At 43.2% G+C, this 144,179-nt stretch overlaps 1 protein-coding gene across 1 annotated transcript; it reads left to right on the top strand.

Moving 5' to 3' along the window:
* The first annotated feature begins 29,767 nt into the window (after nt 1-29,767).
* Nucleotides 29,768-119,468, top strand: LOC120933246 (adhesion G protein-coupled receptor E3-like). Its single transcript, XM_040346348.1, has 19 exons — nt 29,768-29,901; nt 38,947-39,039; nt 43,715-43,852; nt 45,618-45,689; nt 77,223-77,369; nt 78,956-79,099; nt 81,045-81,109; nt 83,039-83,122; nt 87,906-88,074; nt 89,876-89,989; nt 91,113-91,300; nt 94,486-94,653; nt 98,316-98,510; nt 103,184-103,419; nt 104,124-104,184; nt 106,284-106,375; nt 114,959-115,127; nt 115,221-115,319; nt 118,791-119,468. The coding sequence occupies exons 3-19, from the start codon at nt 43,732-43,734 to the stop codon at nt 118,860-118,862; spliced, it is 2,196 nt and encodes a 731-aa protein (XP_040202282.1). The 5' UTR covers nt 29,768-29,901; nt 38,947-39,039; nt 43,715-43,731; the 3' UTR covers nt 118,863-119,468.
* Nucleotides 119,469-144,179: the final 24,711 nt, after the last annotated feature.

Below are 144,179 nucleotides of genomic sequence, written 5' to 3'. Positions count from 1 at the left end.
ATCTTTCACCAATACCAATGATGGGATACCATCCATCCTACTAATAGGGGCACAACTCCTCCTCTTATTGACCACCAACCCTGAGGCCATATTTATCTTCACTGATGCTGGGCCTGTGACATTTTCTGCCTCTGCTGGCCACATTTTGGCCCTCCTAAAGTCCTAAAGGACAATAAACTGTCCCTTTTGTCAGAAAAGTTTGGAGACCCCTGGTCTAAGGTACCATTAAAAAGCACTTTTTATCTTATCCCACGCTCCCCCCAGCAGCCAACTCTCTCCTCTTCCCTCCAAGGATGTGGGCCCTCAATGTCCCAACTTACAATGCAGGACTGTTGGTCCTGCATGGCACATGATGACTTTGGCCTGTTTCCCATTGGTGTGCTACACACGGATGTACCTGCGATTTTCACATAATTTACCCCAAAATAGTTACAGCGTCCACATGCCCCCCTGGCCAGGTCTCACACGTTGCATGCTCCGATCGTGTCAGAACGCGGTGACGTAAAACACAACGACGTGCTGAAAAAATTGAAGTTCAATGCTTCCAAGCATGCGTTGACTTGATTCTGAGCATGCGCAGGTTTTTAACCGATGGTTTTGCATACTAACGATCGGTTTTGACCTATCGGTTTGCAATCCATCGGTAAATTTTAAAGCAAGTTGGCTTTTTTGAACCGAAGGTTAAATCACCTATGGGGCCTACACACGATCGGTTTTGACCGATGAAAACGGTCCGTCAGATCGTTGTCCTCTGGTTAACCTATCGTGTGTACGAGGCCTTACAGGTAGCAGTTGAAGGGTCTGGGAGGGTCAGTACTAAACAAGGGAAATGGGTCACTTACCTGGTGGTACACTGCCAGTGTCTACAAAATGGTAGAGGCTAGGTGGCCACCAGGAACAACGTCAATGAAACAGTGTAGTGGAGGATAGGATAGGTAGGTGGCAGCAGAATGGTCCAGTGCAATTAGGTGGCAGTCACTGGCAAGGAAGAATGATTTTCTATTTATAAATGCCTGGTTTTATTATGATTTGTGTAGTTATTGCCTAAAGTTTTTGAATTGGAAATCGTAAAAAAAAGAAAATGGTTTAGATGCAGCCCTCCACTTGACTTGTGGATATGTATTTGACCCTTATGCCGCGTACATACGACCATTTTTAATGGTCTAGAAAAAACTATGTTTTTTTCAACCCAATTCTTGTTAAGCCGGCCTTGCCTACACACGATTGTGAAAAAAATGCTCGAGCAAAGCGCGGTGACGTACAACACGTATGATGGCACTATAAAGGGGAAGTTCCATTCGGATGGCGCCACCCTTGGGGCTGCTTTGCTGAATTTCGTGTTAGTAAAAGTTTGGTGAGAGACGATTCGCGCTTTTCAGTCTTCGTGCTTTTCAGTCTGTTACAACGTGACGAATGTGCTATCTCCATTACGAACACTAGTTTTACCAGAACGAGCACTCCCGTCTCATAACTTGCTTCTGAGCATGCACGTTTTTTCATGTCGTTAAAGCCCACACACGACCATTTTTTACGACGTGAAAAATGACAACGTCAAAAAATAGCACATGTTCGAAATTTTTAATGCCCATTTTTCACGTCATGAAAAATGCTCTGGAGCCCACACACGATCGTTTTTAATGACATTAAAAAAATATATAATTTTTCACATCATGAAAAACGGTCGGGTGTACGCGGCATCACGCTCTGTATAAATTGAACACCACTGCTTCACTCAAAAGCTAAATAAAAAAAAAAGTTGGCTTTACATACAGTTTTATTTTCCTCTTGAGTAATCGTATTTATTAATTGAAACCTATAATAATTGTATTCATCTAACTATAACTATATATACTGTATATAGTTGTCTTTCAGAACCTAATCCTATTTACATAATTGTAAAAGTGAAAAAATGCGCATACCCAATAACAAAAACAAAATCAAATAAAAAGCAGCAAACTCAAAATGTTATACAACATATAGACAAATAATAAAAAGTGGGAGTTGCGCTAAAAAAACTTGGTGTATGAGTGACCATAGAAAAAAATAAAATAAAAACGAGTTGTGCTAGAAACACCTCATAATGATGACCAAAAAGGCCAACTGTGTAAAAAAGTCCCAAATATAGATACAAATAAACAATAAATGGAAGAGTAGTGCAAATGTCAGACAATGTAAAATGAATCCAATTCCGTTGCTAATGCTGGATCAAAATCAGGAAAAAAAGCGTTCAAGCTGACCCTTACCGGAAACATAGATCCCCAAGGATCAAAATAAGCAATCCGTGATGTATCAATTGAAGATCCAAATCAGGACGGTTTAGGAAGCTCCCACTTCAATGGACTCAGCCCAGTGGAGAAAAAAAAACAAAACAAAAACAATAGTGCAAAAACGTATGGCAAAACAGGCACTCTAATTTAACTCCCGGTGATGAGTAATGGACAGACACTGTGAAGTAAAGTTGAGGCACCACCACCATGAAGACACACTGACCCTTACCGGAACTAAACGACCCCCAAGGGATCAATAATGCACGGTAGTGTGTTGCAAACTGTCAGCAGAGAAGCGTTTTCAAACAGGTCCTATCACTCCAGAGGTCAAATGGCCAGGTCCCATGAAAAATATGTACAAACTCACATAGTGAAATACCATCGAGATTTATTAAAAATAAGTAAGTAGAACACTTACACTTAGGATGATTAAAAACAGCGAGGAAAATAGGCAGCCGGCCGGCAAACAAACAAACAAGGTACGTCCTCAATACGCGGTGACGTCAGCACGTCAACCTCCCAACGTTTCGTCTTCAGGAAGACTTGATCACGGGGATGAGGATGCGTACAGCGTCACCGCGTTAAATACACAAGAGGAACACAAGGGGGCGTGTCGAATCTGTGTCCTAAACGAATGCAAGCCCGCCATCTTACGTCAGGGAAGCCGTAAGGGCAAACAACGTTCAAGCGTTATAGAGACCGCCGCCACAGAGTATAGGCCAATAATGGAAACACCATGGAAGCGATCGGTACAAGCTAATGAAGGACACGCTATAAGCGCGATCGGCACAAAAGTTAAAAACATTAAAAATACGAAAAGAGGAAGAGGATAAAGACTCTCATCAGATTCCTCTAAGTCATAGATGACTTTAAAATATAAAGTAGGCCATAAATTTAAACAGAATACCGTCAAAGTATCAGTACATATGGCCGGATAGGTACAAATAAGAAAAAGTTGAGCTAGACCATATATTGCAGCAGGCTTGCAGTCGTCAGATAACAGCGTCAACATTATGAACATAGAAAGGCACCCAAATGGTTGAATATAATGGGTGACAGTTACAGAAGACTATAGTGAGTAGCAAATGAGTGACATATATTAGACATGATTTTGACTCTAATGAATAAAAACTTACTCAGATTTCACAAAACAGTGAACAAAGTGCTTTGTATATTCATATAGTCTGACTGCCATTAATCAAATTTGGCACCAGACTATACTCTACATATTTAACCAAATGTGCTATATTTCAACCACAAAAAAAGTGTATATATATATATATATATATGAAAATAAAAAAAAAATTCTCAAAAAAAATGCAATAGATTGCAATAAGTTAGATGACATCACTGTCAATAAAGACTAGAGGTGTCAATACAAATAGACCAAAAACTTTGTGAAAAGTATAAAACATAGTGAAAGAATTTTTTTTGGAATAATAACCAAAATAAATTTAGAGTAAAAAAGTGATTCAAGAGTTTTCTATAAAACAGTTGACGTCAACTTCTATGTTGAGTCCATGGGGTTCATAGCTTCTCAGCGTTTGAATCCACATCATTTCTGACCTTGAAATGCTCCTGACCAGATCATTACCTCTCCAGTGAGCCCTGAATTTGTCGATCCCTACAAAAGTAGTACCTGCAGGGTTTTTATTGTGTACCCGCAGGTAATGTTTTGAGACCGAATGATTCGGAAATCCACTCAAAATGTTCGGCAGATGCTCATTCAAACTTATGTGTAGCGCCCGTTTGGTCCTCCCTACATACTGTAGCCCACAGGGGCATTGGAGAAGGTATATAACCCCCATCGTTGAACATGTAATGAAAGTATCAATGGGGTAACTAATGGACGTAAGGCTAGAGCAAAAGTTTGTGGTCCTCTTAGGGATACCTTTATTCACTGCACAAGTATTGCAACGGCCACATTTGAAAAAACCCACCAAACCTGATAGAAACATAGACTGGATCTCGGGTGGATCGAGCACATTCGGGGCCAGTTTGTTTCTAAGTGGTTGTGTCCCCCTGAAAACCACCTGTGGTTTATCTGGTAGGATTTTATTCAAAAATGTGTCACTTTTTAAAACATGCCAGTGTTTAGCTACTATATGCTTTACACTGGCATGCTGACAGGAGTAGTCAGTCACAAAAGGGGTCTTATAATCTCCCGAAGTGTTCTTTTTAGGTTTAACCCTAAGTAACTCCTCTCGATCCGTGTGGATAACCATTTCCAAGGTGTCATGAAGGGATTCAGGGGAATAACCTTTTAATATGAAACGCTGAGTCAAAAACTCCAGCTTGCTCAAGAAAAGTATCGTGATTGGTGCAGTTTCGTTTCAACCTAAGGAACTGCCCCTTAGGTACTGCTCCCAGCCATCCAGCATTAGCAACGGAATTGGATTAATTTTACATTGTCTGGACATTTGCACTACTCTTCCATTTATTGTTTATTTGTATCTATATTTGGGGCTTTTTTACACAGTTGGCCTTTTTGGTCATCATTATGAGGTGTTTCTAGCACAACTCGTTTTTATTTTATTTTTTTCTATGGTCACTCATACACCTAAGTTTTTTTAGCGCAACTCCCACTTTTTATTAATCCTATTTACAACCTTATGACATTTTTTTAATAAAGGAAAAATAAAATGATCACCCTGCAAACATTTTTATTTCCTTTTTTGAAAATGTGAGTGAGGAACTGTGATGTAATTAGTGTGTGGTCATCCTTTTAGGTTCAGAGATAACTTCTCTATTTAACATCAGTTCAGTGTTTATCTATATATCATAACACAATGACTAGCTCAAGAGGACAACTGCTATGGGGTGAGTGTCTGGACAACGGTCTGTGTGTACATTACTATGGTGGATCAGGGGCTAAGTGTGCATTGCTATGCTGAAAAGGGGGCTAAGTGTGCATTGCTATGGTGGACTGGGGACTGAGTTTGCATTGCTATGGTGGTCTAGGGACTAAGTGTTCATTGCTATGGTGAACTGGGGGCTAAGTGTGCATTGCTATGGTGGTCTAGGGACTAAGTGTGCATTGCTATGGTGGTCTAGGGACTAAGTGTTTATTCTATGGTGAACTGGGGGCTAAGTGTGCATTGCTATGGTGGTCTAGGGACTAAGTGTTCATTGCTATGGTGAACTGGGTGCTAAGTGTGCATTGCTATGGTGGTCTAGGGACTAGGGGCCAGATCCAGAAAGAAATACATTGGCGCAGCGTATCAGAGATACACTACGCCGCCGTACCTTACCTGGCGCATTTTCGAATCCTCAGCGAGTTTGCGCCGTAAGTTACGGCGGCGTAGTGTATTTCTGGCGGCGGATTTGAAATTGGGCGGGTTGGGGGCGGGTTTCATTTAAATGAAGCGCGTCCCCGCGCCGAATGAACTGCGCATGCGTCATCCCGAAATTTCCCACCGTGCATTGTGCTAAATGACGTCATTTTTTTAACTTAGACGTGAGTTACGTCCATCCCTATTCACGGACGACTTACGCAAAAAATAAAAAAAATTAAAATTTAGACGCGGGAATGACGGCCATACTTAACATGGCAAGTCTATGTATACGCCGAAAAATACCAGCTTTAACTATACGCCGGAAAAAGCCGACTACAGACGACGTTAGAAAATGCGACGGCCGCGCGTACGTTCGTGGATCGTCGTAAATCGCTAATTTGCATACCCGACGCGGAAAACGCCACCCAGCGGATGCCGAAGTATTGCATCTTAGATCTGAAGGCGTACGGAGACGTACACCTGTCGGATCTAACCCAGAAGCCGTCGTATCTTGTTTTGAGGATTCAAACAACGATACGACGTGGGAAATTTGAAAGTACGCCGGCGTATCAGTAGATACGCCGGCGTACTTCGTCTGTGGATCTGGCCCTAAGTGTGCATTGCTATGGTGGTCTAGGGACAGTGGGCCGGATTCAGATACATTGGTGTATCTCTCCGCGTGGCGTAACGTATCTCTGATACGCATGCTCGAATTCCACCGCAAATCGTCATTGCTTTCGACGTGAACGTAAATTACGTCCAGCCCTATTCGCGAACGACTTACGCAAACGACGTAAAATTTTCAAAACTCGACGCGGGAACGACATCCATACTTAATATAGGATACGCCTCATATAGCAGGGGTAACTATACGCCGGAAAAAGCCAACGTAAACGACGTTAAAAAAATGCGCCGGGCAAACGTACGTTTCTGAATCGGTGTATCTACCTAATTTGCATATTCAATGCGAAAATATACGGAAGCGCCACCTAGCGGCCAGCGCAAAATTGCAACTAAGATACGACGGCGTAAGAGACTTACGCCGGTCGGATCTTAGTCAAATCTATGCGTAACTGATTCTATGAATCAGGCGCATAGCTACAATGCCGCACACTCAGAGATACGACGGCGTATCTGGAGATACGCCGTCGTATCTCTTACCTGAATCTACCCCTAAGTGTGCATTGCTAGGGTGGACTGGGGACTGAGTGTGCATTGCTATGGTGGTCTATAGACTAAGGGCCAGATTCAGGTAGGAGAGCGGATCTTTATATTGGCGTAACGTATGTCATTTACGTTACGCCGCCGCAAGTTTTTCAGGCAAGTGCTTTATTCACAAAGCACTTGCCTGTAAAGTTGAGGCGGCGTAGCGTAAATCACCCGGCGGAATTCAAATTCAGCGGGTAGGGGGCGTGTATCATTTAAATCAAGCGCGTCCCCGCGCCAAACGAACTGCGCATGCGCCGGCCGCGACTGAATCCCAGTGCGCATGCTCCAAATCACGTCGCTAATTGTCAATGAAAGCGACGTGAGCATAACTTACGCCCAGCTCAATTGTGAATCGACTTACGCAAACAATGTAAATTACGTCTGTCCCGACGTCCATACTTAACATTGGCTGCGCCTCACTATAGCAGGGGTAACGTTACGCCGGGCGTAAGTCTTACGCAAACGACGTAAACAGATACGCCGGCCTGGCGTACGTTCGTGAATCGGCGTATTTGCTCATTTGCATATTTAACAACGGGAACGCCACCTAGCGGCCAGCGTAAATATGCATCTAAGATACGACGGTGTAAGTGCCTTACGCCGGTCGTATCTTAGCAACATTTAAGCGCATCTCATTATGAGCATACGCTTAAATTTGCGCGGGCTCAGATTAGGACTTACGACGGTGTATCTACTGATACGCTCGTCGTAAGTCTTTCTGAATCTGGCCCTAAATGTTCATTGCTATGAAGTACTAGGGACCAATTGTGTATTTCTATGATTGACTGAGAACTGAGTGTGCATTGCTATGGTGGAACAGGGACTGAGTGTGCATTTCTATCATGGATAGGGGTTGCATGTGCATTGCTAAGGTGGACAAAGGACTGAGTATGCATTTCTCTAGTGGTTTGGTGGCTGTGTGTGCATTGCTATGGTGGACAGGAAGTGTGTGTGCATTGCTATGGTGGACAGGAAGTGTGTGTGCATTGCTATGGTGGACAGGAAGTGTGTGTGCATTGCTATGGTGGACAGGAAGTGTGTGTGCATTGCTATGGTGGACAGTGGGCGCATGTGCTTTGCTAAAGTGGACAGGGGGCTGAAAGTGCATTTCTATGCTGACAGGGGGTTAAGTGTACATTGGTGGAGTCCGGGAATGCCGGGAGGAGCACAATCCCGCCCCCTGCTTGTGATTGGAGAAATCATAAATCCCGCCTCTTGTGTCCATTCACTTTTCTGTGATTCGTTACAGCACAAGCTGATTTTTGGGAAGGGAGGGTGTCCCTGAATGGTAGTTTGGAAATGTGGTCACCCTATGGTGGGCAGGGACTGCATATGCATTGCTAAGGAGGACAAAAGGTTGTGTGTGCCCTACTATAATGGAGAGGGCGATAATGGTGATGTACATTGCCAAGGTGGACAGAAAGTTGTGTGTGCATTGTAATAATAGACAGGAACGTTGTTAAAGTTCTCTACCAACCCCCCAAGTTGTAGTTATCTACCTAAATACTTACCTTTAGCTCTTCTCCGGAGTTCCTTGCCAAGATCCACACAGCCTTTGCAGAAAAAAGTTCTATGACCTAGACCCATACTAATGGTGGCCCCCAGTCATCCAAAGCAGTACAGCTTTAGCCATAGGAATTGGTGGGCTTAGTGGCACATGTGCACAATAAGAGCTGGTGAAAGCTGGAGCATCTTTCTACAATAACTGCGTAGTCACACACAAAAAAAACAGGAAGTATTTTGGCAGGTGGCTGCCACTCAGGGGGGAACATTTAAAAGACAACTTCTCTCGATTCTTTAGGAATTAATTCAAAAGTGTAACCAAACTCCTTCTGCAGTCATACTAATGAGGAATGGGTTTTAATTGAGTGCTAAAGCAGTCTAGATGGAATTAATAAGTAAGGGGCATGCTTAGTGACCATGAAACATTTAACCACTTGCTTACTGAACACTTAAAGGGGTTGTAAAGGAACCCCCCCCCCCCCCTAAATAGCTTCCTTTACCTTAGTGCAGTCCTCCTTCACTTACCTCATCCTTCAATTTTGCTTTAAATGTCTTTATTTCTTCTGAGAAATGCTCACTTCCTGTTCTTCTGTCTGTAACTCCACACAGTAATGCAAGGCTTTCTTCCTGGTGTGAAGAACGCCTCTTGAGAGGGGAGGGGGCGAGCAGGCAAGTCAGGACACTCTCTACTTTGCAGATAGAGAAAGAAGCTGTGTGTTAGTGGGCGTCCTGACACTCCTGCTCGCCCCCTCCCCCCTCAAGAGGCTTTCTCCACACCAGGGATAAAGCCTTGCATTACTGTGTGGAGTTACAGACAGAAGAACAGGAAGTGAGGATTTCTCAGAAGAAATAAGGACATTTAAAAGCAAAATCGAATGATGTGGTAAGTGAAGGAGGACTGCACTAAGGTAAAGGAAGCTATTTAGGGGGAAAAAAATCCTTTACAACACCTTTAAACCCCCCTCTTGCCCAGACCAATTATCAGCTTTCAGCGCTGATGCACTTTGAATGGCAATTGCGCTGTCATACAACACTGTCCCACAAATAGAGATTTCTTTTGGTGGTATTTGATCACCTCTGCAGTTTTTATTTTTGTTAAAAATATATAGTATCTATATATTTTTTTTATATTTTGTTATAACATTTTGCAAACAGGTAATTCTTCTCCTTCATTGGTGTACGCTGATTAGGGTTGCACTGATGGACACTGGTGGGCTGCACTGATGGGAACCCATAATGCAGCACTGGTGGGCGGCACTGGTGGGTACTGATAGGCGGCACTGGTGGGCATTGAGAGGTGACACTGAAGGGTGGTACTGAAGGGCATTGATAGGTGCACTGGTGGGCACTGAGAAGTGGCACTAATTGGTGGCATTGATAGGTGTTACTGATAGCTGGCAGTGATGGGCACTGATGGGTGGCGGTAATGGGCACTGATGGGTGGCAGTGATGGTCACTGATGGGTGGCAATAATGGGCACTGATAAGTTACACTGATAGGCAACACTGTTAGGTGGCACTGATTGGCACCACTGGTGGGCATTGATAGGTGGCACTTGTGGGCATTGATAGGTGGCACTCGTGGGCATTGATAGATGGCACTGGTGGCACTGGCAGGTGGCAATGGCAGGTGGCACTGGCAGGGGTATCGATGGCACAGATGAGGCAGAATTGCCTCTTCCTCTTCGGGTCCCTTACACATAAGCTGGTGATCGGCTTTTTTCTTCCTCACGCTGATAAAAACGATTACCGAGCTTTTGTTTAAATTACGTGATCAGCTCTCATTGGCTGACAGCTGATCACGTGGTAAGGGGCCGGGAGTCTTAGTGATGCGCGGGGAGCGTGCAAAGGGGAGACGTCTATTGATGGCCTCCCGGCATTTGGGGTCCACGCTGTGGCCGTCATTCAGCTATGTGGCAAAAGTAGAAGACAGATCTGCATGAAACCAAATAGGGCAATGTACAAGAAATTAGGTTATACTTCTTATTTGTTTTCTCCTCAGGTGTCGTATTGCAATACAATGGTTTGGTGTAATTGGTAAGTTCCTGGGAAAAATGTATCTTTATTGTGTGTTATTGATATTGTATTGATAAGGGTTAAGACCTGAGTGTAGTGTACATAAAGCTTGAAGCTCTTAAGCCCTGTACACACGATCGGATATCTGATGGAATCTAATCCGATGGATTTTTTCAACGGATATCCAATGAAGCTGACTTTCCATCAGTCCTTGCCTACACACTAGCAGTCAAAAATCAGACCGTGCCAAAACGTACAAGTTCAATGCTTCCGAGCATGCGTCGACTTGATTCTGAGCATGCATGGATTTTTCTGAGATGGAGTTCCACACAGACGATCAGATTTTTCTATCGTTTTTTTTATCCATAGGAAAAATTTAAAACATGTTCTATTTTTTTTTTCACCAATGGAAAAAAGACCAATGAGGCCCACACACGATCGGTTTGTCTAATGAAAACAGTCCAACAGTCCAAACCGATCGTGTGTACACGGCTTTAGCTTGAAAAGGTACATGAATTTCTTTTGAGCTACAAGCTGCAAGCTTCCAGTGTTTTTGGCCCCAATAAACCTTCATTAGGAACCTCATAAAATTTCCCGAACATGCAAAGAAAATAAATGTGGGAAAACAATCATAACAAAAATTTTTATCCCTAGTATTTACCCTTCCATTGGCTATATATAATTAAAAAGAAATGCTCACGCCTCAGATGCCTGCAAAAAATATCTGTGCAAACACAAAAAACAAACAAACATGCAAAGCAACCAAAGACACAAAACTCAAGTGCAAATGCAGCCTTAAAGGGGTTGTAAAGGTAAAAGTTGTTTTACCTTAATGCATTAAGGTAAAAAAACATCTGTCCGGCGCCGTCCGCAGCAGAGGACGAGCGATCGCTCGTCACTCTGCTGCCCCCCCGCTATCCTCGGTGAGGGAACCAGGAAGTGAAGCGCTGCGAGCATGCTTCGACTTGATTCTGAGAATGCATGTTTTTTTTCTCCGTCGGAATTCCATACAGACGAACGGGATTTCTGTTCTCTTTCTAAATCCATCGGAATTTCCGATGGAAAAACTCTGATGGGGCACACACACACATTCCGTCTGACTTTTTCCATCGGAAATTCCGATCGTGTGTTCAAGGCATAAGATGCATACAATGTAATTTCTGATGAAACCTATCATATTCTGAGAGCTTGCCTATTGAGATTAAATCTAATCAGTATAACTCCAAATTGTCATTTATTCATTGATGGCTGGCACAGTACACTGCTCAGCTGGTAAATGGCATGAGTAGAACTTACATTTGTGTTCCTGTCTGTGCTTCTGCACATAATTTATAGCAGTTTTGGTGGGTGCTGGTGGGTGGTGGGAGCCAATAGAAAATAATTTTAATGTTAAAAAGCTGATTTTCAGGTATTGGTATATTTTTGCATAGTTTTATTGGTCCAATGGAAGTATGTACAGGTATCTCACAAAAAGTGAGTACACCCCTCACATTTTGTAAATATTTTTATTATATCTTTTGATGTGACAACACTGAGAAGATGACACTTTGCTACAATGTAAAGTAGTGAGTGTACAGCTTGTATACAGTGTACATTTTCTGCCCCCTTAAAATATCTCAACACACATCCATTAAGGTCTAAACCTCTGGCAACCAAGAGTGTACACCCCTAAGTGAAAATGTCCAAATGGACCTAAAGTATCATATTTTGTGTGGCCACCATTATTTTCCAGCGCTGCCTAACCCTCTTGGGCAGGGAGTTCACCAGAGCTTACAGGTTGCCACCGAAGTCTCTTCACTCCTCCATGATGACATCACAGAGCTGGTGGATGTTAAAGACCTTGCGCTCCTCTACCTCCGTTTGAGATGCCCCACAGAGCTTGATAGGGTTTAGATCTGGAGACATGCTTGGCCAGTCCATCACCTTTACCCTCAGCTTTCTAGCAAGGCAGTGGTCCTCTTGGAGGTGTGTTTGGGGGGTCAATATAATGTTGGAATACTGCCTCAGCGGCTTAGGCCCCATACACACGATAGACCGTATTCGCGGATAAATCCTCTCGTGTGTATGGGGGCCTTAGTCTCTGAAGGGAGGGGGATCATGCTCTGCTTCAGTATGACACAGGACATGTTGGCATTCATGGTTCCCTCAATGAACTGTAGCTCCCCAGTGCCGGCAGCACTCATGCAGCCCCAGACCATGACACTCCCACCACCATGCTTGACTGTAGGCAAGACACACTTGTCTTTGTACTCCTCACCTGGCTGGCGCCACACACGCGTGACACCATCTAAACCAAATACGTTTATCTTGGTCTCATCTGACCACAGGACATGGTTCCAGTATTCCATGTCCTTAATCTGCTTGTCTTCAGCAAACTGTTTGCAGGCTTTCTTGTGCATCATCTTTAGAAGAGGCTTCCTTCTGGGACGACAGCTATGCAGACCATTGTGCGGCATATAGTCTGAGCACTGACAGGCTCACCCCCACCCCTTCAACCTCTGCAGTAATGCTGGCAGCACTCATACCTATATTTACAAGTTAACACATTCCCATTGCTAAGTGCAGGGCAACTGATAAGGGGGTACAGCCAGACCTACCTGTATGGGGAGCAAATCCAATTGTGGACAGAGGAAGCAATCAGTGCAGCAGAGGGGACAATTATTGGAACCAATCCCCTGTATGTCTCTCCCTGCTGCAGCTGAAAGACAACTTCCCCTTCTCTCTCTCCTGCCTGCTTTCAGCTGCTGATGAAGCCTGTACCCCCTTATTGGCGGTCCTCTCCTTATATACCCCTCCCTTCTTGGTGGCTTGCGACTTCACTTCCGGAATGCAGATACAAAACACGCCACTGTGTATATTCACACCGCCTGACCCCAACCACTCCCCACTAATAAATCCCTGAGGGAAGAGGAGAGGCACTGCACATGGCCACCACCACAACACCATCTAGTGGGGGGAGGAGTGATGCACACCACAGGGAGAAATTAAGCCAACCAGGCTCAAAAGCAATGGCCACCCATTCCATAATATAATTTTTAACATTGATTTCTACAGAAAACCCTAGCTAATATGAACAATCTCTATTCTTTTAATAAATCCAGTCCACCTCTGAGTCTTGACTTCTATGCCTGACTTCTCGTGTCTTCTTCCCCACCATGACATTCAAGAGGGACCCTGTTCAATGCGTCTTTAAAAGAGAGAGGCAATGGACAATAAATATATTCAATATGAAACAAATAATACTGTAAATAATGTACTGCTTACTTCTCTTCTGTGCTGTAGGACAACAGGACCTACCTCCAGAGGCCATTAATTTTGAACGATGCTCAACTTCAGCCGACTGCCCTAAGGATTCTACCTGTGTAGAAACAAATGGTGGATCCTACTACTGTGCATGTAATAATGATTCATCAATGACAAGAGCGGCTGACAATCACTTATCCCGGAGGCAATTGTACCGGTAATGTATTGCTCTCTAGTCACACTGCAGTTAATTGATGAAATAGACAAGGAAGGCACTTGCCTAAAGTGATGAATAAGCGCTCCAGATATGTGATAAATCACAACCAAGGTGTGTAAATAAATATATAAATAAAACGTAAGTGAACCGAATTAGCCACAAACAAGGAAAAAGATGAGTGACCAAACTCAAAATGTGCAATATGTGTCCAAAAAATATATAAATATATATTGGGATACAGTGAGATCCTCTAGTCAGGCATGACCAAAGTCAGGCCCGGGGGCCAAATGCGGCCCCCCTGTTGATTTAATATGGCCCCCCTGGGGATTTGGATATATATTGTTTGTGGCCCCCAGGGCCACAAAAGATATATACTGTATTTATTGCCGCTGCCTTGGAGGGGACAGGGAGGGGGCAGGACGAGCGCTGTCAGATTACATGAAGAGAATCTCCTGTTTACTCAGGAGCGTCTCTATTGGAAGTCCCGTCTCCTGGGATGCCATTGGACGACTGTTCTGTCTATCATAGGAGGCGGGACTTTGTATTAAAGAGGCCACAGGGTAAACAAGACATTCTCCTGTTTGTAATCTGTCGGCACTCGTCCCGCCCCCTCCCTCTGCCCTCCGAGGCTGCAGATGGGCATCGTTCAGGCTGCACTGATGGCAATGGTAAGGCTGCATTTATGGCACATGTGAGGCTGCATTAATGGCACATGTGAGGTTGCAATGGTGAGGCTGCAATGGTAAGGCTGCATTCATGGCAATTGTAAGGTTGCATTCATGGCAATGGTGAGGCTTCATTCATGGCAATGGTAAGCCTGTGCGTGTTATACGCCAATAAATACGGTATATCCAAATAACACGCTTAAACTCATCTCTTCACCACACACAGCCACAAAGACAAGAGAATTCTTGTTGGGCCGTGTATTAGTTGCTCGGACAAACACACTTAGAATTTTAATGGTTCAAAGAATGTCAGGCAAAATAGTCGGCCCTCACGCATGTTCACTTCATCAAATCTGGCCCTCTTTGAAAAAAGTTTGGACACCCCTGCTCTAGGTGTTGGGGATATCTAGCCCCCTATGTATCTAAAAAGACACTGTGATGTGCACACATGAACAAAATTATAAATATGTAACAATGAAACAATGATAAAACAGTCTATTAGTAGGGATGGTAAGATGTTCCAAAATTCAGATTTCTATGTTCAGACAGCGGTTTAAAAATCCACACAAGTGTTGTAGTGCCCTTACCATGAAGGTGCTATATGTTTGCATATAGTATTATCCCTCCAGGTCTCCGATCACATCTCTCCTAGAGTCACTCGGTTCAAGCTGTTCCAGTTGCTGTGTGCCTCCAAAGGATCCGAATATTGATGGTCCAATAGGGGATGCAGTGGGAAGGGGAGAAAAAAAGGATTGCCTCCAATGGTGTAGTAGGTTAAGTATCCAAAAGATTTATTTGCATCAAAAGCGAGGTAGCACAAAAAAACAATTAAAAATACAAACAGCGTTTGTATATGAGAAGCAGACGTGGCGTTTAAAATTGTCGCCTTACGTCTAATGGCCTCCGGCTTGTGCGAGTATTTCCTCGGTCTCGACTCCCTACGGCGTTACGTCACGCACCTCGTGACTTCATCAGGGGATACTTAACCTACTACACCATTGGAGGCAATCCTTTTTTCCTCCCCTTCCCACTGCATCCCCTATTGGACCATCAATATTCGGATCCTTTGGAGGCACACAGCAACTGGAACAGCTTGAACCGAGTGACTCTAGGAGACCTGGAGGGATAATACTATATGCAAACATATAGCACCTTCATGGTAAGGGCACTACAACACTTGTGTGGATTTTTAAACCGCTGTCTGAACATAGAAATCTGAATTTTGGAACATCTTACCATCCCTACTAATAGACTGTTATATCATTGTTTCATTGTTACATATTTATAATTTTTTTCATGTGTGCACATCACAGTGTCTTTTTAGAGATACATATGGGGCTAGATATCCCCAACACCTAGAGGATCTCACTGTATCCTAATATATATTTATATATTTTTTGGACACATATTGCACATTTTGAGTTTGGTCACTCATCTTTTTCCTTGTTTGTGGCTAATTCGGTTCACTTACGTTTTATTTATATATTTATTTATACACCTTGGTTGTGATTTATCACATATCTGGAGCGCTTATCATTTATTCATCTTGTTTTCTATTTTATGTGTTATGTGAACACTTTTAGATATAGCTGCTCCAGGTATAATTTGTACACTATTTTGTCATATTTTGTTTACTCGCAGTAGCGCATCGGAACCTATTATATATTATTCACTTGCCTAAAGAACTTGGAGGGGTGTAAAATCTGTCACTCTTTACTTGCTATTGTTCTTTGTTTTTTATTAACCACAATAATACCTTACTAAATACTACAGTTAACAATTAAAATTATAACAATTAGGGAAAAGAAAACGTGAACATTTATCACTTATCCACTTGGTAAAGTCATTAAAATTTACTTTTTAAAGGGAAACTATCACAATTTTGGGGTAAGTTTCAATTTAGTTTTGCTCCTCCCTCTGCTCATTCTCCTCTATCCTCCAGTCAGCATGTTTCTTGTCAGCACATGTACACTGCAGCAAACCTGATTGGCCCCTTGTGCTATCCATCTCCATCCCAGTTTAAAGTTCTGCTAAAAAGGGATTACAAAAGGATGATAATTACAAGTGCATTAAAAGTGTATATGTGGCCAAAATTTTTAATAATATATTCATTTCCGCATTGTATTTCAATTATTTTCGAATACTCCTATTAATCTTAACAATTTTGCAGTTTGCAATCTTACTTTGTGAAGATCCCCACAAATGTCCTTCCTTGAATTCTGTGATATGTAGTCACTATGCCCTATGAGTAGGCACTACTGTGTCACACATTTCACAGAGCCTGCCTTCTGACCTACAGAGGTGCTGAGGGGAGGAGTTTCAGGAGGCGGCGTCAGTACAGGAATAACTGCTTGCAGACAACATGATACCATGGGATATGTAGTCCTTAGAAATGGAGAGTAAATAGCAGAATCAAAGTAGGGAATCCAGGAAGCTGTAGAAAGAGAAAGTCCGCAGACAGGCAGGACTCTCAAAATGAAAGGAGGTTTACATAGGCAGATCGCTGTTCTGCCTCTGTCCACTGGACCCGCTGATTGGCTCTGTCCAATCACAGTGGTAACAGTCCGCCGGCAGCGTGCGTGTGCACCCCAGACCTGGAAGTGCAGAATCATGGTAAGCTGCAATTGAATAAGTACTTGGTTTCAAAGTGGATGTACCACTCACCCAGTATAAACTAAAGGCACAATATTAATGTATATTTACATGCAAGCCTCCTGCGTGTATCCCTACCTTGCAAATATCACCCCCTCCAGCAGTAGGAGCCCCGCAAAACTCTGGAATCGGTGGGTCTCTTTGCCGAAGCTCAGTGGGCGGAGTCATGATTTTACAAGACTCCCACCCCTACATTCTCCTATTCCTGAGTTTTGAGTAACATCTAGTCAAAACTCAGATAAGGCACCACATGACTTCAGCATGCCCAATCATGCTGAGGCGTGGAGCAGCCAATCCTGGGAGAGCTGGAGGAGAAAGGAGGAGGGATGTGAAGCTGGAATCGTTACACACTCTCTCTTTCTCTCATACTGTGCATGAGATAAAGAAATGAGACGTCAGTCACAGCAGTGGGAGATGTGGCGACACAAACTTATCTGTGTGTCGTTTTTTATCTTACTAAAAAAAGACAAGGGGATTGCGCAGAGCTGGATTAACTCTTCGTGGCAAGACCGGGCACAGATGACTTGACATCCTCTACTGTACCAGGTAGAAGTCTTCATCCAAATTTTTTTTTCAGGTTACGTCCACTTTAATACCTTTTTAAAGTGTATGTATAGCCAAAACATCTTTGTTAGTTTTGGATAGAGTAGAGAAGAGTTAAAACCCCTACCAGATTCTTTTTTTACTGTCTGTGTGCCTCTGGGAAAAATTGCTTTCACACGCTGTTTTAGAGTGCAAATTTAGGATTTTCTGTCCCTTATTTCTTGATGACAATGGTCCCCAGTACAGAAAGAAGAGCAATCTCCCAATGGGGACTAGGACAGCATTAGGAAATTGACAGAAAGACTAACCTTTCCCCCTCTTAGTGCAAAACTATAAAAAAAAAAGGCTTTGCCTAATCATACAGTTTAAACTAATGCCACGTACACACGACGGTTTTTAATGTCATGGAAAAAACGTTTTTCTAACGTCATTCTTGTCATGCCTGCCTTGCATACACACGATCGTGAAAAAAAAAACGCTTGAGCAAAGAGCGGTACAACACGCACAACGACACTATAAAGGGGAAACAGATCTCCCACCTGAGCTGTGGATCTCTGCAGCTTCTCCAGAGTTACCATGTGCCTCTTGGCTGCTTCTTTGATGAATGCTCTCCTTGCCCGGCCTGTCAGTTTAGGTGACGGCCAAGTCTTGGTAGGTTGCAGTTGTGCCATACTCTTTCCTTTTCGGATGATGGATTGAATAATGTTCTGTAAGATGTTCAAAGTTCGGGATATTTTTTTATAACCCAACCCTGCTTTAAACTATCCCTGACCTCTCTGGTGTGTTCCTTGGTCTTCATGATGCTGTTTGTTTACTAAGGTTCTGAGGGCTTCACAGACAGCTGTATTTATACTGATTTAGCGCTACCCCGAAGGAGCCGCTGTTTGATTTGGGATCTACTCTCTTTTTGGCTCAGCTTACCCCTATTAACTAGCTCAAACCCTCCCTTGACACATCAGAAGCCTGGCAGTTGAGATATTGTGTCCCCTGCTGAACTGGGGTCACAATAGCAGTAATAATACAACAATAGAATTACCTGCTATTAAAGGTGGTTCCTCCAGGCAAAAAAATACACTCTACACAGCGAATATGTTTAAATAAAAAATAATAAGTTTACTTAGTGAAAACTTGAAGCAACAAGCATAGGTTATAATTGCGGACACAATTGATAAACAATGACTCACTATGATTCGCAAGGGCCCTTGCAGGAATCAGCAATTAATGACAGTAAGGAGAAAAACCTAGCTAGGAATGGTACCACTCATTTAAACTAAGATAGACAGTCTATGCTCGCGAGCGCCCTCTAGCGGGCAGTCCTACAGAACATTTAATAATCACGTTGCGGCCGGTTGGTGCACATAAGAAATTGTAATCCAAGGTGGCAATTAATGAGGGAACTTAAACAACAGAGTGTCTGGAACAACGAACGTTGGTGAACTGACACTCGTCATTGTCAGTCACTTCTATGAACACTCGAACAGTTAACTGGGCCTCTAAGTTTTGGTTTGAGGCCGAGAACGTGTCTCCGGCCTGTGAGGTGGCTCTAGGTGTCTGTGTAAATGGAGAGTCAGAATTTGAGCAAGTGCTCTCTCACCCGACAGGCCGATCCGCCTGAATTCTCCTCAGGAGGCACGCTGGTGAATCACCGCTCCACAGCACAGAGATCCCGGACGAGGGTGCTCCACTGGTTCAACTGACAGCTGGATTACCTCTACAATCCCTGGGTACAAGGGCTGGATGTTGGAGTCTTGCTTACTTCCGGACGGCTGGTCTCTCGGTGGGTTTAGGCCTAGGCTTCTGGCCTAACAGCACAGCTGTAGTCTGTCAGCAGCTCCGCAGAGGAGAGAAGTGCAGGTCCCGAGAGAGAGAGAGATCAGCCACGCCCTTTCTTTTAGTAACCTCCCCCATAAGTCTGTGCGGAGGTGTCACGTGTTCAAATAACACAGGGCATTGTGGGAAGTGTAGTCTGTTTCTCCTAAGAGTCAATGGAGTCCATATCTCCTGCTACTTGCAATCCCACAATGCATAACTCCTTAAAGGTAACGTGCATATTTACAATGGTGTGGATAAAGTTCCAGCGGGGATAACCTGTAGTAAGGCTCTGACAGGATGACCCCGCTACACTGAGATTAATTTACACACAGATGGACTCTATTTAATAATTAGACTTCTGAAGGCAATGGGTTCCACTATATTTTAGTTGGGGATATCAGAGTAAAGGGGGCTGAATACAAATGCATGCCACACTTTTCAGTTATTTACTGTATTTATCGGCATATAACACTCACAGGCATATAACACACGCCTTCATTTTAGGAGGGAAGTTTCAGTAAAAAAAACGTACATTTTAAATAAAGAAATTTGAATCAAAATAAGGGTCAGTGCCCATCAATGCAGCCTCATCATTGCCCATCTGCAGCCTCACCATTTCCCATCAATGCAACTTTATCAATTCCCATCTGCAGCCTCACAATTGCCCATCATAGCAGCTTTATCAATGCCCATCTGCAGCCTCACCATTGCCATCAATGCAGCCTGATCAATGCCCATATGCAGCCTCACCATTGCTATCAATGCAGCTTGATCAACACCCATCTGCAGCCTCACCTCAGATTACTGCTGCCTCGGAGGGGACAGGGAGGGGGGGCAGAACGAGCACCATCAGATTACATACAGAGAAAAACTCCTGTTTATTCGGCCGCCTCCCTCTTTAACAAAAAGTCCCGCCTCCTGGACCAGCTTCTACGATAGACGGAACACTGGTCCAATGCCAGCCCAGGAGACGGGACTTCCTATTACAGAGGAGATTCTCGCTGTATGTAATCTGACAGCCCTCCATGGTCCCTCCAAGGCAGTCCAAATTGTAGTATCAACGTATAACACGCACACACTATTTGCACCCGATTTTCAGTGTGAAAAAGTGCATGTTATATGCCAATAAATACAGTATTTGTAAAAAAAAAAAATGGAAAATCATTTATCATTTTCCTTCCACTTCACAATTATGTGCCACTTTGTGTTGGTCTATCACATAAAATCCCAATAAAATACATTTACGTTTTTGGTTGTAACATGACAAACTGTGGAAGATTTTAAAAAGGGAATAAATACTTTTTCAAGGCACTGTATATTAGCAGTCCTGTAAAATTTAACAGCTTTATTCCACCTATTTTATATGCAAACAATATCTTTTAAAAGTACAGAATGTCTTTTGTGTCCGATGGACTAACAAATGAAAATGTGGAGGTCTTTAATTCATCTTCATGCAAAGGAAAATTGCAGAGTGAATGCATCCTGTTCTTTTGTTGAGTCATAATTTTCCTGCTGCTTTGCATCCATTAGGTCTTTTGTTCAGTAGCATGCACTTGGAAAATAAAAGGCAACATTTTTTTTTCTATTTGTTTTGAATATAGTCATAGGGTTAGATCCCATGCTATCGTTTTATTGTTGATTATGTCTCCGATAGGGAGGTTTATTCCCCATTCACACATGTGTGACTTGTTATGCGATTTTGGACTCCAAAGTCACATGACAAGTCGCACCTAGGGTTGCCACCTGTCCGGGATTCACCTGGACTGTCCGGGTTTTGGATCCTGTGTCCGGGTTTCAGTTCATCTGAAACCCGGACACATGGCAGTCTTGTAGCACCAGTCCTCCTATCGGCTTTCAGTGCTTTTAATTATATTGGTGGGGGAGGCGCTTTAACTTGGGTATAGACTAGCCTGGGAGGATTATACTGGGGGACAGATGGACCCTGGGGAGATGTACTGGGGGACAGACTGACCAAGGAGAGATTATACTGGAGGACAGACTGACCTGGGGGGGGGGGGGTGTACTGGGGGAAAGACTGACCTTGTTTGATATAACTGTGCTCCTTAAGCTTCTAACAAAATTTGGCTACACCCACTGTTCATCATGGATGCTGCATGCACTGCAGTACTACTCTTATTGGGGCACCTAAAGGCCCAAGTCATTTACAATCCTATTGTGTAAACTGCAAAAAAATTGCTGCGACATGTTTCCCTACGATAGCCATTCATATCTGTGCGACTTCAAGGACCGGAAGAATTTCCCCCTTAATGGCCAGGCCAGTCAGATCTGACAGGGCGGTCCCTGCACAGTGTGCGGGGACCGCCCTGTCATGCGCCGGCTCAGCGGGGATCAGTGGAGCGATCCCCGCTGAGTAAGTGGAGGTTCACAGGGCGTACCGTGTGAAAGAGCCCTAAGGGACGATGATGTTGAGAAGTACAAGTCAGGGTTAGGTTATAAAAAAATATCCAAATCTTTGATGATCCCTAGGAGCACCATCAAATCTATCATAACCAAATGGAAAGAACATGGCACAACAGCAAACCTGTCAAGAGACAGCCGCGCACCAAAACTCATGGACCGGGTAAAGGGGGCATTAATCATAGAAGCAGCCCAGAGACCTAAGGTAATCATGGAGGAGCTGTAGAGTTCCACAGCAGAGACTGGAGTATCTGTACATAGGACGCAGGGCCGGTGCTAGGCAATTTGGCGCCCTAGGCAAGACCAGTTATGTGCGCCCCCCCCAAAAAAAAAGAATGTCCCTCCTTGGTGTCGCTGAAATTAAAAAAGTCCCTTCATTCGTGGTTTCACTGGAAGGACGAATGTCCTTCTGTCTGTGTTGTGAAGAGAAAAATTGTCCCTGGTGGGTGGTAGGAAACTGACAGGGTGCGTGGTAGGGAGGTGACAGGGAGGATGGAGATGACAGGGGTGGGTGGTAGGAAGGTGACAGGGAGGATGGAGATGATAGGGTGGGTGGTAGAGAGGTGACAGGGAGGATGGAGATGACAGGGGTGGGTGGTAGGGAGGTGACTTGGAGGATGGAGATGACAGGGGTGGGTGGTAGGAAGGCGACAGGGAGGATGGAGATGACAGGGGAGGGTGGTAGAGAGGTGACAGGGAGGATGGAGATGACAGGGGTGGGTGGTAGGGAGGTGACAGGGAGGATGGAGATGATAGGGTGGGTGGTAGGGAGGTGACAGGGAGGATGGAGATGATAGGGTGGGTGGTAGGGAGGTGACAGGGAGGATGGAGATGACAGGGGTGGGTGGTTGGGAGGTGACAGGGAGGATGGAGATGACAGGAGTGGGTGGTAGGGAGGTGACAGGGAGGATGGAGATGACAGGGGTGGGTGGTAGGGAGGTGACAGGGAGGATGGAGATGATAGAGTGGGTGATAGGGAGGTGACAGGGAGGATGGAGGTGACAGGGGTGGGTGGTAGGGAGGTGACAGGGAGGATGGAGATGACAGGGGTGGGTGGTAGGGAGGTGACAGGGAGGATGGAGATGACAGGGGTGGGTGGTAGGGCGTGACAGGGAGGTGATAAAATGTATGACAGGCCTTGGAGGTGGGATGGTGGAATGCCAGGAACAGGGGGATGACGAGGAGCATGATGATGACAGGAGGTCTGTGTGTGTGGTCAGCAGGGATGTTCGGGGCACCCTCGATCAGGCAGTGACGTCACAGGATGTCGGGCAGCGCCGTGGACTGTCATCACAGTACCTCTCTGATGATCGCTGTTCTGGCAGGTGACAGGTCTTCCACACTACGGCCGTCCGGTCCATCCAGGAGGAGAGAAGGTCAAGGAGCTGCTCAGCGGCGGCAGCAGTCATTATCCGCGCTCTTCACAGCACATGGTAGGAGATCCGCAGAGCGGGAGAAGGGGAGCCTGGGAGCCTGGGAGGAGCCGGGGGAGGGGGAGCACATGAATCCACCCACTGACTGGATGCTCAAGGTTGTGACAAGCTCACAGCGCCTCCTCTCCGTCCACAGGACTGCGCAGCGGTAACGACTACTACTGTGGGGGAACCAGTGGCCGTGGCTGCGCTCTAGGCGGCAGTGCGCTCTAGGCGGCTGCCTGATTCGCCTAGTGGTAGCGCCGGCCCTGATAGGACGACAATAAGCCGTACACTCCATAGAGTTGGGCTTTATGGCAAAGTGGCCAGAAGAAAGCCATTACTTTCAGCAAAAAACAAAATGGCACGTTTTGAGTTTGCGAAAAGGCATGTGGGAGACTCCCAAAATGTATGGAGGAAGGTGCTCTGGTCTGATGAGACTAAAATCGATTTTTTTGGCCATCAAAGAAAACGCTATATCTGGCGCAAACCCAACCCATCACATCACCCAAAGAACACCATCCCACCATTTTCAGCAGTCAGGACTGGGAAACGTGTCAGAGTTGAGGGAAAGATGTATGGTGCTAAATACAGGGATATTCTTGAGCAAAACCTGTACCACTCTGTGTGTGATTTGAGGCTAGGACGGAGGTTCACCTTCCAGCAGGACAATGACCCCAAACACACTGCTAAAGCAACACTTGAGTGGTTTAAGGGGAAACATGTAAATGTGTTGGAATGGCCTAGTCAAAGCCCAAACCTCAATCCAATAGACAATCTGTGATCAGACTTAAAAATTTCTGTTTACAAGCGCAAACCATCCAACTTGAAGGAGCTGGAGCAGTTTTGCAAGGAGGAATGGGCAAAAATCCCAGTGGTAAGATGTGGCAACCTCATAGAGACTTATTCAAAGCGACCCAGATAGCCTCAAAAGGTGGCTCTACAAAGTATTGACTTTAGGGGGTAAAAACATTGACTTTTTCAGATATTTTGTCCTCTTTGTTGTTTGCTTGACAATAAATAAAAAAACATCTTCAAAGTGAGTACGTTCTGTAAATTAAATGAAGCAAATCCTCAAACAATCCATGTTAATTTCTAGGTTGTGAGGCAACAAATTATGAAAAATGCCAAGGGGGGTGAATACTTTTGCAAGGCACTGTATATATTTTAAAAGTGTATTTATCTGTTTGCATTTTGCTACTAAATGGATCACACTGACTTATTCTTTCTACTGGGTTCACGAAGGGCCCATTCACACATCTGCATTTAATTCCCGCTTTTCTTGTCCCCCACCCCCATTATTAACTGGCAAACCCCTTACGTGATCAACATGGCAAGTCCAGATATTTTGGGGGAATGCAATAAAGAAATAAGGACTGTTTCTTGGCACTATGGCCTTTTAAAATGGCCTTCTGATTCAAAAATCTCTACTGCCCGTCTTGGGAAATTTACCAACACGTACAGCAGATACAAGTAGTTATTAATAGCACCAAATTCTGAAATAATTCATGTGACAGACCCAACCAGGACATGGGCTTTTGGGGCAGACTGCAGGGTAGCCTCTTACATTCTAACTATGGGCCCTGGCAGGGAGCTACAAACATTCAGGAAGATGTCCTGTTATATATAACGCAAGATGACATGTTATTACCACATTTAACAGTCAAGGAAGCCATGATGTCTCTGCCAACTTGAAGCTAAGTGAGAAGATGGATGTGAAAAGAAAGTTGGTTAATAAGATTTGTTGCTGAACAGTCTGGAGTGGGCACTCCCTGACCAATCAAGGCTTCTCTAGGGGCCTAGCAGTTTATTAGCTTAATGTTTAATTAGTTAGCTGTTGATTGGATTGCTGTTTGATTAGATCACTGTACTGATATTACTGTTTAAAGTGGATGTAAACATGATTCATGAGATTTTTGTGTGCGGGTGGGTGCTATAAATAAATTAGCAGAGAGATGGTCTAATCACAGCACAGCTCTGCAAGTCTCTGCCTATGTGGAGGGGGTGTGTGCCTTTCCTCCAATCAGCTGTATCTCAGTGTATGGCAAGAATCCACACCCACAGGTGATTCAGGAAGAGAAAATTTTAACAGGACGTACACTTTCTAAACAGTATATAAAGCTGAAGACAGCAGATATGCAGTACATGTAAAACTTATGTAGGGAGATTTTTTTTTACTCTGTGTAACATCCACTTTAAAGTTTGCACTGTTTAGGATAATGTGATAAAGCTCTGATCTGATTTTGTTTGGTATAAATTCTGGGCAAACTTATAATAAAGAGTTCCTGTTTTCACCTAGGCTAGTGTTGTCTAGTTCTTGGGTGCAGGTCTCAGCTATAATGTAAAAGGGGGGAACTAATGCGCAAAACCAAAACTAACCAAGGGCACTAAAACTCTATATTAAATAATCAGATAATAAAATTAAGTAAGATACTAAGTAAAATACTATTAAAAGCAGCTGCCACTACTAAAAGGTGCTCACACACCGAAGATCAATTGAAAAATGGGGGGTGTAATGGCGCTTACCAATAGAAATTAACGAAATAATAAATAATAAAAAATACACATAAACGCACAGCAATGTGTAAAGTATGACCAGTGTATCCAATTAAACGTGTTCCACTCCTTATATCCCACCATACATCAACAACCATGATGTGCGGGATGGATAATGTGAAGATAATGGGATCCAAAATAGATGACTAGAAATTGTATTCTAGTCAATACAAAAATCCAAATAATATATGTGAAAAAATATTTGCAATAATAACGTGATAAAATCCAGTGCAAACAATAAATAATTAATAGATTGGTGAAAAAGGTAACATCCAAAAAATGAATAATTAATAAAAAAACACCTTAAAAAGTAATAGAAAAAATGTCAATATGTGCACTATATTGTGCTGAGAAAAGAATAGTGTTCAAACAATTGGTGTTCAAAAAATATATAAATATGTGCTTCAATAAAATCTGCAAAGTGCACGGTGCTCCATAAAATAAAGTCCAAAATATCCAAGTGCTTGATTGAATATTTCCCCAAAGGTGCAATAGTGCTTGAACAAAGATGATACTGCAATCCACCGCACGATCATTCAGTGTAGTTGTGCAGATCAAGCCTTATTAAAGGAAATTCTAGCCTCTCACCTTAAATCAGGCTAGATATAGCCTATAATGATGTCAGTGTAGCCCAGCAGGTTCAGCTGTGGATGTGTATCTCCAGGTCAGCTCAGCTCACTCCAGTCATCCAACCACAGATTTCCCAGAACGCTCTCAAACTGGCACTCAACAGAAGCACAATAGAATCCCCATAGTGTAGTAGGCAATAATGCGTTTAATAAAAAATAATATAGCACTCACATTTAGATTCGCTGTGATCAACATGCAAATGATGACAGAAAAAATATAGCAGCAGTTCTCGTCGGTGACGTCATCTCCGCTCGCGGCCGAGAGCGGAGAACTGCTGCTATATTTTTTCTGTCATCATTTGCATGCTGATCACAGCGAATCTAAATGTGAGTGCTATATTATTTTATATATATTTTTTCACATATATTATTTGGATTTTTGTATTGACTAGAATACAATTTCTAGTCATCTATTTTGGATCCCATTATCTTCACATTATCCATCCCGCACATCATGGTTGTTGATGTATGGTGGGATATAAAGAAAATAGGAGTGGAACACGTTTAATTGGATACACTGGTCATACTTTACACATTGCTGTGCGTTTATGTGTATTTTTTATTATTTATTATTTCATTATTTTCTATTGGTAAGCGCCATTACACCTCTCAGCTATAATGCCTTGTGCCTGATTCCAGAGTAGAGGAAGCTGTATCTTGGCTGAAGCCCCCAGGCGGGTGCTAGGTCTGTCACAATTACCTCCAGTCAATAGATAATAAAACTGGAGGTGTTTAAGATCTACTCTTAATTGGTGTACAGAGACAGTCAGAGTGCTTGTCCCTGTTCGCAGTGTAGCAAACAGGCATATTCACCACTGCTACTCCCTTATTATCTGTGGTTGTTAAGAATGAGACTAAAAACCAGTAATGCCGCTGTGGGCAAAGCCAGATAGGGAAGCTGAGACATCCTCATCAGTTCTGCTCTCACCTTGTGATTGACAGCTTCTTTGGTCAATAGCAAATTGTCTGGGCAGGCTAGTTTTGGGCCGGCAGTGCATGATCACAGTGCGCACCACAAATCCGCACGCTGTCACGAATCTGGTTATAACGTGCTGCAACAAAAATGAAATTTCAAAATGACTCGTGGTTACAATTGCTGGCACCCGGCTATTGGAAAAAATAAAAAATAAATAGCGTGCAGCCACGTGCACTCAACATGGGGGGGGTGGTGCTTTGGGGCGGGTGGCGCCTCGGGGGCTGCCGAACCCGAACAATCCCCCAAAAAAAACACAACACTCCGCTTTCTGGGAAGGCTGGGTGGCGAATGCCTCCTCTGCGCTTTGACAGTTCTTATATACAGTAGGTAAGGGCAGGGCCACCTGGCAACTTCGCCTGGTGACCTGCCCCTTGTGAGGTCACTGGTCCAACATGCATCAGTCCATGATGTTACAAGGGGGGCGGGGCCACTACGTGACTATTCCATAAAAAACAATTGAATACATTATCACACACACACCCTGCACCCATCAACTATGTTTGCATTGCATCCCCGGTATCCCTCCAGGCATGCATTTCTCTGGCTTGTCAATGTAGGCTGCCAGACTTGTGGTTTGCAAGGCATCCCTAGTGCCTCTCCAGACGTGCCCGGGTTGCATGCTAAGCCAGGCAAATGCACATCTGGAGGGATGCCAGGAATGCCGTGCAAACAAACATTTTTTTTGATGGGTGCAGGGTGAGTGTGATAATGAGGTCAGCTGGTGAATTCATTCCTGTGCCTTACTGGTTTTTATGTCCTAAATCTACATGCCAGGAAGGACTTTTTCTATGGAACTGGTTTTTGAACCTTAGCTACAGTATAGCTGACTCTACTTGCGTAAGGGTGATTTTCATCTTCAAAGTTAGCTCTGTTCATCTGCAGATCAGCATTTATGTGTAGCACTTGTGAGCAGCTAAATGAACATTCCTTTTTTTTTTTTTTTTTTTTAAGGAATGACTGTTTACTTGTAGACAATTCCCACTATGTTGGACAGTTTATGAGAGCAAAACCTAAAATGTTCAGCAAGTGACAAGTAAATTTCAGGAAATTTGATCTGCCATTGGGCCAGTTGAGTGGAGGTTAAGGCCCCATACACACCATAGAATCTATCCGCAGATAAATCCCATCAAATGGGTTTCTGCGGATAGATCCTATGGTGTGTACACGCCAACGGATATTTATCCGCAGAGAAATCTCCCCTGGGATGGATTTCCAGCAGATGGATATTTGCTGACATGCACAACAAATCCATCTGCTGGAATCCATTCCAACGGATGGATCCGCTCGTCTGTACAGACTTACCGGATCCATCCGTCTAAAGGGATTCCCCGCACGCGTCGTAATGATTTGACGCATGCGTGGAATTCCTTATATGACAGCGTCGCACCCGTCGCCGCGTCATAATAGCGGCGACGGCGCGACACGTCATCGGCAGAGGATTTCAGCGCGGATTTCAATGCGATGGTGTGTACACGCCATCGCATAGAAATCCTCTGAAATCCTCGAGAGGATTTATCCGCGGATACGGTCCGCTGGACCGTATCTGCGGATAAATCCTCTCGTGTGTATGGGGCCTGAGATTTGCTTTGCTGGGAAGATATCTCCACCACTAAGGCCCTTTTCATATGGGCTTTCCCATCAGGCCCACCTGTCAGTTTTTCAAGCAGACCCGTTCAGAAGCTGTATTATGCATTTATAAAATTATATTTGGATTGGCAAAGTATCTGTTGCACACAAAGTAGATTTGTCTCATTGTGGCTAAGTGATTCAAATATTTTTTCTTTGTGCCCGAATTTCAGCTTTAACAGTGCATTTGGCCCAAAGGGGATCCCAATTTTATTGATTCACAGAATGTGCAGAGGATTCTCCATCTTTTGTGACATCAATGCTTTAAAAAACTAATTATTTTAAATATATATATATATATATATATATATATATAGGCAAAAACGAACCCATCACAAGGATTGGAATTTGTTCCAAAATTCCCCATGCTCTTTGTCAGTCAATAAAGGCTTGATCCCTACTAGGTTCTGCTCTCAGCTGACTAGAAGTTAGCCAAGAAGTCTACTATGTGGCATGAAGAGCGGGTTTCCTGAGAATGTCAGCCAGAATATGAATTCGGTGAACCCCTTTACTATATTAGTATACAAAGATGTAGATTGGGTTGTTTGGTTAGATTGGCAATCAGTGGTGAACATTTGCCAGCTGATAATCAGCCCTAACCAGTATAAATCGCAGTGTAGTTTATCCATTTGTCTCTTTTTACTGCAGCCATCTTTGTGAAGCTGTTTTCAAATCTGTCACTCTGTCTGCAAATATTAATCTCTTTAAATAACTAATGTCTCTATAACCTCTTGTTTTTATGAAGATAAATGTATACAGGATACGGACTGCCCTGCAGGTGCCTTTTGTAAGAACGAATATTGTTTATGTGCCCAAGGACTGTGCAATTCCAAGCACTTAACAAACTGTGAGGACCTGGTAAAGCTGGATGAGCACTGCGCAGGTAAACAAATGACAATATCCTACATTAAAGGCAGTAGTAAGTTTTCTTCAGCAGACCAATGTTATAGTAAGAGAGATTACAGTTGGAATGCCAAAAGAAGCCAAAAAGCCCTGAAAATACTGTGAAGATATTTACATGACATCACTTTTCATCACAAATGCAAAACTCTGATTTAGTATAATATGTTAAAGCAGGGCTCAAAATTCCAAGTCAGGAGCTACTAGCCACTCCAGGCCCTAAGAGTTACATGCCACCAGTTGCCCCACCCAACCCCTACTCTGCCCCACCCTTAAACATGCCCTCGTAAATTATCTCATGAAATTACACTGTTAAATGTTTTATGCAGAATTAAGTTACAAATAAATATTAACAACAACTTAACATTAGGCATATCAGTACCCATCAGTGCAGCCTAATGAGTGGCCATTAGAGCAGCCTCATGAGTGTTTAACGGTGCCCATCAATGCAGCCTATCAGTGCAGCCTATCACTGCATAAATCTTCATTATTTTTGTGCAAAAACATGGTGTGAGCTATCTAAGGGAGGTTCTGCCAATCGCAGCCTGTTTTACACCCTTCCAGCCTGTTTCTATTTTTTGTATGTGCTTAGAATAACAGGGAAGTGATACCTCCATCAATCAACACGTAATATCCTCCCCCCTAGTGATTCGTTTAGTGGGCTTGGAGGTGGGAGGGAGTGGACTGTCATTTATACCTGTGTGTACGCCCACATGTGCGCCCCCACACTGTGGATCAACTGTGGGTATAGAATTGGGTATATGGGATTGTATGATATTATTATTGTTATTAATTTATTTTATAGTTGAACTGGATGGACTTGTGTCTTTTTCATCCTGACTAACTATGTAACTATGTGGGATGCTATATTCACATAAGCTGCACAGATAGGAAAAAAGAAGGACATTACCAGCTTAGAAGGGAACTGAAACTGAAGCATGCCCAGTACCATCCCTCGGGCCGCGAACTGGTGCCAGTCTGACGGCCTAATGATAACTGTGTGGCAAAGCAGGAGATGAGCGGCGAAGGCACTTTGCACAGGGCTATTAGCGACCATGGTCACTTTTTATCTCCTGCTGTGCAGCCCATCTGGCTGAAAATGTCATCCAATCAGAAGGGCAGAGGACGGGAGGAACTGCAGATCAGAATGGAGAGCTCCTCTTGCCCCCTGCCCTGCTGATAAGATGGCATCACCGGGTGGGCGGGGGAGCCTGGAGAGGAAGCAGCCTCTGCTCTGCCAAAGGTACGATTCCTGTGCAGGGGAGACAGACATTAGAATTGGAAAGTGTCATGTTAGAGAGGAGGAGGGGATGCAGGGGCACTGTGATGGAGGAGGCTGCGATTGCTAGGGGCACTGTAATATAAAGGGGACTGCACTGTAATCATTACAGTGGCCCTTTACAGTGCAGTCCCCTTTATATCACAGTTCCCCCTTTACATCACAGCACCCCTTTACATTACAGTGCCCCCTAACAGAGCAGTCCCCTTTATATTACAGTGCCCCTTTACATTACAATTCCCCTTTTACAGAGCAGTCCCCGTTACATTAATGTAAAGGGGCACTGTGAAGTAGAGGGGACTGCACTGTAAAGGGGCACGGTAATGTAAAGGGGGGGTTCTGATGTGAAGGGTAACTGAGGACACTGATATAAAGGGGTGACTTTGCTGTAAAGAGGGGCTGAGGACAGAAAGAACCCCATCCCCCCCCCCCCCCCCGATCCTTGGGAAAATTGGCTGCCGTGAAAGTGGTCCCTGGTGCCAAAAAGGTTACGGACCGATGTTGTACAGTCAATGAATAAGACATTTCTTAGTGATAGGACACCTAGTGTATTTTAACAGGAAAAGCACCAGAAATACTGTACTGACCCCATGCATAGTATTTAAGACATTTTACTGAGCTGCAGTTTGGTAGAGAGATACCACGCAGCTTTTAATTAAAAATCAAAATATGAGGGGGATTAAATATTTATGCCACTTATACACTACAGAGGATTTCAAGTCCTTTTACTAATTGCATGCAAACTTTGACCTACCATGTACTGTTTTACTACTACCAACTCTGACATGCTGTCCATGCGCAATTTGGTTCTCTGGATAATCCTATTAGAGCGCCTTCACTGGAGAAAATATTAAGAGAACCAGATCCTAACTTATCTCCACATATTATGCTGCCCTCACCACAGACTGTAACCCTAGATTCCGGGTTGCTCAGACGAAGTGGACCTCCTTGGATATTTTAAAAAGCACTATTGGTCCTCCTTTTCATTTTCACTCCTATCTGTGAGCTGGGAGTCCTTGACCATCCAGAGTTCCACATAGACACATATAGGTAGATTCAGGTACAATGGAATAAAGTTACGGCGGCGTAGCTTAGCGTGTTTAGGCTACGCCGCCGTAAGTTAGCTAGGCAAGTAATGATTCTCAATGTACTTGCCTGCTAATATACGGCGGCGTAGCCTAAAGCGGGCGGGCGTAAGGGCGCCAAATTCAAATCTGTGTTAGGGGGCGTGTTTAATGGTAATAAGGCTTGACCTTACGTTTTTGACGTTTTTTTGTTACTGCGCATGCGCCGGGCGCCTACATTTCCCAGTGTGCATTGCGGCTAAGTACGCCGCACGGGCCTATTGATTTTGACGTGGACGTAAACGACGTAAATCCCGATTCGCGGACGACTTACGCAAACGACGTAAAAATTTCGAATTTCGCGGCGGGAACCGCGGCCATACTTAACATTACTATTCCACTAGGGCCTAGCTCTAACTTTACGCGGCCTATCTCTTACGCAAATGGCGTAAAAGTACTGCGTCGGTCGGGCGTACGTTCGTGAATCGGCGTATCCCCTCATTTACATATTCTACGCCGACCGCAATGGAAGCGCCACCTAGCGGCCATCCAAAATATTGCAATCTAAGATAGGACGGCGCGAACGTCGTATCTTAGATATGTTTAAGCGTATCTCTGTTTGAGCATACGCTTAAACATAAGTCGGCGTAGATTCTGAGTTAGGTCGACTTATCTACTGATAAGTCGGCCTAACTCTACCTGAATCTACCTAATAGACCCCATTGACCTTTGAGGTCTGATAAGCAGCCATTTAGCATTTAGCTATTCCAAAAGCACTTTGAAGCTTTTGGAATAGCATCCGTGCACCACGCTACATTATTTTGGACTGTTAACCTTCAATAGAGTCCAAATTGGACCATTTTTTTTGTTTCAAATATTCACTTATATTTTATCATCTTTCATGTATAGCATGGTATTACACATGTTTTGCAACTTATGTTTTCTCGCATTGTGTTAATTTTTGATTGATGTTGTGTTGCATCTGTAATATTGGGGGTTCTTTTAGCTTAAGGTTAGAGCTACCCAGTGAGCTGAGTCCATGGCAGGTATGCAGTTTAAGGGCTTCTTGGACCACTTTTATTGAAGGAAAAGAAAAACAAGTCCATCCAGGATTGCCCTTGCAGGGGTTTCAACTTCACAGTAATAATCGGGGCTTTTTTTCTGGGGGAACTTGGGGGAACTCAGTTCCACCACCTTTGGCTCAGACCCTTTGGTGCCTGCTCACTACAATCACTTGTGAACACAGAAGTCTGGTTTCTGTGTTTACAAGTGACAGCTCTGCACTCTGTGTGTAACCCCCTGAACTCTGCACTCTGTATGTAATGCAATCCTGGTATTTAATGCCTCTTTAAGACCCTTCTACTGTTTTTGAAATCTGAACGGGGTCGTGGTTGAGTTCCTGCACCAATTTTCTGACAAAAAAAGCTCTGGTAATAATCATACATGGAAAAATACAGAGCCTCCTGGCTCTTTAGCAGCACTGCTGCTCAGGCTTTGGGCTTCAGCCCTCTTGGCCCTATAACAGAGTTCCTGTACAAACGCTGTATCTTTTTTCAGCTTTTGTGCTGCTCAACCCACAGGCTTGGGCCCTCTGTCTAACTAAACCATGCAGACATGCATTCTTCTCCCTTGCACGCCTGGGTGGAGCCCAGAACCATGGTTCCTGACTCTACTATCAGGCCCACACATACCTGAACAATCAATGTGCCGGCTTGTCCTAAATCCTGGTCCCAGGATTGGAGATTTCCTCCTACCCAGATCGCTGCAAAATCCCCAGGCTCCAGGTCCCCAACTAGACAGTTGGGGACCATGCAGTTGTGCATGGTTTTTAAAGAGCACCAATATTTTCAATTGTGAGCTTTGGTTTTAGCTCTTTGAGTATTTTTGAGACTTTATTTCTTTCACTCATTTTTATCTCCTGGTATTCAGGGTGTCTCAGGTGCGCAGGGATGGACTGGCCATTGGGACCACAGGGAGTTTCCCGGTGGGCCGATGGCTCAGTGAGCCGGCTTCAGTGACAACGGACTGCTGCCCCCTCCGCTCCTCTGTCTCTCCCTCCCCGCAGCGCTCACCTGGGGGGAACAAAGAAGCAGGGGGAGGACCAGAGGAGCATGGGGGGAGGGGACAGACAGCTGACTCAACAGCTATGGCCTGGGAGTTTCTTACTTCTGCCTAATCTTGTCCCATAAGGGGGGCACCGAACTGATTCTTTACCCCGGGTGAAATAATGTCTAGCTTCCCCACTGGTACTGCCTATAAGAGTACCAGTACTAGTCGTTCTACTCTAATAAAGTAGAACTGCTAGTGGCTAGTGAAGAGGGAGAGGGGGCTTGGGTGGCCAGGAGGGGGGGGGGGGTTGCGGGAGTTGTCCGGCCGCCATGGGAGAGACCTGTCAAAGTGGGCCAGTCTGGATGAAGTCCAGGGCCAAATTTCTGTCCCAGTCCATCCCTGCAGGTGCGGCAGTTTCCAGAATTATTTGACTAGTGCATCCTCTTCACCTATTTTTATCAATCACAGCCAGTGAGAAAATGAGAAGAGAGCAGGGTGGTGGTGTCAATCCACAGCTCTAATTGTCTTATGGACGCATAGAGCCAGGGGCGTTGCTAGGTCTACAAAAGATCTGGGGCTAGAGCCCATAGCAGCAAATTAAAGAAAGTCATACGCTTGGGCGGGCATACACATGTATATAATATACGTGTGTGTGTGATTATCATTACATCAGGGTCCACAGAGAGTCTCCCCTTTACATTGGGGTCACCAGAGAGCTTGCCACGTCACCTACCACAATATGCAGATTGTTACATACAGAGAGGCTAGGGTATATAGAAGAGAGGCTAGGGTATATAGAAGAGAGGCTAGTGCATGGCTCAAAATTTCAAGTCCTAAACTATTAGCCAGGCCTCAAAGGTTACTCGCCACCAGTTGCCCCGCCCAACCCCTACAATGCCCCGCCCCGAATCCCACCCCTAAACACACCCTCATAAATTATCTCATGAAATGACACTTAAATGTTTTATGCAGAATTAAGTTATAAAAATAAATATTAACAACTTTATCTGTGTCCCCATTGCAGCTATGTGTCCCCAATTCAGCCTGTGTCCCGAATGCAGCTATATGTCTGCCAGTGCAGCTATGTGTCTGCCAGTGCAGCCTGTGCCTGTCAGTGCAGCCTGTGTCACCAGTGCACGCCAGTGTAGCCATGTCTCCGCCAGTGTAGCCATGTGTTCCCAATTCAGCCTGTGTCCCCAATGCAGCTATGTGTTGCTAGTGCAGCCTGTGTCTGCCAGTGCAGCCTGTGTTCGTCAGTGCAGCCATGTGTCCCCAATGCAGCTCTGTGTCCCCAATGCAGCTCTGTGTCCCCAATGCAGCTCTGTGTCCCTAATGCAGTTCTGTCTCCCCAATGCAGCCTACCTGTGTACTGTGTAGGCCCGTAGGGGAAGAGAAAGGAGAGGAGAGATGCTGCCGCCTGGATGATCAGCGTGCAGGGAACATTACAGCTTTCATTTCAATAGCTGTGTGTTCCCCGCCGCGCGCTGAGATATACAGCCCCTCCCCCTTGTCCAGGCACTTTGATAGACAGATCACCCGTCCAATCTTGGGACGGGTGATCTGTCTATCAAAGTGCATGGACAGGAAAGGGGGCTGTATATGACGGCACACAGCGGGGAACACCGCTATTGAAATGAAAGCTGTTCCCCGTGCGCTGATCAACTAAGCGGCAGCATCTCTCCTCTCCTTTCTCTTCCCCTACTGTCACTCCGACAAACCCAGGCTGTCGGTGGTGCTCCCCCCCCCCCACAGGCAGCCCACACTTGCCAGCCCTCAAAATCCACTAGCAAAATACGAGCAGGCGAGTGGATTTTTTGAGGGCTGGGCTAGGTTATATATACAGAGAGGCTAGGTTATATATACAGAGAGGCTAGGGTATATACAGAGAGGCTAGTGTATATACAGAGAGGCTAGGGTATATACAGAGAGGCTAGGGATATACAGAGAGACTGGGTATATAAAGAGAGGCTAGTGTATATACAGAGTTTCCCCCTCCCCTATGGTCTGCACTCATCAGCTCTGGAGCTCAGTACGAGAAAGTTCCTCCCGACTCTCTGATATGGGGGCGGAGCAAAGGAGGAGACACTCATCTCCCTTCTCTGGATGTCAGTGAAGCACAGAATGCACACTCAGTGAGAGTGGCACGGCTCTGTGGGAAGCACTGTGTCAGGCAGCCCGGGACAGTCTCATGGTAGGACCAGTGCTGGACTTAGGACTATGGGCCCCAGATTCGGGGCTCCAGCCTCAATAGCCACCCCTTAACGACGCCACTGCATAAAACAGTTACTTGGAAGAGAGCATGTAGCGGTGCACCGCTTTAGGGGGAGGAGCCAGGAGTGCTGGTGGGGGACCCGAAAAGGAGAGAATCAGAGGATTCGAGTTCCTCTGTGCAAAACCACTGCACAGAGCAGGTAAGTATAATGCCGCGTACACACGATAATTTTTCAGGTTGTAAAAAACAATGTTTTTCGGGCTCTAGAAAAGACGATTTTTTTTCAACCCGATCATTAAAACGGCCTTGCCTACAAACGATCGTGAAAAAAAATGCTCTAGCAAAGCGCGGTGACGTACAACACGTACAACGGCACTATAAAGGGGAAGTTCCATTCGGATGGCGCCACCCTTTGGGCTACTTTAGCTGATTTTGTGTTAGTAAAAGACGATTCGCGCTTTTCTGTCTGTTACAGCGTGATGAATGTGCTTACTCCATTTTTCATTTTTAACGTCGTTAAAGCCCACACGCGACCATTTTTTACAACCCGAAAAACTACAACATTAAAAACGTTGTTAAAAAATAGAGCATCTTTGAATTTTTTTTTGCCCCGTTTTTCAGAATCCGAAAAATGCTCTGAAGCCCACACACTATCGTTTTAAATGACATTCAAAAAAAAAAACGTAATTTTTACATTCCCCGTGCCGAATGAACTGCGCATGCGCAGTCCCTAAATTTCCCGCCGTGCATTGCGATAAATGACGTCGCAAGGACGTAATTTTTTTAACATAGACGTGAATTACGTCCATCTCGATTCACGGACGACTTACGCAAACAAAAAAAGAAAATTCAAAATAAACGCGGGAACGACGGCCATACTTAACATGGCAGGTCTAACTATACGCCACGAAATACCAGCTTTAACTATACGTCAGAAAAAGCCGACTAGAGATGACGTAAAGGAATGTGCCGGCCGCTCGTACGTTCGTGGATCGTCGGAAATAGCTAATTTGCATACTCAACGCGTAAAACAACGTGAACGCCACCCAGCGGACGCCAAAGAATTGCATCTTAGATCCGAAGGCGTACAAAGACGTAATCCTGTTGGATCTAACCCAGATGCCGTCGTACCTTGTTTTGAGGATTCAAAACAACGATACGACGCGGGTAATTTGAAAGTACGCCGGCGTATCAGTAGATACGCCGGCGTACTCGCTCTGTTGATCTGCCCCTGTATGTAAATTTCACATTAGAAGAAAATCAGGGGATCCTGAAAAGCATCTGAAAATGAGCCAAAACCTCCACCTGCTGGCTGCATATGAAAACAAACTATTCATATGCCACATTTCCTATTTATGCAACTAAAAAAATATTCTTAAAAAAAGCTATGTTTACATAAAATATAATAGGGACGATATAAAAAAAAAAATGCTATTCTTTTAAAATAATGCGTTTATAAAACAGGGATAATTTCCAGGAGCTAAGAACCAACATAAAAAAAAAAGGTTTAATTGTAATAGTACAAACTACACCAAGTGTGGAGACGAAAACAGAAATCCATACATCAATATCACCAATATCACTCATCACTTCTTTGGAAACCTCAAAGTCCCCACAACTGAAAATAAAAGTAAAACTCGACCAGTACCTTTAATTCAATAACACTGGATATCATGTGTCCTGTGGAGTAAGCCTTGAAGACCAACAAGATATTCAAATATAGATTGTGCAAATCTACAATAAAAATCCAATATATAAAAAAAAAAATAACTCACCACTTACCTATAATATTAAATATTAAAATGTTCTACCTGGAAAGGAGGTTATTCTGCTAATTTGGAGATATAATATTTTAATGTTGTAATGATATACACCAAAGTACACACTCACACATTTGACAGTTTACTTTGTTATTAAACTTATGTTATGTTAAATATTTATATGAATGGTTTTAACTTTGCTCTGTTCTACGCAGTTTACATCTGAGTGTCTCTATAAACATCCCCCGAGGAAGCCCAAACTGACGAAACATGTCGGGACAATCACTCCAATGTTATTGTTGAGTGAAATCTTTCCATCTGTTTTGAACTCTAGATGTTTAACTGTACCTATGCACACAATCTGTAGCCAATAATATTTTTAACTATGTCTTGTCTGTAGTAATAAAACTTCTGTTATTTTTATATCTTTGGAGTATTGAATTAAAAAATTTTTGCAGTCACCCGTAAAAATCCCCCTAAAAAACCTCCCTCGTCTACATATATCTACATGGATGTTGGTGCTTTTTCTTTGACATTGTCACCCTTTCATACCACCACCCCTTACTATGCTGTATATAGTCATATTATATCACTATACTATACATCCAAGGCATTCTGCTGGTAAATGGATCACACTGACTGTCCTGTTCTTTTTGACCAGCAGCATTCTGTCCTAAATTAGGAAGCCGATTTCCTTGTATCTGTGGCCCCGGATCAATAAATGCACAAGATGATGCAGGACTTAACATTTGTAAAGGTAAGACATTACTGTTCTGAGCAAAGGGCTCTTTGGGTTGGTAAGGCTCCATTTCTTGATAGGGATAGCAGTTTTAAATCTACTCTTGCAGCAGGCTATCTGAGCTAGTAAGGTGTAGATTTCATTCCCATTAACCCTTTTGCTGTCAGAGCCGCTTTTGCATGTTTTTATTTTTTTGCACACATGTTTCACTTCAGGCCTGATGATGGCATAAACCCCCAAAACATGATATATTTTATAAAAAGAAGATACACTGGAGAACAAACTGGTGGTAGTTCCAGTTTAAAAAAAAAAAGTGTTTATTGTTTTTTAAAAAAAGCAGCTGTAGGCTGTGATGAATGAGAAAGGGGAGATAAAAGAAAGTCCACTGTGTCAGGGCCAGCCTTATGCAGGGAAGCAATCTCCAGGATATGTAAAAGAAAAAAGAATGGAGGCGCCTCTGAGTGTAGACTGTAATATTTTTATTAAAACATATCAAACCTTAATAATCGTGAAATGGCGACAAACTTCAGTATCCTATATTTTCCATAGGCAACGCTTTAAAAGCCCCTTATGGGTCATCAGTTTAGCATTGCAGAGGAGATCTGGTGCTAGAAATATTACTTGCACTCACATTTTCATTCGTAATGCATTTGTGTGATCCAGGGTTGCCATAAGAAGTCAAATTTGGAAACCTGATCTTTTTCTTTCAATCTTCTTTTATTTGTTTTTAAATAGCAAAGCAAAAATACACAGAACCCTAGGAGGCATTCCTCTGGTTTAAATCAGTCAACTCATATATAAGGGGGTTATATACCTGACAATTCAGACAGTACAACAAAAAATAATAATTCGCTTTTCGCCCTGTCATTCCTGTCCTTCTCCATACATAACCGGGGATCGGGGAAAGAGAAAAAAAATCCGTAATACATTATATAATTCTCTCTTATGCTAATTCTCTTCCCCGTTACCCCAAATCTACTTCATTAATCCACTCCCCTAATACCATTTTGCCTCCGTACCCTTTTGCCCCCGTCCCAGCAGGAAATCCATGTCCCGTCGAGATTGGGGCAAGTACTCTGTCCCTCTCTGCCTTACCTCCCCTTTATCCCCCCATCTGTAAAGTAACCCAAAAAACAAAATCCCAGCAGTCAGACGAACAAAACAAAGCAACGCAAAACAAAACAAAACAAAACAAAACAAAAAAAAAAAGGAGACCCCCCCCCCCAGACCTCCCCACGTCCCCCCCCTCAATCCACATCTATCAAGGCCTTACCCTCCTCCGAGTATCTAAATATGTTCCACTCCGCCCACGTTTCCAAATATACCTTCCGTTTCTGCCTTGAGGTCCATACCAGGTCCTCCATTCTGTTCAGGTCTTCCACTCTATTGAGCCACATCCTAATAGTTGGAGGCCGTGTCTGCTTCCACATCCCTGGGATACATGCCCGGGCTGCATTTAAAAGGTGGCACACCATCGTTTTCCTATATCTCCTCACTGACATCTCTGTATCTTGCAACATAAAGAAGGACCACTCGTCTGGTAGTTGTTCCCTACTGAATCTTTGCGTTATTTCTCGGACCCTGCTCCAGTATCTTAAAATCTTGGGGCAGGCCCAGAAAATATGTATTAAAGTTCCTCCTCTCTTCCCGCACCTCCAACATCTGTCTATCATATCTGGGTAGCACTTATTCAGTACCTCCGGAGTCCGGTACCACTGTGACAAAATTTTATAATTCATCTCTTGTGTCTTTACACACATAGAGGATTCAAAAATATTCCGAATTATTTTGTTCTTTTGCTCTTCTGTAAAAGGCCTTCCCAATTCACGCTCCAATTTATTAAAAAAAGGTATCTGTGACTCCTCTGTTGGGTTATTCAAAAGCTCACTAATTCTCGATAGGGAGTGCCGTAAAGTCCCCCCCCCACTACAATACCTCTCAAACCTTGTCAAACTTCGGCCGTATCTGGCCGGAGATTTCAAAGTATCAAGGTAATGTTGTAGTTGTAAAGACCGCCAAAAGTCAAGTTGATAGGGTAACTCACCCATTGTCATCTCCTGCCTAGTGATCCAAGCCCCCTCCTTCAGGAAGTGCGAAGCCTGGAACCGCCCCTGTTCTATTAATTTACAAAATGGTCCTTTCGTCCAACCTGGTTTGAACTGTGGGTTTCCCAGAATTGGGAAGAGCGGTGAATCCTCCGTTGATAGAATCCCTCTGACGAATAACTTATGTGCCACCCGGAGAGTGGGACCTATCAACGGATGATTCTTAATATCCATTGAGAGCCCCCGATAGCACCATGCTGCCCTCTGCAGCATACATCCGCATTGATCTTGCTCTAGCCCTGGCCATAACTTATCTCCAGAATGTCTGCTCCAGTCAATAAGTCGACACAATAACGCCGCCTGGTAATATCTATAAAGATCCGGGGCCGCTATTCCTCCATTCCGTTTAGCCAGTGATATTACGCAAGCCTTTATTCTTGGACGTTTATTCGCCCAGATAAATCTATTAATAAGGGACTGTGCTTGTTTGAAAAAAAATTTTGGTATTGCAATCGGGAGGGTCTGAAAGAGGTACAGAAATTTACAGAAACCTGATCTTTTTCAATGGCTTCCATTTTGGCATATGTATCATTGCGTGAAATACCCTGTATTTAGCCTCAGCTACAATCAAAAAGGGGAATTTCCAAGCTTAAGCTATCAGTTGGGAATGGGCAAATTAATTCAACTTAAAGTGGAGTTCCACCCATAAATATAACATTACATCAGTAGTTTTAAAAAAATGTCATTAGCCCTTTAAGAAAAAAACTTTTTTTTTTAGATGCCTTCAAAGTGTTGTTGCTAGGCAGAATAGTTAATCTTCCCTCTTCCTGCACCTAGGTGCTTAAGCTTCACCGCACAGACTCCTGGGAATGTAGTGGGTGTAACTTTCCAGGAGTCTGTGCACTCCCCAGTCTCGAAGAATCATGTGACTTGGACAGTACAGGTGCTGAAACCTGATCTGAAAACTATTACATTGCTTGTGCAGCACTGAGCATGTGCAAGATCTGCAAGGCTGAAATCCAGGAAGTCATACAGTCTGGCTTCATGATGCCCACACTTAAGATGGCCCCAGTCAATTTCTATTTTATAAAGTGTCTAAATGCTGTAACAACCTAACAAAACGGACCTTAGTTTTCAGACTAACTTTACTAGAATACATTAAGCTTGTGTATTACAGGGGTATTTATATTTAAAAAGTGAAATTGTGGCCGGAACTCCGCTTTAATTACATAACAAATGAATTATATTTTAAATTGGATTCATTCAATCTTTTCGGATGAGAGTAGCTTGGTAGTCTTTGACTCTGGGATAATCAGCCAATACAGTATACTCTCCGGAAATAACGAAAATGTTACGAAAACAAATCATTAGGATTGCACCAATAACGATACTGGTCTTGGTGCTGATACTAGGCATTTTCACGAGTATGGGTACTCGCGAAAATGCTCTGATACCCGAAACCGATACCGGAAGTGACGTCCGGTATCGTACGGCTGGCTTTCTCCTCTGGTGGGTGCATCCCCTCCTTCTCCTCCCCCTCTGGCTGTCTGTGATCTTTGGCAGGTGCCATCTCCGCCTCTTCCTCCCCTCTGGTCAGCTGAAATCTCTGGCTGGTGCCATCCCTGCCTCCTCCTCTTCTTTGGCAGGCTGTCTTCTCTGGCAGGTGAGATCCCCACCTCTGGCCAGCTGTCACCTCTGGTGCATGCCATCCATGCCTCCTCCTTCCTTCTGCCCTGCTGTCACTTCTGCCTGTTGCCTCCTCCTTCCCTCCACCATCTTTCACCTCTGCCCCCATGTATCGCAATGATCCTCCCATCCCCATCCTCTTCTGCCCCAGTGATCACAGCCTTTTCCATCCCAACTCTCCCACCCTAGAATCCCTATTTCACCCCATCCTCAACTACCCTGCCCTCACTTACCCCTATACCCCCCCCTTCCACCATGCCCTCACCCCAGCCTCACCCAACTCCGTAACAACCTAGAAACCCCACCCACCTCCCAAACCACCCCTCTACCTACTCTTCCTAGGTGATACGTATCGATAATTGGTATCAGCGATCAGCAAGTACTTGAATAAAAGTATCAGCACTCATACTCGGTGTTAAAACAATAGTATTGGTGCATCCCTACAAATTATTTTGACATAATAATTATGATGAAGCAAACATTTTTTTTTAATGAATGAAACCAAAATGAAACAAAATAATTCTAATAAATTTTATTTTTTTCCACATAAAAAGAATAGACACCATGGCCATTAGTGGCCTCTTTAGAAGGAGGAAGGGGTTGTTTCCTTTCCCTTTTGCCATTGATGGTGTGGAAGGGGGGGGGGGCAGATGAGCTAATAATCTTATTTTTTAGGCCCCCCTTTTTTTCTCCTTTTTTCTTTTCTTTTTCTTTTTCTTTGGGGGGTAGTATAATTGATAAACTTTTGATAAGACAATTTTGTATCTAGTTCTTTCCTGCAATGTTCATTTTTGTCTTTTATGCAAACGATGGAACATAAGAATGTACAATGCTGAATGGAAAGTTGAAGTTAATAATAAAATAAAAAAATTTGATTATAAAAAAAAAATATTGATCCATGTGTGGGTGGCCCAAGTTCTGCCAAAAAACGAATTGCACTCAAATATTTTGTTTTCATGCAGATAAATGCGCAAATGATATGGATTGCCCTGTGGGTGCGACTTGCCGAGGCAACAATTGTTATTGCAAAGATGATTTGTGTAATTCCAAAATGTCATCACAGTGCATCAAACTGCTTAAACTAGATGAAAAATGCATAGGTAAGCATGTTACACTATATCACATACAAAAGCTAACAGTAAATGTTTATGTTGGCAAACAGTTGTCATGACTAGTCAGCTTACAACAGCCTTTCTTAACCACTTCAGCCCCTGACCATACTGCTGGTCAATGATCAGGCCATTTTTTGCGATTCGGCACTGCGTCGCTTTAACTGACAATTGCGCGGTCGTGCGACGTGGCACCCAAACAAAATTGGCATCCTCTTTTTCCCACAAATAGAGCTTTCTTTTGGTGGTATTTGATCACCTCTGCGGTTTTTAGTTTTTGCGCTATAAACAAAAATAGAGCGACAATTTTGAAAAAAAATTATATTTTTTACTTTTTGCTATAATAAATATCCCCCCAAAATATATAAAAAAAAAATTTCCTCAGTTTAGGCCGATACGTATTCTTCTACATATTTTTCGTAAAAAAAAAATCGCAATAAGTGTTTATTGATTGGTTTGTGCAAAAGTTATAGTGTTTACAAAATAGGGGAGAGTTTTATTGCATTTTTATTAATATATTTTTTTTACTAGTAATGGCGGCGATCAGCGATTTCTATCGGTATTGCGACATTATGGAGGACACTTCGGACACTTTTGATACATTTTTGGGACCATTGGCGTTATTATAGCGATCAGTGCTATAAAAATGCATTGATTACTATAAAAATTACACTGGCAGGGAAGGGGTTAACACTAGGGGCAAGGAAGGGGTTAATTATGTTCCCTGGGTGTGTTCTAATTGAAGGGGGGTGGGACTGACATGGGTAAATGACAAATCGCTGTTCATACATTGTATGAACAGGCGATAGGTAATTTCTCCCCCTGACAGGACCGGGAGCTGTGTTTCTCCCCCACACAGCTCCCGGTTCTCGCTCTGTAACGAGCGATCGCCCAGCGGTGATCGCAACCGCCGGGCACGCGCGTCGGGGTCAGGGGCGAGCGGGGGGCGCGCGCGCGCACCCTATTGGCTGAACGGCGAGATGACGTATAGCTGCGTGATCTCACCGAGCCGAGCCGACCTGCCGCCGTATAACCATTGATCGTCTCAGGGGAAGAGGAAAGTGGGGGAGGAAATATTAAGAGCTCGGCTTTAGATACATTCAGTTTGAGGAAGTGTTTTGAGATCCAGGCTGATATGTCTGTTAGTAAATCAGTAATGCGTGAGGAGATTGATGCAGTGAGCTGAGGGGAAGAGAGATAGATTCAACGGCATATGAATGGTAGTGGAAGCCATGGGAGGCTATCAGCTGACCCAGAGAGGATCTATTTATCTATGATAGTTGTCACTACAAATGTATGAAGACTTTTCAGTAATGGTGAAACAACTTTTATTCACATAATAGCTGCACTGTTTGGATATATGTTCAATGCCTGGTATCTGGGCATAGTGCATAGCTACTGTTTATTTCACCTTAAGCACAGATTTTATCAAGTTTTTTTACTTTATCATTCTACTTACAAAATAAATAAAAATCAGACAGGGGTTGTAGCCTTCCCCCTGTTGAAGATAAACATTTGTATTTCTGTCTGTCTGAATTGCCCTTTCTTTCTATCTGATAAATGTCAGTAGGATAGGTAGTGAGGATACATCTCTGTAATGAAACCGTGGATAATAGTATAAACCTGACAGGGGTTCTAATCTTTACCCACTCCTAAAATTAAGAAAAACTTTTTAGCTGGGGATACACTTCAAGTCTTCACTTTGTTATCTTTAGTTTATGTTACTTAAATTAATATAAGTTTTTTTTTTTTTTAGATTTCACTATCACCACTCTACAGCCAACAGAGAAACCCTCATTGGTCACAAGCAAACCAACAACACAGTCAGGTGAGCAGTTCTTAGATATAAGGTTTACCTATTTTTCATTGGGGTGTTCCAAATAAGGCGCTGTAATAGATGCACCAAAACCCCTATATGCCGAGTATACTGATCTCTACACTTATGACCGTTTTTCATGTCATGGAAAAAAACAACGTTTTTCTCGATGTGATTCCTCTCAAGCCTGCCTTGCATACACACGATTGTGATAAAAAATACTCGAGCAAAGCGTGATGACGTACAACACTTACGACGGCACTATAAAGTGGAAGTTCCATTCGAATGGCGACACCCTTTTGGCTGATTATGCTAATTTCCCATCTCATAACTTGCTTGGGAGCATGCACTTTTTCCCCGGTTTTTCACGCCGAGAAAAATGACGACGTGAAAAACGACGAGAAAAAATAGAGCATGTCGAGAAAAATGCTCTGAAGCCAACACACGACCGTTTTTACCGACCAATTAAAAAAATTGCATTTTTCTTGTCATGAAAAACGGTCGTGTGTACGCGGCATTAGGCTGGGTTCACACTGCAGCACAAAGTGGCTTCAGGTGTGATTTCAGCATTTTTTGTTTTCATCATTCGTTTTTTGCCCCATTCACACAAAACAAATGTACATGCACTTTCACATGATGAATTGCAATGTAAATGTTTATAAATACATCCTAATATGTGTGACAGATCCAACCAGGGACAGGGACATTTGGAGGGGCAATCCTCCTACCCACTGATTATAGCCCATGGAGAGAGCAGATCATTCTCCAATGATGGACAATGTGATGAACACTGAGAGCGAGGCTTGGATTAAAGGGGCTGTGAAGGTAAGGCCCCTGGCACAACTCCAGAGTAACCTAAAACTGCCTCTGACCCAAATTATGAAAGCATGCAGAAAGAGAGTAAACAGTCTGCTTCTTTCAGTGTCCAGTCGTAAAGAGGAGGAACCTTTTTTTATTATCACAGCTTTATAGACAGAATGAAATCATTCATATGATATTCTGAATCGGCTGCAAAGGCTATGAATGTGGTTTTTCAGTAGCACATGGAGCTCATTGCCCTGAAGAGATTATCCATACCAAATCACCTTTCCAGATAGCTTACTCAGTCAAAACTCACATGAAAGAAGATCTGGCGATGTTTATTCGTCGTATGATCCGTAGAATGCAAGTTACAACAGGTAAAAGAACGATTCTTCCATGCAGGTATAGAGGATAGACACAGGTCAGATGAATTACAGCATTAAAATGACTGATACAGCAAAGAGGGGGAGGAGACTGAGCAGCATGGAAACTACGGAATGCCACAAGAGACAAACTAGATAGACATTAAAGAGACAGTACATAATAAAAATAATATCATGTAACATGACACTCCCCGCCTGAAATCTTTAGATTTCAAAGTCTATTACATATATAAAGATAAGTCCAACTTGAACCTGTAGGGGAAGAAACGTTAAAGCGGTCCTCCACCCTAAAGTGGAGTCCCGCTGATCGGAACCCTCCCCCCCTCCGGTGTCACTTTTGACACCTTTCAGGGGGGAGGGGGGTGCAGACACCTGTCTAAAGACAGGTATTTGCACCCACTTCCGGCCACACGATACGGGCGAAAGACGGGCATTCCGTCACATCCCGTCTGTCGCCCGTTGTGTGCTGGGAACACTCGGCTCCCAGCACACAGCGTGTGAGCCAATCGGCGGGCGCAGCGCGACTCGCGCATGCGCCGTAGGGAACCGGGCAGTGAAGCCGCAGCGCTTCACTTCCTGGTTCCCTCAGCGTGGATGGCGGGGGGAGCAGCAGAGTGACGAGCGATCGCTCGTGCTCTGCTGCGATCGGCGCTGGACTCCAGGACAGGTAAGTGTCCTATTATTAAAAGTCAGCAGCTGCAGTATTTGTAGCTGCTGACTTTTAATATTTTGTTCCCATGGCACATCCGCTTTAAAGGTAAAACTGGTGTGTAAACCATAGATACGAGATACCCGCAAACACAAGAAGGTATGCAGTAAATGAACAATGAAACATGAAGTCCAAAAAACAGATGGCTTGAGTCCTGCAGTCTATCGTTTATAATCGTGGGACTTCAACAGTAGCACAGTAAATAGTGATAGTGATATTCTCCCCGCCATAGCAGGTATAGCCGGTACTCCTGCCTAAGTCACTCACTTGGGAGAAGAAGCACCAATTCCGTGATTGGTCATGAGAAAGTCCGAGCAGAACCTCCTTTAGTTATCTTAATCTCAACCTTTCAAACCTTTCCATCATCGCTGGGCATTACGCTTGTTACAAGACCCATAGGCCACTCATTGCGACAGACTTCTCTATCTTTCAGAAGAACAAGGTCTCCTACTTTGAGGTTAGGCTTGGGTGTTTGCCATTTGGAACGGCTTTGAAGGGTATGCAGGTACTCTTTTCTCCAGCAGTGCCAAAACACATTGGCTAGGTGTTGCACCCGTTTCCATTGACGCCTATAGATATCCTTCGGGTCAATCTCGGCAGAAGATATCACGGTAGTTCCAACCTTCTGAGTAAGGAGTGTGGCTGGGGTAAGGATCATTGGAGCATCAGGATCGGAAGATACTGGTACTAGAGGCCTTGCATTAATGATGGCGGATACTTCTGAGAGAAAGGTACTCAAGGTCTCATGAGTCAATAGTGAAGACTTGTGGTCCTGCAACATGGAATCGAGAATTATTCGAGCGATTCCAATCATTCGCTCCCAGGGTCCTCCCATATGCGAAGAATGTGGTGAATTAAACAGCCAAGTACATCCATTGTTTGCTAAGAAATTGTCTAGTTGAAGTTCTTTACAGGCTCCAACGAAGTTGGTACCACAGTCGGATCTTAGCTGTTTGACAGGTCCTCGGATGGAGAAGAATCTTTGTAAAGCGTTGATGAAACAAGACGAATCCATTGACTCGATCACCTCGATATGTACAGCTCGTATGCTGAGACAGGTAAACAACACAGCCCACCTCTTGCTATTGGCTGCTCCACCGCGAGTCCTACGAGTTACCACAGTCCACGGACCAAATACATCAACTCCAACGTAGGTGAAGGGTGGATCTGTACTTAGGCGATCAAATGGCAGGCTTGCCATTTGTTGTAGTTGGTGTCTACCTCTTAACTTGCGACACTTGACACATTTAAAAAGCAGGGAAGAAACACATCTCTTCATTCCAACAATCCACAAGCCAGCTGACCTGATAGCGCCTTCTGTAAATTGTCGGCCTTGGTGTTGTATTAGTTCGTGATGGTGCCGTATTAGAAGAGTGGCAATGTGGTGCTGACCTGGTATGATGACGGGGTTTTGTTCCTTGCTGCACAGGTCAGATTTCTCTATTCGACCTCCAACTCGTAGCAACTGATTGTCATCGACTACAGGGTTCAGATTAAATAGTGAACTACCCTTTGATAGAGGTATTCCACCTTTGAATCTGTGCAACTCTTCCATGTACACTTCTTGTTGTACACAGCGAATGATAACCCTTTCCGCCTGCTCAATTTCCATTGCAGTAGGGAGGTTGGTACAGATATGCCAGCCATGACATTCTGAAGTTGAGCTCTATTTAAAACAATGGGCAATGTGTATCAAATAAGCAACGGCCCTAACAGCTGATGACCAGGTTGAGAAACGTTCAAAACGATGCGACTTTAGTTTTTGTTCTGAACTCGCAGAGGTACGCAGTGTGGTGTACATAGACCTGATTTCTTTATCATCGTCAGGATGTACCAGTTCATAGGTAGTGTCCGTGGAAATTGAGTAGGAGTTTTCAGAAAGAAATCTTGGAGGCGACAGCCACAAGCAGTCGAGGAGAGCTACTGGAGATATAGCTCTTGTCCCACAATCGGCAGGATTAAGGTCAGTGGGAATATGATGCCATTGCTTTGGCAAGGAGAACCTTCTGATACGTTCTACTCTATTGCTGACGTACACGTAAAATTGTTTAGTTTGGTTGTAAATGTAACCATGCACTATCTTGCTGTCTGTGTAAAATGTGAAGGAATCAATGTTAATGTCCATTTCACTCTTTATGACTTCAGCTATTTCCACTGCTAGCACAGCTGCACAAAGTTCAAGTCTGGGTATGGTATGTGCGGGTTTTGGTGTTAGCTTTGTCTTGCCTAGAACAAAGTTGCAGTGTATGTCTCCATTAACTCCTGAGGTCTTCAAATAGGCCACTGCAGCTATAGCTTCAACTGATGCATCTGAGAAAATATGGATTTCCCTCTGGACAGCGGCTGAGATGGAGACTGGGGCATAGCAACGTGGAATTTGGAGCTGTTCTAATGTCTTCAGAGAACCTCTCCATTTCTCCCATCTTTGTTGTTTCTCAATAGGTAACGGAGTGTCCCAAACTATGTTATCAGTAGTAAGCTGTCTTAATAACATCTTACCTTGGATGGTGACTGGGGCTATAAATCCCAGTGGGTCGTAGATGCTGTTCACTACGGACAAGACTCCTCTCTTGGTGAAGGGTTTGTCACAGGTTGACACCTGGAAGGTGAATGTGTCTACTTTGATGTTCCACAGCAGACCTAGACTTCTCTGCATAGGGGGTGTGTCTGACCCAAGGTCAAGGTCTTTCACACTGGCAGCATAGTCCTCAGGGTGAAATGCATTCATTAGCTCTTGGCTGTTAGATATAATTTTGTGAAGTCTCAAGTTTGCTACAGCTAGCATCTCCTTTGTTCTGGTAAGAAGATTAATTGCTTCTTTAGCAGTAGGAAAGGATTTGAGCCCGTCATCTACGTAAAAGTTCCTTTCAACAAATTGACGAGCATCGGATCCATACTCAGCTTCTCCAAGCTGAGCTGTCTTTTTTAGTCCATAGATTGCTACAGCTGGGGAAGGGCTGTTCCCAAAGACATGCACCCTCATTTGGTAATCAATTACCTCTTTGTTGATGTCGTTGTCCTTGTGCCATAGAAACCTGAGGTAATTCCTGTTATCTTCCTTGACGATGAAGCAGTGGAACATTTGTTGAATGTCGGCCATCACCGCTACAGGTTCTTGACGAAAGCGAATTAGGACTCCAATGAGGTTGTTGTTCAAGTTGGGCCCTGTGAGGGGCATGTCGTTAAGTGAGAAGCCTTCATGTTGGGCACTGGAGTCAAAGACAACTCTGATTTGGTCTGGCTTTCGTGGGTGATACACACCGAAGGAAGGGAGGTACCAGCATTCTTCTCCTTCTTTCAATGGGGGTGCGGGTTTGGCATGACCCCTGTCAAAGATATTCTGTATGAAGTCCACAAAATGTCTTTCCATCTCTGGCTTCCTGCTTAAGGTACGCTTTAAGGAGGAGAATCTTTTGACTGCTTGATGTAGATTGTTTGGTAGCTTCTCACTCGGGAGGCGAAAGGGTAGGGGTGCTACCCAGCTATTGGAATCTTCCTGAAAGAACTCATTGTCCATTACTTTAAGGAATTCTTTGTCTTCTGCCGAAGGAGCCAACTTGTCGTCTTCACTGCTTACATTGAAAACTGTAGAACCAAAGCTGTCATCGTAGGTGCGGGAAAGGTTTGTGTTGCAATGTTGCAACTTGCAGCTAGTTACCTTCTCCTTTACCCAGTAGTGATGTGGGCATGGCTCAAAGTGAGTATTACGACCATTTGGCAATACATTTGTCTTGAATGAAGAAATGTTAGTAGGCCTTTTCATTTTGCCTATACAGACGTTGCCTATGATGACCCAGCCTAAGTCCAGGTACTGGGCGAATGGGGCCTCTGGAGGTCCGCTGACCTGCCTGTGTACCTTGTGGATCCTTAGAATATCTCTTCCCAGCAGAAGAAGGATTTTAGCATCTTTGTCAAGTGGTGGGATTTCACTGGCTATTGACCTTAGATGAGGGTGGTAGAAGGCAACTTCTGGTGTAGGTATTTCTTCTTTGTTGGCTGGTATCTGGTTACACTCTACAAGTGTAGGTAAGGGTAATTGTAGGTTATTTTCTAGGGAGGACACAATAAATCCATGAGCCCTTCTTCCAAAAACCTCTGTAGTTCCACTACAAGTGCCTAAGGTGTAAGGGTGAACCTCTCCTTTTGTGCAAAATAGATCGAACAGTTCGGATCGTGCAAGCGATCGATTGCTTTGATCATCTAAGATAGCATACACCCTTAAAGTCTTTTCTGGCTGATCCTTGTGATGAATATTCACTAGGCATATTTTAGCGCAAGATTTGTCACAGTGGTCTTCCCCACAGACTTCAGTGCACAAAGAAAATACCATGGTGGAATTAGGTACGTGATCTGTACTCTTCCCGCTGTGGTTCTGCCCAGGAGGAAGGTCTGCATGTTGTGAAGGATTGGACTCAAGGGGATGGAGTGCTTGCACATGGTCCTCGGAACCGCACTCTATGCACTTGATAGGAGTTTTACATTCCTTGGCAAAGTGATCGGTGGAAGCACAGCATCTATAACATACCCCAAAAGTCTTTAGGAGTTCCTTTCGTTCTTGTAGGGGCTTCTTTCTGAAACCGATACATTTTTTGAGGGGATGAGGCTTCTTGTGGATGGGACATAATCGGTTTGGGTTTTCGATCTTGCCGCTCTTGTTTGGGGCGGGAGTGGGAATAATGTCTGTCTTCCTAACAGACACGGGACATCTGCGGTTCCTGTAGCTAGTATGTAGGTTGTCACCTTTAGGTGAGGGAGTATTGAACTCACTGAATGCAAAACTAGGATCGTTCTTGGTGTCAGCAATGTTCCTGACGAAATTGCAGAAGTAGGAGAACGGGGGAAAGGAAACCTTGTTTTCCCGTTTGTATGATGACCCAACTTGGATCCACTTTTCTTGTAGGCCATGCGGAAGCTTGCAAATGATAGGGTTAACTCCTCGAGCAGTGTCCAGGTAACTGAGGCCAGGTAGCTTAGGGTCAGTTTTGGCAAGCTGGACTTCGAGAAGAAGGTCACTGAGTCTCTGGAACTCTTTATTGTCCTTACCAGATATCCTTGGGAAATTTTCCAATCGTTTGAGCAATGCATTCTCTATGGCTTCAGGACTACCGTAAGTCTGTTCTAGACGCTCCCATGCTGCGGTGAGACCTGCAGTTGGATTGTCGATGTAAACTGACCTGAGGCTCTTGACACGTTCTGTAGACTGTGGGCCAAGCAACCCGATCAGCAGATCCAGCTCACGATCGGCAGTAATACCGATACCGCCTAATGTAGTTTTGAAAGCGGCTTTCCAGCTTCTATAATTTTCAGGATGGTCGTCGAAGTTTACTAGGCCTGACTTGGTGAGCTCATGTCGAAGTAAGTACTTTACTAACTCTGTTGTATCGGTTGCCTCTGACTTTACATAGGAGGTTGCTGGTTGATTGTTGTGGATTGCATTGTTTATGGTATTGTTGTAAAGAGACGTGGGAAGATATGGTGCAGCAAGGGCATTCAGCTGAATTGTTGGGTGAAGGTCTGGAACAGTACTGTTAGCAGGAGGCTGGCAACTTGCTTGCGGATTAGTGTGCCGTTTTGTGACATATGTGGGATCAGCATGACAGTCGGGAGCTGCACTGGGGTGGGTTTGCATGTAGGAAGTGGCTGGGACAGCTTTTACCTGATGATGTGGTGAAGTCCTTGCGTTGCCGTGAAACGTGGAGGTAATTGAGTGTTCACTGCTGTGGTTTAGAACATAGTTCTTAGTGCGTTCAAAAGGATCTTCTACATCTGCCTTGACGCTGACCCTTTCGCTAGCGTTTTCATCTGCACTGATAGCTTGTTCCAAAACCTTTAGTTTTGCTGCAGCTGCCTCGTAGTTGCTCTGTTCCTTTAAAGCTTCAATTGCTGCCCTTTGACGTGCCGTTTGAGCTTCTATTGCTGCCTTTTGATGCGCTGCCTCGGCTTCCAATACTGCCTTTTGATGCGCTGCCTCGGCTTCCATTTCTGCCTTTTGATGCGCTGCCTCGGTTTCCATTTCTGCTCTCTTTTTTGCATATGCGGCCCGTACCTTGATAGCCTCTGCTTCTGCGCGGTCATTTATTAGCTGTTCACTAAGCGTTGAGTGCCTTGAACTTCGGGATCTAGAGGAACCTTTAGAACGTCTGGTGGATACAGATTTGTGAGATACAGTGTCCCGTGGCAGCAATAATTTTGCTTCTGCCTTTGCTTTAGTTCGCTGGATAAAGCTTTCTCTTTCCTCATTAAGAAGCTGGGCATTGTTAAGTTGCTCTAAGGACTCCTCAGTGTTGATGCTTTGCAGAATAGTTTTATATTTATTGCTTGTAGTCTGGTACAGTTCATATGAAGCAGAGAGATGCTTTATGGCGCCCTCTAGTTGCAGTACCTCATGGCTGGGACATGAAATCGCATCAATGTGGGTGAGGATTTTATCCAAAATCTGCTTCAAACTGGTTGCTAGTTCAGTTCTCATGGATTCATAGTTCTCTTTAACCTTCCAAGTGGGTTTCACAGAGCGTTTGGTCAATGCAGTGGACTCTGGGTCCTCATCCTGGCTTTCTCTGTGTGAAGCATGCTGTGGTGTTTCATCACACACTGAGCCCTTTCCACTCATGATGGCCTGCAGTACACAGGCTTGACTGTAGCAATGAAGAGTGTCTGTATACTGTGAGGAGCTGTAACAAGCTGTGCTGGGGTTGTATGCAGAATTCTCATGCAATACACACAGTTACACTTCACTATGATCTGTCCTGTGACGCAGTTATCTCTGTGCAGGCTGCTGGATACGTTCTTTTACTATTCTGAATCGGCTGCAAAGGCTATGAATGTGGTTTTTCAGTAGCACATGGAGCTCATTGCCCTGAAGAGATTATCCATACCAAATCACCTTTCCAGATAGCTTACCCAGTCACAACTCACATGAAAGAAGATCTGGCGATGTTTATTCGTCGTATGATCCGTAGAATGCAAGTTACAACAGGTAAAAGAACGATTCTTCCATGCAGGTATAGAGGATAGACACAGGTCAGATGAATTACAGCATTAAAATGACTGATACAGCAAAGAGGGGGAGGAGACTGAGCAGCATGGAAACTACGGAATGCCACAAGAGACAAACTAGATAGACATTAAAGAGACAGTACATAATAAAAATAATATCATGTAACATGACATATGAGCACATCTGATTCGTCAGTCCATATATGGCTTTTCTCCTTGTGACGTCTATTCTTGACCTTGTGGCTTTCACTCAGACTCACGGGGGCCATCTATCTTCACTCGATGGAGGGGGTTTAAAGTAAAGAGTAGAAGGGAGGGGTTTGGAGTAAGGAGTAGAAGGGGCCATCTGTGTTCAGTTTTCCTTCAGGCTGAGATTTAACTCTATAATGACTTTTAAGGATAATAATACTTGTATACACCCACACATATATATGTATATATATAAATCAAGAAATAAAAGAATATACGAAAGGAAACCAATATTTGAGTGGTTTGGGAGAAAAATAACGTAAACACAAAATAATCATTTTATTTAACTCCATCACAGTCCCCCCTTAAAATGACTATTTTATCAGTACTGTCCCTATTGCTCTCTTTGTCCCTGTGCTTGGCCTCCCTATCAGCATCTTTTTTGTGTTTCACATAGTGACCAGACAGGGATTATCCGTAGTCCTTTACCAACGAAACGTCAGGAGGCAGTCAAACACTATTCTTTCCCTCACTTGAGAAGGTTGTATGTGTTTTTAACATGTAAGGACTGTAATGGAGGATACGGTCAATACAACAAAACATTATTGTAACCCATATAAGCAGAAACAATCACCCAAAATACTGTCCCCAGGTAACATTCTAAATACACCCCCCTTGTTAGCTAAAATCATGTCTAGGGCCATACGATTTTACAAAGTCATTTGTGAAGTGGCCTCTAGTTGTTCAGCTAAACTTTGGAGTGCATCCCTGGTATAGTTAACAAACCTCTGTTGGTTATAGTATATATAATTAATCCAATCTACATTCTTATTCGAACCCTCTTTATCCCATTACTAAATTACATTTTGTAAAGCAACAATCTTACCAGATTACTGTATTTCTCTTCTTACTATGCTTTCAATCATAACCATTACAATATTTCAAAAGAACATTAATTTATATTGGGCTTTCCTAAATATTCTATTTCTAAAAGAAACTTATTCATGTTGATTTACACTATTTTTCAGAACCAATCATACAGTATGATTGACTGAACCACATATGCTCTTGTCACACTATGACTGTTAAACAAACCCATGGCAGTCTTAGTTCATCCTTCAGTGTAGGCAAATATACAGAAAGTTCCACTGTGCTAATATATGGATCCATTTATAAAAGCACAATATTCCTCCCCAATAAATACATTCGTCAACCAAAAGCATGAAAAAGTGACTATTTAATTCACAACTGTGGCTCTATCACACTGCATCATTTATTCATAATGTATCTATACACTATTTTAACCGACCTTTCTTTTTAACATCCAGTTGTCACTAGACAAAGCTCAGTCAAAGCTGCGTATATTGACACCTTCCATTCTCTTTGAAATAACACCCTTAGAGTAAGATGTTCTTCAAAACAAATGGTGCAAAAACCCAATTTTTTTTTAAATACCAATCATCATCCACATACACTTGTACAATGTAAATGTATGAGAGAGAGATCTCTATATTAATCAAAAATACTAAATTAATAAGGGCTTTCTTTAGATCTTCAAATGATTGTATACAAGTTATCTTTTATTAGTAAAGAAAGATTTGTCCTATAGTAAGCCTTTATAATTCATTAACATTCACTCAGACAGATATTTCGTCTTCAAAAATTTCAATGAACTCTCAAGAAAAGTTATTTAGGCTCAAATATGTTTTAAAACTATTACTTTAGTAAGTAAAAATATATTTTAAAATATACTTTTTCTCATCCATGAACCTTTTCCAAGTTTCTCAGGTTCACAGAAGTGAAAATTGTCATAGCAATGGCTGGACTGGCCAGGCTGTGTAACTTGATCTCTCTGCTGGGAACACATTCCCTTAATTATCTCCAAAGAAAAACATCTGCTACTGCTAGACCCAATCTTCCAACGCTTTGTATACCATACATTATACAATTTGATTACAATCAAATGTTATAGTTTTTCAAATTTTTAACCTTTTTTTAAAACAATTTAAACATATTTGGTTTGTACATCAGCCAAAAATCATGTACATTATATTATAATATGATGTTTCTTGACTACAGTAGTGACAAAAAATTGTTTAGAGGACTAGCTCCAGCCTAATGAACTGTGAATTGGCCATTTTACCGAGAAACTCCTCCTCCCAACCAAAGTCTCCACTCTCATCAGAAACATCAAATTACAAAAACTTTTAACACTTGTTTTTTTTTTTTTACAATTTTTATAATTTTTAGATTGAACATAACTTTCATATTTTAATATTTTTCCTGGGTGACCTTAACCACTTGACCACCGCCCCATGTCAAAAAGACGTCCTGTTTTTAAAGTTGAATATCTCGATAACGGCAGCAGCTGCTGCCACAACCGAGATATTCATCTTTTCAGGGGGCGGTGTACACGATAACGGCGGTCTCCGCGGCGGATTCGCCGCGAGATCGCCGTTATCGGTGGCGGGAGAGGGGCCCCCCCCTCCCGCCGCTCTCCCGCGCCCTCCGCCGCTTACCGGATGTGTCCGGCAGCTGAGCGGGGACGGGACTGAAGGAGAAATCTCCTTCACCCGTCCTCATAGCTCTGCTGGGCGGAAGTGACGTCAAAACGTCAGTCCCGCCCAGCCTCTTAAAGAAACATTTTTTTTTTTGTCATTTGAAAAAATTACATTTTTATTTTATTTTTTATTTTTTTTGCATTTAAGTCTAAATATGAGATCTGAGGTCTTTTTGACCCCAGATCTCATATTTAAGAGGACCTGTCATGCTTTTTTCTATTACAAGGGATGTTTACATTCCTTGTAATAGGAATAAAAGTGATCAATTTTTTTTTTTTTATTTCAATGTAAAAAATTATAAAACTAAATAAAAATAAATAAGAAAACAAAATTTTTTTTTTTAAAGCGCCCCATCCCGACGAGCTCGCGCGCAGAAGCAAACGCATATGCGAGTAGCACCCGCATATGAAAACGGTATTCAAACCACACAAGTGAGGTATCGCCGCGATCGTTAGAGTGAGAGCAATAATTCTAGCCCTAGACCTACTCTGCAACTCAAAAAATGCAACCTGTAGAATTTTTTAAACGTCGCCTATCGAGATTTTTAAGGGTAAAAGTTTGACGCCATGCCACGAGCGGGCGCAATTTTTAAGCGTGACATGTTGGGTATCATTTTACTCGGCGTAACATTATCTTTCACAATATATAAAAAAATTGGGCAAAATGTATTGTTGTCTTATTTTTTAATTCAAAGTGATTTTTATCCAAAAAAAGTGCGCTTGTAAGACCGCTGCGCAAATACGGTGTGACAAAAAGTATTGCAATGACTGCCATTTTATTCCCTAGGATGTCTGCTAAAAAAAATATATAATGTTTGGGGGTTCTGATTAATTTTCTAGCCAAAAAATTGAGATTTTCACATGAAGGAGAGAAGTGCCAGAATAGGCCTGGTGGTCAAGTGGTTAAGTAAATTAGCACAATCTACTACCTTAATTTAACAACCAAATCCTAGTTTGGAATCTTTTGTAAACATTGCTCAATCCTTAACTTATTAATTCCTGCAACCAAATCTGTAGGAATTTCTGTTAAATACTAAATACCATGGGCCAGATCCACGTAGCGGATCGTAATTTTAGTCCGGCGTAGCGTATCGTAGTAACGCTATGCTGCCGCAACTTGGAGAGGCAAGTGCTGTATTCACAAAGCACTTGCCTCTAAAGTTACGGCGGCGTAGCGTAAATTTGCCGGCGTAAGGGCACGGAATTCAAATGTTAAAGATGTGGGCGTGTTTTATGTTAATTTTACTTGACCCAACGTAAATTACGTGTTTTTTTTACGGCGCATGCGCCGTCCATGGGGGTATCCCAGTGCGCATGCTCGAAATTAACCCGCAACAAGCCAATGTTTACAACTTGAACGTCATTCTACGCAAAGCCCTATTCACGAACGACTTTAGCAAATGACGTAAGATTTTCAAAATTCGACGCGGGAACGACGTCTATACTTAACATAGGATACGCCTCATATAGCAGGGGTAACTTTACGCCGAAAAAAGCCTTACGTAAACTACGTAAAAAAATGCGCCGGCCAGACGTACGTTCGTGGATCGCCGTATCTAGCTAATTAGCATACTCGACACGGAAATCGATGGAAACGCCACCTAGCGGCCAGCGTAAATATGCACCTAAGATCCGACGGCGTACTAAGATGTACACCAGTCGGATCGAGCCCTCATTCAGCCGTATCTTGTTTTGTAGATACAAAACAAAGATACGGCGGGGGATCTTAGAAATTACGTAGCATATCAATAGATGTTGTTTACCATTATCTGAATTTTAAACAGCTCTTTACACAATCTTAATCAATAATTTTCTCTTAAAACTTTGTTCTGATCCCATGTTTGTGCTTTTGAATGACCACATGTAATAACACATTTTCCTGTGCTAAAATATTCATAAACATTTACATGCAGCATTAAACTTATTTTCCTCATTAAAGAACTTCTTTACACTCTGACATTAATTAACTAATTACCCTATGGAATATATCACAGTAATTATGGGACTCATGGGCTCAAAACCTGCAGCTACTTGGTCTCTTGCTTTAAACTTATCCGGGACCCCCCTTGGGACCCCTATGGCATCTATATCAGAGCCTATATCCCCAGTCATCAACTATATTCCAACCCACATATTCCCAGTGGTCACAATCATCACCTATATCACATATATATATATGGTTCCTAAACGTATTACCCTGCCAATCTAATGGGGGGAAGGAGATTATAGTACAGTAATCAAATATAAGAAAAAAGATATATAGTTTCATTCTGATGCGGGTGGCACAGTCCATCATATCTCATCTGCAGAGAGTGTTCTCGAAGGAACTTCTTAACCATCACCCAATCACCGGGGAGTATGCAGTGAATATCTGTATCTAAATCAGGATCTGAAATGGAACAAAATACTCGTACATGGATATTAGTTAATTATTTTTCAAGAGCGGTCACATAATTTCTTAAAGTATCAGACTGTAATTGCAACTGTCATGGGTAAATAACAAACTAATCAGAGGCTGTTTTAAACAAGATTTCAAAAGGGGATAACGAATGCTCCCCCCTTGGGGCCACTTTCCCACTACTCTGAGGGTGATAAGGTGTGTGAAACGTTAATGTGGTACCTAGGACCTTGATCACTCTCTATCACCTCAGTTACCCCATATCTGAATCTGGAGCAATCAACATACAAGGTGAGTTAAGGCATTGGGGTCGGTGCACACAGGACAGAGGGTAGATGAGCGGATTCCACCTTCATGAGTTCAAAGCAATCATGTTCATCCAGGGTAGGAGTAGGTAGGTCTGCACCATTCTCTTCTTTCTGTTTTGTACAGAGACATGGCATGATACCCTTGGACAAAACGAAGGAGAGAAGAAGGGTCGTGGGTTACAGAACACAGAATCTGGTATGGGCAATGGGCGGTGGGCAGTATAGGATGCCATCTGCGTTCACAGGGGGTAGAGGGGGTAGTGCAATACTGGGCACATGGGGTTTGGGCAGGATGGGTCAGGCTGGAGCAAGGCTTGTTTGCAAGGGTAGAGACCTCCAGCATATAACAGCATTCGGGCAGAGCCCATGCTTCCACAATAGCAGTGGTGTTGCTCAGCACACACACAGCAGCTTAAACCTTGGTCCGATCACCACCCGGTACAACAGTCGGTGATAGATAGGTAATACCAACAGTGAAAGCAGTAGGGGCACCTGATTTAGATTTGTAATGATTCACTGATATAATCTGTGGAAATAAGCAAAGACAAACGAACACACACTCACTCAGCTTCTGGGGGCTGGAGCTGTAGCACAAAACAGACAGACACACAGAGATGCAGGGGGTAAAATGTGAGCAGAATGCTGATGGCAATCTTCTCATTCTTAGCTTTATTCTCCTTATGTCGTCACAGAATACACACCCATCAATCCCTCCCAATAACCCTTTACTCCACCCAGTTACCCTCCCATTCTGTTAATCCACATGGCAAAGTCTTTGTTTTATCATAAGTGATAGGGGTCTCTCGATCAGAACTGCAAGGATGTAGTGAGGTGGGCTGGAAAGGGGCATGTCCAGGACAGGAGGAAGGATATTCGTTGGGAAATAGTTCCAGCAAATTGCCCATTTAGAAATCCATACACAGGAAACCAGCACGTTGCCTTTTAAGGGAAAAACAGTCCAGGCTACAAATTCCTTTTCCATCTCCAAAAGGCAGGATGTAGCAAAGTCACAATTTCCTCTTGAAATGATCAGGAATGCAGGGAAGAGTGAATTACAATGGGGGATGGGGAAGCTTCATTTGAAAAGTCCTCTGCTTCTTAATTTGGAAAACAGTTCTGCTTTTCACAAAACATCAAATCCCTTTAAAACAATCTCTGATAGAACTTATCAAGGAAAATAAACACTTATTGTGATACATATATTTCACACATGCATAAATATACTTATATATAAAAAGGTATCAAAAATAATATGAAGAATAATACTAAACATTATTAATAATTCTAATATAAAGATTAGCACAGCTTATCAAATAGGCATTATTACAGAAATCTATCACAATCCCCCCTATAAGGTCTATTTGAAAAGCAACATCCCTACATTCTCTTTGCCCTTTCTTTCACTTGAGAATGTTGTAAGCAGTCTCAACAGTCAAGGATGGTAACAGAGGATAAGGTCCTTCTTCTACTTTCTTCAATGAATCTCCTATTTCACCCAAATTTACAAAAGTAGGAGTTACCTCTTCAGCTGCTTTCCCTAACAGTTTCTTTATACAGGGCAGAATACAATAAAACATCACCACAACCAATATAACCAAAATCAAAATTGCTATACCTATTTGAGTACAAATGCGTTGCCACCCTTTCATCCATCCAAAATACTGGTCCCAGGGATCTGTCAACCCAGAATTTCTTTTTAATTCTTTGGAGAGTTCCTCTAATTTCTTAATGGCCAATGTTACCTTGCCATTCGGACCTGTATTGTCCGGAATGTACGTACAACATGTACTTGTACCAGGTAAGATTTTACATACACCCCCCTTTTCAGCTAATATCATGTCTAGGGCCATGCGATTTTGAAAAGTCATCCGTGAAGTGGCTTCTAGTTGTTCAGCTATTCCCTGGAGTGCATCCCTGGTGTAGTTAACAAACCTCTGTTGGTTATAGTAAATATAATTAATCCAATCCACATTCTTATTTATGGTGATTAAGGGAATCAGGGACTCAAAACCGGCAGCTACTTGATCTCTAGCTTTAAACTCATCCGGGACCCCCCTTGGAACCCCTATGGCATCTATATATACATGAGGGTCAAAACTACCTGCTGGGGCACTTCTACGTTCTCTATTGGGGTGCTCCCCTTGTGTGACTAGGTCCTCTACAGAAAAGATGTGCAAGGGCATTATGACTTTAGCAAGTGCACATTCCCCTGTCCATTGGTCAGTTAATTTAGCCCTAATTTTCATGTCACCACAGATCCAATACACATCTCCCAGAGATTGTATTTGATTTTGAACTAAATCTGCAGATACACTACTGTATGAAGCACAGTAACCCTCAGAGAAGTTACCTAAGAACCTCCCTGCTCCCTGGTATTTCCTATAACATGTGTAATTACCGGGATATATAGTGATACCTTCCCCAGGCCTTGCTGTTTGAGTTATTATTGGGTATTCCTTTTTCCATGTCTCACACTGGGAGTGATCAGTAGTAGTGTTGGTAAACAGGCTCAGAAAACACTCCTCTTGAGTAGGAGGTATGTTTAATGGTACTGTTCCCAAATGTGGTTTAGCTCCACTGCATACGTAACAATTGGATCGGTTATGCTTCAATGCACTATACCTCATCCATTCGAGCCACAAGTTAACATCCGAAAAACCAGTCTCAGCTGCCATTGTGTCTTCGAATGTGGGATCTGCTATGGCCTCTATTTCTCCTAGGGTGGTTTTATGTACCTGTACCTCAGGGGGATCACTTGATGCTTGTAAGGCCTGCCATTCAGGTGAATTATACATGTCTTTAAGTTGGAACGGTACTATTGGTCCCCTATCCCCTACAGGTAATGGTATTGGTTTCCTATCCTCTTCACTATACCGTAACCCCATATTATATGTGCCTGCATCCCCAGGACTGGGATTCCTTATGGTTAGGGTAAGTTTCATGTTATAATCCGTCTCACCAGCATACCATAAAGCTGATTTTCTCAAGGTTAGTCTGTCAAGTAATGGCTCCCCATATTTGTCTTTTTTACTCAGAGCATGCTGTGGTCTGTTTCCCCAGTCATCACCTGTATTCCAACCCACAGATCCCCAATCATTACAATCTTCAGTTACATCACATAGATATATGTCTCCGCGGACACTAAACACCCGTCGGTTCGTATGACACCAATACCACGCAGCTGGAGGATATATATCACAGTAATCAAATATAAAGGTAGTCACATGTGTGTCTGATGAATTATACCAGAATTGCACTATCTGTTCTGTTTTTCTAATAGCCACCTCCTGTGTGTACACCACTGTCACTGTAAAAAGAAGGATATATAACTTCATTCTGATGCGGGTAGGTCACAATCCTCAGGAACTGGAGCCTTTTTGCAATGGGATGCGTGTATCCAAGTGTTCTTTCCGGCCAACTTTACTGAAGTAGCTGTTGTCAGCAACACCTGAAATGGACCATCATATCTTGGCTCTAGAGAATGTTTTCGGAGGAACTTCTTAACCATCACCCAATCACCAGGAAGTATGCTGTGAGTACCGGTATCTAAATCAGGATCTGGAATGGAAGAATATACTCGTGCATGGATATTAGTTAATTCTTTGGCCAGAGCCGTCACATAATCTACCAAAGTATCAGACTGTAATTGCAACTGTTGCGGGTAGTAACAACCTAACCTGGGAGCTGTACCAAACAAGATTTCAAAAGGGGACAAAGAATACTTCCCTCTCGGGGAGTACCGTACACTGAATAAAGCTATTGGCAAACTTTCTGGCCAGGACAGACCTGTATCTTTGGCCATTTTCAACATTCGGGTTTTAAGTGTCTGGTTCATTCTTTCCACCTTCCCACTACTCTGAGGATGATAAGGTGTGTGAAATGCTAACGTGGTACCTAGGGCCTTCCATATTTCTTTTGTAATAGTAGCAGTGAACGCAGGACCTTGATCACTTTCTATAACCTCGGGTACCCCAAATCTGCAAACCACCTCCAAAAGTAACTTTTTAGCTGTGGTTTTCGCTGTCTGATTTGCAACTGGATATGCCTCGGGCCATCCTGAGAACATGTCTACAACTACCAGGGCATACTCGAATCTACCACTCTTTGGCATTTGTATGTGGTCGATCTGTATTCTCTGGAAGGGGTAGAGTGGTCTGACTGAATGTTTCGGGGGAGTTTTCTCCAGCCTTCCGGGATTGCATGCTAGGCAGGTGTGGCAGGACTTGCAGTACTGGTTAGTTAAAGTAGTAATTCCTGGAGCTACATAATGTTTGTTTATGAGCGAGTTCATCAAAGTCTTTGAGAGATGGGTTGGCCCATGGGCCCACTGTACCACAGCTGGGTACAAAGCTCTGGGGAGACATGGGCGGGTTCCTACAGTCCAAAGGTCATTCATCCGTACTGCTCCCATCTTATTCCACGTAGTTTTCTCTTGGTCTGCAGCGTCTGTTTGAGTCTTTTTAAGTAGGTCTGTGTGTACCGCTTCTGGTTGTGGATGGTGTATCCCCACAAAGTCTGTGGTTTGAGCCTCTAGAGGGGTCATGGCTGCTTGTTTTGCTGTTTCATCGGCAAGGTAGTTTCCTCTGGCTTCTGGTGTGGTTCTCTTTCCATGGGCTTTAACCTTGAGTATTGCTACTTGTTCAGGGAGTTGGAGTGCTGTCAGCAGTGCATCTATTGCCCTTCCATGCTTCACCGGGGTACCGGCTGTAGTCAAGAAGCCGCGAGTCTTCCATATAACTCCAAAGTCTTGGGCAACGCCCAGTGCGTACCGCGAATCAGTATAGATGTTTGCTGTTTGTCCTTCTGCAATCTGGCAGGCTACTGTAAGGGCATAGAGCTCAGCCTCTTGAGCAGACATGGATGCTGGGAGCGAGGCGGCTTTCATAACTACAGTCTCTGTGGTAACCGCATATCCTGTATGGTAATTGCCGAATGAATCTGCAAATCTGGAACCATCAACATACAAGGTGAGTTGAGGATCTGGGATCGGTGAATCCAGGACAGAGGGTAGATGGGTGGTTTCCGCCTTCATGAGTTCAAAGCAATCATGTTCATATTCATCCAAGATAGGGGCAGGTAAGTCTGTGTTCTCTTCTTCCTGTTCGTCCAGAGACATATCACGATTTCCCCCCTGGACAAGAGGAAGAAGTGTAGCGGGGTTCAGCTGCTGGCATCGAAGCAGTGTGACATTGTCAGGCAGGAGAAGAGAGCATTGCAACCGAAGGTGCCGAGCAGAGGAAATATGCTTGGGCTGCACTTGATTCAAGATGGCAGAGATATCGTGAGGGGCAAGCAGCTGTAGGGGATACCCCAAAACAATATCTGAAGTTTTGTCCAATAGGGCCTGGGCAGCAAAAACAGCTCGGAGACAAGATGGGCCTCCTCTAGCGACAGAGTCCAGGCGGGCAGAATAGTAACCAATGGGGCGGTTACGGAGTCCATAACTTTGTGTCAGCACCCCTGAAGCGTGTCCTTGGGTCTCAGAAATAAACAACCTAAAGGGCTTTCCATAGTCAGGAAGACCAAGTGCAGGAGCAGTGCTGATCGCCTTTTTCAAAAGGGAAAAGTTAGTAAGGGCTTCTTCGGACAATGCAAAGGGGACACACGGCAGGTTGTCATATAGTGGCTGCATGAGAAGGGAGGCCGCAGGTATCCAGGCTCTGCAATAAGAAATCAGTCCCAAAAAAGCATGTAGGGCCTTAGCGCTGCTGGGGGGTGAAAGGGCTTGGATGGCTTCAACGCGCTGTTGCGTAATGTGCTTCGCGCCATGAGATATGCAATGTCCCAGGAAAACAACACGGGGAGAGCACCACTGTAACTTCTCTTTCGAGGCCTTGCATCCTTGTTGAGCCAGGTACACCAGAAGGCTGACAGAAGATTGTTCCGCTGTTTCCTGAGAGGGGGCACAGACGAGCAAGTCATCCACATATTGAAGAATCACAACCAGGTCCGGGTGGGGGTTAGGCCAGTTGGAGAGGATGAGGGACATGGCCTTGGTGAACTGGTTGGGTGAGTTCTGGGCGCCTTGAGGGAGAACACCCCAGGTATACTGCTTTGAAGCATGTGTGAATGCAAACAAGTACTGACAGGAGGGGTCCAATGGGACACTAAAGAAGGCATTTGCTAAATCGATGACAGTGAAAATCGTTGCAGATGGGGGAACCCCTGACAGAAGAGTGTGTGGATTGGGGACAAGTGGTGTCTCCAAAACGGTGGCCTCGTTCACTGCTCTAAGATCCTGTACTAACCGAAACTTATCCGGGTGACCCTTGGGGGTCTTCTTCTTAATAGGAAACAATGGGGTATTGCAAGGGGAAGTACAGGGTATCAGGGCACCATTTCCCAACAAAACTTCAATTTGCTCAGAAATTGCCTGAGTCTGGACAGGTTTGAGGGGGTATTGTGCCCTTCTAGGAAGAACAGCTCCTGGCTTGAGAAGGACTACCACCGGGGGAACTGACAACCTACCTACATCCTCTGGGCCAGTGGACCAGAGGCAGGAGGGTATTTGATCAAGGAAATGGTCAGGGATAGATTCCGGCGGGACCTGCAGGGACATCAGGATGGGGAGGGAACATAATGCTGACGTGTCACCCTCACTCAGGGCAGTGGACACGGAGATGGACCCGTCAGCATTATACATAATGGAGGCCTGAAGCCGGGAAAGAACATCCGCCCCCAAGAGATTGAGGGGACAGGTGTTCGAAACCACAAATCTAGCCAACAATGCGGGGGTAGTACCCACCTGTAGAGGTCTCGTGAGAGGGCTGGACCGAGACTGACCGTCCACACCCACGCAGGACACATCTATAGAGGATAAGTAGGAGGGGTCAGGGATTTCTGCCTCCCGAATGACGCTACGACAAGCCCCTGTGTCCACCAGAAAGTTGGTGGGGCGGCCCTCTATTGGGATCAAAATATTTGCTAGAGGACCCGCCCCTGACCGGGTTGTGGCGGCCATCATTGGAAGGGAAGGGGAGGAGGCAGAAGACACAGGGTTGCCGTATTCCTATGCGAGGGGTTGAGGGCGCTCCCCTCGGGGAGAAGGAGGAGGGAAAGCCCTGGCATTTGGACGCTGATCATACCTGTGGTCAGGGTATTGATCATACCTGGAGTCCGGGTATTGATCATACCTGGAGTCCTGGTACTGATCATTCCTGGAGTCCTGATTCCGATCGTATCTAGAATCCTGGTTTCGATCATATCTATGGTCAAACTGGTTCCGATCATACCCATGGTCATACTGGGGGGGGGTTACGGCTAAACCGTCTGGGGGCCCTACAGTCCCTCCGGTAGTGACCCTGAACCCCACAATTAAAGCAAGTAATCATAGGTCTCCGAAACAGGCTGGGAGCCACAGCCAGTGGGGGGTCGGGAGCCACAGGTAGTGGTTGGGCGGGGGCTACAGGTAGTGGTTGGGCGGGAGCTACAGGTAGTGGTTGGACGGGAGCTACAGTCATCAGGGGCGTCACTTCTGGGAGTGCTTGCTGTACTTCCAAACCTCTTGCAACAGGCAATAAGGCGTCTAAGGATAAAGTCCTATACTCTGGGCGGGCCACCATCAGTCCCTTCCGTAATGGTCCTTTCAAACCTGCGACGAAAGCACTTGACAGCATCTGGTAATGAGTTTTGGTATGTATAGAAAATCCTAGATCATTAAAGACCTGATTGAGTCTCATGTAAAACTTTTCCACCGACTCTGTCGGGCCTTGTGTCACATCCTGAAAGCTAGTGGACTGATCTGCTAGTTTACCCCTAGCCCAGTCCTGCAGCTGTTCACAAAACACAACCCCCGAGTTATATGAGACGTCGGAGTCTAACCGGGAATCATTAAAACATTGCTCCATTAAGGGCCAGTATGCATCCCCCGCTTTAATTTCACACAAGCTAGCTAGGTCCTTCCATGCCGATGAGTATGTCTTTTGGATCTGTGCAATTCTCCTATAAAACGGCATGGGGTGCAATTCTGGGTCGGGGAGAGAGACTACAAGGGTGGAGGCTTGCGAGGGGGAAAAGGAGGCATACCTGAGCGGAGCGTCAGGCAGCATCCGGGCAGGCCCCGAGTTCCAGGTTATCTCGTCCTTCAGGCCCTGGGTCGTACACCGCTCATCAGTACCGTCCCATTCAGAGCCTGCTAGGTCATAGCAAGGTAGGCTGGGGTTTAGGGAAAGGGGTGGGGGTGGTAGTGATGTAGGAGGGAGCAGTGCCCTTGCAGGGGTGGATTGAGGAGGCCCTGGCCCTGGAGCAGATTGAGCGGAGGCGGCAGATGGCTGAGCCAGTGAGCCCGACACTGCAGGCATCACCGGAACAAAGGCCGGTGGGCAGTAATAGCTGCCATCTACGTTCAATACTGGATATAAGGGACAGATCGGTGTGGGTGGGGGGGGTTGCAAGACAGGAGGCGGGTCTGTTTGCAAGGGGGGGGACTTCTGGGGGAGTGGCTCCGCCTTACGACTACATTCGTCACAGAGCCCAGGGTGTTCAGGATGTGGGAGTCCGGACCTCTCACATTCCCTACACGCCCAGTTGGAGCCGCCCTCATAGGGAGGTGGCAGGATTTTACCTTTGTGGTATACATACATCAGCCCCCCCACTGTCTGCAATTCCTGTTCCACCCACCCCTCATCCATCAGACCACGTGCAACACGAAGCCAAGCTTCCGCTGCTGAAAACAAATGACTATTAGCCAACAAGCCCTTCTGTTCAATTAACAAAATTCTCCATTGTTCTGGCTGAAGCCTGCCACCACTACCAGAAAAATTGGCAAGCTTCATCAACTTTCTCCAGTCTTTTACACCCTGCTGTCCCTCCCGCTGAAGCACAAGGTCACAGGCTAGTGTACCCTCAGCTGGCCTAGTGAGCCGGGAACCCATTCTCAATCCTTACCCAGGAAATGCAGTAGTAACAGACCAAGAATCCACACACCCCAACAGAAAGAATATTTTAACAACAAAAAAAAAAAACCGGGAGAAGCGCGAGAGAAGAAGAAGAAAAGGAAGGAATTAAGGTAGGGATAAGAGAGGGAGAGATGGGGGGGTTAGAGAATCAAAGAAAGGGAAAATGGAAGATGAAGAAGAAGGGGAGGAGCCTTTCAGAAAAGGCGGGAAAAATCTAAAGAATGAAAGTAAGCAAAATAAAATGAAGCCAGTGGAAACAATAGTTTAGCAAAAACGGGAGGAACACGAGAGAAGAAGAGAAAGAAGGAATTGAGGTAGGGATAAGAGAGGGAGAGATGGGGGAGAGAATCAAAGAATTAAAGTAAGGCCAAGAGAGGGAGGGATGGGGGGGTTAGAGAAAAGCAAAATGGAAGACGAAGAAGAAGGGGAGGAGCTTTTCAGAAAAGGCGGGAAAAATCTAAAGCCAAAGAAAAACAAAATGGAAGACGAAGAAGAAGGGGAGGAGCTTTTCAGAAAAGGCGGGAAAAATCTAAAGCCAAAGAAAAGCAAAATGGAAGACGAAGAAGAAGGGGGAGGAGCTTTACAGAAAAGGCGGGAAAAATCTAAAGCCAAAGAAAAGCAAAATGGAAGACGAAGAAGAAGGGGAAGGAGCTTTTCAGAAATGGCGGGAAAAATCTAAAGCATGAAATTAAGCAAAATAAAATGAAGCGGCGTAGAAAAAGGTTGAAGAAAGGAGAAAGAAATAAGAAAGAAAGAGTTCGATTCCAGCACAGAATTGAGGACCCAAACGAAAAGTGCAGGATATAAAGGTAGACACCAGAAGTTTTAGAGCACACAGAATGGAAGCACAATCAATTACAGACACAATGTACCATTAGACACAATCAAATCAATTCTTGCACAGTCAGCACAATTGGCATGCTACATAGAGGAAGAGGAAGTTAGAGGGGCTACGTAGTAGCCAGCAATGGAAAGGGTTGGCAAGGCAAGCTACAACAGAAGAGAGAGAGAGAGAGAGAGAGAGAGAGAGAGAGAGAGAGAGAGAGAGGGAGAGATGGAGAGAGAGAGAGAGAGCGAGAGAGAGAGAGAGAGAAGGAAGGAAGGAAGGACTATGAAAAAGGGAGAAGAAAGAGGAGCTATGAAAAAGATGGCAGAGGGGGGAGGAGCTATGAAAAAAAAGCGGCAAGGATTTGGAGAAGAAAGGGAGGAGCTAAGAAAAAGATGGCAGATGGGGGAGGAGCTATGAAAAAAAAGCGGCAAGTATTTGGAGAAGAAAGGGAGGAGCTAAGAAAAAGATGGCAGAGGGGGGAGAAATCAGGAATCAAGGAAAAAGTAAAGACAAAGCAAGGAGAGAAGAAAATAAAAAAAAAAAAATTCAACCTTCAGCCAGATATTAAAAACAGAAATCAATGTCAACAGCAGTTGATATATATATGACAAGAAATCCAGATATATCTATACTTATCAGAAACAAGTAATTGCTTAACCATGCGGTCCTTTCAGACTGGCAAGGAAAGGATTCGTTCTATTCCTGTACCAACACAGTGCTTTCCAGCAAAAACCCCATAAGCATATATATATATATAAAATTAACTAAGAAATGGAAAGGCACAAAAATGAAAAAGGTTTTCTGTTCAGACTGCAAAGAGTTAAGTATGCTATCTATTGCAAGGCTCAAAGTGAAATGGAATCCAGCTGTGACAAAAGGCATAAGGTTTCAGGTCACAAATTAGCACAGGTAGCAGAGCAAGAAGCCAGACACAGAATTTAGCAGCCTTTGTCCAGATAAAGGGTTAAGTAAGCTAGCTATTGCAAGCCAGCTGTAACAAAAGGCAGAAGTGTAAGGGAAAAAGCAATTTAAGACACACAAATGTACACAAATAGCCAGCTAGCAGAAGCCACACAAAAACGACCTCCTCCAGCTCAGCCCCCACCTCTCCTAGCACAGGGAAGTTCAGTAAACAAAAAAAAAAACCCCCGCGTTATTCAAAGCAAGGACAAAATGTGGAAAAGCTGACTCAATATCTCACCACAGACATACTCAAATAAACCCCAGAATCCCAGTTCCCCAATTAATCTAAACAAGGAGGTTGGAATATTTTTTCACAAGCATAAAATAAAACAAACCCATATCTTCGCAGCCAACTTCCTTAGAGCTGTCCCAGGCTCAAAACCCAGCCAGCATGCACTCCCCGTGCACACAACCTTTATCACATCGGCTTAATCCGAGACGATGCACGACCAATACCTTAACTTAGTAAGCCGATTTCACACACCCCGTACAGAACCACAAACAGACAGCAAACAACCCACAAGCTCACCCTTCTACTCACAGGCAGCAAACAACCCACAAGCTCACACCCTTACAGCATACAAACAGGCAAGAACCAAAAAAAATTAATAGCAGTGAATCAGCACAAACCGGGGTTCGCTTCTGGACCAGAATTATACCGTCTGTTTCAAAGGCTCGGAATTTGTAGACAAACTAGATGGGAATAGAGGCCGTCCAGCCTGTAACACGGTGTAAGGGAGCCAAAAAAAAACTCACACTTACCGTGTTTAGGGGTTCATGACGCCCCTTTCAATGGTAGACGGTCCCTCAATTCTCAGCCAGTTTCTTGTGCGTCCACAAAGTCTGTCCTTGAAGTCCAAAAGAAGCACGTTGAGCGTCAATTGATTTAGATTTGTAATGATTCACTGATATAATCTGTGGAAATAAGCAAAGACAAACGAACACACACTCACTCAGCTTCTGGGGGCTGGAGCTGTAGCACAAAACAGACAGACACACAGAGATGCAGGGGGTAAAATGTGAGCAGAATGCTGATGGCAATCTTCTCATTCTTAGCTTTATTCTCCTTATGTCGTCACAGAATACACACCCATCAATCCCTCCCAATAACCCTTTACTCCACCCAGTTACCCTCCCATTCTGTTAATCCACATGGCAAAGTCTTTGTTTTATCATAAGTGATAGGGGTCTCTCGATCAGAACTGCAAGGATGTAGTGAGGTGGGCTGGAAAGGGGCATGTCCAGGACAGGAGGAAGGATATTCGTTGGGAAATAGTTCCAGCAAATTGCCCATTTAGAAATCCATACACAGGAAACCAGCACGTTGCCTTTTAAGGGAAAAACAGTCCAGGCTACAAATTCCTTTTCCATCTCCAAAAGGCAGGATGTAGCAAAGTCACAATTTCCTCTTGAAATGATCAGGAATGCAGGGAAGAGTGAATTACAATGGGGGATGGGGAAGCTTCATTTGAAAAGTCCTCTGCTTCTTAATTTGGAAAACAGTTCTGCTTTTCACAAAACATCAAATCCCTTTAAAACAATCTCTGATAGAACTTATCAAGGAAAATAAACACTTATTGTGATACATATATTTCACACATGCATAAATATACTTATATATAAAAAGGTATCAAAAATAATATGAAGAATAATACTAAACATTATTAATAATTCTAATATAAAGATTAGCACAGCTTATCAAATAGGCATTATTACAGAAATCTATCACACACCAGTCCATAAACTGAACATCAGGCATGGTCTTGAAGGGGGCAATAGCCGCATTATCAGCCCTGGGCACCACATTATCACAGTATAACAGGCAACAAGCCATATATTTATCATGTTGTGGGTTACATTTCACCATCAGGGTAGGTAATTCATGTGAGGCTCTCTCAGCTGAGATGGCTGGGGCATAAGTGGCAAAAGGGAAGTGGCATGAGGGAAGGTTGATGTGGAACTCAGTGAGAAATACAGGCAGGGCCCCACAGATCATACAATCTGACTGATAAAACGACAAAAATCAGTGTAGGATGGTCATCGTTCAATATTTAAATTAAGCTCAGCTCAAAAAAATATATAAGCTTCAAAGATAAGCATTGTGAGTTACTAAAACTCCATCTTATGCATCAACATTATCAGTTGCTGTGGCGTGAAACAGATAAACTCATATATATATATATATATATATCTAACAAAGAAACAGTTGCAATTCACCAGTCTCTCAAAAAAAACATTTGCCTTTCTTGTTTTTCCTCAAGCTGCCAGCAAACACAGGGTTAATCTGCCAGTTTAGACTTTACAGACAACAGGAGAGAAAAAAAGTGGGGGGAAAGGGGGATTTCTTTCAAAGTAGAAGGGACGGAGGAAAAGGGCTCTGGCTGGACTTGTGTGCCCTCTATAGCCTAAATGAACTTTTACAATACACAGTAGCTTATAACATAAACAAACAGTAGACTAGACACACAGTCGAACAACCATTAAGCTACACACACACAGTTAGAATATGACACACTATTTCAGCGATAATTTTTCCCCTTTGTCTGTATGGAGGTAATTATTTTATACACAAACATGCATTTACACCATAAATCTGCTTTCTTTTTTATTATTAAAACAAAGAGACGACAAGGCATCTGTGACTCTTGTCACCCTCTCTAAATCCCTCTGTGCAAAAAGAAGCTGATCTCTATATTACATATTTGTATCTATAATTTTTGTACACCCTCTGTAAATCTGCTTTTTTTATTAAAACACAGAGACGACAAGGCATCTGTGACTCTTGTCACCCTCTCTTAATCCCTCTGTGAAAAAAGTCAGACAAAGTAACTGTGTCACCCCCTTCTCATACAGACAACCGCTGAAATAGCCTCATTAAATTCAACATAGAACACGACATAACATGAAATATCAGCCGGCAGAATAGGGTGACAGGTTCTCTTTAAAAAGACTTTGGCCAAGAAATAACCCGTCTTTGTGTGGCCAAGAAGCAGCAGAAAATAACCGTGAGTGGAGGGGAGAGTCTGTTATGCGGAAGAATACGGTGAAAGAGTTAAAAAATAAACTTCTCTTACCGTATGCCTATATGCCTAGGAGGTTATCAGTCTCCTTGTCCGAACAGGCTCACTCCATCCACATCTCGGTCCGCTGAGTCTGGTCAAGAAGCCAAAGCCCCACGTTGGGCGCCAAATTGAAAGGATAGGCCCCTGGCACAACTCCAGAGTAATCTAAAACTGCCTCTGACCCAAATTATGAAAGCATGCAGAAAGAGAGGAACAGTCTGCTTCTTTCAGTGTCCAGCCGTAAAGAGGAGGAACCTTTTTTATTATCACAGCTTTATAGACAGAATGACATCATTCATATGAGCACATCTGATTCGTCAGTCCATATATGGCTTTTCTCCTTGTGACGTCTATTCTTGACCTCGTGGCTTTCACTCAGACTCACGGGGGCCATCTTACTTCACTCGATGGAGGGGGTTTGGAGTAAAAAGTAGAAGGGAGGGGTTTGGAGTAAGGAGTAGAAGGGGCCATCTGTCTTCAGTTTTCCTTCAGGCTGAGATTCAACTCTATAATGACTTTTAAGAATAATAATACTTGTATACACCCACACATATATATGTATATATATATATATAAATCAAGAAATAAAAGAATATACGAAAGGAAACCAATATTTGAGTGGTTTAGGAGAAAAATAACAAAATCGAAGGATGAGGTAAGTGAAGGAGGACTGCACTAAGGTAAAGGTATTTAGGGAAAAAAATTACCTTTACAACCCCTTTAATTCTCTGACAATATAGCATCCCTTTTGCAGTGGATGGAAAGATGTAATATTAATATTGTACAGGTTAATGGTCAGAGGGAATATGGAGGCCCTCTTACAGACTGGGTTGGAGAAACTCCTCCACTTGGGACAGAAATATTTATCAACAATATCCCTCAAGAGATCTATGAAGATAAATACATTCCACTGTATCAAACTAGTGAAACATTGTTTGTCTTCTGATGACTCTGATGTCTACTGATCAGATTACACAAGTTTGTGTCTCTCCCATTGTGTACCTCCTAGGTGTGAATTCCTATTGTTAATTAAGTCACCCATTGTTTCTGTCTGTTGGCTAATTTGGCAAACTCTTGGAGGTTCCTATGATGTGATTAGCCTTGTGTCAACCCTACCTCGTTATCTAACCATTGTGGGATGGTTATGTGTTCATGCTTATGATAATCTGTAATGTACTTTGTGTATCCAGGGTGGTAGACTGGGCTGAGCAGTCTGAGCTGGGTGGGATCTCTGATTAATCAAAGCATTGTCTTAGTGGGCACTGCGTCACCTACAGTGCCTTGAAAAAGTGTGATGTGCTATTTTCAGGCACTTTCATAATAAGTATATGGGGCCACAATATGTCCAATCCTGCCCCAAAGAAACTTCTGTAGAGCACATAGGGGTTTATTTGCTAAAGCTGGAGAGTGAAAAATCAGAATCACTTTTGCATAGAAACCAATCTGCTTCCATTTTTTATTGCCAAAGCTTAATTGAATAAGCTGAGCTTAAAAACGGTTTCTGTGCAGATGTGAGCCTGATTTTGCACTCCTCAGCTTTAGTAAATGTAGCGCTACCCCCGAAGGAGCCGCTGATTGTTTTGGGATTGGCGTATTAAGTTACCCTGCAATGTGTCTAGGGGTGATAGCAGTGAGTCAAAACAGTGAGCGAATGTCCAGACAGTGAATAAAGGTTTTTCTAATGCTTTATTTCCCGGCCAACATCAACATTTAGTGGGAAGAGCAGGTTGATGAAGAAAAGAGGAGAACCTTGCAGTATCAGGCCTGGATATTAATTGAGCATTCCTTGCTCAATAGAGTATCAAATTATAACTCGTCGCCACTCTTAGCTGGAGTGGGTAAAGTGCCCCCGGACAGACCCCTATAATAAGCCTGGCAGCCAAAGTGTCACTTAGGATTTGCTGGGAGGAACAGATCTCTCTCTCAGACCTGGCTCTAGGACCTCTGCCACAGGCCAATTACTTTAAGTGAGCTAAATTGATGAACAGAGCGAATCCTCCCAGTGGATTTGTAGCATAGGTCACCGGGTGACAGCAAACGTACCTGTCAGCATCCCGGTCACCAGATCCCTGATTGGTTCGTTCAAGCCCTGTTGGACAACCTGCCTTCGGGTTCTCCTCAAGCCGACCCCCCAATTGAATGGCACCCAGCCTGGGATCCTCTCAATAGAACCGGGAACCCAGTAAGTCACTAGGGTCCCCTTTTACCTCCGGATGAGGGTTTGTGTAGCCTGCAATTCTGGCCTGACGGGCCTCGCTGGCGGGGTCCATGGATGCGCGCACCCTGAAGGTGGATGCCGCACCTGGAACGGGGACCCCGCAAAGATTTTACAACACATGACACCTGTCACAGATATACCCTTACCCAGCATGCCTTGAGAGGAAGAACTTCTCTAATTGGCTGCTGGGCAAAACTTGCTCTGCCAGAACCCCTCTGGTGCCAACTGCTGGCCAGGGATGGTACCGCATCCCTGGAGCACAGACTGACCCAGTGGACATTTCTGGAATGACAGAAGTCCCAATTTAAATAAATTGTGAATAGGAGCAAAGTAACTCTCCTATTCCCCACTAACTTTAGCATAGTGTCCATACTGAAAGTAAGGGGGCGCTACATAAGTAAATCCCATAGTGTCTAAAAAGTGTGGAAAAATATGCAAAAATATCCTCTCCCATTCCCTCTCTGTTCAAAACCTCATACAAAGTAATACTGTATATACTGTAAGGACATAGGGAGAAGCTCTGTCCCATTCACTTGTCTAAATTTCAGCTTAAGAGCCAATAAGGAAACTCTGGAAATCATAAAAAATAAACCAAAAGCGCCACCTGCTGACTGCATATGAAATTACAAAATAGTCATTTAAAATATTTCTTAGCTACCTGCCTGATAACCAAATGTAAATGTTTATGAGGGGGGAACTAATGCGCAAAACCAAAACCTAGCCAAAGGCACTAAAACTCTATAGTAGGTAATAACAATTAGTTAAAATAATAAAAAAGGCAGCAGCCACTACCAAAAGGTGTTCACACACCGAAAATCAATGTTAAAATGGGGGGTGTAATGGCGCTTACCAATAACATTTTATTGACTGGAAAATCTTTTTTAGTCATTGTATATATATTTTTTTTTATCTCATTATATTCACAATCTCCATCCCGCACATCATAGTTGTTGATGTATGGTGGGATATAAGGAAATAGGAGTGGAACACGTTTTATTGGATACTTCATACATCATTGTGCGTTTATGTGGAATATATTTTATTGTTTATTTTATTGCACCCCCCATTTTAACAAATGTAAATGTTATATTTTGTCCTGCTCATAATTAATAAAGGGAATATATGCAAAACCACAACATGGTCTTTTTAAAAGTTCATAATATGGATAACTTGCATCAACAGACCTTTTAATTGCAATTCTCAAATTACTAGTAAAAACCTTTGTTCATCAGGCCTAACCCTCACATCTGTGCAAACAGCACAAACAACACCAAGAGTAAAGATGAATACACCAGTCCTTACATCAAGGTCATCAACTTTACATGTCACTTCTCAAAAACACTCAACGTCCCCACAGCAGCCACAGACAACACAGACAGGTGAGTAGTTCATTACCTCTTCTTCTGTAATATGCCATGGTGGTAGCTCAAAGTATAACTCCATCATTATCCCTTATTTCCATTACATTAAATATGTAGAGTAAGTCTTGTGAAGCAACAAAACAATATAACCAGTCAAATTTTGATGACAGGCCTAAAGGAAATCAAAAAGCCCTTTATTAACACAAGGTGAAGTACAGCATTGACTTCTTAAAGCATATCTACACCTAAAAATTAAAATGTATTATACTTCAGGTCACCACTGTTCATATGTTCTGGCTGTATTCATTTCTCTCAAAGCCAGAGAGATCACCTCTTGGACAGTTGTCATCAGCATAGGCATATCTACTGACATATTTCCCCTTACTCCTTTTTTTGTGACAATTTGAAAATGTGTGAGTCTTGATCTTAAAGTGGAGGTTCACCCGGAAATGTTAATTTTTAACCTTAGATTCATGCTCATTTTGTCAAGGGGAATCGGGTAGTTTTTTTAAAATCAAAGCCGTACTTACCGTTTTAGAGATGCATCTTCTCCGCCGCTTCCGGGTATGGGCTGCGGGACTGGGCGTTCCTACTTGATTGACAGGCTTCCGACAGGCTTCCGACGGTCGCATCTATCGCGTCACGATTTTCCGAAAGTAGCCGAACGTCGGTGCGCAGGCACCGTATAGAGCCGCACCGACGTTCGGCTTCTTTCGGCTACTCGTGACGCGATAGATGCGACCGTCGGAAGCCTGTCGGAAGCCTGTCAATCAAGTAGGAACGCCCAGCTCCGAAGACCATACCCGGAAGCGGCGGAGAAGATGCATCTCTAAAACGGTAAGTACGGCTTTGATTTTAAAAAAACTACCCGATTCCCCTTGACAAAATGAGCATCAATCTAAGGTTAAAAAAAATTTTTTGGGTGAACTCCCGCTTTAACACGATAGAACATCTTTGGGATGAATTTGAGCAGAGACTGCGAGCCAGGCCAACTCAATATTGAACCCTACAGACTAAGATTGGAATACCATTAAAGTTCATGTGCGTGTAAAGGCAGGTGTCCCAATACTTTTGGCAATATAGTGTATGTTGCTGCACATGCTACTGTAAATTCAAAAAGTTTCTGTCTATTAAATCCTGCTTTTAATTAAATTATATCTGGTGATGCTACTGCCAAGGTTTATTTCCTGCTACTGCCTTTCCTAGGGTGACAATGCTTATTCAAATCAACTGTGGCATTGTCATGCTCTCAAGTTGTACTGCAAACAGTTGTGCCAATGCGCCTTGCAGTGCAGTCTTGGCAGTAAAACGGTAATGTTCATTACCTGCTTGATAAGGAAACTCTGTCAATCATGTAAAAATAAACCAAAAGCGCCACCTGCTGACTGCATATGAAATTACAAAATAGTCATTTGAAATATTTCTTAGTTACCTGCCTGATAACCAAATTTAAATGTTATATGTTGTCCTGCTCATAATTAATAAAGGGAATATATACAAAACCACTACATGGTCTTTTTAAAAGTTCATAATATGGATAATTTGCATCAACAGACCTTTTAATTGCAATTCTCAAATTACTAGTAAAAACCTTTGTTCATCAGGCCTAACCCTCACATCTGTGCAAACAGCACAAACACCAAGAGTAGAGATGAATACAGCAGTCCTTACATCAAGGTCATCAACTTTACATGTCACTTCTCAAAAACACTCAACTTCCCCACAGCAACCACAGACAACACAGACAGGTGAGCAGTTCATTACCTCTTCTTCTGTAATATACCATGGTGGTAGCTCAAAGTATAACTCGTAAGTTTTGGGAAGCAACAAGACAGTATAACCAGTCAAATTTTGATGACGGGGCTAAAGCAAATCAAAAAGCCCTTGTTCCTAGGAAGAGAACACATGAACAAAGAAAGGGGAAAGCTATATTTTTTAACACAGATGTAGCGCACCCCCTAAGGAGCCGTTGGTTTAATGGACCCTCTGAAATTAGTTTCCTTCTCAGGTTAGCCCGTACCGCTCTGACACACCTCTCTATTAGAAATCAATTAGTCAAGTAATGCAAGATGACACAAACTGTGACTAGAATGAGATAACACAAATTCCTGTAGTTATTTCTGCCGACTTTCTTGGGGCCCTTACAGTGGTGCACTGATTGTGGTATTGGGTGGCTTCTGGCTGCTTCCAGTTCTGGAGAGCAGAATATTGAGGGGCTTTGGTAGAAATAACTTGCAGAAAATGCTGAAACAGTAGTGAAAAAACATGCAACAAGTTTGAGGAAAAGTTAAAGTGGTTATGGGCCAATGGGAAAAATCCTGGATAGGTGGTATGGCAATGCTCAGTGGTTTGCTAAGTGAGCGAGGCAATGTCTAAGGACAAACTGTGTTGGGCTAAAGTTTTAGTTCCTGCTGTGCAGCGTATTTACTGGGTTGACAAACCTCTCACCAATCCTGCACTTCAGCTGTGGATGCTGACGATAGAGGGGCCCCTCATGGATCGATGGTTTGAACTCCAGTAAACCTGCTCTGTACTTCTGGAGATATATTGTCCTTAAAGCGGTTGTATTCCTAAATCTGTAACTTTGAATTTAATTATGTCTCCTAATCTCCCCAATCTATTGCCATTTTTTTAGCCTACCTGCCTCCTTTCCGTGTTATCTCTATATTTCCGAGTAATGACGTCGATACGCGCATGCGCCCTATCATTTGATAATTCCGGCAGGCCGAGACCCTGCCGGAAACATTCTTTGTGTATGTCGGGGCTGCATCATTTCCTGTTGATGTCAGCCCCGACATCCCGCGATGTTTAGTCAGATATTTCCTCCCCAAGAGAATCATGGTTACCTTGTGACTCCTACGTCACAGGGGGTGAAAGAGACAGACGGCGCAAGTTTCAAAGAAGCAGAACTACAGAGAGGAGCCTGCTTATTGACTGATACAGCTGGGCTGCATACATATTCAAAAGTAATGAATAGTTTATTAATGTATTACGCCTATGCCTCGTTTCCGTAGTAACCGGAAAACGAAGAAGAGGCTTGGCTATGTTATTACTGCGCATGAGCGGGATTACTGCGACGATTAGGTACTATGGGCGGAAGTAATTATCATATCAGACTAGGAAGACCACAGTGAAGATGGCACCAGCGAGGATACAAGAGAAACAGGGAAAAATTAAGATATAAATAAAGTAAGATAAAGAATTTATGTACATACATAGCGATCAATCGTTTTTAATTTAAGATGTCTTTCATAATCTTAGGAAATTGTAATTAATGCTGGAGGGTTTATTACCGCTTTAAAGGGTTCTTGTGCCAGCACCTGGCTACATGGATATGATCTGGTTTTACTTTAAAACATCTGCTGTACTTACCTCCCCTCCAGCAATCTGACATCCGCAAGCTTCTTTTGTAGCTGTTGACATCTTTGCCCAGTCTTCTTCCAGGTTTGGTGGCTTTGGCCATTTTGATTAACTGTCCTAGGATGACATAACTCCTTTATTCATTTAGCAGAAGAGGATGTGGCAGACAGAAGATGAGCTGTTACTGCAGAAGAAACATACAGAATCTATTCTGCAATAAAAGCCTACCTACCAGCAATGTTTCACAGTACTGATATAGTTCCACAATAAAAGGAATGAAGTACTCTTTTGGGAGAGTTTAGCTCACCTTTAGATTCTCTTTTATTTTCTCAGATTACAAGGGATGCCATTCAGAATATAGCAAGGCGCTAGAGGAATGTAAGAAGTCCATGAATCAGGTGTGTATTGGTTCTGTACTGTATGATGATACTGTAAGGCTAAGTTCATATTTATGTGATGCAGTAAAACATGCCTGAAAAATTCACATCTTTTTCAGGCACGTGGCTGTGTAATTAATTCTTAATTGCACCCCAGCACACATGGCAGTGCAATTCATTTTTAATGGCACCCCAGTGCACCTTGCTAATTTGTGAGAAAAATCACACTCCAAAACGCATGGTAACAAAGTGCCCATACGTTTTGGTGTGGGGTAAATAAAAAAAGGGTGCTTTCATCTCTTTGGTGCAATTTTTTTTTAAATGGGCTGCCCTAAATACCTAACACCGAAACGCAAATGCACCATCACATCTGCATAAGTGTGAATGAAGCCTAAGGCCTCGTACACACGACTGAGTTTCTCGGCAAAAAACAGCAAGAAACTTGCTGGGAGATATTTTTTTGCCGAGGAAACCGGTCGTGTGTACATTTTCGTTGAGGAAACTGTCGAGAAACTCGACGAGCCAAAAAGAGAGCATGTTCTCTATTTCCTTGAAGCCCCATACACACTATCAGTTTTCCTGACGGTTTTATCATCAGGTTTACCAAAACCATGTAGTGCAAGGGCCTGCCTGATTGCATACAAATTGAAACTCTTGAGGTTTGACCTCATATTAGATGGTTTTGGTAAACCTGAAGAGAAAACCGTCATGAAAACTGATAGTGTGTATGGGGCTTAAGGGGAATGGAGATAATTGGCTTGTCGAATTTCTCGACAGCCTAACAAGGAACTCGACGAGCAAAACGATGTGTTTCGCCCGTCGAGTTCCTCGGTCGTGTGTACGAGGCTTAAGATGACCATGGGCAGTCCTGGTGCAGTGCCTTAAGTCTTTTGTGATTTGTGATACTGGATTCAAATGGTGTATTCATTGGTTTCCTCCAACCCGAAAAACACAGTGGTGGGTTTCTGAAACACTCAGAAGGTGAATGTGTGTGTTTGTATGACTGCTAGTTGGAAGATAAATAAAACTACACACTATGGACCAGATTCTCGTCCAGCGGCGTAATTTTGTGCGGGCGTAACGTATCCGCTTTACGTTACGCCTCCGCAACTTAGACGGGCAAGTGCTGTATTCTCAAAGCACTTGCTCCGTAAGTTGCGTTGGCGTAGCGTAAATCGGCTGGCATAAGCCCGCCTAATTCAAATTTGGATCAGGGGGGCGTGTTTTATGTAAATGTACTGTGACCCGACGTGATTGGCGTTTTTCCCGAACAGCGCATGCGCCGTCCGTGGAATTTCCCAGTGTGCATTGCTCCAAAGTACGCCGCAAGGACGTCATTGTTTTCGACGTGAACGTAAATGACGTCCAGCCCCATTCACGGACGACTTACGCAAACAACGTAACTTTTTCAAATTTCGACGCGGGAACGACGGCCATACTTAACATTGGTACGCCGCAGTTATACATCATATAGCAGAGGCAACATTACGCCGGGAAAAGCCTAACGTAAACGGCGTAACTTTTCTGCGTCGGCCGCGCGTACGTTTGGGAATTCGCGTATCTAGCTAATTTATATATTTGAACGCGTAAATCAGCTTACACGCCCCTAGCGGCCAGCGTAAAAATGCAGTTAGGCTCCGACGGCGTAAGAGACTTACTCCAGTCGGATGTAATAGAAATCAATGCGTAACTGATTCTAAGAATCAGGCGCATAGATACGACGGCTCGGATTTGGACTTACGACGGCGTACATGGCGCTACGCCGTCGTAAGTCCTCTGAGAATCCGGGCCTTTGTGCTTATTACCCTTTCGTGTTTCACCTTTCCCATTCAAGTGTAAAGCCACCCACGACCACTGTATACTTGTTTTATACTTACCATTCCTTGTTTAATTACGACCACCATCAAAATATTTGATAATATGACATTTATGTTTTTTGTTTTGATATAGGATGCATTTTGCAATTTGTTGAGACAAAATGCCCGTATTCAAGAAACTTCATGTCAAAGAAATGACACCAACATTACTGTGCAGGTAAGAAAATATAATATGGCTGTAATTGTCATGAAGTAGATTGAAAGTCAAACATTGCCAACAGATCTAATGTTACCTTTCAGGCTCGATTCACACTAATGCGTTTTTTGGTGCATTTTGCATTTTGCAGAAAAGCAGGGACATTTTTTAACATGGGTTCCTATGGAACATGTTCACATCAATGCTATTTTGTGCCTCTGCGTTTTTGGAAAGGGTCAGGGACTTTTTTCCCCACAAAAAGCAGCGTTTTGCATGTAATAGAAGTCAATGGACCCGCATCCAAAACGCAAGTACCGCGTTTTACCGCATGTTTACCGTATTTTTGTCGCGATTTGCGTTTTTGTTTTTTTTACCTGGTTTTTAAATGAAATGTACAAAAATTAAAATTGATGTAAAAAAAAATAAAACGCAAAACGCAAATCGCGGCAAAATCGTGGTAAAAACGCAAGTCAAAAAACGCAAAAAGCACTGCAAAAATGCTCAAAAGCAACATGCATAGGTGTGAGAAAATGTCTCTTCTTTCCTGAAGTCGATTTTTCCATTCCAGAGGCTTATTACCTCTGCTGTTACTCTGCTTTGAAAAGGTTTTTCTTGTAATTTTTCCTTTTTTACAGCTGGTGCATTTCACTGTGTGATCACATGGACTCATTTTTATTCCACTTGCATATTTATTCTCACTTTTTTTCTTTATTATATCAGGTCTTATGTGTGAATGCAGTTTAAATGTTTTTTCTCCTTGGCAGTGTTAACCACCTCATTGCAGTTCAGCTGATACAGTTCATTTGTAATTTTAGCCTTTGCAAGTAAGGTATTCCCTTTTGTAATGGGACCACTGTCATCTTGGAAGGTCACTACATTGCCTTGTTTTATGAGCATCCTCACTGACAAAAGATTTGTTTCGAGAGCAGGGACATAGAGGACATTTTTGACAGGTATCTTTCTGGTGACACTATGGGAAATAAGACAGTAAAGAAAACAGTCTACTTTTCCTTCTAATTCTATTATTTGCCTACTAGCTGTTCTGATTGTTTCTGTTTTACTCTGGTCGAGGTGAATAAAGAAATTTCTGTCATTTGTCATGTGACTCGTAGCTCCTGAATTAACACACCATTCCAGCAAAGATTGAAAAAAAAATCTGTTTCTTCCTTCACACTTTTGGCCTTTTGTCGTTTAGTTTGTTTTTGCATTCTAGTTTTGCAGGTTCTGCAATCTGCTTTTAAATGGCCTTGTTTCTTGCACACAAAATATTCACGTGTTTCCTGGTGAATGTTACTGTTTTTATTCCTTTTTTACATCTTTAAAACAGACTCTGTGACAGAAGCTCCGTCATTATTAGTGCTTTTTGTTTTAGCTTATATTCATTCTAAAGCTTGCCCTTAACATATTCCAATGTCAGTTCATCATCTGGATGTGCATCAAGTGCTGTGACAAGCGTTTTATAGCTTTCTGGTAAACCACTAAGTAATGGTGCTGTGACATGAAAATCTTGTATTTCTTTTCATATACTGTATCTCCCAGGCATTCAACCATTTTCAAGGTGTGCCTCATTTAATTATGCATATCCTGGCCTTTCATAAGCTTGGTTTGATATAGCTTTTTTAATCAAATACAGTTCATTGCTGAGATTAGCTCTTTCATGCACTTTTTGTAATCCTTCCCAAATATATTTAGCAGTTTCACACTAACATATATGTATTATCTGTTCATCTTCTATGCTAAGAGAGATTGTGCTCTGAGCTTTCACTATCCACTCATCTTAAGGGTGTTCTGGCATGACTTAATTCATACATTTCCATATACCGTCTCTTATTAGCAGCATTTGCATCTTGAATTTCAATGACTGGTAGTTCTGGTTTGTCAGATTATCTGCTAACAGGAAACTTTATTCAGAGAAAAGACATTTACTATAGAGCAGGAACAAATGTGTTAGCACTGCCATCTACTGGTTAAAGGATATATCTGTACTGAATACTGATGTAGTTGTACAAAAATATATGAACATTGTATTTCAACAATATGAAAAAAAAGGAAAAATTTATATGTGCATGTCTTATGAGAAGCTTGCAAAGGACAGATAACCAATTTTGCCTAGAGATACGCTTTAAATAACGATAGTAGAGTTTCAAAATTACAGTGATATGTGAGATATAACATTTAGACACACAATAGTGAATTGTTTGTTATAGTAATCTGAACCCTTGGAACTGATCCTGACTGCTGGATCATCCAGAATTTTCTCTCATCATTACCTCCTGACAACATTAAAGGCTAAGTTCACCTTTTCAATAAAATACACTTTGCAGTCAGCCTGCTGGTTGAATGAAAAAAATAAAACAGCTTACTGTATTGGCTGCGTAAAAGACTATCTCTGTCCCACACAAGATCTTGCATGCTCTGTGAGTTGAGCTCTCTCTCCCAGCATTACAGGAGCGAGTGCTGTTCTGCGTTGAAATCCCACAAGTGCGCAGTGTGCTGAGCAACATGGTTCAGTGTTTTTGGGGTCTGCATCCACAGGCTTTTGTTTTTGCCGGAATTGTTTCCCGGAACAGAATGAAAAGTCAGCTTGATGAAGCTTAGAAAGGGAATCAATTGCAAGAGGCGAAATACTGGTCAGAATCACCAATTAAGGAGCTCAGATGGAACTTTCAAACTAATTTCAATTGAAAGCTGAATGCACCTGAAAAGTAGTTCTGCATTTTACATTTGCCAATCGACCGAAGCCCCTATTCTCTCATGGGTTATTCTTATTTCCACAGACATCACATTTGTGGTTTTAGTATGCAGATATGGTCATATCTCATTAAATTAGGCATTTACAGCACTGAAAGCACTTCCTCACTCTTTTAATGCCAGCGTTTGTTTTCAAACTTAAGGGGCATCTGAAAGCTGATTGTTCCCTTCTTATCCTTACTAGGCAGACCTAGTCCTCTCTGAATATGTGTGTGTCTGGTTTGTCTAATGCAATGATAACGTGGATCTAATGAGACTCTCCCTGGAACTTATCAGCTGTCCTATTATACAGATCATTTTTTGTATTTTTTTTTTACTAATCTTCTAGTAGAAAGATGCTTAAATGGAATGAAACCATACATGGATCAAAATTTGTCCGGTTTGACAGGGACTGGCCAATTTTCAATCCATGTATGCACACGTGGTTGTACAGAAGTTGATCTACTTCTGTACAACTGTCCTGTCATATTTTTGCTGCTCAATAAGTACTGCTGGCTATAGCCGGTGCAGTGTTATATTCTGCTGCCTATCCTAGAATGCTGCGGAAGTCACGTGACGGGCAACTGCGCATGCGCAATGCGCTCCAACGGCAAATGTGATGCGTTCCAGGGGATTAACGACACTACCCTTCAGTGAACCATCACAATTTGTCACGGGAGTGACGTATTACCATACACGGAGCGGGGGAGAGAGACCCATTCACAGCGAGAGAGAAATAAAGATATAGAGATAGTGAGATACATTCAGAGCGAGAGAGAGAGATCGTGTACATATATTATAGATAACGGAAGTAATGCACATAGGGGAGGTAATCCCCTCCCTGTGCCCCGGTTCTCTCTCAGTATCTGTATATCTGTATCCAGGGCTGGACTGGGACAAAAATTTGGCCCTGGACTTCATCCAGACCGGCCCACTTTAATTCAATAAAATGCTGCCCCCCCCCCCCCCCCCCGAAAAATCACGCCCACCAAAAGGCCCCTACATCCAATATTGTATATCATGAGAGGGTGAGAAAGAGAGAGAGAGAGAGAGAGGGGGGGGTGAGTGTAAGAAAAAGAGAGTGAGTGTAAAAGAGAGGGGGTGAGTGTATGACCCCTTTTTACACTGAGGCATTTTTTAGGCGCTTTTGGGCTAAAAATAGCGCCTGTAAAGTGACTGAAAAACGCTTCCTCTGCAGTCCCAGTGTGAAAGACTGGGGCGCTGCCAGGGCGTTACAAAAAGTCCTCCAAGCAGCATCTCTGTTTTAAAAAAAACGGCCCACAGAGCCACCGGCCCACCGGGAAACTCCCTGCAGTCCCTATGGCCAGTCAATCCCTGTCTGTATCCCTCTCTCGCTCTGAATGTATCTACGTATCTCTATATGTCTATTTCTCTGTCGCTCTGAATGGGTCTCTCTCTCTGTCCCCCCCGCTCCGTGTATGGTAATACGTCACTTCTGTCACAAATTGTGATGGTTCACTGAAGGGCAGTGTCGTGAATCCCCTGGAGCGCATCACATTTGCCGTTGGAACGCATTGCGCATGCGCAGTTCTCCGCCACGTGACTTAGGCAGCATTCTGCGATAGGGATCAAACGGTGACACTACACCGGCAATGCTGATCAGTGTATTCTGATGGTGGGGAAGTTAGAATACAAAGGCACAGTGGGAGGATTTCCCTATCCACCTTGAATATGTGGATGGGGGAATTGGATCATTTTAAGAATATAATGACCTTATTTGTTTCTTCTTTTATTTTGAGTCTACAGCTGTCTGCAAACATCAGACAGTGATTGACCAAGCATGTGTGACCCAGCTGCCAAAGATCTTTTTGCAAACATTGCCTGTGTCGGGACAAACAGTTTTGATTGGCCAAGAAAATGTAGCCCGGACAATTTTAATTTTCCTGAACAGGCACAGGCAGTGTTGTGGAAGTGCCCACAAACTTAAGAAAGTCCTCTTTTCTGATTATAAATGGCCTGGTTGGGCAAATGCTCTCTTTATATGTATATGTCATTTCTGTAGACCTCTGTACCTGTATGTTTTTCATTGCCTTTCACTTATTTATTTTCATAGCAAGTTGCTGAAGAGTTCACAGAAATTCTTAACCACACGATCTTGAACAATATAACTGCTTCTGAGCTACGTTCAGCTGTCTCTTCCATAGTGGAGACTGTGGAGACCTCACTGTTGGTAACGTTCTCAAAACACCCTAAGAATCAAAATATCAGTACGACCGAGCTGGGTAAGTGGTTGGACATAATGGCTTCAAAGATCTATTAAAATGGTTGCTGATACCACTGTATAGACAGCAAATATGCTTTACAATATCATATCAAGACTTTTACATCATACAGCTTCTAAAACCATTTATCATTTGGTATTGCACATACATATCCATGGGCAATCACAGAAAGTCTGTCACCAACCCCAAAAAATGCAGGTAAAGCACACAAAAGTCAAGCATTGAAAATATTTACTTAGTGTTCTTCCTTACAGTTCTTCCTTCCACATTCAATACTTCCCTCTTTTAACCCTGTTACCATATGTATCTTTTTTTTCTAATGCACACCAAACCACTTGCCCCCTGAACCCTGTTCACTCAGAACTACTATGATCACCCTCTTGCACTATCCTACACTCTCTAGCTCACATCTTCAATTTCTCCCGGTCTAATGACATCATCCCCAACCCTCTAAAACATGCATGCAGAGTCATTCCCATGCTTAAAAAGTCCTTGCTGGACCCACCAATTTTAATAACCTAAGACCCATCTCCTTTCACCGTTTACCTCCAAACTCCTAGAACACCTAGTCTACAACCACCTGAACTACCACCTAACTGATAACAACCCTTTTGACCCATTTCAGTTTGAATTTCACCCACAATACTCCAAAGAATTGCTCCTAAAATCTAAACTCACAACTCATGACTTACTAAATGCAAAAATCAATGTTCACTACTATGTACTCTTTCTCTCAGACTTCTCTGTTGCTTTTGATATAGTTGACCACCCACAAAAACTCCCCTGCCTTGGCATCTGTGACTCTGCTCGTTATCCTCTTACCTATCTCACTGTAGCAATAAAAACTGTATGAGAGGATTTCCTTTTTTATGGAGAAGTCAAAGCATACCTTCGGTCAAAATGTAAAGTCATATATATATTTCCACATTGTATTTCAATTAGTTCTAGCCTACACCTATTAATCTGAACATTCTGGTAGCTTGTAATCTTACTGTGTGAATATCCCCACACAATTACTGTACCTGTACATTTTGTCCTGTGAGTAGGCACTGCTGTGTCACACATTTCACAGAGCCTGCCTTCTGAACTAGGAGGAGTTTCAGGAGGCAGAGCCACTGCTTGCAAGTACCATGGTATATGTAGTTCTTAGGAACTGAAACTAAACAACAGAGGAGAAGCTGCAAAGTATGCATGGAATCCAGAAAGTTGTTGAAAGAGACAACGGATAGGCAGCAGTCACAACATGAAAGGGGATTTTTCAAGTACACTTATATTGGATTGTCAAAAATAATTATTGTCATCATTGCTGTTACAATGCTCATTTAAAAAAAAAAAAAAAGCATGTGCTGTGATCATTTATTTAGATTAGGTCTAGCTTTAGATATGCTTTAGGTATAGATTAGTTTCAGTTATTATTAGGGGTTAAAGCCCTTAAAGTTCTAGCCAAATCTTTTTATGGTTTTTATAATGTATTAAGGGTTACAAATGCTGTAAACTTTTTATTTCTGTCTTTGCCCCCTTTTTTGGAGATTTACTCACATTTCTTTTATACTTGGCAAGTTTTAGACAGAAGGGGAAGTAGGAAAATATTTCTTTACTTCCTGTCTGTTTTTAGGGGTGTAAGACAGAACTGGAAGCAAGGGGAAATCCCTCAGAGAGAAGACAGTCAGCAGTAAAAGCTTATTTTCCTATTTTGATGGGCAAATCATTTTTTAATAATCAGACATCAGATTATGCATAAGGCTAGATTTACACTAATGCAAATGTATGGTCTCTCCATGATTCTTTGTCTTTCTTCCAGAAGTTCACATGAAGGTTGCCATAGACATATGTAGTGGAGGAGAAACTTCCATAACCTTAACTGTGCTGGAGGACACCATGCAGGTCCCTTGTACACATGTGAGCGGAGATAGGGGTGAGTTCCGCTTTTATGTAATGATGCAAAGAGCAATATGCAAGCAGCAGAAGTCCATTACTGCTGTACAGAAATCACATTTTACTGTACAGCTCAAAAGAAACCTTTCTAAAAAAAAAAAATCTGCATCACACTTCTATATTAAATTACATATTATAGATTGTTACTAAACATTTTTTTTAAACACATCTCCCACAACAGTACAAAAATTCACATCCATTTTTTTAAACATTTAAAACCAGAAAACCTAAAAACCTTTAAACTATTTAAAACATAGTAGGTGGAGATGCCAAATCTCTAGATCACATTAGAGCACACCCTGGTGTAGCGTGATATGTCACTTCCACCCACAGTGGAACGCAGGTGGAGCGCAAATCGGCGTCCCTGCTTCCACTTTCTTTTTTACATTTGTATACACTTGTATTAATTGTATTTTTTTGCGTTTTTTTTTTAAATTTACGTACTTCACCATGGGAAATTGTCTTTCTTACCGATCCGGGAGGTTTGGTGGTGTTTGATCCCAATTGTCCTTGGAGGCTTTCTTTGCTAAATCGTGGAGACGAGTATCGGGACTCAATCTGTGCCATTTTGCTGTATGTGACTCCTGTAATGGGAGTCATATAGATCTGGTGAGAAGGCTGTGTGACCGGTGTTGGTGGAGGAAGATCTCTAGTCATCTATTGTTGGATCGATTGAACCATATGCACCATTGGAAATTATGTGATGGAAGTTGTGTGGACATTGCTCTACTCACAATATCTTGACTTTCTGGACACAGTACTAAAAGTTTAAAACATGCAATTTATACACACTGGAGATATCTGGTGGTATTATATGTTGATGCCTATATTGCTAATTTACACATCAATTTGCACGTTCACTGTATGTTTGTTAATCCGCTAGGGAAACCTAGTGGTCGAGTATTATCATTGCACTCACTTTGCACTATATTTATATTTGCTTTGCCAATGGAATACGGTGTGTGGTTTACTACATCTTTTTTTTACATTGTTCAATAAGGGCCCATGTGTGATGGTATTACTGTATAAAAAGATACACATCTGTGTTAAAGGGTATAGGCTAAATATTCCATCTTTATCGCATGTACATATTTTCTTCCTAGATGGAGCAATCTTCATTTCCTATAAAGGATTGGAATCTAAGTTGAACGCCAGCCTTCTTGGGGCATTAGGAGAAAGTGACAATGAAGATAGAGTGGAGATCAATTCCCCCATTATAAGTGGAGCCATCACTAGTCCCAATACAGCATACCTGGAACCCCCGGTGGTCTTCTACCTGAAACAACTAAAGGTCAGTACAGAAAAGGCAGCAAACTGATAATTTATTCATTTGTTCTATATCATGTATCCTCTCACCTATTGGAGCACAACCATCTGGGTCTACAAGCATATTTGCATATATCATTGTAGCTAGAAAACAATAGAACCATTTGGAGTTTTTTTTTTTTTTCTTATGGCGTTTTAGTGTCAAAATATTTGGTGTCATAACTTTGTTTTGGTGGTATAAAAAACCAGGACCACTATAAGATGCTGATAAAATGCTTACCAGGTTTAATTACCCTGGTTTTCTGATTCCACTAGGTATACAAACCAGCAGTAGCTAACATATTTTATTGAAATTGAGGCAAAAATTCTAAACATCACAGCCTGGTGCTGAGTTATTATCATCTGGCTTCCAGGGGCGCAGGTGGCTTATACAAAATCATACAGAAGCAAGCTACCCTTTTGAACTAGTATTGGGGGTACATTGGACCTCCAATGCCAGTCCAAAGGGATATCAATTTTAAACTCAACTGTTCACAAAGTATAAAGGTAATTTTTGAAATGTTCACTCACTTCTGACACTTTTGTGCTATTTTTAATAGGTAGCAAGAAGTCAAGTCTGTTTTTATGAAAAAAAAAGAAACATGAACATTGATCTAGAAAGCATTAGCTTCCCTGGAAGTTCATATGGCCCTCATTTCCTAAATAACCTATGCTCTCTCTTCAGTAAACAATCTATATAGACAATCTACAACCTATACCTTCTTTCCATTGATATCTCATTTCCTCCTCTCCCACCCTTTTTTACATTTCTTTTAACTAGTCTCACTTTTTCCCCTCAAAATTTTTTACTGGTCAATTTGACTTACTGTAGGCTCTCACCCTTTGTATTCTTTGGGGTTTATTTAATAAAGGCAAATACTTTGCAAGGGAATCTTATATGCTTATACCAAATGACATGCCAGGAAAAAAAAAACATGATTGGAAGATGGAAGTCAATAGTGCTTCACCTCTTTCATTAAAGCGGAGGTCCCACAGATTTTTTTTTATTAAAAGCCAGCATCTACAAATACTGCAGCTGCTGACTTTTAATAAATGGACACTTACCTGTCCAGGGTGCCCGCGATTTCGCCAGCCGAAGCCGAGCAATCGCTCGTCTCTTGTTTGCCCCGCCACCATCCTCGGTGAGGGAATCAGGAAGTGAAGCATTGCGGCTTCACTGCCCGGTTCCCTACTGCGCACCCTGTCCCGACGAGCTTGCGTGCAGAAGCGAACGCATACGTGAGCAGTGCCCGCATATGAAAACGGTGTTCAAACCACCCATGTGAGGTATAGCTGCGATCGGTAGAGCGAGAGCAATAATTCTAGACCTAGAATTTTTTAAACGTCGCTTATGAAGATTTTTAAGGGTAAAAGTTTGTCGCCATTCCACAAGCGGGCACAATTTTTAAGCGTGACATGTTGGGTATCAATTTACTCAGCGTAACATTATATTTCACAATATAAAAAAATGGAGGAAAAAAGAGGGGGATCAACCAAGGGATCCCAAACACTCTTACCTAGCTGTAGTATATTGGATATAATGGTTTATGAACGGCATTGATGACAATGGCTGGGGGCACTGTGGGAAGTGTCATTCCATGGGAGCAGAGGTGGTAACAACTATGGCGACCGGCCGCACCGACACCAGTGAGTAATCATAAAAGTAGGCTTTTGCAAAGTGAACAGCCTAATTTCCTGTGAATGAACTACAATTATTTCATTTGTCTAATGTATAATTTCAGAACAACACTGAAAAAATATTTATGAACAGGTGACATCATAAAACATACCAAGAAAAATGCATTCACATAGTCACACAAATTATCAAGGTGTGTAAAATAGGCTTTTTAATACCGGTATCTCTAAGGCAAGGTTCTCCAAGAGTCAATTCCAGACAGTCTTAATAGCTCTTTTCAAAATATCTTTTAAAAATCTGAAAAAGCTAAAGTTGGAGTTTTGCTTTAAGCTTAAGCCAAAACATTTTATTTCATTTTTGACAAGCAGGAAAGTAAGCCTCTGTAACTTAGCAAATTGTATTCCTTAATGTGGTAGTAAACCGCTGGGCCTTTTTTTTTTTGTACCCTGAAGGGTAAAGCCATGATATTCTAGTATGCATATTACCCTAAAACTAAGCCCTTCCAGCGCAGAACTGTCACCGCTGCAGGCACTCCCACCTTCACCTGGTCTTCCTTTTGGGTTCACGGACTCTGGCTGTGTGACTGGCCGGAGCCGCAATGATGTCATCCCGTGCATGTGAGTGGGAGCAACCATTTAAGGCACAGGACTCTAAAGGAATTGCTTGGGGGGCCTTTCCTTCAGAGCAAATGTACTGGTGACATCACTAGCTGCATCTACAGTAAATACCCCCTAAACGGTGCATGTTTAGGAGATATTTACACTACCTATAGGTAACCCTTATTATAGGCTTACCTAAAGGTAAAAGTCAGACATGGGAGTTTACTCCCACTTTAAAGAAGATCCTGTCAGTACTTGAATTGGTGAGACATTTTTGTAATGAGGACACAGACAAAAACAAAACATATTTTAGTAGAGTGGGAACTTTTGGCAATGTTTCTATTCCTTTGTGCTTTTCTATCTGGTTGACCACCACACTCCACCATTTTTTTGATGGGCTTGACAGGGACAGGAGGTGAGGGAAAATCTCACCGATGTAGTTGCAGACAGGGTGTCTCATTTCTCCCCTCTGTTGAAAACTAAAAAAAGCTACATTTGGCCTGGAGGACTCCGCTTTGCTCGGCAGGAGATCGGTCGGCTGAGCAGGCAGGTGACAGATCTGTCTCCACTCATTGTGCAGAGACAATGTCAAAACCCCTCTCTACTCTATGGGGACATTGATTATACAGCATTATGGACTTTCTAAACGGCAGAACAGAAGCTGTTTCGCCTTTTGGCTCTCCCTCACTCTCCTAATGGAACTGCGGAGGAGCTCAAAAGAGTAGGAGAGAGCCAGACAGTGAATTTTGAGTTTGGGTTATTGATCGTTGACAGTAGCATGATTTTCTTTAACAGAGTAGCTAAGAATGAAACGGGTAAACAAACAATGCCATCCGAACTTATTGGAATTAGTGGTATTTTGTTTAGGGTATGTCATTTTGATGGGTGTAAAAGTAAAACAGGTGTTACCCTTACCAACTCTATTTTCCCCAATAGGTTGTTCCACCTTCTTTTATTTTACAATGTGTGTTCCTGGACACGGAGCTGAAGACTTGGTCAAGCCGAGGATGTGAGACAAAGAAGTCTGACAGAGTGAACAACACTCTATGTGTCTGCAACCACCTGTCCACCTTTGCTGTCCTTATGGCACCCGGTGACATCCAGGTGATATAAATTGTGATGTATATGTTGTTAAATAAGGATTGTGTAACATTGGGGAGATTTTGTCATTTTACCCTATCAGAACAAAATGTCAGGTTCTCTTGTAAGAACAACCACCCAAGCACTTTGGCTGTAAGGGAACCTTTGATAAATAACCAGTTCTCATATTATTTAAGTTAAATATAAATATAAGGCCTCGTACACACGACCGAGGAACTCGGGCGAAAACACATCGTTTTGCTTGTCGAGTTTCTAGTTAGGCTGTCGAGGAACTCAACAAGCCAATTTTCTCCATTCCCATCAAGGAAATAGAGAACATGCTCTCTTTTTGGCTCGACGAGTTCCTCGACAGTTTCCTCGTCGAAAAATGTACACACGACCGGTTTCCTCGGCAAAAAAAAAAAACAGCAAGTTTCTTGCTGGTTTTTGCCGAGAAACTCGGTCGTGTTTACGAGGCCTTAGACATGTGCACATTGAAATATTTTGTTTTGGAATTTTGTTTTCGTCCGAAAAATAAATGTATTTAGTTGCTCCCGAAATTCGTTTTTATTTATTTAGTTTCAATAAAAATGCATTTGTCTGAAAATCCGAATTAATTAAGGTTGAATCTGTCATTGAAGGCTTATGGTGTCTGTCGAATGTTCCGCCTACAAGCTATAGAAGAATTCTAATGTTGTATGACTAGTAATAATTATATTTATAAATTATTATTACTAGTCAACCAACATTCAAATTCTTCTATAGCCTATTGGCCGAGCATTTGACCGGAAATGTACGATTGCGGCATCGTACAGTTTAGCTGCTTGTCGAATCTTCTTAGAACTTTCGACAGACACCAAAAGCCCTGCAATGACAGATTCAACGTTTGTATGTTTTTTGCTGCTTCGTTGAATCTTCGTCATTCATGTAGAATGGTCTACCCCAACACTGTCTCTATAATGTCAAATCTTTTCTCTCTATGTCAAATCTTTCCTCTCTATATAGAATAATCTTACACTAATAGAGTTAAGGTTAGGCACATTCGACCACAGATTCGATAGACAGATTGCTATTGTCAGCGTCCCATCGAATCTCCTATCTATATGGAACTGTTGTAGCAATGAAAACAAAGCATTTTTTTTATGTCGGATCTTTCGGATTTCGGATTCTGCACATTCAAAATACCCAAAATTCGGATGAAAATGCATTCGGACGAAAACGAATGCACATGTCTAATAAATATAGATATATGTTTGTAGGTTAGCTAATAATGGATAATAATAATGAATAAGTAGCCAGTTTGCAATCCCTCTGCCTTTATTCTTAAAGCCTAAGTTTAGCTAAAATCAAAAACATAAAAATCAGAATCTCTGATGAGGGACAGGCAGATGATTGATAGCTTGCCCCCTCCATTCAGTGATTCTGCGTCATTCATAGAAGCTTTAGAACCCCATTGAAGTCTATGGGACTCGAACGTTCGAATTCAAAAGTGCTCATTTTAAAGCCCAATATTCAAGTTATTGATGGAAAACGTCTTTGAGAACCTGGGCCTTGCCCCAGGGAACATGTATCAATGGAAAAAAAGTTTTAAAAACTGTATTTTTTTCTGGAGCAGCGATTTTAATGATGCTTAAAGTGAAAAAAAAAAGAAAAATTCCTTTAAATATCGTACCTGCTGGGTGTTTATAGTAGTGGCAAATGAACAGCATGGTTGCAGTAACAGCAACTACGTTTAGGTGCAAATGAACAGCACACGTGCAGTAACAGCAACTACGTTTAGGTGCAAATGAACAGCACGGTTGCAGTAACAGCAACTACGTTTAGTTGCAAATGAACAGCACACTTGCAGTAACAGCAACTACGTTTAGGTGCAAATGAACAGCACGGTTGCAGTAACAGCAACTACATTTTGGTGCAAATTAACAGCACACTTGCAGTAAACGCAACTACGTTTAGGTGCAAATGAACAGCACACTTGCAGTAACAGCAACTACGTTTAGGTGCAAATAAAAAGGAAAAGTGCAGTAACACCGAGTACGTTTAGGTGTAAACTAAACAGCACACAGGCAATACAACACGTTAGAGCACTGCAGCTAGCACAATCTACTGCCTGACAAATAGGAATAGCTGATCTAGCTAAGCTATACAGTGTATAAATATATGTACAACTCCTAGGATGTATATATATATCCTCTACACACTGTAAATTTAACTAAACTGACTAGCCTGCCTGCTCTATCTATCTATCTGACTGACTGTCTGTTCTTTATTTAACAACGCCGCAACACACTACACGCGGCCGACTTGCAGGCGGCCTTATATAGTGTGGGGCGTGTACTAAACCCCCTGAGCCATAATTGGCCAAAGCCACCCTGGCTTTGGCCAATTATGGCTCTCCGTTTTTTGCGCGCTGTGATTGGCCAAGCATGCAGGGTCATAGTGCATGCTTGACCAATCATCAGCGCGCAATGCTGCAGTGAATTATGGGCCGTTGCGCGTCACTCTAATTTTGTTCGAATTTCGTTGAACGTACGAACAGACGATGTTCGACTCGAACACAAAGCTCATCCCTACTGACAACCCTTTAGTTGTATATACTACTGACGCACCTGAAGATTATGGCAGTGGGGGTGGTTGGCGGGGGGTGGGGATTAGGACATAGGATGATTTTTCCTAAAAGGAGAAGAATCAACACAAAGGACACGTTATACTAACTGTAAGGTCCGCTGGACCGCGGATACGGTCCAGCGGACCGTATCCGCGGATAAATCCTCTCGAGGATTTGCGCTGATTTCCATCCGATGGAGTGTACTCACCATCGAATCGAAATCCGCGCCGAAATCCTCTGGCGATGACGTGTCGCGCCGTCGGCGCGATGATGACGCGGCGACGTGCGCGACGCAGTCATATAAGGAATTCCACGCATGCGTCGAATCATTACGACGCATGCAGGGGATCCCCTCGGACGGATCAATCCGGTGATTCTGTACAAACCAGCGGATCGATCCGTGGGATCCGATTCCAGCGGATAGATTTGTTGGCATGTCAACAAATTTTTATCTGCTGGAATTCGGAAATATCCGCGGATAAATATCCGCTGGAATGTACACACCATAGAATCTATCCGCTGAAACCGATCCGCTGAGATTTTTCAGCGGATGGATTCTATCGTGTGTACGGGGCCTAAGTTAATGTATGTCCCTTGTGCTGAATTTTATGTTTTTGATTTTGGCCAAACTTAGGCTTTAAGAACTGTTAATAAAATATATTTTTAGACAGGGAACACGTTGTTTTCAATGGGTCAGCTGACACACTATGAGAAGGAGCAGTAAAGCACAATTATTGTGCAGCTCTGCAAAGTAGGAAGCAGAACCTCAGTATGTAAATGCTAAGAATGGCCAACATTGTGCGAATATTCAATTCAGTTATATGAAATGCAAAGTCCTGTTTCCTTCCAATACCCAGTGCTGTGCAGATGAATCAAATGAAAAGGATTTTGCTTTTTACATGATTGTATAATTGAAATGGATTTTCACAGTTTGTTGTGTGAAGATTCTCAACTTCATTAGTAAATCAACCTAATTCTTTCTAAATGGCAGTTGTACTGTTGATACATTCAAGCCAGAAATATTAAAATCCTCTACATGTGGACAACCCTTTGAAAGTTTCATTTATCTCATCTACAGGAGGATTATGGCTTAGTTCTGATCTCTCGCATTGGCCTGAGTGTGTCTCTTGTCTGTCTCTGCCTATCATTCCTCACATTAATCCTTTGTCGGTCTATAAAGAGTGCTCACACCTCCTTCCTGACAGCTCTGTGCGGGTGTCTCTTCCTTGGACAACTTCTTGCTTTGTTTGGCTTGCAGCAGACTGGGAATCAGGTAAATGCGTGATTTATCTTACTTAACTTCTTAGACCTGAGCAATAGACCCTATGCATTCCATAGGCAATTAAATAAGCATAGGTGACCTTCAGTGAAAACCACATACCAAAACTATTAGTAGAACTTGAGATATGTATATGTAAATATTCACTTTTACTGTAAGGCCCCGTACACACGACCAGTTTCCTCGGCAGAATTCAGCTTCCGACCGAGTTTCTGGCTGAATTCTGCCGAGGAAACTGGTCGTGTGTACACTTTCGGCCGAGGAAGCCGACGAGGAGCTCGGCGAGGAAATAGAGAACATGTTCTCTATTTCCTCGTTGTTCTATGGGAGCTCTCGTCCCGCCGAGGTCCTCGGCGGCTTCAGGGCTGAACTGGCCGAGGAACTCGATGTGTTTGGCACGTCGAGTTCCTCGGCCGTGTGTACGAGGCCTTAGAGTCAAGCTTGGTTCTGCACCCTCCTGAGCTGCCTGATAATATACACTCTCTGCCCTCTTTATTAGGTACACCTAGCTAGTATCAGGTTGGACCCCCTTTTGTCTTCAGAACTGTCTTAATTTTTCATGGCATAGATTCATCAATTGACATGATAGCATCACACCACATCCCAAAGGTGCTCTATTGGATTGAGATCTGGTGACTGTGAAGGTCATTGGAGTACAGTGACCTCATTGTCATGTTCAAGAAACCAGTTTGAGATGATTAGGTGTTTGTGACATGGTACATTATCCTGCTGGAAGGAGCCATCAGAAGATGGGTACACTGTAGTCATAAAGGGATGGACATGATCAGCAACAATACTCAGGTAGGTCGTGGCATTTAAATGATGCTCAGCTGGTACTAAGGGGACCAAAGTGTGCCAATAAAATATCACACACGCCATTACACCACCTTCACCAGCCTGAACTGTTGATACAAGGCAGGATGGAGCCATGCTTTCATGTTCTCTACATCAAATTCTGACCCTACCATCTGAATGTCGCAGCTGAAAATGAGACTCATCAGACCAGGCATCGTGTTTCCAGTCTTCTATTGTCCAATTTTGGTGAGTCTGTGTGAATTGTAGCCTCAGTTTACTGTTCTTAGTTGACAGGAGTGACATCTGGTGTGGTCTTCTGCTGCTGTTGCCCATCTGCTTTAAGGTTCAATGTGTTGTGTGTTCAGAGTTGGTATTCTGCACACCTTTGTTGTAACTAAACGCTATTTGACTTACTGCTGCCTTTCTATTATCTCGAATCAGTCTGCCCATTCTCCTCTGACCTCTGGATATTTTCTCTTTTTCAAGCCATTCACTGTAAACCCTAGAGGTAGTTGTGTGTGAAAATCCCAGTAGATCAGCAGTTTTTGAAATACTCAAACCAGCCCACGTGGCACAACAACCATGCCATGTTCAAAGTCACTTAAATCTCATTACCTCCCCATTCTGATGCTCGGTTTGAACTTCAGCAAGTTGTATTCACCACAGCTAGATGACTAAGACCCCTTTCACACTGGGGCACTTTTCAGGCATTTTAGCACCTGAAAAGCACCTCTTATGCCTCCCCAGTGTGAAATGAATGGGCAGTGCTGCCGAAGCACCTGAAAAGTGCTTCAGTAGCTCTGCAACATGGGAGCTTTTAACCCTTTCCTCGGCTGCTAGCTGGGGTTAAAAGTACTCCGCTAGTGGCCGAAAAGCACTGCTATAACAGCAGTAAAGTGCTGATAAAACTAGCGCCGCTTTAGCGCTAATGCTGGCAGCGCCCCAGTGTGAAAAAAGCCTAAATGCATTGAGTGCCCTGTGATTGACTGATTAGCAGTTTGTGTTACCAAGCAATTGGTGTACCTAATAAAGTGCTTTAATGTTATGGTTGGTTTCTCTGGCCATTTGGGAGGGATTTCAACTTCACCTGCCTCTTTCTGGGTCTACTGATCATTTTTTATATCGTTTTTTATTTTAAAAAACAAGTACTTTATATGAAGTATTATGCAATGTTCCACATGCATGTGGTTTGTTGACCTTACAGTGTGTCATATAGGCAATACCAGTGTAGACAGTTAACTATATAATATGGGCTTCAGATTGTATAAATGGTCTATAACTATTTATAGTTGTTTCTATTTATTCTTGTTCTCATTAGAGTGTTAGTTTTTGGTTGTCCAAAACAGAGCCAGTTGGGCATTCATTGGTTTAAGGTGCAATACAAAAAAACAAAAAAACAAAAAGCTAACCAAAAAGGTAACTTAATGGTAGTACATAATAAATTATACTCTCAAGTCCATCAGAAATAAAAGAGCCAAGAAATTAGGTTAAGATTGAAAGGACAGTGGTGCGCTTGCCCACGTCTCAAATGTACATGGCCAACCTACATAACTTTTATTTAATTATACATCAATAAAATGAATTATACAGTATAAATTGAAGTCTATCAAATTCCCATGTGTATGTGGCAAACATTCTCCAGATTGGAGGATAGTAACATTTGTTTGTGATCACTAGGTGGGATAAATATCCCTCTTCAGTGGTTGTTGCAATCACCAACCCAGGTAACTGGGGTAGTCAGTATATGGTAATTTCATAAATATGGGATTTTGAGTCCCTACACATCACTGACACTTCTCTATGAGTGAGGTCACATACACATTGGAATTTTATAGACTTCAATTTATATGATTGATCTTATTTTATTGACGTATAATTTAATAAAAGTTATGTTTTAAGTCTATGGTGGGTTTGATGTAGGGACAAGCGCCTCCCCATCCTGTAAATTTTTAATTCAATTTCCACAAGGAGACTAACATACGTGAGATTAATATAGCAGGCTAATAATATTAAGTTGGGATTGAAGAAATTAGGTTAGACATATCTTGGTTTAACAATCTCATGGCATGCATGGTGGTGTATGCATTGTCTGCTAGGAGGAAACCCACCCCATGTACACTATGAATTGGCAATCAGTGGTCTGAACTATTCATGTCATGAGCCACAACAACACAATTTAAAATTGAGCCATATATCCCACACTCTAGTAAATCTCTTTGGGCAGCCTATAGAAGTATACATAACTTTATAAAGTGGAAGTACCGCGTTAACTAAGGACTTCCAGAAATCTTGATTGGGAGCCACATCTGCTTTTGAGATTTTTCTAGTTTGCATATCTAAAGAGCAGAATTAAAATGTAGATTACCAGTATTTAAATGTGGCAGCTGCATACATTTTCTTCCAGGCTTCTTCCCTTTATTTACACCTGGTGATCCTGCCAGTAATACACTTCCTGTCCTTTCACTTATTGTGCTGTATCTTTGGAGGAACAGCTTTGTCGTCCTAGGCTGCTCTCCTGATTTGGACTTCAAACATCTTCTCTTGTCTATATATGGAAGAGGAGTTATGTTTTTCATCTTTTACAGCTGGAAAGGCAATAACATTGCTTGAGATTTCAGTCAGTTCTTTCAGTGCACAGTACAAAGGCATTGCATTTATAGAAGGATCAATGGGAATTTTCCACAGGATTATAGAACACCTCTCCTTATCTCTATAACAAAGGGTTATCTCAAGTTCACATACAGTATATAGTTAATAGGGATCACAGTGACGTAGTGGCTAGCACTTTTAACTTTCAGCATTGGGGTCCTTGCCTCGAATGCTGGCCAGGACACTATGTGCATGGAGTTTGCATGTTTTCTCTTTTCTTCTGTAGGTGTCCTCCCAAAGTTCACCAACATGCTGGTAGATTATTTGGCTCCTGTCTGAACTGTTCTTGGTATGTGTATGTATGTATGTATGTATGTATGTATGCAGGGCTGGACTGGGACAGAAATTTGACCCTGCACTTCATCCAGACTGGCCCACTTTGACAGGACAACTCCCGCACCCCCCCCCCCCCCCCCGGCCACCCAAGCCCCCTCTCCCCCTTCACTAGCCGTTCTACGTTATTAGAGTAGAATGGCTGGTACTGGTACTCTTATAGGGAGTACCAGTGGGGAAGCTAGAGATTATTTCACCCGGGGCAAAGAATCAGTTCTTATGGGACAAGATTAGGCAGAAGGGAGGAACTCCCAGGCCATAGCTGTTGAGTCAGCTGTCTGTCCCCTCCCCCATGCTCCTCAGTCATCCCCCCTGCTTCTCTGGTCCCCCCCTGCTTCTTTGTTCCCCCCAGGTAAGCGCTGCGGGGAGGGAGAGGAGGTGAGCGCTGCGGGAAGGGAGAGACAGAGAAGCGGAGGGGGGCGGCGGCCCACTGTCACTAAAGCCGGCCCACTGAGCCATCGGCCCACCGGGAAACTCCCTGTAGTCCCAATAGCCAGTCCATCCCTGTATGTATGTGAGATAGATTGTAAACTCCTTGAGGGCAGGGACTTTTGGGAATGTGGAGTATATAAAAGTACTGTATATATTGTTGGGGTTATTTAAATGCCAGTAATAAATACATGTAATAATAAATATAGAGCTGCATTAGCTTGTGTTTTGTTCATTTAAATGACTGGTGGTGAGCTTTGAATAAAAGCTAACAAAGCTCTCATATTTCATGAATGCTAGTAGAGTAGGCCATATTTTTCTACACAGATTTTGGAATTGCAAATTGTTATAACCAGATTCATGGTACAGGGATTAAAAAACATTTTATATATTAAATCAGTCTACACAAAGGGGCTATGGAGTTATTCTCAGTGTCTCTACTATTGCTTTATACATTTCAGATCCTTTGTGCAGTGATTGCGGGTCTGCTCCAGTTCGCCTTCCTCTGTGCCTTCTGCTGGATGTCTCTGGAGAGCGCTCTACTCTTCATGACAGTCCGAAACCTGCAGGCCATGAATTACATGACATCTCAGCGGCAACTTTTCCCATACGTTTGTATAGCTGGATTTGGAATTCCTGTCATCATCATTATTATCTCTGCAGCAATGCGACCCGGTTCATATGGAACAGAAAATTAGTAAGTTGTGTTTCCCTTGTTCGATTTCTGATAACTTTCCAATTTATCCTTCCAGAGTAAATCTCTTTGATCTTCTCTGCAGTCATCCCTCTGTTCACAGATTGTTCATCCCACTGTGGGAACAATCTTTATTCCTTCCAACGTTGTGCCTTTTACCATCCTCTGCACTAACTATCTTTCCTAAAATTCTCACTTCTCCATGATGTACTCTTCCTTTACTCAACATTCTGCTCTCTTTACCAAATACCCTTCTTAAGATTGTTCCACTCTACCATTGACTTTTCCCAAAATTGTCCTCTCCCGCTAATTTACATTTCCGAGGATTCTCTTCTTTCAGTTATTACTCTTTCAAAGGTGTTCATCTATCTGCTAATATACCTTCTTGAAATTCTCTTCTCTCCATTATTAACTCTTCCCATGATTCTCCTCTCTGCATTATTTTACCTTCCTGATATTCACCTCTGAACAAGCTATGCTTCCTAAGATGCCCCCTCTGTTCAGATATTGTGCTTAATAAGTATCTTCTCTCTTTCTTCAGGAACCTTCCCCGAGATTCTTTTTTTACCGATTACCTGATATTTTCTTGTATTCAATTACTAACATTCCAGAGCTTCTCTTTTTAAGGATCACCTTTCTGTGATTCCCCTCTTTGTAAACATGTTTAAAATATAGATTTAAATACCATACTTATGTGTTCCTTCTAGTTGTTGGCTTAAAAAAGATCTCATCTGGAGTTTCCTTGGTCCAGTTTGTGTGTGTATCACTGTGAGTATATAAAATGAGACTTCTTGTACTGACTGTATTCTTATCTCTAGCTAGTTACATTTTGGGTTGTCCTACACACTTGGTGCTTGTCCTTAATGCTACTGATTTTAGCAACAACTAAAAAACATTTTGTATCTATGAATTTCCAACAGCCTCTGTATATCTCCTGTAAGGTATCAGCCAAGTTGTTTTAATCAGAGGCGGTTATCCTCCCCAGATAAGTGTCAGCACAAGGGGGAGGATTTATGATCTAAAAAACATGCAAGCATGCTTACAGCAGGGCTCAAAATTTCAAGCCCTGAGCTTCTAGCCAGGCCTCAAGTGTTACTCGCCACCAGTTGCCTCACCTAACCCATACACTGCCCCGCCCCTAATTCAGCCCATAAAAACGCCCTTGTAGGTTATCTCTTGGAATGACACTGTTAAATGTTTTATGCCGAATCAAGTTACACAATTAAATATTACCAACAACAACTTTAACAAAATGGGACAGGGCACTGAGGCAAACCAGAGGGACAGGGCACTGGGGCAAACCAGAGGGACAGGGCACTGGGGCAAACCAGAGGGACATGGCACTGGGGCAAACCAGAGGGACATGGCACTGGGGCAAACCAGAGGGACATGGCACTGGGGCAAACCAGAGGGACATGGCACTGGGGCAAACCAGAGGGACATGGCACTGGGGCAAACCAGAGGGATATGGCACTGGGGCAAACCAGAGGGACATGGACTTTTTTACTTCTGCAAATATTGCTCTCCCTCTTCTTATGTACAAGACTCCCTCCTCCTCCTCTGACTTCTCTCTAGAACCAGGTCTTTTCCCTCATTCTCTTGCTGTCTCCTCTGCAACCCCCATCCATCCTCCTCTCTCTCTCCCTCTCCTATTCTACCCACTCTCATAATCAGGAGCTCCTGTGTGCGGCTCCACACTTGCATGTCCCCACTTCCCCCTTTCATTGTTGGGCAGTGAGGAGAGGAGCTGCAGCACAGCGGGAGGGAGTACAATCAGGCACCGAGATTCACACACCTGCATAGCCATTGACACCACAACACAGCGCACACTGACACCGCACAGCATACTGCCGCTCTCTTGTCAGGGCAACTCTTGGTGAGCGCTGTGCTGCACTGCCTACCTGGGACACCCAGAGTGGTGATAATCGCAGTCCTCCAGCTCACTTGTTGCTTCCTGCTCTCTGCTCTCCAGCTACATTAGTCAGGTTGGGAAGCCAGGCTCAGAGAGGTCATACTATCAGGTCCCATGGCTTAACGAGAATTGTAAGGAGAGCACCTGTGTACTGCTCTGCATGTGTGCGGCTCACTCGACTACTTTTCCTGGGCACGCACCTTTCCTTTTCGGCCGCCAATCGCAGCGGGGCTCTAAGTGTAGGCACAGATTGGACTGTTGGTCATGCAGAACTGTTATCACTCGCCCCCAGCTTAAATCCACTCGCCAAATGCTAGCAGGCGAGTGGAAATTTTAAGGGCTGCTTACAGGATACAAATAGTAGATCTGGCCATATACTGTAAAGCTTGCTATACACTAGTAGAATTTTGTTCAAAATTATTCGTTTTAAGAGCATTCATTTAATTTTCTACTTTAGTGGGGTCAAGTCAAAGTTTGTTTTTGACTACAGTGAAAACCATTGAAGGGGCAGAATGGAAAATGTTTCTCGAACAAACACATTTCTAACAGTGTATGTGAATTTGATTTGGGAAATTATATATATTCCAGAATCAAATGTTAAAAGCAAACAAAATGTTGAAGTTCTTTCAGACAGCATTGGTACAAATGTTCATTTGAAAATATACTAGTGTATAGCCAGCTTTAGGTGGATAGAGAAATCCCCCCCGGAGATTGGCTGATTGAAGGCAGCTGCTGATCAATATATTTTTTTTCCAACATATTAGTTGATTAAAGAAACAACTTCTGTCAAGCATGGTAGCCCAGCAGCTGATTGAAATTTGAACAGTCCCTGCTGAATTGGCTGACTTTTGATCAGTGTATGTTTCATCTAATTAGAAGATCTTTCAGAAGATGATCTGACTATTGTAAAAAAATATTTGGCTAACTCTTTTTTTCTCTCAATGTGTTTCCGTAGATAAATGTCATCCTCTTGGTTCTTACATTTGTGCTCCTTAAGAAGAAGCTGGCATCTCTCAATAAAAATGTTTCAACTTTAAAACACACCCGGTAGGTATGGCATATATAGTTTTTTTAAGTAAAGGAAAGTACAATGTGTAGCAACATACAATCAAAGCCAATCAAAATTCAACCTTTTTCGGATACCTCCAAACTAAAATTTGATTGACTGCTTTGGGATATTTCACATTCCATACCATCATTACTTTTTTAATAACTTTATTTCATAAACTTAAAAGTGTTACTAGTGGTGTAACTGTTGTCATGGCAGCCCATGTGGGTGGGAGTGAAACCATTAAAGAGACTGTTGAGGCAAATTAAACACAGAAAATGTGATTGCACCTGATGACAACACAGGCATAGAGAGCATTAAAGATTGGAGAAGTCCAATCCCGAGCTATTCTCTTTTATGCTAGAAATGAACTGTGGGCCAGATTCACAAAAGAGATACGACGGCGTATCTCCTGATAAGCCGTTGTATCTCTGTTTTAGGGCCGTTCTAACTATGCGACTGATTCATAGAATCAGTTACGCATAGCTAGCCCTAAGATCCGACAGGTGTAATTGAATTACACTGTCGGATCCTAGGATGCAATACTTCGGCCGCCGCTGGGGGGAGTTCGCGTCGTAAACCAGCGTCAGGTATGCAAATTAGCAGTTACGGCGATCCACAAAGGTTTTTCCCGTTGTTACGTCGGCGCAAGTCTTAGTTTCCCGTCGCAAAGTTAGGGGTACTTTAACATGGTGTAAAATTACTCCACCATGTTAAAGTATGCCCGTCTTTCCCGCGTCGCTTTTGAATTTTTTTGTTTTCCCGGCGTAAGTACGTTACGCACATCGCGATTCTCAACACATCGGCGCGTCGTAATTTCGCGCAAAGCACGTCGGGAAATTTGCGAACGGAGCATGCGCAGTACGTCCGGCGCGGGAGCGCGCCTAATTTTAATGGTACCCGCCCCATTTGAATTGGGCCGCCTTGCGCCGAACGTGTTTACGATACACCGCCGCAAGTTTACAGGTAAGTGCTTTGTGGATCGGGCACTTAGACTGAAAACTTGCGGCGATGTAACGTAAACGGGTTACGTTACGCTGCGCCGCAGGTACGAGAATCTGGCCCTATATTCCTGGACTGGACTAAAAAGAGATCTGGGACTTTCCCTTTGCTCATTTAGGCCTCGTACACACGATAGGTAAACCAGAGGACAACGGTCCATTAGACCGTTCTCATCGGATGGACTGATCGTGTGTACGAGGCCTTAGTCTCCGCTAGGGATAAAATTATTCAATTTAAAAACTTACACAGAGCTTACTACACCCCGTACAGGCTCCGTAAGATAATTACATCCTTTTCCCCAGAATGCTGGCACTGCTTGCACCAAACCGGTGAATTTTTTCACATCTTTTGGACCTGTCCAGGTATAGTAAAATATTGGCAAGGTGTATAGAAAGCAATGAGTCGCGTGATGCAAATTGCTATTCCCCTTGAACCACAATATTGTTTTCTGGGTCTGGTAGAATCGGTAGAATCGTTGGCTGCTACGTTGGCCTCCTGTTGTTATTTTATGCCCGTAAGGCAACCACTTTGTGTTGAAAACAAGTCTCTCCTCCCACAATGTCCTTTTGGAATCGTTTAATTAATTCTAATCTGACTCTGTACCAAGCCACTTATACTAATAGAGGTTGCCCCTGTAAGTTCCAGAAAGTCTGGTCTTGTTGGTTAGATGATGCCTCCACAGCTGCTATGATGGCAGTTGATGGACATCAAAACTCAGGTGTTTTTGGAATATGCTGGCCAGGGTTGCAATGATTTTTTACCTATGCCTTGATCCTTAGTATGTTGTTTGAGCCTAGCGATTCCTGTACTATCCCCTATCCCTCTCTGGTGGTTATTTTTGTAGATAAATTGTAAGCGTTTTCTCCTCACACTGGGCTATGATTTTTTTGTGTGGCCCTGCCCCTGTGTGAGTGACTCTGTTCTATGTTATGTGTAATTGACTTAAAACTCGATAAAAAAAAAAAGTTTGGAGAGGTTGTATTGGCACAGATCTCGAGCCCCTGTGAAGTCAATACCTGAGCTGACCTCACATGCACAGAGTCTTCAGGGTCCTCACTAGTCCCAAAATCCATCAACTTTTTTTTTTACCTCTTTCAGTCCTTGCTTGATGACAAAAATCTGGTTAACTACTGAGAACAGATTAGTGAGCTACAAAAAAGCTATTGGTTACATTGGTAATTTGGTGCACTTCTGCCCCCTTCTTCCCTGACAAATCATATCCACAGCACTGGTCCCTGATAATGTACCGACTATACTGACAGCTCTCCTACTAGCTGCCTTAGATTTAGACATACCTAATTATTATTATTATTATTATTATCAAACAGGATTTATATAGCGCCAACAGTTTGCACAGCGCTTTACATCAGGGAAGACAGTACAGTCACAATACAAATCAATACAGGAGGGATCAGAGGGCCCTGCTCGTTAGAGCTTACAATCTAGAAGATTTAAGCTAATGTTAATATCAATGTCGGTATTGTCATAGGTGCTTCAGAGGGAGGTCACGGGGAGGCATCAAGAGACACCTCTGCGTATCACTAATAGGGTGTAAATAAAAAAGACCAAAGCACTGTTCTGACAGTATAATACTACAAATATGTACTGCACAGTTTACCCAGAATGCAGAGTGGTGCAGTTCAGAAAACCAATGGGAACTTTAAAATTTATAGAGAGCATGTTCTTGTGCTACCAGAAAAGGCTTTAAGATGAAGTATTTTTATTAATAGTAATGTCTACCTTGCTCCTAAACCTGACTGGCCACGTGTTACTTATGGCTATAAAGTATAGTGTCATATTTAGTTGTAATATAGTCATTTACCTGAATTGTCACTCAGTCAGTAGGTTGGGTGTGCTCAACTCATTAGACTAGAATTGGAAAAGCCTATAAATCCTTATATTACTAATGTACACGTGCCAGTTTCATTGCTTCCTCATAGTGTTTAAAGTTAGGGGCATGTAGGGGGTGAAGGAGCAGAATAACAGGTCATCATTATGATGGGTGGCCTAACTGGTCAGTATAAAATTTCAGAAGCTCGGAAGAGCACTGCCAAGATGGATGAAAGGGAAACTGCTATGTTACAGTGGTCTGGGATTCAGGGCACCTTGAAGACTACAGCAGCCTGTTCAATACTTTTATGGTATTAAATGGCTAAATTGAAACTGATGACCCTTCAGAAATATATAGGGCTAGAGAGCTGACATATTTCATATAATCCCCACTTCCTACTCCAAAACAACAATCTCAAGCAGATCAAGTTGGATAAACATTACTAGCCAGGGTCTGCAAAACCTTTAAAGACACTTCTAATTAAGCACTGTTGTAAAATTGCCATTTCATAAGACGTCTAGCTATTGTAATGTAGTCATCAAACATTTCAGGATTGGTTGTAAGCAAACACACATCATGTTCTGGTGTTTTTTTAACCTGCCTAAATCTATTTATATTCCATAAATCCTGTTATGATAAAATCACAGTCATAAAAAGCAATTGCACAGATGTATTACACACCAAACATGGATATATTTTGAGGTGCAGAAGGTGGGTGGGACACATTAACTCCAGAGAAGACTATAAGATCTATACAGGTTTGATGTCCATCAAACTGAGAAAGTGATTGATTACTGTTGCCCTTGGATGGTAATCAACATCCTTAATAGACCAATATGCCACGTCCTAGTATTATGTGAATAGAAAACAATTCAGGAGGAATTGAAGGAAAAATTTACTTTGTAGGCACCTTAATATAAAAGTACAAAATGTAATGTTTCACAAGGAAATAACACCTAAATACATATAAAATAGAAAGAGAAAATTATTGAGAAAAACAATACAATACAGTATTGGGAACAACCAGTGACCCTCTAACAGGTGTAACTCAATAATAATGTAGGCAATTGGCTACAGAGATATCTATATAGTAATGGCCTATATTGAGTAAATATAAATGTCTCCTCGATAGGAGGTCCACCGGATCCACAATGCAAGACTTGTGCTCTACATGTTTTGCGATATATAATCGCTTCATCAGGAGCCTCAAATTTTTTTGATGCTGCTTTAAACGTATTTATTGAGCCCCCCATATAGTGCAGTGCTGGTTTCCTGATATGGTACACCCCTAATGGCAATGGGGTGAAGACCCGAATGATGGATAAATTGGACCCAAAAAGTGCAGCGAGGCAGAATGTGGGAATGCACCGGGATAACTTGGGTGAATGCGCCAAATCAGGGGTTAAAATTTTTTTGGGGTTATGTATGTCCTTTTTGTAGCTAAGTAATAAATACCAAGCAAGGAGCCTGAGAATTGAGGAGGTCTCTGAAACTCGCAAAATTGTTGAAAAGGAATGAATCTGTAAGGCAGAGATACAGTCCCCAGAACTGCTGATCAGGGTATAGAAATACCCACCATAACCGCCTCTCGGGGATCTTCAAGTGTCGAGCGCCTACAAAAACGTAGTCCAGAACCGACAAAACAGCGAGGTGAAGAGTGTGGCTCCACTCCCCCGACAGCATCCATCAAACTGAGATATCATTTTATTCAATTATACATTGGTTGTCGCATTGTGAAACATTGATATCTGGAAATATTGTTAAAATTTGAATAACTGCCATTAAGGGAGTGTCTCTAAAGTATTATAAAACACTTTAATACCCATCAGCACACCCTTTAGCACACCCCTCAGACCCTTTGATTGATTATTTCATCTGCATTAACACCCTTTGACGGGTCAAAACAAAGCTGCTGCAATTTGCAGCTGTAACTTGCGTTTTCCACCAAATTTGTGATGGATCACTAAGGGTCATTCATGATAGCTGATACCTTAATACAAATGATTGGACCTACTCTACGGGGGATTGGATTTTGCTGGAACCAAAGACCAGCCACATTTTGTATAAGCATTTTTTACTGTTATTCTACTTTATTTTAATGTTGCAATTGTCTATTTTGTAATATCTTTAAAATATCGATAAAGCTGTATATACTGTTTTTATTTTCATTAACATGATTTTTAAAAATCATTAAGCTAATTTTTTAAAAGCTGTAATCAAAAATTTAAGAATCCTTGCCTCGTCAAATAAAACTACTGTATTTTAAACTCTCTTACCTTCCTGTCTGCTGTGGCAGTGAGTGTCACAGATATTTCTTAAAAGGTCAGAATCACTACACCAGATTTTTTAAATGGTGCTTGTTTCCATTAAATTACGTGGAAGTAGCTGCTGTATGTGTTAAAAAAGAAATTGTGAAATGAGCTCTACATACCATCCCCACTCAGGCACCATCCCAATGAAACATTGCCAAAATGAGGAAAACAGGGTTCCGTCCAAGGCGAAAAACCCCAAAAATGGGATTTTAAGTTGTTCCAGACTGGGAGATATAATATTGTACAAACATAATACAAACACAATGTTTTATTACAAAGTTTAAAATGTTACATTAAAAGCCCAATATACAGTATCTCACAAAAGTGAGTACACCCCCACATTTTTGTAAATATTTTATTATATCTTTTCATGTGACTACAGTGTAAAGTAGTGAGTGTACAGCTTGTATAACAGTGTAAATTGCTATCCCCTCAAAATAATTCAACACATAGCCATTAATGTCTAAATCGCTCACAACAAAAGTGAGTACACCCCTAAGTGAAAATGTCCAAGTTGGGTCCAATTAGCCATTTGTCCTCCTCGTTGTCATGTGACTCACTAGTATTACAAGGTCTCAGGTGTGAATGGAGAGCAGGTGTGTTAAATTTGGTGTTATCGCTCTCACTCTCTTATACTGGTCACTGGATGTTCAACATGGCACCTCATGGCAAAGAACACTCTGAGGATCTGAAAAAAAGAATTGTTGCTCTACATGAAGATGGCCTAGGCTATAAGAAGATTACCAAGACCCTGAAACTAAGCTGCAGCACGGTGGCCAAGACCATACAGTGGTTAAACAGGACAGGTTAGTCCTAAAAAAGTTGAGTGAATGTGCTTGGCGTCAAATTCAGGTGTTGTCTTTTGGAAATAGAAGTATAAGTGCTGACAGAATTGCGCAGAGGTTGAAGGGGTGGGGGGGGGGGTGGGGTCAGCCTGTCAGTGCTCAGACCATACGCCCCATGCTGCATCAAATTGGTCTGCATGGCTGTCATCCCAGAAGGAAACCTCTTCTAAAGATGATGCACAAGAAATCCCGCAAACAGTTATGCACATCCAATGCCATATCTCTATATATTTTTACAATAACAATCGATCACTATCTTTTATAGGCATGTAGGATTAACGCATTTAGCACAACTTGATTACTCAGGATACACCCTTGCAAGTAGAAAATAGATATGGCTAGAGCAAACAAATAATAAAATGAACATCATATACACAAAAGTAAACCGTATGTATTCAGTGGGCATATCCTTGTCTGGATAGAAGGAAAAATGGATAGGGCAAAATACCATCAAATTTTTAAGGAAAATATGCTGCCCTCAATGAGAAGAAGGTTTGACTTCTAACTAGACATGTGCATTAGCTTTCCGAATTTCAGGTATTATCGTTATCGTTTTAACAAACGAAAACGAACGTGCAGAATCTGAAATCTGAAAGATCCGACATAAAAAATTCTTTATTTTCATTTTCGTTGCTACAACAGTTCGACATAGATAGGAGATTCGACATGACGCTGACAATAGCAATCTGTGTCTATCGAACCTGCAGTCGAATGTGCCTAACCTTAACTCTATTAGTTCAAGATTATTTTACATAAAGAGGAAAGGTTCGACATAGAGAGAAAAGATTCAACACTATAGAGACAGTGTTGAGGTAGTGGAAAAAATGTTATTTTTGTCTCTATATAGTGTTAAGGTAGACCATTCGCCATGAACGACGAAGATTTGACGAAGCTGCGAAAAACATACAAACGTTGAATCTGTCATTGAAGGCTTATGGTGTGTGTCGAAAGTTCTAAGAAGATTCGACAAGCGGCTAAACTGTACAACGCTGCAATCGTACATTTCTGGTCAAATGCTTGGCGCATAGGCTATAGAAGAATTCAAATGTTTGTTGACAAGTAATACTAATTTATAAATATAATTATTACTAGTGTCATACAACATTAGAATTCTTCTATAGCTTGTAGACGGAACATTCGACCGGAAATGTACGATTGCGATGTCAAATCTTTCAGCTGCTCCATGGAATCTTCTTAGAACATTCAACAGACACCATAAGCCTTCAATAGCAGATTCGACCTCAATTAATTCGGATTTTCAGAAGAATGCATTTTTTAACAAAACAAAATAAATAAAAACGAATTTCGGGAGTAACTAAATAAATGTATTTTTCGGACGAAAACGAAATTCCTAAACAAAATATTTCAGTGTGCACATGTCTACTTCTAACATGACCTAAAGCACACAGCCACAATTTCTACACAGGGGTTAAAATATAAAAAGGTGAATGTTCTTCTATTGCCTAGTCAGAGCCCAGACATAAGCCCCATTAAAAATCTGTGGAATGACTTAAAGACTACAGTCCACAAACAGTCACCATCAAATTTTACTAAACTTGAGCAGTTCTGCAAAGAAGAGTGGGCAGATATTACAAAGTCTACATGTGTAAAGTTAAAAATGACATATCCCAACAGACTAAAGGCTGTAATTAAAGTAAAAGGTGGTTCATCAAAATACTGACACAAGGGGGTGATCTTTTTTCAAACTATTCTGTATGTGCAAGAGTGGATCCTGAGGAAGGAAGTTATGTGAAACACGCCAAGCCTACACACTTATAAAAAATACTGACTGTTCTTATTGTAAAAATTATGTAGAGATATGGCATTGGATATTGGGCTTTTAATGTAACATTTTAAACTTTGTAATAAAACATTGTGTTTTTATTATATGTTTACACATTCTTGTATCTCCCAGTTTGGCTAAATTTAAAGTCCAATTTTTGGGGTTTTTCACCTTACCCTGGGTTTTGGACGGACCCCTGTTTTCTTTGTTTTGGCACTGATGTATGTGTGTGTTTATAGGGCCAAATACATAGTTAACTGAACCCAGTGACAATCGTTGTCATTCTGCTGGCATTTATATTTTTGTCCAGCTGCAAAATGTGAAGGTTGAGGCAAGAATAGTTACATTCTGGTGACAGTGGGGGTATTGGAATTATCTTTATCATCACACAAGATATACATTGAAAAAAAAATTGCTTACAGTATGTCCCATCCTCCTTTTATACAGATATTATCTCATCTAAAGCTGAAAGAATTGAAAGTATCTGAGCTTGGAATGTAAATAGTCAAGTTTTAAATTTAAAACCTAATTACATGCAAAGTTTTTAAAAGGCTGTTAAAGGAGTAGCACCTCAAATTGTTATTGCTCTTTATGCCTCTCATGGGGAATGACAGAATGTCACAGGGAGGGACTATAAGTGAGAAGAAATCATTAACACATACAGTAATCAAAAAGAACTGGTTCTAAACCCTCACCTCACCACTCTATTAAGAAAATGTTTTTTTGGAGATGGAGTAGAACTTTAATTTGAGACACATTTGCATTTCAATTTTTTTTTAACTTATGTACATTACTTTTTCCCCCCACAGTCTTCTGACATTTAAGGCTTTGTCCCAACTGTTCATATTGGGCTGTACCTGGATTATTGGGATTTTCCAGTTTGGGTCGGGCTCCCTGGTCATATCCTACATCTTCACCATCTGCAACAGCCTCCAGGGATTGTACATCTTCTGTGTACACTGCCTGCTCAACCACCAGGTCATGTGACATTCATTTATTTACCAAGCTTTGTGTCTATGGTGTTATTCTATAGATCTCTACTAAATAACAGTTTCCTTGTTACATGTCCAGGTAAGGGAAGAATATAGAAGAGTATTCCGAAGATTCCAGTCCAAGAAGTCAGACTCAGAAGCCACGTCTGGCAGTACGATGCCCATGACTGTAAAGTCTGTAAGTTCTGACCTTCATATATGCTTTAGTGTGCAGCATACACTACAAAAAATGTAAACAGACTCTAATATAGATATGATAAAGTGTATCTAAACCCAAGAAAATATTAAAGCTTACCAGTCCAGAGATGAGGTTGCTGCATTGAATGAATTTTTTAGGCTTTTTTACCCTTTATTTTCACCGGGTTATCCTGCCAGTTCCTGTCCTAAGGTGACAATGCTTACTCGGTGTACTAAATCTATGGAGAAGAAGCATTGTTACCATAGGACAGAAAGTGTTTTAGGACTAAAGTACACCTCCCCCTCCACCCTGTCCATAATAAGAACTATGAACTGTGCAGAGCTAATATGATTTCTGATGGATCAACAGGGACTTGTTTTGCACTTATCGAACAGATGTAACAAAATTCTTTCAATGATATATTTTACAGACCCAAACTAAGCAAATAAGAGAAGCTCATAGTTTACAAAAACTTTAAAAAAATCCTAATGATTCTTTTCTCCAAATGCCCTGTCATCTTTCAAAAGACTATCAATAGGGATGAACAAAACAGAGTTTTTTTTTAAATCAGGTGATTTCCACAAAACTTTGCCATTCTTACCAAATACACTGGAGTCATTTCATCGGAAAGACAAAAGGAAGGTGTTTTTGGTTGTTTTGGATGGTGCAGTTGGCTTTAACTGGTTCCTGAGGGTTAACCACTTCAGCTCCGGAAGAATTTGTCCCCCTTCCTGACCAGAGCATCTTTTGCGATTCATCTCTGCGTCGCTTTGACAATTGCACGGTGGTGCGACGTGGCTCCCAAAGAAAATTTACGTCCTTTTTTTCCCACAAATAGAGCTTTATTTTGGTGGTATTTGATCACCTCTGCAATTTTTTTTTTTTTTTTTCCCTATAAACAAAAAAAGAGTGACAATTTTGAAAAAAAGCTATATTTTTTTACTTTTTGCTATAATAAATATCCCCAAAAAAGATATATAATTTTTTTTTCAGTTTAGGCCGATATGTATTCTTCTACATATTTTTGGTAAAAAAATAAGCGTATATTGATTTGCGCAAAAGTTATAGGGCCAGATTCACAGACGAAGTACGCCGGCGTATCTACTGATACGCCGGCGTACTTTCAAATTTCCCGCGTCGTATCTTTAGTTTGAATCCTCAAACCAAGATACGACGGCATTTGGGTAAGATCCGACAGGCGTACGGCTTCGTACGCCTTCGGATCTTAGATGCAATACTTCGGCGCCCGCTGGGTGGAGTTCGCATAGTTTTCCGCGTCGGGTATGCAAATTAGCGATTTACAACGATCCACGAACGTACGCGCGGCCGTCGCATTTTCTAACGTCGTCTGTAGTCTGCTTTTTCCAGCGTATAGTTAAAGCTAGTATTTTGCTGCGTATAGATAGACTTATAGATGTATAGATAGCCGTGTTAAGTACCGCCGTCGTTCCCGCGTCGAAATTTGAATTTTCTTTTTGCGTAAGTCGTCCGTGAATAGGGATGGACGTAACTCACGTCTAAGTTCAAAAAATGACGTTGTTGCGATGTCATTTCGCCCAAAGCACGGCGGGAAATTTCTGGATGACGCATGCGCAGTTCATTCGGCGTGGGGACGCGCTTCATTTAAATGAAACCCGCCCCCTGATCGCCGATTTGAATTCCGCCGCCAGAATTACACTGCGCCGCCGCAACTTACGGCGCGAAATCGTTGAGGATTCGAAATTCCGCCGTAGCATATCTCTGATACGCTGCGCGGATCCAATTCTCTCTGGATCTGGCCCATAGCGTCTACAAAATGGGGGATCGTTTTATGGCATTTTTATTATTATTATTATTTTTTATCAGTAATGGCAGCGATCTGCACATTTTTTATCGTGACTGCGACATTATGGCGGACATATCGGACACTTTTGACGCCATTTTGAGACCATTGTCATTTATACAGCGATCAGTGCTATAAAAATGCACTGATTACTGTGTAAATGACACTGGCAGAGAAGGGGTTAACTGCTAGAGGGCGAGGAAGAGGTTAAGTATGTCCTAGGGAGTGATTCTAACTTTGAGGGGGCTGGGCTACCAATGACACGACATTGATCACTGCTCCCGATGACGGGGAGCAGTAGATCCGTGTCCTGTCACAAGGCAGAACAGGGAAATGGGCATCTCCCTGTTTTGCAGCTCTGTGACACGATCAGGGGACACCGGCGGACATCGAGTCCGCGGGTCCCATGGGCACGGTCACGGAGCTCGCGGCAGGCAAATTCAAAGCAACGTACCTGTACATGGCTTTGCGCAGACGTGCCATTCTGACGACATATATCTACTGGTAAAGCGGTTAAAGAATCTGTTTTTAACTATCCTGGACCTGTTCTTGTGTCCCTCATTAGCTTCATAAAATAAAACAAACATTAAAAGCCTAGTGTCCAATAATGATAAAATACAGAAAAAAGTTAAGAAATCACAAATAAAAGAGCACTAAATTAGAATGAACCGAACTACCCTAAATGCAGCCCCTCTGGCCTTCTGCCCCAGCGTAACACCCCCCCCCCCCCCCGCACAAACACAAGAAATCCAACTCTTTCTCAATTAAAATAAAATAATGATTTTATTTTTGAACACATTTTACCCTAAACAGCTCAATGAGCCAAAATTACCTTCTGATTAAGTATAATTTCACCATTGGCGAAATCAGTAATTTCGCTGTAAAATATGTTTTTTCCCCAATCACTCTACTTATCTATAATCTTCATGAGCCACATCCATTCAGTCACCATAATCCTTCCTTCTGCTACACATATTCGATTCATTATGAATCAAAATTTAGACACAATTTTCATTACTCAGAGATTCAGAGGTATCCAAGTCACAATAGTAACAAATTTAAATTTCTACAAAATTCATTATAATAAAACAACAAATTCATTTGTTTCATTCTGGTCCGAAATAACATAACAACATAATAAATGACCTGAATAGATTTGGATCCATTTCATTTTTATTTTGCATTAACATTTTTTATTATTATAAGAATGTACTACAAATGAAATAGGAACATATTGTAATACATGCAGTAAGGTATAAAAGTGAAATAAGATAATGTTTCCTACTTATTGTGTTTGGGATAGATGGAGGCGAATCCATCAGAATCTCTAAATCATAACATAACAAACAAATCCCAGTTTTTTTTTTCCATTCCATTATGTTATGATTCTGATGGATCTACTTCCATGCAACCCAAACACAGTGCATTAATAATGTCTCAAAATAATGAATTAACATGTTAAAACGAATATAGCCAATCTTATAAAATAGCTTCCGAAAAACAAATCGATTCGGAAAGAACTAATAAACTAAACAAATCCGAATATATAAAACTAATCTGAAAATATAAACAAATTCCGAAAATGAATCATGTCTGCACTGCTAGTATTTTCACAATTGATAATAATGATAAAATATTCCTCTTTGTAGAGTCTAGCCTCGGAGGTATCAAATCAGGATGTGAAATCAGAGCGGGTTGTGGAAAATCAGTATGAGCCATGAGGAAATGTTTTTGCTAAATCTCAAAATGAATCACTGTAAATGAAAAGACTGAGAACTTTGTAAATTACAAGAACATTTGGACATAATATATGATGGAATAGGGAAAGAAGGACCGGCAACAATTCTTTACACGGATCAAAACACAACTGCATGTAAAAGACAAAAAACTGTTTTATATACAACAATCCTCTAAGTGCTGGATAAGAACCATATAAGAATTTTATATTTTCTAATCAACCTCATTTCCATAACACTGCTACCTGTATACATTATTTTTAAAACTTTTTAGATACAAAAATAATCAGCTGGATGTGAATAAAGTTATTATTGTATGTCTATTTTAAAAGAAAAAAAACATTTGTATAATTTTTGTAATAAAATATATACTTTGGGACAGCCATATTTTACATATTTAGGTCTACATAATAATTGAAATTATTTACAATTCCTTATTACAAAGCGGAAGTGTTTGGAGTTGATTTACTTGTATAATATAGCATGTTCCCTTTGCAGAGTGAGTTTTCACTTAGCTTGGTGAATGCCCAAGTAAAACTGTGTTCACTGTGTCACTTTTTTTATTGGCTTTTCCAACAAAGTTAATTATCTCAAGGTGAAGACAATGCCAAGCCATATATAAACAATAGACAACAGAAGTACAGCCATTTTACTAGATGGAGTAACAAAGGGGGTGGAGGAAAGGGGAGGGAGATGGAACCAAGTCTAAGTTCTTACAAGCTAGGAGCTAACAGAGGACTAAATCAGTAAATGGGTTGATGGTACCACTAATCGAATGACAGACATAAAGCACAAGTCCAAAATAACACATAACAGAACTAAAACAGAAAAGACCAATGAGAACAGGTGGCATCAGTCCGGCATGGGTGGGGTGAGAGGGGAATTCGCCCCAATGTTCTGAGGCGGTCGGTGTAAGGAAAGTGACTCTAAAGCTGTGACATATTGATCCCATTTTCTGTGGAAGCCGGCTGAATTTTTATGATGAGACAAGTAATCTTTCACTTTGACTACCCAATCATGTGCAGGAATACGGAAAAATAGGATTTTTGCTTGTAAATAACAGTCACACATCTTTAGATCGTTCACTAAGTTAATAAAAAAAAGAACTTAGTTAAATGAACAGCCTATACTGCTTTAGTAAATCAACCCCTCTAAAACAACCGATGCAATCCCTTTGGGGGTGGATATCTTATAAGGAAAACAACTACCTCTACTCATAATGAGGTAAAAATCTTGAAAGTTTATTTACAAGAGAAAAGTTAAAAAAATAAATTAGAGGGATATAGTAGAGAGATTGACATGCACATGGAGGCTGGACCTAGTAAGTGAGCCAACACCATGCATCTTCACGAAAACAAAGGTTTTTTAAGCTCCTTGCACACTAGCCTAAAAAAACGGCAGTGCTTCTGGCAGAAAAAAATGCTAGCATCTAGGAGCATTTTAAGTTTTGCATCTTAACAATGCAAAACCGTTTTTTTTCTCCCTATAAACGCTGAGCCTAAAAAATGCCTCTAGACTACTTAATGTGTATGGACACATAGGATTACCTGGAATCCAGCAATGTCGGCACTGCAGCCGATGTTTCCATTGGCTGTCGGGTGCTGCTGCTGCCATTTACGGTGAGGGAACCCAACCGGGAAGCTTGTAGCTGCGCTCTTTTACTGGCCCAGCAGCAGGGGAAGGAGGAGTAAGGAGGAGGGGGCCGAACTTTTGATGTACCTCTCCGCAGGGAGGTCCGACAGAAGTGGGAACAGGGTACCTGCAAAAACAGGTACCCGCTCTCCCCTCCCTCCAAAAGGTGCCTAATGTGGCACCGGAGGGGGGGGGGGGGTAATTACATAGTAATTGCTAGCAAGCCAACCTGTTATTTAAAGAACTTAAAGCGGTAGTAAACTCCCATTATAATAAAGCTTACCTGTAGGCAACGCTGTATCTTGGCCTAGGCCAACAAGGCCCAGGCCTAGGACAGCACTTTGCAGGAGGGCAGCATGAAAAGAGTCGCCTACTTGCGCTACACTTTTAGTCTTATGAGGCTGACTGTGCTGCAAGACAAATTGGTCTAAAGTGGCCGCACTGCTGCCAGTATGTTGGGGTTGGTGCAAACACAAGGGACACTGTCACCTATACCTGGCAGGTAGGTAGTAGGACTCTCCTGCAATTCTTTGCTTGTGTCAGTTGTACATATTAAGGAATCTTGGGCCAAATTCTCAAAAACGCCGCCTAACTTAACTTTCAGCAGTTAAGTTACACAGGCGTTAAATTTCTACCTAAGTGCCCGATCCACAAAGCACTTACCTAGAAATTTCAGGCCGTGTAACTTAAGTGCCTCAGGCGTAAGGCGGTCCTCCTCTCCGGGGGGCGATTACAATTTAAATGAGGCGCGCTCCCGCGCCGGCCGTACTGCGCATGCGTGTGACGTAATTTTCCCAACGTGCAGCACGCGAACGTAATTTACGCCGGGCTTTGTGGATTGCGACGGGACAATAAAGTTGCGACGGGTGAAAAAAAAAAATACGCGGCGGGAAAAAAAATTTAAATTTAAAAAAAAATCGCGGCGATCGGAAAAAAGGTCTGGTTTTACATGGTGTACTAACTTTACACATTGTAAAACCAGCCCTAATTTAACGTGTGCAAATCGTAACTTATGCAGAAAACACAAAGCTTTAATGCTTTGTGGATCTGCTTAAGTACTAATTTGCATACGCTAGCCGGCATTTCGACTCGAAATGCCCCCAGCGGCGGATGCGGTACTGCATCCTAAGATCTGACAGTGTAAGTGTCTTACAGATGTCAGATCTTCTGCCTAACTTTGGAAAAATCCTTTTGAGGATCGTTTCCAAAGTTAGGCACAGAGATACGCAGGCTGAACAGCAGTTCCGCCTGCGTATCTCTTTTGAGAATTTGGCCCCTTAATTTTATTTCTGTTGATTGCTGATGATAAAAATAAAACAAATGGATTTATTTGTTCCTGCCCCCAATCCTTCCTTTGCTCGCTGCCTGGTAGGGATGAGCTTCGAGTTCGAGTCGAACTTATGTTCGACTCGAACATTGCCTGTTCGGCGAACAACGAACAATTTGGGGTGTTCGCGGCAAATTCGAAAAGCCGCGGAACACCCTGTTAAAGTCTATAAGAGAAACCTAAAGTGCTAATTTTAAAGGCTAATATGCAAGTTATTGTCCTAAAAAGTGTCTGGGGACCTGGGTCCTGCCCCAGGGGACATGTATCAATGCAAAAAAAAAAGTTTTAAAAATGGCCATTTTTTCGGGAGCAGTACATTTAATAATGCTTAAAGTGAAACAATAAAAGTGAAATATTCCTTTACATTTCGTACCTAGGGCGGGTGTAAAGTAAGCATGTGAAATAGCGCATGTTTCCCGTACTTAGAACTGTCTCTGCACAAAGTGTCATTTCTGAAGGAAAAAAAGTAATTTAAAATCACTCGCAGCTATAATGAATTGTCGGCTCCCGGCAAGTCATTGATAAAAAAAAAGCATGGGGGTCCGCCCAAATTCAATTACCAGGCCCTTCAGGTCTGGTATGGATATTAAGGGGAACCCCGCGTCAAATAAAAAAAAATTACGTGGGGTTCCCCCCAAATATCCATTCCAGACCCTTTAGGTCTGGTGTGGATTTTAAGGGGAACTCCACCCCAAATGTAAAAAAAAAAAGGCGTGGAGTCCCCCCAAAAATCCACACCAGACCCCTTATCCGAGCACGCAACCTACCGGCCGCAGAAAAGGAGGGGGGGGCGAGAGAGCACCCCCCCGAACCTGCCGGCCGCAGAAAAGGGGGGGGGGCGAGAGAGCACCCCCCCGAACCGTACCAGGCCACATGCCCTCAACATGGGGAGGATGTTGATGGGGACAAGGGCCTCATCCCCACAACCCTTGCCTGGTGGTTGTGGGGGTCTGCAGGCGGGTGGCTTATCAGAATCTGGAAGACCCCTTTAACAAAGGGGACCCCCAGATCCTGGCCCCCCACCCCTATGTGAATTGGTAATGGGGTATATATTGTACCCCTACTATTTCACGAAGGAAGTGTAAATAGTTGTAAAAAAACACATACAGTACACCGTGGAAATAAGTCCTTTATTAAAAATAAAAAAAATCCAGCAGTGGTAATCCACTCTCGGTCCCGGTTCCCCCGCTCCGATGTTGTCGGTATCTAGCGACGGGTGATCTCCTCTCCGGTCCAGCGATGAGAATATTGTCCGGGATCCAGAGCGCAGCATCGCCGCCCACCTGTCTCCACCGAAGACAGCCTGGAGAATGATGCTGCTGGAGCTAGTGACATTTCTTATATAGGTGAGGCGGGGCCACCCATCACGTGACCCCGTCCCCCTCTGATGCACCCTCTGCTATGTCACTGGGGAAGCCCAAGCCTCTCCCTTGTGTCACGTGACGGGTGGCCCCCACCTCACCTATATAAGAAATGTCACTAGCTCCAGCAGCGTCATTCGCCGGGCTGTCTCTGGTGGAGACAGGCGGCCGGCGATGCTGCGCTCTGGATTCCGGACGATCTTCTCATTGCTGGACCGGAGAGGAGATCAACCGTCGCTGTATACCGACAACGTTGGAGCGGGGAGCCAGGACCGAGAGTGGATTACCACCGCTGGATTTTTTTTTTTTTAATAACGGACTTTTTTCCACGGTGTGTGTGTTTTTTTACAACTATTTACACTTCCTTCGTGAAATGGTAGGGGTACAATTTACCCCATTACCAATTCACATGGGGGGGCAGGATCTGGGGGTCCCCTTTGTTAAAGGGGTCTTCCAGATTCTGATAAGCCCCCGGCCCGCAGAACCCCACAACCACCGGGCAAGGGTTGTGGGGATGAGGCCCTTGTTGTCCTCCCCATGTTAAGGGCATGTGGCCTGGTATGGTTCAGGAGGGGGGGCGCTCTCTCGTCCCACCCTCTTTTCTGCGGCCGGCCAAGTTTCTTGCTCGGATAAGGGGTCTGGTGTGGATTTTGGGGGGAACTCCACGACATTTTTTTTTAAATTTGGGGTGGAGTTCCCCTTAACCACTTCAGCCACGAACCATATTGCTGGTCAATGACCGGGCCACTTTTTGCGATTCGGCACTGTGTCGCTTTAACTGACAATTGCGCGGTCCTGCCACGTGGCTCCCAAACAAAATTGGCGTCCTTTTTTTCCCACAAATAGAGCTTTCTTTTGGTGGTATTTGATCACCTCTGCGGTTTTTATTTTTTGCGCTATAAACAAAAATAGAGTGACAATTTTGAAAAAAAAATGAATATTTTTTCTTTTTGCTGTAATGAGCGATCACGGGTGACCGGCGGTGATCGCGCCCCTATTGGCTGAATCGGAGAGATAACCTAATATTACGTGATCTTGGGCAGCCGAGCGGACCTGCCGCCGTATAACTGCGGCGGCTGGTCGGCAAGCGGTTAAAATCCACACCAGACCTGATATTTGGGGGGAACCCCACGTCATTTTTTTTTTAAATTGACGGCGGGGTTCCCCTTAATATCCATACCAGACCTGAAGGGCCTGGTAATTAAATTTGGGGGGACCCCACACTTTTTTTTTTTTTTTATGAATGAATTCTTTCTGAATTGCCGGGAGCCGACAATTCATTATAGCCGCGAGTCAGTTTTAAATGACTTTTTTTCTTTCAGAAATTACACTTTGTGCAGAGACAGTTCTAAGTACGGGAAACATGCGCTATTTCACATGCTTACTTCACACCCCTTCCCCCCCAGGTATGAAATTTAAAGGAATATTTAACTTTTATTGTTTCACTTTAAGCATTATTAAATTCACTGCTCCCGAAAAAACGTCAGTTTTTAAAACTTTTTTTGCATTGATACATGTCCCCTGGGGCAGGACCCAGGTCCCCAAATACTTTTTAGGACAATAACTTGCATATTAGCCTTTAAAATGAGCACTTTAGATTTCAAACGTTCGAGTCCCATAGACATAGATAGAAACGGAGTTTTAAAGTTCACACGAACGTTTGGTGTGTTGGCAGGTTCTGGTGCGAACAAAACAGGGGGGTGTTTGGCTCATCCCTACTGCCTGGACCACATTCACTTCATCACTGTGCTATATGTTTTTGCTGCACCACTGGCATGGTTATATCCTCTTATGCCCCGTACACACGATCGAATTTCCTGTTGGAAAAAGTCGGAATCCCAACCGTGTGTATGCTCCATCAGACTTTTTCCAACGGAAAAACTGCTGGAAAAAGATAGAGAGCAGGTTCTCTATTTTCCCGTCAGGAGGAAAAAAATTATCGGAATTTCCGATCGTGTACAAATCTCGACAAGCTAAATTCCAACGCATGCTTGGAAGCATAGAACTTAATTTTCTCGGCTCGTCATAGTCTTTTACGTCACCGCGTTCTTGGCAGTCAAAATTTCACCAAACTTTTGTGTGACAAGGCAGGCTTGAAAGGAATTCCGTCGGAAAAAACATCCAACTTTTTCCCGATGGGAAAACCGATCCACAAATTTAGCAGAAATTTGTGCTTAAAGTAGAACTATAGGCAACACTTTTTTTTCCCATTTTGGATAGAGTAAGGAATGGTTATAGCCCCTGTTAATTTTATTTTTGCCATCCGTTCATTTCCCTTCATTTCTTGCCCCATAGCCAAACAGGAAGTGAGAGAAAATCTCTGCAGATTAAGGGAATTCCTCGCCCCCCCAAGGCCCTCAGAACTAGTGTCCCCACTTTGAAAATTTCAGGGCAGATCTTAAACAGGAAGGGGTGTGACCATGACAGGAAGGGGTGGATCATATTTAAATTAGGGGTTGTATGAGTTTAGTCAGGCCTAGGGCAGCACAAAACCTAAATACACCACTGCCTGTAGGTACAGGGAATATCTCCTAAACTTGTACCGTTTACTAAATATTCAGTGTCTCTGCAGGCAGTGATGTCACCGGCGCAATGCGCATTGAAGGAAAAGCACAGTCCTGACGTTTCTTAGTGCCCTGCTTTTTAGCAGGGTCTTATTCTTTTTTTGCCCATTTTTTTTCAATCAACACCTGAGCTGGGCAACAGGCTGAAGTATATAGAACCTAGTAGTCACTCCAGCTCAACCGACAAGCCCATGCAGGCCCCTAGCTACGTGCAAGGTCGGTTGTGACAGCCCTATCCAGAAGTGGGGCAGCATGTGAGTTTTCCCCCAAGAGGACACATACAGTACCTTGAAAAAGTATTAACACCGCTTGAAATTTTCCACATTTTGTCATTTACAACCAAAAACGTAAATGTATTTTATTGGGGATTTATGAGATACACCAACACAAAGTGGCACATAATTGTGAAGTGGAAGGAAAATGATAAATGGTTTTCAACATTTTCTACAAATAAATTTGTGAAAAGTGTGAGGGGGATTTGTATTCAGCCCCCCTGAGTCAATACTTTGTAGGACCACCTTTTGCTGCAATTACAGCTGAAAGTCTTTTTGGGGATGTCTCTACCAGCTTTGCACATCTAGAGAGTAAAAGGTTTGCTCATTCTTCTTTGCAAAATAGCTCAAGCTCTGTCAGTTTGAATGGAGAGCGTCTGTGAACAGCAATTTTCCCACAGATTCCCAATTGGATTCAGGTCTGGACTTTGACTGGACCATTCTAACACATGCTTTGATCTAAACCATTCCATTGTAGCTCTGGCTGTATGTTTAGGGTCGTTGTCCTGCTGGAAGGTGAACCTCTGCCCCAATCTCAAGTCTTTTGCAGACTCTAACAGGTTTTCTTCTAAGATTGCCCTGTATTTGGCTCCATCTATCTTCCCATCAACTCTGACCAGCCTCCCTGTCCCTGCTGAAGAAAAGCATCCCCACAACATGATGCTGCCACCACCATGTTTCACAGTGGGGATGGTGCATATGTGCATAGCTATATGTGGCTGAAAATGAACACTGCACATTACCCTGAACACACCATTTTAGACCAAAAAGTTAAATTTTGGTCTCATCTGACCAGAGCACCTTATTCCACGTGTCTGTTGTATCCCCACATGGCTTCTTGCAAACTGCAAATGGGACTTCTCATGGCTTTTTTTTTCAACATAGGATTTCTTCTTGCCACTCTTCCATAAAGGCCAGATTTGTGGAGTGCGCAACTAATAGTTGTGCTGGGGACAGATTCTCCCACCTGAGCTGTGGATCTCTGCAGCTCCTACAGAGTTTCCATGGACCTCTTGACTGCTTCTCTGATTCTCCTTGCCCAGTCTGTCAGTTTAGGTGGATGGCCATGTCTTGGTAGGTGTGCAGTTGTGCCATACTCTTTCAATTTTTTTCTTTCCATTGAACAGTGCTCTGTGAGTTGTTCAAAGCTTGGGATATTTTTTTTTTTTTACAACCTAATCCTGTTTTAAACTTCTCCACAACTTTATCCCTGACCTGTCTTGTGTGTTCATTGGCCTTCATGATGCTGTCACCTATACCTGGCAGGTAGGTAGTAGGACTCTCCTGCAATTCTTTGCTTGTGTCAGTTGTACATATTAAGGAATCTTGGGCCAAATTCTCAAAAACGCCGCCTAACTTAACTTTCAGCAGTTAAGTTACACAGGCGTTAAATTTCTACCTAAGTGCCCGATCCACAAAGCACTTACCTAGAAATTTCAGGCCGTGTAACTTAAGTGCCTCAGGCGTAAGGCGGTCCTCCTCTCCGGGGGGCGATTACAATTTAAATGAGGCGCGCTCCCGCGCCGGCCGTACTGCGCATGCGTGTGACGTAATTTTCCCAACGTGCAGCACGCGAACGTAATTTACGCCGGGCTTTGTGGATTGCGACGGGACAATAAAGTTGCGACGGGTGAAAAAAAAAAATACGCGGCGGGAAAAAAAATTTAAATTTAAAAAAAAATCGCGGCGATCGGAAAAAAGGTCTGGTTTTACATGGTGTACTAACTTTACACATTGTAAAACCAGCCCTAATTTAACGCGTGCAAATCGTAACTTATGCAGAAAACACAAAGCTTTAATGCTTTGTGGATCTGCTTAAGTACTAATTTGCATACGCTAGCCGGCATTTCGACTCGAAATGCCCCCAGCGGCGGATGCGGTACTGCATCCTAAGATCTGACAGTGTAAGTGTCTTACAGATGTCAGATCTTCTGCCTAACTTTGGAAAAATCCTTTTGAGGATCGTTTCCAAAGTTAGGCACAGAGATACGCAGGCTGAACAGCAGTTCCGCCTGCGTATCTCTTTTGAGAATTTGGCCCCTTAATTTTATTTCTGTTGATTGCTGATGATAAAAATAAAACAAATGGATTTATTTGTTCCTGCCCCCAATCCTTCCTTTGCTCGCTGCCTGGTAGGGATGAGCTTCGAGTTCGAGTCGAACTTATGTTCGACTCGAACATTGCCTGTTCGGCGAACAACGAACAATTTGGGGTGTTCGCGGCAAATTCGAAAAGCCGCGGAACACCCTGTTAAAGTCTATAAGAGAAACCTAAAGTGCTAATTTTAAAGGCTAATATGCAAGTTATTGTCCTAAAAAGTGTCTGGGGACCTGGGTCCTGCCCCAGGGGACATGTATCAATGCAAAAAAAAAAGTTTTAAAAATGGCCATTTTTTCGGGAGCAGTACATTTAATAATGCTTAAAGTGAAACAATAAAAGTGAAATATTCCTTTACATTTCGTACCTAGGGCGGGTGTAAAGTAAGCATGTGAAATAGCGCATGTTTCCCGTACTTAGAACTGTCTCTGCACAAAGTGTCATTTCTGAAGGAAAAAAAGTAATTTAAAATCACTCGCAGCTATAATGAATTGTCGGCTCCCGGCAAGTCATTGATAAAAAAAAGCATGGGGGTCCGCCCAAATTCAATTACCAGGCCCTTCAGGTCTGGTATGGATATTAAGGGGAACCCCGCGTCAAATAAAAAAAAATTACGTGGGGTTCCCCCCAAATATCCATTCCAGACCATTTAGGTCTGGTGTGGATTTTAAGGGGAACTCCACCCCAAATGTAAAAAAAAAAAGGCGTGGAGTCCCCCCAAAAATCCACACCAGACCCCTTATCCGAGCACGCAACCTACCGGCCGCAGAAAAGGAGGGGGGGGGCGAGAGAGCACCCCCCCGAACCTGCCGGCCGCAGAAAAGGGGGGGGGGGGCGAGAGAGCACCCCCCCGAACCGTACCAGGCCACATGCCCTCAACATGGGGAGGATGTTGATGGGGACAAGGGCCTCATCCCCACAACCCTTGCCTGGTGGTTGTGGGGGTCTGCAGGCGGGTGGCTTATCAGAATCTGGAAGACCCCTTTAACAAAGGGGACCCCCAGATCCTGGCCCCCCACCCCTATGTGAATTGGTAATGGGGTATATATTGTACCCCTACTATTTCACGAAGGAAGTGTAAATAGTTGTAAAAAAACACATACAGTACACCGTGGAAATAAGTCCTTTATTAAAAATAAAAAAAATCCAGCAGTGGTAATCCACTCTCGGTCCCGGTTCCCCCGCTCCGATGTTGTCGGTATCTAGCGACGGGTGATCTCCTCTCCGGTCCAGCGATGAGAATATTGTCCGGGATCCAGAGCGCAGCATCGCCGCCCACCTGTCTCCACCGAAGACAGCCTGGAGAATGATGCTGCTGGAGCTAGTGACATTTCTTATATAGGTGAGGCGGGGCCACCCATCACGTGACCCCGTCCCCCTCTGATGCACCCTCTGCTATGTCACTGGGGAAGCCCAAGCCTCTCCCTTGTGTCACGTGACGGGTGGCCCCCACCTCACCTATATAAGAAATGTCACTAGCTCCAGCAGCGTCATTCGCCGGGCTGTCTCTGGTGGAGACAGGCGGCCGGCGATGCTGCGCTCTGGATTCCGGACGATCTTCTCATTGCTGGACCGGAGAGGAGATCAACCGTCGCTGTATACCGACAACGTTGGAGCGGGGAGCCAGGACCGAGAGTGGATTACCACCGCTGGATTTTTTTTTTTTTAATAACGGACTTTTTTCCACGGTGTGTGTGTTTTTTTACAACTATTTACACTTCCTTCGTGAAATGGTAGGGGTACAATTTACCCCATTACCAATTCACATGGGGGGGCAGGATCTGGGGGTCCCCTTTGTTAAAGGGGTCTTCCAGATTCTGATAAGCCCCCGGCCCGCAGAACCCCACAACCACCGGGCAAGGGTTGTGGGGATGAGGCCCTTGTTGTCCTCCCCATGTTAAGGGCATGTGGCCTGGTATGGTTCAGGAGGGGGGGCGCTCTCTCGTCCCACCCTCTTTTCTGCGGCCGGCCAAGTTTCTTGCTCGGATAAGGGGTCTGGTGTGGATTTTGGGGGGAACTCCACGACATTTTTTTTTAAATTTGGGGTGGAGTTCCCCTTAACCACTTCAGCCACGAACCATATTGCTGGTCAATGACCGGGCCACTTTTTGCGATTCGGCACTGTGTCGCTTTAACTGACAATTGCGCGGTCCTGCCACGTGGCTCCCAAACAAAATTGGCGTCCTTTTTTTCCCACAAATAGAGCTTTCTTTTGGTGGTATTTGATCACCTCTGCGGTTTTTATTTTTTGCGCTATAAACAAAAATAGAGTGACAATTTTGAAAAAAAAATGAATATTTTTTTCTTTTTGCTGTAATGAGCGATCACGGGTGACCGGCGGTGATCGCGCCCCTATTGGCTGAATCGGAGAGATAACCTAATATTACGTGATCTTGGGCAGCCGAGCGGACCTGCCGCCGTATAACTGCGGCGGCTGGTCGGCAAGCGGTTAAAATCCACACCAGACCTGATATTTGGGGGGAACCCCACGTCATTTTTTTTTTAAATTGACGGCGGGGTTCCCCTTAATATCCATACCAGACCTGAAGGGCCTGGTAATTAAATTTGGGGGGACCCCACACTTTTTTTTTTTTTTTATGAATGAATTCTTTCTGAATTGCCGGGAGCCGACAATTCATTATAGCCGCGAGTCAGTTTTAAATGACTTTTTTTCTTTCAGAAATTACACTTTGTGCAGAGACAGTTCTAAGTACGGGAAACATGCGCTATTTCACATGCTTACTTCACACCCCTTCCCCCCCAGGTATGAAATTTAAAGGAATATTTAACTTTTATTGTTTCACTTTAAGCATTATTAAATTCACTGCTCCCGAAAAAAACGTCAGTTTTTAAAACTTTTTTTGCATTGATACATGTCCCCTGGGGCAGGACCCAGGTCCCCAAATACTTTTTAGGACAATAACTTGCATATTAGCCTTTAAAATGAGCACTTTAGATTTCAAACGTTCGAGTCCCATAGACATAGATAGAAACGGAGTTTTAAAGTTCACACGAACGTTTGGTGTGTTGGCAGGTTCTGGTGCGAACAAAACAGGGGGGTGTTTGGCTCATCCCTACTGCCTGGACCACATTCACTTCATCACTGTGCTATATGTTTTTGCTGCACCACTGGCATGGTTATATCCTCTTATGCCCCGTACACACGATCGAATTTCCTGTTGGAAAAAGTCGGAATCCCAACCGTGTGTATGCTCCATCAGACTTTTTCCAACGGAAAAACTGCTGGAAAAAGATAGAGAGCAGGTTCTCTATTTTCCCGTCAGGAGGAAAAAAATTATCGGAATTTCCGATCGTGTACAAATCTCGACAAGCTAAATTCCAACGCATGCTTGGAAGCATAGAACTTAATTTTCTCGGCTCGTCATAGTCTTTTACGTCACCGCGTTCTTGGCAGTCAAAATTTCACCAAACTTTTGTGTGACAAGGCAGGCTTGAAAGGAATTCCGTCGGAAAAAACATCCAACTTTTTCCCGATGGGAAAACCGATCCACAAATTTAGCAGAAATTTGTGCTTAAAGTAGAACTATAGGCAACACTTTTTTTTCCCATTTTGGATAGAGTAAGGAATGGTTATAGCCCCTGTTAATTTTATTTTTGCCATCCGTTCATTTCCCTTCATTTCTTGCCCCATAGCCAAACAGGAAGTGAGAGAAAATCTCTGCAGATTAAGGGAATTCCTCGCCCCCCCAAGGCCCTCAGAACTAGTGTCCCCACTTTGAAAATTTCAGGGCAGATCTTAAACAGGAAGGGGTGTGACCATGACAGGAAGGGGTGGATCATATTTAAATTAGGGGTTGTATGAGTTTAGTCAGGCCTAGGGCAGCACAAAACCTAAATACACCACTGCCTGTAGGTACAGGGAATATCTCCTAAACTTGTACCGTTTACTAAATATTCAGTGTCTCTGCAGGCAGTGATGTCACCGGCGCAATGCGCATTGAAGGAAAAGCACAGTCCTGACGTTTCTTAGTGCCCTGCTTTTTAGCAGGGTCTTATTCTTTTTTTGCCCATTTTTTTTCAATCAACACCTGAGCTGGGCAACAGGCTGAAGTATATAGAACCTAGTAGTCACTCCAGCTCAACCGACAAGCCCATGCAGGCCCCTAGCTACGTGCAAGGTCGGTTGTGACAGCCCTATCCAGAAGTGGGGCAGCATGTGAGTTTTCCCCCAAGAGGACACATACAGTACCTTGAAAAAGTATTAACACCGCTTGAAATTTTCCACATTTTGTCATTTACAACCAAAAACGTAAATGTATTTTATTGGGGATTTATGAGATACACCAACACAAAGTGGCACATAATTGTGAAGTGGAAGGAAAATGATAAATGGTTTTCAACATTTTCTACAAATAAATTTGTGAAAAGTGTGAGGGGGATTTGTATTCAGCCCCCCTGAGTCAATACTTTGTAGGACCACCTTTTGCTGCAATTACAGCTGAAAGTCTTTTTGGGGATGTCTCTACCAGCTTTGCACATCTAGAGAGTAAAAGGTTTGCTCATTCTTCTTTGCAAAATAGCTCAAGCTCTGTCAGTTTGAATGGAGAGCGTCTGTGAACAGCAATTTTCCCACAGATTCCCAATTGGATTCAGGTCTGGACTTTGACTGGACCATTCTAACACATGCTTTGATCTAAACCATTCCATTGTAGCTCTGGCTGTATGTTTAGGGTCGTTGTCCTGCTGGAAGGTGAACCTCTGCCCCAATCTCAAGTCTTTTGCAGACTCTAACAGGTTTTCTTCTAAGATTGCCCTGTATTTGGCTCCATCTATCTTCCCATCAACTCTGACCAGCCTCCCTGTCCCTGCTGAAGAAAAGCATCCCCACAACATGATGCTGCCACCACCATGTTTCACAGTGGGGATGGTGCATATGTGCATAGCTATATGTGGCTGAAAATGAACACTGCACATTACCCTGAACACACCATTTTAGACCAAAAAGTTAAATTTTGGTCTCATCTGACCAGAGCACCTTATTCCACGTGTCTGTTGTATCCCCACATGGCTTCTTGCAAACTGCAAATGGGACTTCTCATGGCTTTTTTTTTCAACATAGGATTTCTTCTTGCCACTCTTCCATAAAGGCCAGATTTGTGGAGTGCGCAACTAATAGTTGTGCTGGGGACAGATTCTCCCACCTGAGCTGTGGATCTCTGCAGCTCCTACAGAGTTTCCATGGACCTCTTGACTGCTTCTCTGATTCTCCTTGCCCAGTCTGTCAGTTTAGGTGGATGGCCATGTCTTGGTAGGTGTGCAGTTGTGCCATACTCTTTCAATTTTTTTCTTTCCATTGAACAGTGCTCTGTGAGTTGTTCAAAGCTTGGGATATTTTTTTTTTTTTACAACCTAATCCTGTTTTAAACTTCTCCACAACTTTATCCCTGACCTGTCTTGTGTGTTCATTGGCCTTCATGATGCTGTTTGTTCACTAAAGTTTTCTAACAAACCTCTGAGGGCTCCACAGAACAGCTGTATTTATACCGAGATTACATAACACACAGGTGTACTCTATTTACTAATTAGGTGACTTCTGAAGGCAATTGGTTCCACTAGATTTTAGTTAGGGGTATCAGAGTAAAGGGGGCTGAATACAAATGCACACCACCCTTTTCACCAATTTATTTGTAAAAAAAAAATTGAAAATCATTTATCATTTTACTTCCACTTCACAATTATGTGCCACTTTGTGTTGGTCTATCACATAAAATCCCAATAAAATACATTTACATTTTTGGTTGTAACATTACAAAATGTGGAAAATTTCAAGGTGTATAAATACTTTTTCAAGGCACTGTATGACAGCATGACTGGATTCATCTTACAGTGTGCCCCCTGGATGATAGCGTCCGTCCGCACCCCCCCTGATGGGAGGTGGACTGTCTTTGGATAAGGTACATGCATTATCGACTGGTAATGGTAAGTACCCAGCCCTTTCTCTCTCCCTATGGAGGTGTGCGTTGGCCTCAGGGACCCTGCTTATATCTCCCTAATGACTTCCATCCGTGTGGACCTTGGCTCAATTTGGGATACTTCATCCTCTCAGTGGCTTACACTGCCCATTTTGGTGGCTGTAGCCGCCTGTGCACCGGCACTCTGTGTGATACTGGGTTCCCTATGCATGTGTTATGGTGGGTGACCATTTTAGCCTTTTCTCCTATGTGGTGGCCATCTTAAGGGAGCTGAGCGGTGGCAGACATTTTGGCTGAGTTTTTGCTTGGTCTCCAATGCGGCAGGGGAGCCAAAACAGCAGTGCTCATTTTGGCTGAGTTTTGCTGCCAAGGGGCTTAGGTGGAGACCATCCAATGTTAAGACCATCTTCTTGGAGCTGCATGATGGCAACCATTTTGATTGAGTCTCACAGTGACTCTACCGGACATTTCTGGTGTGGGGGCAGTGCCTTATATGGTGCTGAGTGTGCAAAACTCCTCTTGGGAGACAGGGTTGTCAGCCTCTGTTACGAACTTTGCTTTAAGTACCATTAAGGGCCAGGTTTCAGCCCTTGAGGGTTTCTTTCAATGTCCTCTGGTCACATATTCCTTTGATCGTATCTTCATTTAAGGGGTTAGACATGTAACTTCCCTGATGCATTCTTCATTGCCGCTGTGGGACTTGAACTTGGTTCTGTCAGTCCTGCAGAAGCCCTTTATTTATATTAGCAAAGAAGAGGTATTACAACCCATGGATAATACTTGAAGAAAATAAAATTTACCCCTAGGGGCTTTGAGCTGCAGCACGGTATAAATGATGTACAAGTAGGTAAAAAAGTATAAATTTATTAATAGGGTATCAAAAAAAGAGCCCCTAGACAAAAAAGGGAACTCAGGATATGAGCTTTGATAAAATCAATCCATAAACAGAAAGGCAAAGAAATACATCACAACATGGTAACAATGATAATTCAAATTTGAACAGTACTATATGCATATAAGCACTATGTGCGGAAAAAAGTCCCTACGCGTTTCGACCTTCGTAGTAGCGGTCTTCTTCAGGGAGCCAATGTTTTTACGCAGACATAGGTTCTATGAAGAAAATATATGCAGATAAATCAAAAAGTAAACAACAAACATAATCATAAAGAGAACCTGTCCACCCCAACATGAGGATAAAAGTGGGGGTGCATGGTCTCCTCCCATAACAATATAATAAACAATGATGTACAAAAATCGAAATGCCACTCACCAAGACACATATCGAAAAACAGACCGGGATCGGACACCGAGTCACACCATCGAGAGCAAGGCTAGGTAGATGGGAAGGCAGACAGGGGAAAATAGGAACAGGCCCCGGGGTCAGATGGAAAGATGACTCCAGGGCAGAAACCAAAAGGCCAAATCACTATAGGGCCTACGAGAGGTCACACATGCGTGTCGTGACCTGCACCACAGGATGGAACACAGGGGAGGCAGGGCAAGGGAGAGGAGGCGGGAGGCAGAAGGAAGGGCGGCCACAGACGGGGCGGGGCAAAGCCGCCCAGGGGGGAGAAACCAAGTCCAACCCACCAGGGCCAAGCGTGACCCAGCACGCAGGGCAGGCAGGGGTGGGCGTGGTCGGGCCAAGTCGAATGCCACCCTCCTCAAGGCGGGACAGGAAACCCTAAAAAGAAAATATGAAACTAATAATAATATTTGAACAGGTGGTAATATCACTGCAATTGTTAGGTATATAACAGAGTACACTAGCACCTACACACATGCACGCAATGATCATGCATGACTCTTTATCAAAGAGTTGCCTTTTTGGTGGTTATCACTTCTGCACACCATGGGGGTTATTTACGAAAGGAAAATTCACTTTGCACTACAAGTGCAAAGTGCACTTGAAAGGCCACTAAAAGTGCACTTGGAAGTGCAGTCACTGTAGATCCGAGGGGGGCATGCAAGGAAAATGAAAAACAAGATTTTAGCTTGCACATGATTGGATGATAAAATCAGCAGAGCTTCCCCTTATTTCAGGTCTACCGCTCAGATTTACAGCGACTGCACTTCCAAGTGCACTTTGCACTTGTAGTTTGCAATTGTAGTGCAAAGTGAATTTGTCTTTTGTAAATAACCCCCCATGTGTTGGAGCTGACGGCTTTGTGCTGCAAATCTCCTTACTTTTTCTTGCATAAGAATAACTTTTTCTTCATCCGCAACCGACTTTTCATCTGAATGAGGACATGGCCCACCCATCTCTCTGTCCATGTCTATCACATCCTGAGGAATCTGCATTTTTTGGGCATGGTTCAAGCTGTGTAACTGTGCTACAACCTCCTTCCACAAGTCAGGCTCCTTCTTTGTGACTCTTGATGGTCAGCGTAAAGGTTTGTTGGCTTCCTTTGCCACCATTTTGCAATGGAGGCATTTTGCAATGTTGGTCAGGCCTATGCCTAGGGTGACCACTTGTCCTGGAATGCTCGGGACAGTCCCGCATTTTTCAGGTCTGTCCCGGGCACCTTCATTCCAGGATAATACAGTGTCTCTGAATGAAACTGACACAGCCACCCCCCGGGCCAATCTAATGCCCCCCAAAAATGGCCACCACATCACCGCTTTACTCACTGACAGTACTTGCCCTGGCCGGGAATGCCTGGAGGAGCACAATGCCCACCCCGTGCTTGTGATTGGAGAAATAATAAATCCCGCCTCTTGTGTCCAATTACTGTGCTGTGATTCGTTACAGCTCAAGCTGACTTTTGGGAAGGGAGGGTGTCCCTGAATGGTAGTTTGGAAATGTGGTCACCCTACCTATGCCATTAAGGGGCAGATACCTCTTTTTCCTGTCACAGTACAAGCCACTCCATTTAGTGCATCTTCGTCTTTTCGCAATCAGGCATCAGAGTTTCAGGTTTGCAAAGCTGCCACCTGGTTGTCTTCACCAAGTTTTTTAAGGTTGATGTTTTGGCATCAAGGTTTTGGATGTGGCAGTTCCCCCGATAGAAAGCAATTGAGCTGAAAGTTTGAAAATGACTTGATAAGCTATTGCTAAACTTATCAGGCTTCCTGGGTGCCTGCAGAACTTTTTTCAGGGGGGGGGGGGGGCGCAACCTTTTAAGGTCACCCATACTCCACCCCATTTTGGCAATGTCTTGAAGGGGAGGGGCTTAGTCATCATATAAGCACAGGTATGCAAAGGTTTGAGAAACCCAATGCAAAAGCGTAATATAAGGATCAAGCTGCCATTGTCTGATTAGCAATTTCTAATTTGTTTGTATCCCCCTACCCTGCCCCACCCCCAAGTGTGCCCCTTAACACACCCTCGTAAATTATCTCATGAAATTACACTGTTTAGTGTTTTATGCAGAATTAAGTTCCAAAAATATGAACAACAACTTTAACAATAATAACATAAAGCATATCAATGCCCATAAGTGCAGCCTATTAGTGGCCATTGGTGCAGCCTCATCAGTGCCCATCAGGGCAGCCTCATCAGCGCTCATCAGTGCAGCTTATCAGTTCCACCTCATCAGTGGCCATCAGTGCCGCCTCATCAGTGCCCATCAGTTTAGCCTATCAGTGGCCATCAGTGCAGCCTACGATTGCCCTTCAGTGTAGCAGCCTACCATTGTCCATCAGTGCAGCGTATCATTGCCCATCAATGCAGCCCATCATTGCCCATCAGTGCAGCGTATCAGTGCCCATTAATGCAGTGTAGAATTGCCCATCAGTGCAGCATACCATTGCCCATCAGTGCAGCGTATCATTGCCCATCAGTGCAGCATATCATTGCCTATCAATGCAGCCCATCATTGCAGCGTATCAGTGCACATCAGTGCCCATCAGTGCAGCGTATTAGTGCAACATATCATTCCCCATCAGTGCAGCATATCATTGCCCATACGTGCAGCATATCAGTATCTGTCAATGCAGCCTATCTTTGCCCATGCGTGCAGCCTTATCAGTGCCCAGCAATGCATCAGGGAGGAATCAGGAGGATCTGCCGGATGACACAGAGCGGGGTCTCCGGCTGAGACGCGGACAGGTTTCCAGCGGACAAAAGTTTCTTAGCATGCTAAGAAACTTGTCCGCTGGAAGCCTGTCCGTCAGACATGTCCGATGGTCAGTACGACTCATCGGACATGTCCGCTGGCCCGAAATCCCGTGCATGCGTCAAAGTGATTCGACGCATGCGTGGAAGCATTGAACTTCCTGGTTCGCGCACGTCGCAGCGTCATCGTCGCCGCGTCATCGTCGCCGCCACATCACCGCGTTCTCTGTCCGTGGGAAATTTGGTCTGATGGTGTGTACACACATCAGACCAAAATCTCCCAGCAGACATGTCCTATGAAAACGGTCCGCGGACCGTTTTCATCGGACATGTCTGGTCGTGTGTACGAGGCCTAATAGACAGCACACTGGTCCTGTGGCAGTCCAGAAGGCGGGACTTTGTTTGACAGCTGCCGGCTATTCATATACAAGCCGCGTCTCAGCTGGAGATCACCGCTTTGTGTCATTTGGCTGCCCAATCCTTCTGACAGTTTCCTGGCTGATTGCTTCTGGCAGAAGCAGTGCGGCCTTTTTTACAGGACATCAGAATAGCCGCTCTGATGGCCGAACCGCTTCTGCCAGAAGCAATTAACCAGGAAACCGTCAGCCCAGTCTGCCACTGCTCCACACTCGCCCACTCCGCCCCCCCCCATGCCAGGCACCACAAGTTTATTGCACAATTGCAGCAAGTTTGCATCGCATGACTCCAGATCAACTTTCTTTGCAAACATTCTGCAAGTCTGCGGCAAGTTCTGGTTTAGTTATGTTGTGCAATAGTCATCCCACCACAGGGGTCACTGACTTGCAGAGCTATTGCTTTAGACTCACCACTGCAACTTTGCTCTTGCTAGAGACTTGCCATGCAAATTTCCTCCAAATTGGAAAAGTGTCAACTAGAACTTGGGCTTCACGTGCTCTGCAAGTGAAAATGTGCAGCAAGTTAACAAAACTTACAATTCAACACTGCCACAAATTGGTGGCACGTTTGGATGGCAAGTCTCTAGCAAGAGCAAAGTTGCAGTGGTGAGTCTACAGCAAGAGCTCTGCAAGTCTATAGCATGAAAATGTAGCCACAGTGACAACTGTGGGATGACTATTGCACAACATAACTGAACCAGAACCTGCCACACTCTTGCAGAATGTTTGCAAAGAAAGTTGATCTGGAGTCATGCAATGTGGATTTGCTGCATTTGTACAAACAAACTTGTGAAGTCTGGCAAGTCTAGCAATAGCTTAGCAAGTCATTTTTCAAACTTGCAGCTCAATTGCTTGCTATACGGGATACAGTGGCTGGGCAACTCACTTGTCTTGTGTACTAAAGTCAGTTCCTGCTCGGGTCAGACGCCCCTCCACTAAATAGTATGAACTGCTGGACAGAGCTGTAAAGGGAGATTCCGGGCACCACAGAGCTGCTCCCCACCTCAATGTATGGCAGGCTGAATCCTAGCCATGCTGTCTGCCTCTGCCTCCCCCTACCTATCTGCATATCGCTCAGCCTCAGCCACACTGAGAGAAGAAGCGGGGCTGCTTGGCAGCCTGCTCCATGGGGACTACAACTTACACACAAAAAATTATTTTACCGCCCCCCTGCCACAAGCCTCTCATTGGGCCCCCTGTATGTGCAGATCCCTGGCCGCTACTGGTTTAATTTCTTGACGTTTACTGAGCAGAGATGTTTAGAGAGCATGCCAAGCAACCCTAGTCATTGAGAATGATGAGTTTCTTGCCCAGCTCTTGCTGATTGGGCTGCAGCAGGAAATGCTGCCTGCCCTCCACTACAGGAGCTGGCAGCAACCTTACCGGCAGAAGAGCAGAGCTGAGGATCACAGATGACCCAGGGGAAAGAGGAGGGAGCCGCGTTGCCCCTCTCAATGTGGCGTTTAGGGCAGATGCCCCCCTGCCCTCCCAAGTTTTGGCTCTGACTTACCTGCTCTGCGCAATGGTCCTTTTCTGGGCTCCCCCCGCTGGCACTCTAGGCTCCTTCTCTTCTCTAGCCGTTTCCTATGAGAGAGCACATACAGGCTTGCTTCCAAGCCAGACTGTGTGCATCCACAGACACACAAAGTGAAGCTCACTAGATTTGATTAACAGCCGTTAGCTCCTGCTTCCTCAGCAAAATCATTTGAGAGCAGGGAGAAAGGAGATAACTGCTACAGATGGGAAAAGCACTGGATGGAGTGAGGACTTTAGGGAAGGAGGGGGTGATGCTATTACTGGTGACATATTTTAATGTATTAAGGTAAAACATGTCTAGTCTTTAGAATCACTTTAAGGACCCTTCTACACAGGGCCGATCTGTTTCAGCGGAGACCGCCAGCTCAGCAGGAGATCGCTCTGTTCATCTCCACTGAGCAGGCGGATGACAGGTCCGTCTCTGCTCACTGAGTGGGGATGGGCCTGTCAGAGCGCCACCGATTCCTATGGAGAGATCGGACGAAAAGCGACTGCATCTCATACGATTAGCCAGGACGGATGGCGAACGGATCACCATACGTCTGATTTTAGCGGATTGGATGGCAGACAGGTCTCAACGGACACATCTCCGCTGACACCTGTCTGTCCCCACAGGAGTCAATGGGTGGCCTGCTCAGATCCGCCTGAAAAACAGACAGGTGGATCAGAGCGGGGTTGTCGTGTGAAAGGGGCCTTAGTGTACAGCAACACACCAGATCCACAGCATTCTTGTTTTGCTTGATTTGGTGCAGACACAAACTGGGGGGTCTCAAGCTGTCTTAAAGTGGTTGTAAACCCTTACAGACCACTTTTTGCTACAGGTAAGCCTATAATAAGGCTTACCTGTAGCTACCTAGGATATCTCCTAAACCTACACAGTTTAGGAGATATCCCCTGTATTTTCATGTGCCGATGTAATTGGCACATGCGTACTGAATAAATGGCCGTTGCTTCAGTGAGTGTGCCGTTATTGTGTGACGTCATTGCAGCTCCGGCCAATCACATCGCCGGAGCCGCGATACCCGGAAGTAAGCCCCGGGATTGATGTCGCCGGGCCTGTGCTGTGTACAGGCTTCGATCTCAGGTGAGTATTACATAATGAGCTAGTATGCTATGCATGGGCTAGCACAAAGGTATACCGTAACAAACACACAAACACACCAATATAATACAACATCTTTATTAAGTTTGGATTAAATTTTGGCCACGGTGTCATCCACCAGGATGGGGGGTTACAATTATAATAAATTAATAAATAAATAAATAAGCCCTTTTTGGCTGAACTCCTATGACTTAAATGCTGTCCATCCAGCCGAAGCTGGACGACTACTCCCCACTTTGGATGACCTCGTGACGGGAAAAAAGGGGTAAAACAAACGGGGGGGGCGGGTGGGCGTTGCTGCTTGTCGGAAGAAGCAGCCTGAGCGGTCACCTCACGCAGGGCTATATATAGACTCTTCAGCGCGGGCTCCCGCCGCACGCCACGACCAATAGGGTGCCGCCTTCTTCCGACCAATCACGGGAGGGGGCGGTCCCGCCCCGGAGAAACTCCGATCCTGTGTCGAGACAAGCAGGGGAAAGGGAGAAACAACATCTCCCCTTTGAGCCATCCCATGCCGGTCCAGCATAGTGCTGTGACCCCTCATGGGCTAGCACAAAGGTATACCGTAACAAACACACAAACACACCAATATAATACAACATCTTTATTAAGTTTGGATTAAATTTTGGCCACGGTGTCATCCACCAGGATGGGGGGTTACAATTATAATAAATTAATAAATAAATAAATAAGCCCTTTTTGGCTGAACTCCTATGACTTAAATGCTGTCCATCCAGCCGAAGCTGGACGACTACTCCCCCGGCTGTGGCCCCCCCACCACTGTGGACGATTCAATTAAACTCTGGAGACCCATATTAAAAATATCCAAACCTATCATGGATAAATGAACCTTATCCTTCCTGAATAATCCTGGCAAAAACCCCTCCAATTCAGTGTGGCGAAAGGAAACCCCCCCAATGGAGGAAATGAAACTATGTACCGTCCTATTCAGGCGCCTACGGATCCTATCCACATAAAAAAGGCTGCCCTGAGGGGACCATAGAAGACTGGGGATCATCTCTGAATAAGCCAGCACCACCCCCGGGTACATTAGGGTTATATAGTGTAAGTCTCTTTTCATCTCACACAGTAAATCCCAAGTTCTGTATTTTCCCAGGTCATTCGCCCCAGTGTGTAAGACTAATACCTGAGGGGCGGGCCATATGCCAGATAAGTAGGAAAGATGTTCTAGCAAGTCCGCTGACGGGGCCAATTCCCGGAACCTCCCGAGCTGCGAACGAGATAAAGCGTCAGCTATATTATTCACTTTTCCCGATATGTGTTCAGCCTTCAACCAAATATTAAACCGCATGAAATGGAGTACTAAAAACCGTAGCAATTTAATGACTGGTTCAGATTTTGAAGATAACGTGTTAATTGCAAAAAGGACGCCTTTGTTGTCCGTGTGGACCAAAATCCTTCGGTTCACAAAGGCGTCCTTCCAAATCACAACAGCAACGATGACCGGAAATAACTCCAGAAGGACAAGGTTCTGCAATATTTCCTTCTGTTGCCAATCCAAGTGCCACCTGCTAGAACACCAATGACCCTGCAAAAAAGGCCCCGAAACCGAAGGACCCCGACGCGTCCGTGAAGAATTCCAATTGCGTGCTATCCATGAAATCTACTTGCCAGGCTGATGCACCGTTGAAATTACTTAAAAAGGAATCCCATATTTTCAAATCCTCCTTAATATTCTTGGAGATTCGCACATGGGCATACGGGCTCTTGTAACCCCGCAGGGCTAAGGAGAATCTCCGTGAAAACACCCTAGCCATTGGGATGATCCTGGCCGCAAAAGCAAACAGCCCCAGCAGGGACTGGGCTTCTTTCAGCGAAACCTTCTTCCTGGCTAGAAAACCCGTAATCAGCAAGGACATCCTCTGCACCTTCTGCTCCGGTAACCTAAACTCCATCTTTTGAGCGTCGATGGTAATACCCAGGAATTCTATGGAAGCTGCGGGTAGAACCGTCTTCTCATGTGCCAGAGGAACCCCGAACTCCTTACAGACATCGGAAAACACCTGGAGCGATTCCATGCATAATGACGACCCCGCCGGGCCAATAAATAAAAAATCATCCAGATAGTGCAGGATGAAACTCTGGGGTATCGCCTCTGACGCTACCCAATGTAAAAAAGAAGAAAAAGCTTCGAAATAATAACATGACAGATAAAACCGCATGGGCATGCATTTGTCGAAATAAAATTGCCCCATGCAGTGGAAACCCAGGGAGTTAAATCCCTGGGGGTGAACTGGGAGGAGGCGAAAAGCCGCCTTAATATCAGCCTTGGCTAAAAGTGACCCCTGGCCTGACTGCCTTAGCAGGACTAGCGCTTCATCAAAGGAAGCGTAACACACCGGTGCATTGACATTAGCGACTTCATCGTTCAAAGAAAATTTGGGGGGGGTAAGAAAGATGGTGGATCAATCTAAAACTGCCGACCTCCTTCTTTGGCACAATGCCTAGGGGGGACACCCGAAAATCGGAAAACGGAGGGTCAGAAAAGGGGCCGGCAATTCTGCCATCCAAAAGCTCCTTGTAAATCTTATCCCGGACGATGTACCACTGTACACCCTGGACCTCTGAAAGTGGGTACCAGGAAACCATCTGTAAACCCATCAGATAGCAGGGCTGCCATCTTGCGGTCGGGATATCGTTCTAGCCACGGGCGCATTTTTGCCAAGCTCACTGGCGTCGGGGCCCTTCCCCAGACTGCTGGAACCTGACTGGAAAGAGCTCGCGGCAGCTTTGCGGAAACATCTTGTCGCCGCATGAGTACCACTGCAGTATGAGCATTCATGCTTAAACCTGCAGTTTGAGAGGAATTTACATTGCCCCTCATTGAATGCGAAGCAAAACCCCTTCCGAAATGTGCTCTGAGCGGCCGTCTGGGGTCGGGGGGTAAACTGCGGCTTCGGTAGCATCAAATTGAGCCATAGGCCCACATCTTTGGACCCCCAGTGCAACGAGGGATGGACCGCTAATTTTTGACGAAAATTCTC

This window comes from Rana temporaria, chromosome 3 (genome assembly GCF_905171775.1).
Source record: "Rana temporaria chromosome 3, aRanTem1.1, whole genome shotgun sequence".
Classification (NCBI taxonomy): Eukaryota; Metazoa; Chordata; class Amphibia; order Anura; family Ranidae; genus Rana; species Rana temporaria.
Note: the sequence above shows the minus strand (reverse complement) of the source record. Positions and strands in the feature narration are given on the sequence as shown.

Coding starts and splice junctions, on each gene's coding strand:
- LOC120933246 (XM_040346348.1), top strand. CDS start 43,732: ATGGATTGCCCTGTGGGTGCGACTTGCCGAGGCAACAATTGTTATTGC. Junction 43,853..45,617: donor ACTAGATGAAAAATGCATAG/GTAAGCATGTTA, acceptor TTTTTTTTTTAG/ATTTCACTATCACCACTCTA. Junction 79,100..81,044: donor ACCACAGACAACACAGACAG/GTGAGCAGTTCA, acceptor TTATTTTCTCAG/ATTACAAGGGATGCCATTCA.